The sequence below is a fragment of the Ananas comosus genome, linkage group 12, assembly GCF_001540865.1.
Source record: "Ananas comosus cultivar F153 linkage group 12, ASM154086v1, whole genome shotgun sequence".
Lineage (NCBI taxonomy): Eukaryota > Viridiplantae > Streptophyta > Magnoliopsida > Poales > Bromeliaceae > Ananas > Ananas comosus.
In genome coordinates, this window is record NC_033632.1 from 3,063,754 (window position 1) to 3,181,627 (window position 117,874).

General features: G+C 32.7%; 5 protein-coding genes across 7 annotated transcripts; 3 read left to right on the forward strand and 2 right to left on the reverse strand.

Annotated features, from left to right (window-relative positions):
* On the forward strand, positions 46,361 to 56,374 carry LOC109718468 (1-aminocyclopropane-1-carboxylate synthase 9-like). The gene is made up of 8 exons (XM_020244724.1): positions 46,361 to 46,516; positions 46,652 to 46,783; positions 46,893 to 47,053; positions 47,209 to 48,171; positions 52,960 to 53,122; positions 53,857 to 53,924; positions 55,998 to 56,167; positions 56,271 to 56,374. The coding sequence occupies exons 1-8, from the start codon at positions 46,361 to 46,363 to the stop codon at positions 56,372 to 56,374; spliced, it is 1,917 nt and encodes a 638-aa protein (XP_020100313.1).
* On the forward strand, positions 63,133 to 72,928 carry LOC109718373. Of its 3 annotated transcripts, none has more exons than XM_020244580.1 (13): positions 63,133 to 63,289; positions 63,395 to 63,658; positions 63,879 to 64,038; positions 64,230 to 64,430; positions 64,898 to 64,959; positions 65,149 to 65,200; positions 65,713 to 65,777; positions 65,887 to 65,973; positions 66,912 to 66,962; positions 67,445 to 67,684; positions 71,906 to 71,999; positions 72,112 to 72,252; positions 72,607 to 72,928. In XM_020244580.1, the coding sequence occupies exons 2-13, from the start codon at positions 63,473 to 63,475 to the stop codon at positions 72,684 to 72,686; spliced, it is 1,419 nt and encodes a 472-aa protein (XP_020100169.1). In that variant the 5' UTR covers positions 63,133 to 63,289; positions 63,395 to 63,472; the 3' UTR covers positions 72,687 to 72,928. The 3 variants fall into 3 exon arrangements, with proteins under 3 accessions (XP_020100169.1, XP_020100168.1, XP_020100167.1); XM_020244579.1 differs by having other exon boundaries at positions 63,135 to 63,289; positions 63,391 to 63,658; XM_020244578.1 differs by lacking the exon at positions 63,133 to 63,289 and having other exon boundaries at positions 63,296 to 63,658.
* LOC109718891 (inositol-tetrakisphosphate 1-kinase 3-like) lies at positions 73,577 to 80,615 on the reverse strand. The gene is made up of 10 exons (XM_020245360.1): positions 80,186 to 80,615; positions 77,984 to 78,065; positions 77,728 to 77,760; positions 76,355 to 76,475; positions 75,776 to 75,868; positions 75,560 to 75,679; positions 74,834 to 75,010; positions 74,662 to 74,717; positions 74,475 to 74,559; positions 73,577 to 74,040 (listed from the first exon to the last, which is right to left on the reverse strand). Exons 1-10 carry the CDS (start codon positions 80,365 to 80,367, stop codon positions 73,946 to 73,948), a joined length of 1,044 nt encoding a protein of 347 aa, XP_020100949.1. The 5' UTR covers positions 80,368 to 80,615; the 3' UTR covers positions 73,577 to 73,945.
* Positions 89,687 to 93,645, forward strand: LOC109717918. The gene is made up of 4 exons (XM_020243874.1): positions 89,687 to 89,994; positions 90,092 to 90,363; positions 92,960 to 93,067; positions 93,194 to 93,645. The coding sequence occupies exons 1-4, from the start codon at positions 89,859 to 89,861 to the stop codon at positions 93,314 to 93,316; spliced, it is 639 nt and encodes a 212-aa protein (XP_020099463.1). The 5' UTR covers positions 89,687 to 89,858; the 3' UTR covers positions 93,317 to 93,645.
* Positions 97,692 to 99,627, reverse strand: LOC109718067 (transcription factor bHLH18-like). The gene is made up of 5 exons (XM_020244068.1): positions 99,525 to 99,627; positions 99,094 to 99,187; positions 98,357 to 98,986; positions 97,892 to 98,266; positions 97,692 to 97,796 (listed from the first exon to the last, which is right to left on the reverse strand). The coding sequence occupies exons 2-5, from the start codon at positions 99,127 to 99,129 to the stop codon at positions 97,722 to 97,724; spliced, it is 1,116 nt and encodes a 371-aa protein (XP_020099657.1). The 5' UTR covers positions 99,130 to 99,187; positions 99,525 to 99,627; the 3' UTR covers positions 97,692 to 97,721.

Sequence of the window (117,874 nt, forward strand, 5' to 3'; positions counted from 1 at the left end):
TTTGCTACTCAAACCAACTCCAGTCTAGCCACTAAGCGATTATAAATAGGAAAGAAAAAAAAAAATGTCATTCATCTGCCGTTCTCCTTCTCCGTCTGCCGACAGGCCGTTGCAGCCGATGAGACAGGGTTTTGGCGGCTGTTGGAGTCCGGGCCGAGGATCTCCTTAGGAACCGTAGAGGACTACGATCATTAACGTGTCCCTCCACTACATGTCGCTGGAGGAGTGGGGCAAGACATCAGATGGGCCCACATGTCGGGCGACCCCACGAGTGTATTGACCCACATATAGGAAATTATTTTTAAAAGGATCAGTTATGTAGCCAGCATTATTTTTGATTCTCTGTACCGATATTGTAAATTTATCACTATATATGTTTTTACGTTATAGTGAGTTGGACGGCATTTTTTAAAGTTTTTTGAGTCAAGGCCAAAAGTTCTTAAACCAAATCTAATTTTCATTTAAAAATTCAAGTTACAAAGCAAATCCACCGAATACAGTATATTTCGTAAAGTCAAATCACCATAATATCGAGAATTTCAAATGATAACGCCCGGTTAACTTCCAAGCATTTTATTTTCGTATTGATTAATATTAAAAGTTGCACTTTTCTCTTCTTTTTTAGGGTGTTGCTACATATTTAGACTTTGTGTGCCCTTCATTTGTTTGATGTGTATGTATTTTTTTATTTTTATATTTAAGTAAATAACTATACCTACGTGTGTGTGTGTGTGTGTAGGAGTTTTGTTGTGTGGTGTGTGTGTGTGTGTCCTATATATAGTATAGTATATATATAATCATATATATATATATTATATACTATATATATATATATAATATATATATAGATATATATATATAGAGTAGGGTTAGCGAATACTTGTAAAAGTATCATAGGGTCCGGATACTTTGTGTGTTTTAGCCCTTGGATGGAGAGATGTGAGGTGAGATGATAATGGTAGGTGGTGGTGAGTGGTGGATAGGTGGAATAGTGTTTAAAATCCAAGGGCCTATTAATAATCAAAAAATAGATCCAATGGCTATAACAACCTAATAGACCATAATTGTGTGATACTGTAAAAGTATCATAGCTCAATCTATATTATATATGTATATCTTCGGATAATGGTGATTTTAGTTAAATTGCCAGCCTGGTAGCGCTATAAAGTACCAAGTAATTATTGTAGCATCAGAAATTTTTTTTTCTAGGCCCTTCTACGTGGGCGTGAGGAGGATATAAAGTTCAGCAAGGACTGAAACTGCAAAATATGTCCTTCAGCAGTGTACGAGCATTGTTTTCATCGATATATTGACAAGGCTAGGTTATTACATTTATGTATTTAAAGATGCCCGGGCGGATTTTACGATTTTTTTTTTTTGGTTGAAATGATTTAATGGAATGAAAAAATAAATGTGATTTTCATAAAAGCGAAAAAATATATTTAGGTTAAAAAAAAATATATATTGATTGTGTTTAATTTTTTTTTTCCTTAATAACTTGTAATTTCTTTTTCCTCGCTTAAATTGTCAAACCAAGCATATCATGTGTTTAATATCAACTTTGGGAAGCGGATACATTTATAACTGCCGAGATGCTCCTTGATTTGGACGGCCGGGATTAATTTCTTGGCTTGATCGTGCTCCCCTCGAACACCGAGCCGCCGTCATCAAATCCTACGGCTGATCCATTTCCTCCACGTCTCCGGGCACCACACACATACGTATATAAAGCTATATATTATATATAATAAGTTATAAGAGAGTTATTTTTTTTATAACTATTTACAGTTGTTACGGAGGACCTCGAAGAACGATAGCCTGTCGTCATCATTTCGTTTCAACGCGAAGCCCAAACGACAGAGGCGTGACAGGCGACGTGTCCACATTTTGTGGGTGCCCGCCAACCAAACCCCCCGCCTCACATCCACGTGGAACGGCGGATTGAAGGCTACGCTTTCGAAAAGGCGGCTCCTTTTTATTTAATTTATTATTTGTTACGCATAACCCTCGACAAAGATCGATAATTTGCCCTGTCCACGTACGCTCGACGCGATCGAGGAAGTAATCCAGTCTTTACCAGATTCTAAATTTTAATTCTTCTTTGATTCTTACAACAACGGAAATTTTAAAAATTGCACAGGATCAAAAAATCTACACAAAAGATATTGACTCTGGAATAGTACTGGTGTGAAAAATGGTTGCAAAGCTCAACAAAAAAAGGTATTATTTTTTTTCAAAGAAGTTCCATCTTAAATAATGTCTTATGCATTTTCTGTTGTTGCCGTTATATTTTAGCCCAGATATGATTTATCGCGTCTTGATGAAGAGAAAAGATTATATAGTATATATAGTCGACTATGATACTTTTAAAAAAAATACAAAATAATTAGTTTACTTATAAATTTTCTGTCATTAGATCTAGTCTTTTCAATTATTTTTTTCCTGTTGAGATTAATACGAGTCAACCAACTATTCATTTCAAAATTTTAAAAAATAACTATTATCTTATTCGTTTACTATCGATAGCATTTCAGTTCAACTTCCCCTCTCTCCTCTCTCTAACGTCTATATATATATATATATATATATATATATAATAATTTGAGGAGCCACGATGTATGTCTTACCATATCCAAATATCGATGCGTAAATATTACACGCTTGGTGCGTTTTTATTTTTATTAGTTAAGAAGCGGAAAATCTTTCTAAGGAATGTCATGGACCACGTCACGCACCAACCTTTCTAGTAAATGGTCGGAGTGTTGGGGTGTTGGGGCGGTGTGGGGCTTCGTGTTCCGTGGCCACATGGGGGTGGCGCCACGACGAGCCGCATCAAACTGCTCCCGCGTACGTCTCACTCACTCGAGAATTCTGAGAGCGAACGTATTACACCCGTACGTAGAACGCCACCGCCGCTAATAGTATGTACTACGTACGAACGTACCGTATCGGCTACCCGCCAACGTGGCGTTATTATTATGCATAAATAAATGTTATAACTGTTTTTTATTTCGTAACAAATGAGGCTTTAGATTTTAAATATGCTTAAAGTTAAATAAAATTAATAAATTAAGTAAGACGGTTGAATTTAGCATTGCCTTTAGTAAATTAAATTGAATATATAAAGCGCTAAGATTAAAACTCTTAAATTCATGGAATTAGTATGTATTTTTATCCATATGATTTTTCAATAGTTAGTCGAACTTACTATTTATTAATAAATAAAATTTGAAAATATATGAATAGTTGATTAGTTAATTGGATAACATTCACGAGTCGCATAGCGACCGACGACAGTAGCGCAAGCTACTTGCTCGTGCTTTCCTTTACTGCATTATTAACTATCGCTCTCTTCTCTCCTCTCTCTGCTGACTTGGCAGGGTACGGTTTTATGGTATAGTATAAGTTGGTATAACGTATTGCGTGGTGGACATACGGGAGCTGAGAGGTTAGGGCCCAAGTTGACTGGAAAGTTTTGATGCATGAAATTATTCTTGTGCTCATTTATTATAGTTTTGCGCAAAAATAATAAAATTTCTATATTCATAAGTCAAAAAGTGAAAATAAAAGACGCTTCATTTGAGAGGTTAAATTAAGTATTGATTTAAAGATACACTGAAGGTGTATATGTAATTTCATTAATTTTTAATATATTTTCATTGACTTATATAGTAACATAGTGATATAATTATTGCTTAATAAATGATTAAACTCGAAACTTACTTGCACTTAATTTCGGAATCAGAAAATGATTTTTAATTTTTCTATTGGGAAATGTTAACGTAATTCACATATGCTTTACGCTGTTAATATATCGTAAAGTAAATTTCATATTGGCAAAATTGTATTTGTTTAAGACAATACTACTGAATTAGTCACATTAGTGGGCAAAATCATGTTAGTATTTTTAGAAATTACATAAGATAACTTTGAGAATCAAAATTACTTCATTAAAAATAAGTATTTACGTTTAATTGTTTACACGTGAGTATACATATGCCAGCTTGCCACTTACTAGATAACCATAGAGTAAATGATGGCAAAGCAAAGTCTGAACAAAAAGTTAGTAACAAATTCAAATTTGAGAATTCAAATTATTATTGCCTTATAATTTCAGAAACAAAACTGTAATTTTATGCATATAATTCTAGTAAGATTAATTTATAAGTAACTAAGTGTCGTAGATGTATGTCGATGTTAAATATCATGGGTCTAACAGGCCGATTCGACGATCCCACATACCAGGCTATAAAACAATTCGGCCCTCAACCCTGTGACCAGAATAATTCAAGAAACTTGTTTTGAATCCTTCGAGTCTGATGCCTCAAGACTATCAACCAGTAATGATCTAGTATCAACATCGGTCTGAAGATTTTTTGATCAAGTTATTATTAAAATTCAATGATCTTAATAATTCCTCAGTGATTTTATTTTCTATTAAACGACACCGTCTATAAAGAAGAGCTTAAAAACGTATTGTCACTTAATTTTTATAACCAGTAATTAAATTAAGTTTGACATTGAAATAATAACCTATACATATACATTTATCTGTAATTAAAATTAAAGCAGTAAATAATCAACTTATGAATCATGCTTGGAACTCACGATTCGGCTAGGGTGTTGGAGAACCGGTTGATCTTGATTAGTCAATATTTTTCGAGTATCGTTATTAACGATCTCAAAATATGGGCCCAATGCTTATAGAGTTCCCGTTACAATGATACCGATCGCATCAAGCACCTGATGCTACGCATTTTTCTATTGTTAGTATTCTATCCTTTTGCATTTATACCTCGTAGATCTAACTGTTTAAGCTTACCACCCACTCAACTCTAGAGGAAAAACTACGCATTATTCTAAACCGGTGCATTTATTTACTTCACCTAATGCTAAAGAACTTAATAGCACTTAATTGACCTTGGCTAGTATTATAGATTCTGTCTAGTTTATATGAGTAGGGAATGTAATTTATCCCTAGTCAAAAAATTGCATAACGATAATACGTCGATAGCCAAAAGGGCCCGTTGCGCACTCATTTGTTTCGATGATGGAGCCTTCACAAATCGTGAACGATCGACATCACTTGAACATGATCTGTACATTTGAAGTGTTTCGAAATTCAAAATTTATCAAGTTTTCGATATTGATTCTCTCATATCCAATCGAGTGTGGACCACAAAAATGAAACGCGCAAAATGAATATTCCTTTAAAAAATGTATCGATGAGGAGTCTGATAATCAAGATCAAGAGTATAATCTTATTTTAAATAGTTAAAAAATTTTGAATCAAAATCAAATTAATTTGGAATAATTTACGCCGTTACAAAGACGAGAAACGACCTCACATCGACCATTAAAATTTTAAATTTTTGAAACCCTTTTGATCATACTAGTGCCAAATGATGCGAAAAGATTTGAATGTTGATTTCTATACACTTCAAAAGTGATATAAATCATGTTCAATACAGTGCCGCGACCGTCGATTTGGAGTTCTACATTCGAAAACAAAGATGGTGGGTGGCAACGAACCCGTTTGCCTGTCGATAAGGTTCATAGCTCACTTTATATATATATTATATATATATATATATATATATATATATACTAATGTTAGGTAGTGTTGAGAGGCAGTCGGTGTTAGGGTTCCCAAGAACAAGCAACCACCATTGCCTAGGGAAGTGCGAGGTTTATGAGAGACAACTTCCTACTCATGAACAGTCCCAGTTGGTTTAGGTTGTTGGTTCGGATTTGTTAGGGGTTTTGGTGTTCCCCAATGTTTGGCTTGCGGCCTCAATGATTAAAGAAATAGTAAAGAAGAGAGGAACAAGTGTGGGGAAAGAGCAAGTGGACAGCATGAAGGATTGAACTAAAAGCCCTAATGTCTTTCTAGAGGCTTCCAAAGGGCCACATGAACACACTGCATCACAAGCAGATGAGAGGTAAAAAGAGGGCATCGCATTCCAAGTGCCAAACCGCTACGGCATATGCAAAGTAGTGAGTGTTCCTTTGTCTCTATCTTGGTTCAGAGTATCATCAATCTAATATATAAAAATGAGTTTAGATTTATAATAATATCTACACTTCCATGGGAGGGGGGGGGGAGGGCCGGGCGTCTTCTTTAAAGCGTGCCTGTGCAATGAAGTTAGCCCGCTTTAATGTGTGTGATTGCTGGTCCATGCTTCTTGCGTGGAATGGTTGTGGCCCGCATCGCCCCCAACGGGTATTAACAACATCTAGAGCTTGTACACCTAGCTTGTAGGTGGGTTACTTGTGAGACCATGAGGCATGCCTTTAACTAATCATGACCATTTTTTGCTTAAAAACACACATGAAATATTATATTTATTTTATTATTTATAACATGTAATAGTTTTATGCTGAGACTAAATACAATAATTTATATTTTGTTAGAGAGCCAGATCACAAATTTAGATATATATATATATAGTATATTATATATAGTATAGTATATATTTAGAGTAGGCTACTATTGCTATCGGAAGCACGGAGCCTTCGCGTGGCTTCCAGCTCGTTTTCGATGTAGCGACTTTTAAATCTGTCCGATCGGCTCCGTTAAACATTGATCTAGAGTTATTTGGAGTACTAAAAATAAATTTTGATTATTTTTTCGATATCATTTGCCTAGTTATCGGAATGGCTCAAAATAACAAATTTCAATTGGCCGTTAGTGAGCCGTTTGCAGTTTAACGGTGTAGAAATATCAAATCCACGGTGAAATTTTGATTAGAAAATTCTTGTATACTATATTAACAAGATCAAATTATCTTTGTTTAAAATTTTAATGTTCATATATATGACATTTTGTAAGATTTTATTTTCAGGCCGTTGAATTTTGAGGCCCCTTCGTCACTTAGGCAAATGATATCGTAAAATCATTAAATTTATATTTTCTAGTACCTAAAATACTTAATCAAATTTAACGCGACGCCGATCGACGATTCGAAAGTCGCAACACTCGAAATGAGCTGGAGAGCACGGAAGCGCTCCGTCTCCGATAGCATATGTAGGCTCACTCTAATATATATATATATAATATCATATATAGTCCGGCTGAATACTTATCGATGCATCAAACATTTGATGTACCGAATTTTCCTACCGTTAATTTTAACCCTAACTATTTTCACTAATTAGATTATACTATTTCAATCAACAACACTCAACGTCTGGAGAACCGCCATATCATCCTAATCAATACATCTTTTCATCAAAGAGTCACAACCTAATAGCTACCTGACACTTGGGTGCTATAGTAGTATTCACCTAGTTTGTATATATATATATATATACGTATATATATATACTAATAGTTGGAGCATGGAAATATTATATAGTAGCAAAGTTAGCTATTGCCACTCATTTTATTTTTTAAGATGGAGTTTCATCAATCGACGATCGATATTCGTTGAATATTGAATTTATTAGCCCACGGTGAGACATTCAAGAAATTATTTTTTTTTTTTATATATATCATTAGCCTATGATCAAAGAATTTTTAAAATTTGTAATTTTTATGGTGAATATTAGATATTTTCATTTAGCGGCGTAAAGATATCAAAATCAATTAAATTTGGTTAATTTTTTTAAAAACTATTTAAAACAAGATCTATACTTTTTATTTTGATTACAAGACCCCCATTATTCACTTTTTAAAGAATATTTGTTTTCAACCAATCATTTTTATGATTCCACTTGATGGAAAGAGAACAATATCGAAAAAATATAAAATTTGATTCTTCTAAATTTTCAAGTGTATAGATCATATTTAGTAATGTCGATCGTCGATTTGGAGGCTCCATCATGAAAAATAAATAGGTGACACGGAGATTTATTTACTATTGATAGCATTTCCAGCTCAAGCTCTCTCTCTCTCTCCTCATCTCTCTCTCTCTCTCTATATTATACAAGTACTTCTTAGATGAATTTAGACCACACCAAAAATGTAGACAAATAGCTACGAAGAGCAATAATAAGATGCAGTTTTCGTGGCTTTAGGTGAGAAAGCCAATTAAATGGATTGTCCATGAACCCCGCGTGTGAAATTATATTCCTTGTTTGTACGTTTGTTGCTGCATATTGATGTTCAGTTGCTGGTGCGTGCATGTGCTTCTTCTCGTGTACTCAGTAGTTACAAGAAAAGACATTCTTGTGCTTACAATGTTGGAGGTTCCAGCTGATCCCTCGAAGCATCCATTATTTTCATTCTCATCTTTCTTTGTGCTTTTTCGCCTTCGATTATATTTTAAAACACGAAGACAAAGCTCTTCTTCAACATTATATATCAAACTGTAGTTACATTATCATTATTTGTGCCTTGTTACATGCATCAATCTCTTTCGGGTGCCAAATTGTAGACCAAAGAATAATAACAGTGTCATTAAAGCTCTTTGCCGCGATAAATTTCTCCACAATTTCTTCAAGGTGTTTAGTTTTATTGACTGCTGCACAACGGGTCCGCATTAATTTTTTATAAGATTGCATTATTTTGGCATACCAAGTAACCCACCAGTAGGGCTGTTAGGTCGGTGAGGCCTAGAATAAATAAGACTGAGTTCTATATCTTGACGTCCAGTTATCCCAAACGATCATCACATCATCCTTAAATTCATAGGCTGATACCCTAGATCCATAGGATATATATCTCTTTTGTTTTTATTTTTTTATATTATTATTATTATTTTTTTATTTGTGTTTCATTTCGATTAAGGTGTACTACCTCACTATGTAGCTTTAGATCCATAGGATATATTTTTTTCTCAAAAAAAAAAGATAAGAGTTTTCTTCTTTCTTTTTTTTGGCTAAATTACAAAAAAAAAAACTTCTGTAAATATGTGTTTTTTCATTTTTTTTCTTTCTGACTTTTCAAAAACCTATATTTGCCTCTTTAAAATTTCAAAAATGCTACCGACCGTCCCTAGCGTAAGTGGCAAAAGATGTTGATGTTTGGTACCTAAGGTCTCAAGTTCGAATGCTAGTTGATTCATATTTTCAGCAAAGTTTATTTCTTAAAGAAATAAATGAAATGAGCAGCTATGCTATCTTAAAAAATTATCCTTACTTTCTTTTTTTATAAGAAAAAAATTTTTTAATAAATTTTTGTCGTTTTGAAAGCATTTTTAGTTATAATATATAATAAGAAATGGACAGAATAGTGATGAAATGCTAACGAGGGGGTCCTAAATGCAACATTTCATGCAATTTTAAAGTTAGGAAGAAAAAGCAAAAGTAAATATTTATAAGAAATCTTTTTGGTAATTAGCCTGTTTTTAATATTATTTTGCATCTCTGGCGAAGGCCTTTTCTTCCTCTTGGTCTCAAAAATTACACTTCAATGATTTTCCAGGAAAAGGAGAAAATAGAGGCAAAAGAAAGGAGAAGAAAATGCATCGGCAAAGCTAGGAACCAAAATAATCTAGGCTATAAATAGGTATAGACTCCGCGAATTAGAATTCTTTACTTCGACATCTATGTCATCTAGCTAGATCCATCTTCGGTTGGTTGGATCAGTTCTTTTAGAGAATGACTAAGTCGCGTGCAAATGCTAATGTTTCGATCAGAATTTGACCTAAACTCTCCCCGTAATAAGATCATCAATTTATGTTTCACATACAACGTTCGAATCTTAGAGCAGTAATGGATAATGAATTTGACGATATCGCTAAGGAGATGCATGGCAGTGGGATTTCAATTGTTACATAGCTAGATAAACAACCCCAATCACATTGTTTTGTGTGTGTTTTGCATGTATATAAAAAGGAGAGTTGGACCGGATATATGAACTCTATGATACATATATGACCAAGGTTTTTAATAGGATGCACCTTATTCCTTTCGCCACACATTCTTTCTTTTTTTTTTTTTTTCTTTTTTTTTAACTAGTCTCTCTCTCTTTCTTAATCTCTATAAAATATTGAAAATCCTTGGTTCTCATACTCTACCCCAAAATATATATCATGTGGTAGGCCACACATTGTGATTAATAATCCAGCTCTATAATAGGAATTATGATAGGCCTAGATTAAGCTATATATTCATTGAGGATTAAATATCGAGTCAATTAAAGGTACCTTAGATGTATATGAATAGTTAATTAATTTATTTCACTGATCCAGCTAATTAATTCCTATCTACTGTAACAATAATGTATGAGAACTAACTATGTGCAGGTCTAACTTTATGGACTTAATAAGTTTATGTTACATTTTTCAAAAAAGCGACTTAAGCTTATCTTTCTATTTTCTGTTGAAAATAAAGGTATATAAATTTTTGCAGGCTGATACAGAGTGTAGCTTATTTTTGCGATTTACAATCATTGTCCCCGTTTTTTTTTTTTTCTTTTATTTTTTGAAAATATTTATAATCATTGTCTCCTTTCAGAGAAAGTTACAAAGATAAAAATAACATTGGAAATAAGTGCATCTATAATTACAAAATGAGTCCCTACTTTTTGTGCTCTTTCCTTGACCAACTTAAGAATATTCTACACTTTATATATAAATTAAAGTGGAAATTAATGCACTAGAATATATAATCAGGATTTTTATTTATTGTAGATAGTTGTTTTAAATTTTAAAAGTTTCATACTCGCTATTCAAACTTTCAATTTTCTTACAATGAATCACCTCAATTACTTTTTCATGTATATGCATGAAATTGCAGTTTATCGCGGATTCACGAGGTAAAGTGGGTCGATGCTATTATAAACGAGGCATTTATGTATGAAATAAACTTTTGAAGGGTATTACATGAAAAATCGGATTTTGCTAGGTATATTTCATAAAAGACATTGAGATTTTAAACAGTATTTATATACAAATTTGTAATTTACAGGTGCGTGTGTGCGTGTATATATATTGAGTAAATAATTTCGCAAAGGTATGAACATACTTATCTGAAGATAGGAAGCCACAAGTAAAACCACTTGGAATTCCTAGTTTGGTGCGAACATGGGTTTAAGTTCACTGGGAAAACTTAAGATTAGAACGAAGGGGGTGAGGCCTTGATTCTCATAATAATACTAATAAAAGAAGCAATTAATCTTAGGTAAATTGTATTGTTAGTTCTATAGTTTTAAGGAACATTTTAATGCATTTCTATTTAGCTTACCATTTCTCGCGAAGCTCAAATCAAGTTCATTTGAAACGAATGTATAAGAACAATAGTAACTTTTATAAAATGTAACTAGACATTAATAACACAACTTAGTTTATCCAATTCTTAGTATATACCAATAAAGTTAATTAATTAATTGTCTAAAATTATGTCCCAACCCGTGGCATCAAGTATATCGTCATCAATCTTGAACACTCTTAATTCCTTGATGTTGGGTAAAGCCGTTGAGCACCCAAAATACTAATAAGCGGCTAGAATTATTCCATTAAACTAATTATTAAAATGCAATTAAAATTAACCCTAAATGCCACCCTAGCTAGTACCTAATTAATCATTAAACAAACCACACACACACACACACACACACACACAACATATATAGATAGACGATGAGATAGAGTAAATAATAGGTCCCGTTGCTATTAGAAGCACGGAGATCTCCGTGCTTCTAAGCCGTTATGATGATGGATTTCTGACGATCGGCTCGTCAGACTTGATATAGGCGTATTTGAATATTTAGAAAATAAATTTTATGATTTTTAGATATCATTTACCTAGCGATCAAAAGATTTAAAATCAATAATTTTTAATGGTTGATGTATATCAGTTTACAAGTTTAATGGTGTAAAGTATTCAAATAAGATAAAATTTTGATAGAAATTTTTATTATTATTTACTACAATATAATATCTCTAATTGAAAATTTTAGTGCTATATCTATCATTTTTTGTGACATTTTTATTTTTAGCTGTTAATTTGAATATTTTCTGATCGCTCTGTAAATGATATCGAAAAATCGCAAAATTTATTTTTTTAAATACTTCAAATATGTTAGCTCAAATCTAACGGAGCTGATCGTTAATTCGGAAGTTCCATCATCAAAGAACGACTTAGGAGCACGAATACCTCTTTGTACTCCTAATAAAATATATAAGAACTACTCTATAGATAGAAATATATGGTAATGACATTTGTGAGAAGAGAGAAAAGAACAAAAGAGAAGTCATTTGCGAGAGTGAGATTGGGGAAACCAATGGATGGGTGCACCTCATGACCAAAACTTGTTTACACATTCCTAGGAAGGACATCAGATGCCACCCTCACCCATTGGGTATAACTTTATATATATATATATATATATATACACATCATATTAGGGGTTTTTATATATATAAACCTGCCCTAGCTATTCCATTTTTTTTACATCTCCCATCCTATAATATTTTCTCGTTTAATTAACTAACCACCTACTCTCTAAGCTCTCTTTCATTGCTTACTTCATATAGAGTAATGCTATAGGTACCTCAAAAGCCACCTCAAAGCTAGTGTTAGTACTAAATTTTTTGTGAGAAAGAGTTCAGAGATATAAAGCAATTAAGATTTCAGCAGCTGGAACTCAGATATCATCATTAAATATTTAGACGTACATCTGCGTGAGGTACGTTCAGTAAATATGGTTACTAATTAAGTGACCTTTATATTAGTAACATGTAATGCCAACTTTGTTGGAAAATCGAACTAGTTAGTCGGTAAACAACTTTTAAAGAGGATTTTCATTTGTCATTGTCATATAAGAATTTGCTTCTAGCTTTTTACCATGTCTCGGCATCCATGATTTTTTTTTTTAATGAGCTTATGCATGCGCAATATATTCTATTACCTATCTATGTAATTTATCTTGTTCCAAAAAAGTTATTTAGATATCAAATATAAAATTTACTGTTAAAATATTTATGCATCGAAACATACTCTTAGTTTTTTTTAGTGTTATACCAACTTAATTAGATGTTAGAATAAACCAAAAACATATTATCATATATATGGAACTAAACTCATCGCGCTGCATATATCTAGCTAAAGTAACTTTTAATTATGAGGTACGTATAATATTATTTTAGGTCCTAATATATAATATGAGAGGTCGTTTCTCGTTAACCAAGGTCCATATATGCATGCGTTAGCTCACATGCAAAGGAGGGACAACTTTTGATTAGTTAAATGATTAATTGACTGCTTAATCCTATATTAAAGGATGAAAAAGTATTGCTGCATGTTCTCAGGGTTGGGATTTGCGCATTTATTAAACAACCTAAATACTAACCCAATATGCGTGGAATCACAAATTAACTTAATTATGTTTTTTTTTTCCCTTGGCTTTATTTAAATGAAATTATTGATTGTCACGAGCTAGCTTGCTACACAATATTTATTATTAGCTGCTAATATGTGACTAAATGTGAAAGTAATTGTTTTCACAAGATCACCACAATGCAACAATAAATCAACACACACACACACACCACACAACACACACACACACATATATAATTATATATATATATATATATATATATTTGTGTGTGTGTGTGTGTGTGTGTGTGTGTGTGTGTGTGTGTGTAGCTGAATAATCAATTTGGGATTTTTATGAGACTTGGTACGAGCACTTGATCAATTTGCAATAAGTTAAAGATTATTTCTACAACTGCAAAAAGAAAAAAAAAATGATAGTTTGTTGTTAAAAATAATAATCTTATATTGGATTTGAAATTATTAAAAAATATATATGATCATATATTAGCTCAAGGTTTTAAGTTGCAGCACCAAAAGAAAAACTAATCTATTATAAAGATACTTTTTAGACGATGTTTAGAAAAAGATCCTCAAATGTTCATACAATAGAGCAAATACTAATATTTCAAAATCGTACTATGAACTGTTTATTGTAGTCAAATTAATTTATGAATGTAAACTTCACTATTATTTTTATTTGTTTAAAATTAAGTATCAGAATATATTTTATTGACGTTTAGCTTAAGCGGTTGGTACATATATAGTGACGCTTTTCATATACTAATGTTCAAATATAATTTTTTTTTTAAAATGTTAATTTTCTTGTAGAAGTGCTTTAAGCCCTTGACAAAGTATTGGGGCCTAGTTTGTATTCGTTAATTTTGGCCAGCCCAGTGGCCTATGGTAGTAGGGCCCAGCATATATCGATTAGATTTGTGCTAGGTATCTGTTGCATTCAGTTCATGCTACGCTACTGAGCGGGACGATTGAAGCCTACTATTGACAGTCACACTATATTATCTATAATCAGCTAATCACATATCTTCTTTTGGTGATAAAAGTACAATAAAGACATTTTCCTAAAAACTATGATGGGATGGTATAAATCAGCAATATATTTGATTGACTGGAGACACCACATCAGTACTGTGACCGTCACATTCTAAGCTTTTTCGAAAGGGGAGAATCTTTATAAGTATGTGCTAGAAAAAGAGAGGTGCTATATATATATATATATATATAATATATATATATATATATATATATTATATATATATATATATATATATATATATATATATACTAGTAAAAATGTACGTGCAAATACACGTAATAATTAAGAAAATTTATAATTTTTTTAAATTTTTTTTAATTTTAGGCCATATTTTATATGATTGCCAATATATATCTAAAAAATTTAAAATAATAAATCACGCTATTTAAGAAAGATATGCTTTAAATGATAAATAATTAACAATAATCTTTAATGCAAAATACTTTTGAAATTAAATAGAAATAAAATCGGTTAGGAAATAAATTTTTGAAATTAAATAGAAAAATAAAAATTCCGTTATCTTAAAAGAAAATATATTTGAAATTAAATAGATAATATCTAAAAAAGATATTTTAAAATAAAATAGAAAAATATTTTTTATAGATTTTCACACCTGTATCTGTTCTTATAGAGAACTTACTTTGAAATTAAATAGAAAAATTTATATTTTAGGATTTTCACATCAGTAATCTGTTATAGAGAACTAACGGTATTCATTGCTGTTTCTATTTTTATTCTTATGTTTAAATTTTTTCGACGAAAGATTTTTATTCTTATATTTAAAATTTTTCGTACGGAAAAGAAAAAAAAATGGGCGCTAATTTCCGCCGAAAAATAGGTCTGTCGACAGACCCAAATTTGAATTTACGTGCTTATAATATATATATATTATATATATATATATTATAGTTATATATATATATATTATACTAGTAAAATGATGTGCAAATGCCCGTAATAATTATTAAAAAAAGTTATAATTTTTTTTAAATTATTTTTTAATTTTAGGCCATATTTTATATGATGATTGCCAAATATGTATCTAAAAAATTTAAAATAATAAATCACGCTATTAAGAAAGATATGCTTTAAATGATAAATAATTAACAATAATCTCTAATGCAAAAATTACTTTTGAAATTAAATAGAAAAATAAAATCTGTTAGGAAATAAATTTTTGAAATTAAATAGAAAAATAAAATCCGTTATCTTAAAAAGAAAATATATTTTGAAATTAAATAGATAATATCTAAAAAAGATATTTTAAAATAAAATAGGAAAATATCTTTTATAGGATTTTCACACTCGTAATCTGTTATAGAAAACTTACTTTTGAAATTAAATAGAAAAATTTATATTTTAGGATTTTCACATCTCTAATCTGTTATAGAGAACTTACGTATTTATTACTGTTTTTATTTCTATTTTTATTCTTATATTTAAAATTTTTCGTACGGAAAGAGAAAAATGGACGCTAATTTTTCCGCCAAAAAATGGGTCTGTCGACAGACCCAAATTTGAATATACATGCTTTTATATATATATATATATATATATATATAATCTATCATTTTATGTACATGTCCCATCCGTAAATTCGCTGCAGCCGGAGCACCACAGATGGATTTTATGAAAATTTTTATTTTATTTTAATATATATATCTAAATTTTATAATTTTTAATATAATATTGGCGGTAGTTTTAAGCCCTTTGAAAGCCTTGTTTTTTTTTTGCTACCCCCTCTTTTAATGCGACTTTAATTTAGACTCTGGATTTAGAGGTGTGGGAGAGGCCTATATTAATTCTTCACCACTGTTTTTGGGCTGGACCTATGTTAATGGACTCAGGCCCCAATCAGAAAATAAAAAAAAGAAAAAAGTAAAAAAAAAAAAAAGAAGAAAAAAGTTCGAGCTTAATGTTGCACAAAATCGTTAATATCAGTTTTTCGATTTTGATTGGTGATGTGTAAACTTGAATACATGATTGTCATTTTCTTTCCTAAGAAGTATATTAATGAAAATTTACTTAGCCTATTCTTTCGTATATATTGCTTCGTTTAAAAAGCTCGCAAAGAATTTAAATGATGATTGAAAATTTGAAACAACCACTCATAAGTCTTAATTTGTGCTAGTAGCTATTAGGTAAAAAAAAACAAAAAAAGTGCAAATCATTCACTAAACCCTTGGTTTTGGTATAAGTTTAAATTTTGAATTCTTGAATTTTTGAATTTTAAATCTTAGGCCAGCTTGAGAAGTATACGTTCCATCGAGCGTGGGACATCTACAACCCCTAGCTTGATTAGAGATGATGAGAGAAAGATGAGGGTCCGTCTCAGCCCACATATGTCTCACTTCTGATCATTTTACTAGGAACAGGCTCAGCTAGACTTGCCCTAAATCGTGTTCAATCAAAAGTTACGGCGGAGTTTGGTTCCACGTAAAAGTATTATTGGAAATATTTTTCACAAAAAAAAAACAATGAAAAAGAAGTTTACCTTTCAATGTGATCAGTTTCTAATTAGTTTGGCTCACCAAATTAATTACACTAATTTAATTTTGACCCGAAATATATATTAGACCATAATTAGAGAGACGAGTTTCCACAAAATGAACACGTTCCAATCTTCATTATTGGTCGATTAATTAACTAGATTATCCAAAGAAGTTATTCATTTTCTTGAGGCTACTCAAAATCGAGCACATTTTATAGGCGCACTCGATTCGATTCTTTATGAACTTCTTTCTTTGTGTACCTAACTTCTTGTACCCGTTTATTTAAGCTTAACTATGAAGTGGTCAATCACTTGGATCTCTCTTGTCAAACCTCTATCAACCAAGAAGTAAATATAGTGTACTTGGTCTGAAACTTTTATCTTTAAAGCATGTCTTTCAACCACCTCTGCATGCAATGCCCTACAAAATTTTCAAACAGGTATTTAAAGCACAAGATGCATGTCAAAAGCTTTTCCAAAAATAAGCTCAAAAAGTTTCGACCTTGCCCTTTTCAACCTCTTTAATTGTTTTCCATTCCTGCCAAGAAAACAAGACTCTAGGCATGCACATGACAGGATGATGGGGCCCTCTACATATACTTATACAACACAATATATAAGTCACCTCGCTCTCTCTCTCTCTCTCTCTATATATATAGAGTGAGGCTACTATACTATCGGAAGTACAGAGCCTTCCGTGCTTCCAGCTCGTTTTTGATGTTGCGACTTTCGAATCGTCGATCGGCTCCGTTAAACTTGATCTAGAGTATTTGGAGTACCTAGAAAATAAATTTTATGATTTTACGATATCATTTGCCTAGTGAACGAAGGGGCTCAAAATCAACGGCTGAAAATAAAAATCTTACAAAATGTAATAATATGACATTAAAATTTTAAATCAAAGATATTGATCTTGTTTTATATAGTATAAAGAATTTTCTATCAAAATTTCACGTGATTTGAATATTTTTACACCGTTAAACTTGCAAACGGCTCACTACGGCCATTGAAATTTATTGATTTTGAGCTCATTCGATTACTTGGCAAATGATATCGAAAAATAATAAAATTTATTTTTTAGGTACTCCAAATACTCTAGATCAAGTTTAACGGAGCCCGATCGACGATCCGAAAGTCGCAAAATCGAAACGAGCTGGAATCACGGAAGCCTCCGTGCTTCCGATAGCATCGTAGCCTCACTCTCTCTCTCTATCGCGCTACGCGACAACAATCTCACACGACCACGAAGCATCAGACTCTCATGTAAGAAGAACGACATCCTGAAAGCATACCCCTCACGTGCCAAGGTGCCCTCCCTTCTAATCTCACCGCCGTTACCCACGACCGCTCTCTCTTACTGGCTTCACCTCTAGTCTCTCTATCAGCTCTCTCTCTCTCTCCTACTCAACATCCTCCCGTCTCTCCTCTCTCTCTCTTTTTCTCAGCCTCTCTCCTCCCCTCTCCCTTCTCCTCCTCCGTCTCTGACTTCTCCTTCGTCTCTCCTCCTATACTCCGAACTCTCTACTCATGCTCTCTCGCAAATCTCTCCTCCTCTCTGCTGTCTCTCTCTATATATATATAATAATATATATATATATATAATATATATAGAGTAGGGCTACTTGGCTATTAGGAGCACAGCAGCCTTTGTGCTCCTAAGTTCTTTACCGCCCATCGAATTTGATGGTGGTTAGAGTGAAAGCGAAAAGAGAAATTGAAGAGAAATTGGGTTTTTAATTTCTCTCTCTTTGAATTTCTCTGCTAATTTCTCTCTCCTTTTCACCTAACCACCCATCAAATTTGATGGGCGGCTAAAGAACTTAGGAGCACAAGGGCTGCTGTGGCTCCTAATAGTACAGTAGCCCTTACTCTATATATATATATATAGAGTATGGCTAGAATACTTGTAAAAGTATCACGGGGGTGATACTTATGTGTTTTAGCCCTTGGATGGAGAGATGTGAGGTTGAGATGATGGTGGTAGGTGGTGGTAGATGGTGGTAGCTGGAATAGTGTTTAATCCAAGGGCTATTAATAATCAAAAAGTAAATCAATGTCTTAACAACCTAATAGCACTGATGGTGATACTTGTAAAAAGTATCATAGCTCAACTCTATATATATATATATAGTCCTCTACTATACTATTGATAGTATCAAGCCTTTGGTACTATTTGAGTTTTCTACGGTTAGATCTACCCTTTGATCATTTCCATTCGTTAGATTATACTATTAACCTATCCAACCACTCAACCTTAGGGGCCACTATCATCCTACCGCACATCTTCTTCATCCAACGGCAAAACCTCAATAGTACCAAAGGCATAGTACTATTGATAGTATAGCTGCATATATATATATATATAGAGTTGAGCTATGATACTTTTACAAGATCACCATCATGGTGCTATTAGGTTTAAGCCATTGGATCTCTTTTTGATTATTAATAGTTCTTGATTAAACACTATTCCAGCCTACCCACACCTACCACCACCTACTCCCATCATTCTCAACCTCACATCTCTCTATCTAAGGGCTAAAAACACACAAGTATCACTTGAGTGATACTTGTAAAAGTATCTAGCCCTACTATATATATATATATATAATATATATATATATATATATATATAGAGTGAGGCTACTATGCTATCGGAAGCACGGAGCCTTCTGTGCTTCCAGCTCGTTTTCGATTCGACTTTCGAATCGTCGATCGCTCCGTTAAACTTGATCTAGATGTATTTGACCCTAGAAAATAAATTATGATTTTACGATATCATTTGCCTAGTGAACGAAGGGGCTCAAATCAACGGCCCGAAAATAAAATCTTACAAAATGTAATAATATGACATTAAAATTTTAAATCAAAGATATTTTGATCTTGTTTTATATAGTATAAAATTTTCTATCAAAATTTCACGTAATTTGGATATTTCTACACCGTTAAACATGCAAACGGCTCACTACGGCCATTGAATTCGTTGAGTTTGAGCCCATTCGATCACTAGCAAATGATATCGAAAAATAATAAATTTATTTTCTAGTACTCCAAATACTCTAGATCAAGTTAACGGAGCCGATCGACGCATTCGAAAGTCGGCAACATCGAAAACGAGCTGGAGAGCACGGAAGGCTCCGTGCTTCGATAACATAGTAGGGCCATCAGCTCTATATATATATATATATATATATATATATATATATATATATATATTGTGAGGGTGAGGATGTTTGTCATTCACTAAAAAGTACAACCCACATTCAAGGCTTTAATTCAAATTATTAAATCACCGACGCTCTCCTCTGACTTCAAGGTGTCATTGTACGATTGGCTGACGATATATACAACTCACATCAGGCCATACAGTATAAAATGTGTCATTATTTTTAACTTTATTGCTCGTTAAATTTTATAATATGTACATTTATTTTTTTTCTCATATATAGTTTGATATGTTATTATGCGAATATATGGCTGATGATACGTAAATGATATTGTTGATAGTTGGGAGTCACATTAAAGACTTTATCCTCGATCATGACAGGAGAGTGCGATCGATAGAAGGAGATCTATACATGCATGGCCTACACTAATTGAGGAGAAAGCACTGTGTACTTCACTATGCATGCATGCATGCATGCATGGATTGTTGGCTAGGGTGCAATTAAAATGCACCGCACATTGGTTTTGCCACCACATGGGGGTGCACTCATCATCATTTGCATATCCATGACATGCATGCATTCGAGGTCATATGATTGGATCAAGGAGGTGATGGTAAGGGGCCGGGCCCTCCGTCAATGGAAATTCTGGACACAAATATGCGTCAAGTGTTGGGAGGGAAGGGGAAAACTTACTGTTTTTGGCACGCAGATTTGCTTGGAATTTTGTTTATTTTTGTATTCACTCAAACGTTATATCCATTCATTGGTCGCTTAATTTACTTGCATTAATGGTGAAGTGAGAACAAGATATCTCACCAAATAAAAGGTGATGATGGAGATTTACTAACTAGGAGAAAACATACTCTTTTCATTTCTTAACCACAAGATACACTTACTGAAAGAGAAAAAAAAGATTTATTTATTTTTTTAAATATAAATTAAGTCAAAAATGTGAAGCAACTAGATATATTACAAATCTCTCGTACCAATTAACTAGGTTTCTCTCTCTCTTAGAGAGAGAGAAAAGAAAAAAACTATAAAGCAACTTTTCTAGGGATGGTAATTAAATCGCATGTACATACACTTATTCAACATCTCATGTCTCAAAAAGTCGTTACCATGAGGAGTCAACTTTTCACATGGTAGACATAGAAGACAATCTCCATGGAGTAATTTTTAGATGACTTATTTCAACTTCTACACAAATACTAAAAGCTTACTATGTAGTTTATACGGTAGTCACATAAAAGTTTCGAATACTCTGATAAATAACTTATTCTAACTTCTACACATGCCATGATTCCGACTTTTTTTATTGCCATGTACGACTTCTACTGATCGAGTAATGAGGAGACTTATATGTTCTCCCATCTTAGAAAAATAGAGTACTTATCGGTTAAGATGATGCATGGATAGTACACATCTGAGCCCATTTCTATTTGTTTGATCTTCCATCTTAGAAAAATGGACTACATGTCCTTTTTTTTTTTTTTTTTTTTTTTTTGAGAGAGAGATAAAATGGACTACATGTCGGTTAACATGATGCAGAGATATATAGGCTATATCTAGCCCATTTCTATTTGTGTGGAAACATGCATCTTTCTCACGTGCAAATTGTGAGCCTCTTTACAATTAATAGGTGAGACTTATGGCATCCTCATCTGCCTTGCAGGTACGGACGGACCAATGTGTACCAATTCGTGTCGAACGTGATCTTGCGTGTACGATCTTTCTTTGTTCTCCGTTAATGCCTTTTTTTCTTGCTTTCCGTCTTAGGCGCAAGTGATAAATAACTTAATAGTTTGTACCTGAACAAGATGCAAAATTTGAAACCTAACTATTTCACATTTCTAATTAAGTTTATTTTTTAAAAATAACTAACAGACGTGACCGTACTATGGACATTTAGCGAATAAATGATAAAAACATTTGAACAAATGAACATAAATAAATTAAGCATCTAGATAGAGAAACGAGTATGACTAGAGGAATAAAAATCAAATAGAAATTAACGTTTTAAAAGTTGTATAAGTTTTTTTTTTTTTNATTTTGTTTATTTCTAAATTTGAGAGAAATATAGTATGCCATCCGTTTTGTTTATTTATTTTTAAAATAAATTTAACGGAAAATGTAAATCAATTAGAATTCGAACTTGAAATCTCGGGTACCAATTAATCACCAAATTCTTTGCTACTTGCACTAGGAACGGTCAGTAAAAAAAAAATGTATAAGTTATTATTTGACTTTTCGAGTTAACTTAAAAAGCTATCATATGTTAATAAATTGAATCAGTAAACTTACGTTTAAGTGTTTAAAAATATTTGCAAGTGTTTAAATTGGAAAATTAAATTAGAATGAGTCACATCTTTCAGGTCTCTACTATTCAAATCTTGCAACTTGGTCTACATATATACTACGTTCTACTCGAACATTATAGTTATTTATATAAAAGAAAAATAAAAAAAAAGATAAAAAGAGCTCTAATTAATTTGCTAAAAGTAATTATTTTTATTCATTTGTGCATCCGAAGACATTGAGAAAGATTATATAGAACAAAGAAAAGAAATAACTTTTACATGAGGTGGGAGAGTGGGAGGGTGCTCACAGCAATACGTACGCAACGGAGAAAGGGGTCTTACAATAAAAATTTTAATATAAAATAAAGACGCTTTTTAGACCACACTTGAGGAATGCATCCTCAAGCGTTCCTACAATATAGCAAATATCGACGCTTCAAAAAGTATCGTCATATAAACCTTTTATTTTACCAAACTATTTTATTGAATGATAAATTTTACAATTATTTTTAATTTTTTGTTATTTTGTATTGTCAGAATTTTGAAAAAATTCTAAAAAATTTTGACGCTTTATTAAAGCATCAGAATATATTTTACCGATGCTCTACATAAGCGTCGGTATATACGCGACGACTCTTTAGTTGCCTACTATATTATGACATAGTTAAATATAAATAAAAAATTCTAAATGTTAATTTTCTTGTAATGGGGGATGGAAAGGGTGAACATGCATATATGGCGGGTGAAAAAAGTATTAGTACAATTTTGAAATTTGAAATATAAGGAGTATATGGAGATTTTACATACTGGTCTGAGTAGATAATTATGGATGAAAGAGAAGTTAGTTAGTATAATTTTAAATTTTGAAATATTAGAAGGATAGGGATATATTACATAATTTCGAAAATAGTAAAGAGGGTAAGATAAAAAATAAATTTGGCAAACCGACCGTCCCTAGAGCATGTGGCAAAGGGCTTGGTGGTTGGTACCCGAGACCTAAGTTCGAATTCTAGTCGATTCACATTTCTAGCTAAGTTTATTTTTAAATGAAATAAACGAAACGGGTAGCGTGCATGCTACCTATCTCTCAAAAAAAAAAAAAATTTGGCAGAAACTATTTTCTGAAAGTTTGAAACTAAAGTTAGTTAGTATAATTTTGAAATTTGAAATATTACGAGGATAGGAATATATTGCGTAACTTTGTGAGTAGATAATTACAGGTTGAAATTCGAAATATAAGAAGGGTAGGTATACATTGCATTATTTCAAAATAATAAGAGGGTAAAATAGAAACAAATTCGACAGGCACATTCTTTTTTTTTTTTGTGTTCCTCGAAGTTCGAAACCAAAGTTAATTAGGTAGTGTAATTTTGAGATTCGAAGTATTACGGGCATAGGGATATATAACGCAGATTATTACGGGTGGAACAGAAGCTAGTTTAATTTTTGAAGGTTAGGCCAAGGAACTGGTATTTTAATAGTTGGGTTAATTTTATACAGATCACTATAAATATAGTGAATGTCAATTATATCTCTACAAAGTTCTACTTCCATATGTTGTTCCTGTAAAAATTCTAATTTTTCAAACATGTCCATCTGTTTTGTTACCGTTAGAGAACCGTTTATATTTTTTATTTTTTCATCACAAGTATGCTCTCCAAAAATAATAAAGTATTTAATCTATGTTTAACTAAATTTTTCTGACGGATTCTAACGGTAAGAACATATTTAAAAATATCAAATTTTTATAAAAGCAACATACAAACGTTAAACTTCACAAATATATATTTGTTAATTGTTATATTTGTGGGGATCTCTATGAATTTTTTTATTTTTTTAATTTTTTTGAGAGATAGGTAGCACACTATCTGCTTCGTTTATTTTATTTAAAAATAAACTTAGCTGTAAATGTGAATCAACTAGGATTCGAACTTGAGTCTCGAGTATCAACCACCAAACCCTTTGCCACTTGCTCTTGGGACGGTCGGTGATCTCTATCAAATTAGTCCTTAATAATTTATGTTGGACACATTTCTTGTGTCGGGTCTTGAGACATTTTGGCTTGGAGCGTCACGTGGACTTTTATTTGATACAATAAGAGAACAGATAGAAAAGAAATTGTAACAATAATTAATTAGATTAGTTTTTATATAGGAAGAAGGTGACCATTAGAATTTTTTGAAAAACCATACATATATTTCTAGCAGTAGTGGTTTCTAAAAAGATTTATTTGTAATAACAAGATTGACATAAACAGTTAGCTAAACAGTTAGATAAATCTAAAAACTGAAAATGAACTTCCATTTATCTAAATAGCTGCATAAAAGCAATATATATGAACCATCATTTTATAGTTCATTAAAACTATATATATATATATATATATATATATAAAGTCCGACTATAGTGCTTGTAAAAGTACAAAGCACTTGGTATTTGTAAGTTTTTTACCGTTAGATCTGCGTCTTTGATCATTTTCAACCATTAGATTATACTATTCAACCAACTACCCACTCAACCCTATGGGACCCACATCATCCTAACCGCACATTCCTTAATCCAAGGGCCGAAAACTTACAAGTACCAATGACTTGGTACTTTTAAAAGTATAGGAGCTCAATTCTATATATATATATATGCTACTGCAACTACGGTACTGAAACAATGCATCTTGCATTTTCAAGCTGCGTTCATGGGAAATTAATGAATCTCTGATTTGCAATTGTTTTGTTAGATTATCTTATTGTTATGCGTCCATTAAGGTTGTGTTTGATTGGAGTATAAGGAGAGGAATAAGTTCTTATTCTCTTTCTTATACCCAAACAGTGTTTTTGAATTATGAAAACTGGAGTTCTCTTTAATTAGGAACAAGGAGAATTAAGAGTGGAACAACTTTTCTGTAACAAGTAATTAAAATTAAAATCTAATTTTGATTATTGTATCAACTTACTAATTAATCTAATTAATATATTTAAGTCATTATCTATTGTATAAATTCTTGTGTAATTAATTAATTTATTATTTATGGTACATTAGCTCATTAAAAATTAATTATTTAATGTGTTTATAGATCCGAGGAGTTAAAGAATTGAGCTCCTATGTTTTTAAAAGTATCAAGTTATTGGTGCTTGTAGATTTTTAGCCATTGGATTAAAAGATATGCGGTTAGGATGATGTGGGTCCCCTAGGGTTAAGTGGGTGGTTGGTTGAATAGTATAATCTAATGGTTGAAAATGATCCGAGGAGTAGATCTAACGGTAAAAAACTTACCAAGCACCAATCTTTGGTACTTTTACAAGCACCATAGCCGACTCTTGAGTAATATATATATATATATATAATATATATATATATATATATATATATTATATATATATATATATATATATATATATATATATATACTATATTATATTACTTATAAAAGCGTGAGTTTTTAATTTTTTTCTTTTTTCAAAAATGCCTCATATCTTTTTTACTAATATTTTTATGTCCAGTAATTTTCAACCAATCATTTCAAATAATTCACTATGTAATAATTTATTCTCAATAAAGATATTAATTTTTTGCCATTAGATCTTATCTAACGATTGAAAATAAAAGTATCTGTCAATTTTGTGACAATAATACCTTACATTTATATCTATTTTTATCTACGCGTTCTCAAATATTTTCCTTTCTCACGTATAATATATGTACCACGTCAATCCTTTCTACATATACGTCCGTAAATTTCTCAAATATCTCATTAATCTACCTATCATATACGTCAACACCTACATAAATATCGGTTAACCTTTCTCACACGTAATATCCACGCATTTTTCAAATATCTCATCAAAATTTAAATCCTTTCCTCTTGTTTCTCAATTGTCGACTTCGCCACCTTTGCCACATTTGAGAGAGTATTTTGATCTAAACTGAATTTTTTTAATATGGTTTTATACTATTTTTAGCATATTTTTTTTTAGTATTTTCTCATTTAATTTATTCATTTTGGTAGACCCAGATCATCTTAACATAGATATATAGGAAACTCTAAACCGGCTTAAGATTTTTGGATGGTGCAAGCCGAAGAGTTAAGAGATTAACTGCTAGTAGACGGGAAGTCCTTAGGATGGTACCCCTGGGAAGTCGGGGCGTCACAGAGGTATCCAAGCCATTACCACCGGAAATGTGAGATGAGTCTCGCGAGCCAGGACCTGATCACGGTCTAGCGAGACGAGTCTCACATCGCTGGTACTTGTTGAGTCTGAGGCCTAACGAGGTACGTTAGGGGGCTTAGCGAGGTTGAGATTGTGACCCAGATAGTCCTTATATATAGATATAAAAGGCTAAACCTTAACATCACGGTTTAAGCATAATTAGTGGTGGTGAAGGCCAAGAGGTTAAGAGAGATAAAGTGTGGCTAAACGGGAGTAGTTCCTTCAGATGGGTGACCCTGGGAAGATCGAGCGTGACACATTTATCAAATATAAATATATTTATATTAGTAATATTTTTTCATTCATCCTATATGTTTTTCAAAATAATTCCAAATATTTTGGGTAGATATTATTTTTTTTATTTGTCCCCTCGCGTCGCACCGCGCATTCGTGCATCAGTTGCTCCTCATCACGTACCCGGCTTCGGCACATTGTCACTCGACATCTACCCGCCGCGCACATTATCAAAATAATTTTAAATTTTAAATTTTGTTAAAAATTTTTAATGTGAATTCATTCAACATTAAAATTAGCAATTAAATTCAAATTTTAAATATGTATACACTTAAAAAAAATGTTATATTATAAAATAAATATGAAAAGTATTCTATACCAAGTTATATTATAAAATAAATTGATATCATTAACTTAAATTGAGAATCTAAATTCAAATTTTAAAATTTGTATAACACGTTAATGAACAAATTGTATATTATAAAAATAATTTTATAATTTAAACTTTTGAACCTCTTAATAAGCCTATTTATATTATTTATTATATATTTTATATCATTATATCTAATTTATATTATCTATCTTTTCTTCAATATATGAGCTCCTTATGCTTTAAAAGTACTAAGTTATTGGTGCTTGTAGATTCCAATTGGATTTAAGATGATTATTGTGGTTAGGATGATGTCGCTTCTCCTAGGTTGTAGTAGGTGGGTTGTTGAATAGTATCTATTTATTCTCTAATGGGTTGAACAAATGATTCGAAAAGTATATCTATACGGTAAATAAACTTTTGTACAAGTACAAGTGTTTTGGTACTTTAAAGCACCATACGCTGAAATCTCTCTCTCTCTCTTCTTCTATCGTCTCTCCTCTGTTTCTTCTTGCTTTTTTTGTTTTTATTTCTTTTTCGCGCGCGGGCCCTCGGGCGCGCATCCGATCTCTCTCTCTAATATATATATATATATATATATACTATATGATTAACTATATCTATATATATATATTATATTATATATAATATATATAATATATATATATATATAGCTGGGGTACTATACTCATATATAGTATAGAACCTTTGTACTCATAAATTTTCGACCGTTCAGCATAAAAATGTACGGTTATGAATGAGAATGGTTACGGTTAGGTTGATAGTGGCCCCTAGGTTTGATGAACGTGGTGTTGAATGTATCAATCTAACGAGTGAAATAAATTAAAGGGTAGAATCTAACGGCAAAAACTTATGAGTACGAGCAGTCCTCTATATCATAAGAGTATTAGTACCGGACTCTATATACTATATATTTATCTATATATATAGCAGTTGAGCTGAATACTCTCGATAGTAAACCAGGGCATTTTTACTATCGAGTTGGTTTTCGATGATAGAGCTTCCAAATTGACCGATCGGCTTCCCGTTGAACATGATCTATACCACTTAAGTGTTTAGAAATCAATTTCAATCTTTTCAACATTATCTTTGGCCTAATGATCAACCAGGGTTCAAAATTTGGTAATTTAATAGTGGATAAGAAGACGTTTTTTCGTTTTAACGTGTAAAGATATTCAAATCAATTGATTTTTTGTTAAAAATTCTTTAAACTATTTAAACAAGATCTATACTCTTGATCTTTGATTACAGACCCTATCATCATTTTAAAGAATATTCATTTTAACCATTCATTTCTGTTCAATAGATGGATTAAAAGAACAATATCGACAAGTGCGTGAAATTTGATTTCTAGGGTAGTTAAAAATGGTTTAGATCATATTAACGAGCCCGATCGTCAATTTTGAAGCTCTATCATCGCGAAACAAACTCGATAGTAAATGCTCGCGTTTACTATCGGAGTATGTCCTAGCTCAACTCTCTCTCCTAATATATATATAATTAAATAATAACTAGGCTGGAATGCTATCAATAGCACCAAGTTGTTGGTTGTGTTATTGAGCTTTTTAGCCCTTGGAGTAAGAATATGCGAGTTAGATTGATGCTGGGCCCCCTATGGTTTGAGTGCGGAGTTGGGTTGAAATTATAATCCCAACAGATAAAAAATAATCAAAGAAGTTAATCTAACGGGCAGAAAACTTAATAGTACCACAATGTGTTTGGTGCTACTCGCAATAGCATAGGCAGCCGGAAAAATTAAAAAAATATAATATATCATATATATTACATACATTAATAATACCTATAGCTATATATATACTAGTGAGGCTACTATGCTCTGGCAAGTATGAAGCCTTCCGTGCTTCCAGGATGTTTTTTATGTTGCGATTTTCGAAATCGTCGATCGGACTCCTTAAACTGAATCTACGAGTATTCTGAAAAACCCTAGCAAATAAATTATGCCAATTTTTTAATATTATTCTGTCCCCCTGCCTAAGTGAACGAAGGGGCTCAAAAATCAACGCTTGAAATAAAAACTTATAAAACGGTGATACCATATGAAATTAAAATTTTAGATTAAAAGATATTGATCTTGTTTTATATAGGTATCAAAGAATCTGTCTATCAAAATTTCACGTATTTGGATATTTCTATCACCGTAAACTGCAAACCGGCTCCACTGCACCATTACAAAATTTTGAATTTTTGCACTTTCCGATTACTAGCGTACACATAAATCGAAAAATCATAAAATTATTTTCTAGATACTTAAAATACTCTAGAATGAAATTTAACGGAGCCGATCCGACCGATTCAAAATCGTAACATCGAAAAACGACCTGGAAGGATGGAAGGCAACGATCTGAAGAGGATGGAAGGTCCGTGCTTCCCAGAAGCATAGTACCTTCTCCCACTCTTCCCCGTTCTCTCTCTCCTATATATATATATATAATATATACTACTCATAATATACTATACCTATATACTTTGTGAGGGTGAGCGATGTTTGTCATTCACAACACAAGTTTACAACCACATTCAAGGCTTTAATTCAACATTATTAAATCACCGACGCTCTCCTCTGACATTCAAGGTTCATTGTAGCGATTGGCTGACGATATATACAACGTCACCATCAGGCATAGCAGTAATAAATGTGTCATTATTTTTAACTTTATTGCTCGTTAAATTTTATAATATGTACATTTATTTTTTTTCTCATATATAGTTTGATATGTTATTATGCGAATGACTGATGAAACGTATATAATATTTGTTGATAGTTAGGGGTCACATTAAAGACTTTATCCTCGATCATGACAGGAGAGAGCCATCGATAGAAGGAGATCTGTATATACATGCATGGCCTACACTAATTGAGGAGAAAGCAATGTGTACTTCACTATGCATGCATTCATGCATGCATGGATTGTTGGCTAGGGTGCAATTAAAATGCACCGCACGTTGGTTTCGCCACCACATGGGGGTGCACTCATCATCATTTGCATATCCATGACATGCATGCATTCGAGGTCTTATGATTGGATCAAGGAGGTGACGGTAGGGGGGTCCTTTGTCAATGGAAAATCTGGACACAAATATGCGGGAAAATTAACGTACTTACTATTTTTAGCACGCGGATTTGCTTGGAATTTTGTTTATTTATGTATTCACCCAAACGTTATCTCCATTCATTGGCCACTTGATTTATTTGCATTAATGGTGGAGTCGGAACAAGACATCTCACCAAATAAAAGGTGAAGATGAGATTTACTAACTAGGAGAAAATTCCTTTCATCATTTCTTAACCACAAGATACACTTACTGAGAAAGAAAGATAGATTTATTTATTTTGTAAAAATAAATTAAGTTAAAAATATAAAGCAACTAGATATATTACAAATCTCTCATACCAACTAGGTTTCTCTATCTCTGAGAGAGAGAGAGAGAGAAAAGAAAAAAACTATAAAGCCACTTTTCTAGGGATGGTAAATTGCATGTACATACACGTATTCAACATCTCATATCTCAAAAAGTCGTTACTATGAGGAATCAACTTTTCACATGGTAGACATAGAAGACAATCTCCATGGAATAATTTTTAGATAACTTATTTCAACTTCTATGCAAATACTAAAAGTTTACTATGTAGTTTAAGCGGTAGTCACATAAACAATATTTCTAATACTCTAATAAATTACTTATTCTAACTTCCACACATGTCATGATTCCGACTTTTTGATTGCCATGTGCAACTTCTGCTGATCGACTAACGACGAGAGTTATATGTTTTCCCATCTTAGAAAATGGGAGCACTTATCGGTCAAAATGAAGCATGGACAGGACACATCTGAGCCCATTTCTATTTGTTTGATCTTTCCATCTTAGAAAAATGGACTACGTACATGTCCTTTTTTTTTTTGAGAGAGAGATAAAATGGACTACATGCCGGTTAAAATGATGCAGGGACAGGCTACATCTAGTCCATTTCTATTTGTGTGGAAACATGCATCTTAATTTCTCATGTGCAATTTGTGAGCCTCTTTACAATTAATAGGTGAGACTTTTGGTATCCTCATCTCCCCTGCAGGACGTACGGTTGGACCAATCATGCGAACCAACTCGCGTCAACCGTGATCTTGCGTATACGATCTTTCTTTCTTCTCCTTTAATGCCTTTTTTATTTTATTTTTTTTTGGCTGTCCTCTCTCTAGTGTAAGTGATAAATGGCTTAATAGTTTGTACTGGAACGAAAATACAAAGTTCGAAATCTAATTATTTGATATTTCTAGCTAAATTTATTTCTTAAAAACACTAGGTGATGTGACCGTATTATGGACATTTAGCGAATAAATGATAAAAACATTTGAACAAATGAACATAAATAAATTAAGCATCTAGATAGAGAAACGAGTATGACTAGAGGAATAAAAATCAAATAGAAATTAACGTTTTAAAAGTTGTATAAGTTTTTTTTTTTTGAGAGAGAAAGATAGTATACTATCCGTTTCGTTTATTTTTAAATTTGAAAGAAAGATAGTATGCTCTTTGTTTCATTTATGTTTTTAAAAAATAAATTTAGCTGTAAATATGAATGAATTAGGATTCGAACTTGAAATTTTAAGTACCAACTACTAAACATTTTTCTACTTGTACTAGAGACGATCAGAAAAAAAAAAAAATTGTATAAGTTATTATTTGACTTTTCTAGTTAAACTTAAAAAGCTATCATATGTTAATAATAAATTGAATCAGTAAACTTACGTTTAAGTGTTTAAAAATATTTGCAAGTGTTTAAATTGGAAAATTAAATTAGAATGAGTCACATCTTTCAGGTCTCTACTATTCAAATCTTGCAACTTGGTCTACATATATACTACGTTCTACTCGAACATTTTAGTCTTTTATATAAAAGAAAAATAAAAAAAAAAGATAAAAAGAGCTCTAATTAATTTGCTAAACCAACGCTCAAACCTTAAAAGTAATTATTTTTATTCATTTGTGCATCCGAAGACACTGAGAAAGATTATATAGAACAAAGAAAAGAAATAACTTTTACATGAGGTGGGAGAGTGGGAGGGTGCTCACAGCAATACGCATCGGTGAAAGGTGTCTCACAATTTTTTTTTTTAATATAAAGACGCTTTTTAGACAACACTTGAGGGACGTGTCCTCAAGCGTTTCTATAATATATAGCAAATATTGACGCTTAAAAAAATATCGTCATATAAACCCTCTATTTTACCAAACTATTTTATTGAACGATAAATTTTACAATTTCTTTTAATTTTTTGTTACTTTGCAGCGTCAGAATTTTAAAAATATTCTGAAAAATTCTGACGCTTTATTAAAACGTCAGAATATATTTTATCGACGCTCTACATAAGCGTCGGTATATACACGACGACTCTTTAGTTGCCTACTATATTGTGACGCTTTTAAGATAGTTAAATATAAACAAAAAAATCCTAAATGTTAATTTTCTTGTAACGGGGGATGGAAAGGGTGAACATGCATATATGGCCGGTGAAAAAAGTATCAGAACAATTTTGAAATTTGAAATATAAGGAGTATATGGAGATTTTACATAATTTTGTGACTAGATAATTATGGATGAAAGAGAAGTTAGTATAATTTTAAATTTTGAAATATTAGAAGGATAGGGATATACTACATTATTTCAAAAATAGTAAAGAGGGTAAGATAAAAAATGAATTTGGCAGAAACTATTTTCTGAAAGTTTGAAACTGAGATTCGAAGTATTACGAGGATATAGGGATATATAACACAGATTATTACGGGTGGAAAAGAAGCTAGTTTAATTTTCGAAGCTTAGGCTAAAGAACTGGTATTTTAATAATTGGGTTAATTTCGTACATATATATATATTTATAGAGTTGGACTGGGCCACTATTAGTAGCAAAATTCCATTATTGCTACCAGTTTTTTACCCTTCGGATCAACTCTTTTCATTATTTCTAACCATTGGATTAAATACTATAACCCAGTAGGGACCACTCAACCCTAGCTGGACCACTCAACTCTAACCGACTAATGTCATCTTGATCATACAATTTTTCATCCAAGCATTAAAAACTTGATAGTAAAAAAAGCGTTTTACTATTAATAGTATTCCAGCCTAATTCTATATATATATATATATATATATATATGGTGAATGACAAACATATCTCTACAAAGTTCAACTTTCATATATTATTTTTATAAAAATTTTAATATTTTCAAATATGTCCTTCTAATTTATTATTGTTAGAGAACTGTTTGTATTTTTAATTTTGTCATCACAAATATACCGCTCCAAAAATAATAATATTATAATATAAGAGGGATAAAAATGTTAAAAACTAATCAGGGTAAAATATTTAATCTATAATTAACTAAATTTTTCTGACGAATTCTAATGGCATGAACATATTTGAAAATATCAAAATTTTTATAAAAGCAACATATACAAGTTAAACTTTAAAAGTATAAATTTGTTAATCATTATATTTGCGGGGATCTGTATGAAATTAGTCCTTAATAATTTATGTTGGACACATTTCTTGTGTCGGGTCTTGAGACATTTTGGCTTGGAGCGTCACGTGGACTTTTATTTGATACAATATGAAAACATGCATCCACTATATATAACTAGAAACTTGAACTTTGGGGAATAAGTATTTTTTACGAGTTAAATAATAAGAATAATTTCATACAGCTTTCTATAAATATATATTCAATAGTAGATATATTTTTAGACAGATTAACTTATCATATTTATCATTTAAAAAATTTTAACGGTTTTAAATATATTCCTACTGTTAGTGTCCGTTAAAAATATATAATTAATCATAGATAAAATATTTAACCTTGATTAGTGAATGAGATAAATTAATTTTTTTACTTCCTTGCTATTATATCTTTTTCTCTCGATCAAAATTTTAGTTCAATCAAAAACCCTAACAATGAAACACCTCTTCCTCTTCCTCTTTCTCATTCTCTCTGTCATTCATTCTAGTTTCGAACTCGTAACTAAAATTTCTCCGTTCCCAATCATTCATGACACATGTTGCTTCATTCATGTCGAGCGCCGGAGAATCAGTATTAAATAGGTAGAGAAGAAAAAAAGTAAGAGAACAAACAGAAAAGAGATTGTAACAATAATAAATTAGATTAGTTTTTATATAGGAAGAAGATGACTATTAGAATTTTTTGAAAGAACATACATATATTATTTTTTGAAAGAACATACATATATTTCTAGCATTTGCGGTTTCTAAAAAGATTTATTTGTAATAACAAGATTGACATAAACAGTTAGCTAAACAGTTAGATAAATCTAAAAACTGAAAATGAACTTCTTTTTATCTAAATAGCTGCATAAAAGCAATATATATGAACCATCATTTTATATGCTACTGCAACTAGGGTACTGAAACAATGCATCTTGCATTTTCAAGCTGCGTTCATGGGAAATTAATGAATCTCTGATTTGCAATTGTTTCGTTAGATTGTCTTATTGTTATGGGTACATTAAGGTTGTGTTTGATTGGAGTATAAGGAGGGGAATAAGTTCTTATTCTCTTTCTTATACCCAAACAGCATTTTTGAAATATGAAAACTGGAGTTCTCTTTTATTAGGAACAAGGAGAATAAGAGTGGAACAACTTTTCTGTAACAAGTAATTAAAATTTAAATCTAATTTTGATTATTGTATCAACTTATTAATTAATCTAATTAATATATTTAAGTCATTATCTATTGTATAAATTGTTGTGTAATTAATTAATTTATTATTTATGGTACATTAGCTCATTAAAAATTAATTATTTAATGTGTTTATCTAATAACTAATATTTATATGGATCAACTAATTTAATTAATTGTTAACAAATTATCTAACTAATTAAATAATTTACTAATTAATTAAAAAGTTAAGTTATATTTTATAATTTATTAAATAATTACTTAATATGATTATTTAGTTAATATATATTTTCATTACCTTTTACAATATTCTTAGCTAATAAATTTTTAAATTTATTAAATTATTTTTAATTAATATTTAATATTAAATAATTTGATAAAATATTATTAATTTAAAATTATAATTATTTTTATTCCCACTAGTTATTCCAATCTAATCATATAAATACTATTTACTTTATTTTTAAAAATAATTAAATTTTTATCTAAATAAAATTTTACTCTAGAATACCTATTTTTGAAATAAGCTGTTCTTATTTACATACATGAACATACATGGGCAGACGATGAATATTCGCGAGTATGAAATAAATAAAATATACTATTATCACTACAACAAAATTAGGTTATAGGGACACATGTTTGGGACACTTTTGAATAAGTGTCCCATTTATACTAAAACTTAAAAAAATATCTACTAATGCCTAAATATAAAGCCCAATCCAACCAAAAATAAAAAATTACTCTACTCAACCCACCACATCCAGTCCATTTGACCCGATTACAAACAGAAAAAAAAAAAGAAAAATCAATTACCATCTTTTCTTCTTTCTTCACTCAATCCACCGAAATTCTATACGAAGAGCCTTTCCTGTCGTCCTCCTCCGCCACCGCAGCCAACAAGATAGAGTTTCGGCGTTTGCTAAATACTTAAATAAGTGTTGGTAAATTAGCAACATTTTTTTAGGTTATAGCGACACTCTTTAACTGTCACTATATACCTAGCAACCCCACATATAGCAACACTTTTTAAAGTGTCGGTAATTTTAGCTAGTAGTATTTTTTTGACATGTACCTATATTTAAAAGTATCGCTATAAACCGTTTTTGTTGTAGTTTATTATCTTATATAAAGGGCGTACTTGGAGTGGATTTACAGCATGCATGGCCCATGTGCTCCTCTCATTCGACACGTCATCGAAACCCTCCACTTTTCTCTCAGATTATACTCTAGAATTTCTATCTCTGAAATAAACAATTTTTATTTATATCTGAACCAAATGAAGCATTAAACTTTATACATGAACAAACGATGAATATTGACGAGTACGAAATAAATAGGTATATTATTATTATTTATATGGATTTGCAGCATGGCCCACGTGCTCCTCGTTCGACACGTCGATAACGCGACAAAACCCTCAATTTTTCTCTCTGATTAAGAGGGGATGCATACCAAGCATGCATCCTTTTTATTTCCCCACCCCTACACATGATCTCTCTCATTGCATGCACGTCCATTGGTCCACCGCCTTAGCTTATTGAATGTAAGTAACAAAACCTACTAGTATAGGACCTGCGCTTTGCGACGAATAGATAGTATTTTAATCGTTGAAAGGAGAAGAGTGTTGCAGCGAATTAAACTAAAAATTTTATTAAATATTTTTAAACTAAATTTTGGTAGTGTATTATTTTCCACATATTTACAATAGTCTATATATAAGAACAAATCAAAAAATCCTAATAGCAATAATTGAATAAAGATTTAAACTTATCTCTTATGTTTAACCAATAAAATATTAAGAGATAAACTTGATAGAAATGAATGTGAACTTATCAAAAATGTTTGGTTACTTATCAACATTAACCAATTAACATGTACATGTTTATTAAAATTTTAATTTTAAAAAATTATAGCTAAAAAAATGTATGTACATTATAAAAAATAATTTTTTATTAATAATTTTTTATTTTTAATATTTATGCAGTTAAATTATTCTAATAACTTTATTTTAAAATTTTAATTAAATTTAATGGTTTTGATAGCTATTTTATAAAAAAAAAATTTTAACTAAAAAGTTAAAGTTGGAGGACTTATATTAGATGATTTTATCTTATTAAAACTAAACTTTATTTATGTTAAAGTCAAATTAAAAAATATATGCGGATGTCTTATATACCGAATGTACAGCTTTTTATGCACTGTATTTATAAAATTTTGTTATAAAAGTAAAAATCTATTAATTTTGTATCTAGATTTTTTACATATTATAAATTATATTTATCAGATAAAATTTTAATTTTATTATATTAATTATTAAAACATAGCGTTGGATCATATGATGAATTTTTAGAGAAACGAAAAAAGTGGGCTCTACTGATTTGCCGCAATACCAAGTGAATAATTTTTTTTGCACCGTATTTATAATATTTTATTATAAATATTAAAATATATTAATTTTTGTATTTATATTGTTTTATATATTATAAATTGTATTTATCACATAATTTTTTAATTTTATTATATTAATTATTTAAAAATAAATTTGATTTATATGATAAAATTTTACACCTGATGTATGCTAAAACAAAATAGAAAGTGTTGGTTCACATGAATGAGAGAGAGAGGACAGAAAAAAGTAGGGTCCACCGATTTGTCCCAAAACCGGAGAGCATGGTTTTACACTTTTCGGATTCCCCTTTTATGTTTTCAGAGAATAATGATTATTTTATATTATTTAATTTAATATATAATATATAATATTAAAGCAGGAGATATTATAAGTTTGAATATTGTTAGGCTCTTAGTCTCATATTGTTTAATTTTTTTTATTTAATTCATGTCTATGTCTCAAATCTATAAAAAAAATTTTAAAGTCCAAACATGTAGGAGAGTGTTGAATGTGAAAAAAGAATAAAAATATGCAGAATTTATCTGAATTATGGATCATTTTGAGTTGACTATTTAATCTTTCGAAATTTTGATTTTATCGTTCAATCTTTAAATTTCTTTGATTTCGGTCGGTAAACGATTTTTTAACTTCAAAATTTGAATGTTTCGTTTATCTTTATAAATTTAGTTAGCATACTTCACGCAATTATCGCAACTGTAAATTTATTAAAATAAATAATTAGCTTAAATTTTGAAGTCAAAATTCTATATACTGATTCAAATCAAACAAATTGACAGGTTGGATAAGAAAAATTTTGGATAATCAACTCAAAATGATTCATAGTTCAGAAAAGTTTTGTATGTTTTTACTAATAATAAAAATACTATATTTTCTGATAGTTTAATTTTTTTTTAGGAATTAATGATTATTTTATTTTTTTAAGAATTAATGATTATTTTATATAATTTAATAGTAGCTTGGGAATATACTATACTATCACCATTCACCCAATAAATTAACGTTTTCCATGATTTAAATATTATTATTTTTTTAAGACTAACTGAGATTCTAAATAGGGAATTTTGTAAAGTTAGAAAAATTTTGGTTCACAGATGACAACATGGTGGAAGATGTATAGAGAATACTATCTCTTCTCATGTGTTTCTGGTGAAATTGTTGCCTACTTGGTGTATAGTACATGTTGGTACAACTTATACAATATATACACCTTAATTAAATACTAAAATAGAGGACTCAAAGTTCTAAATCTAACTCAATTGAATATTTTTATGCAATATTAAAAATCTTACATGTTAGATATTTGTTTTTCATTTTTACAAATCAAATAATGCTCCTATCTCTGCTGTTAATTTTGATTAATGTATAGTTAATCAAAAAATTTTGAATTTTGAATATAGCTAATATAACAACAATTTAAGATCAGATCATATATATCTCGATCATTAATCTAAACTTTAAGACTAAATTATACGTCTCAGATGTTCAGCTCAAGTAAAAAATTCTTAAAATCTCGTGCTTTTTAGTACTCAATATATATTGGTATATAACCTTGTAAAAGTCCTTTTGTATTTTATAGATGTATAAAAAAAAAAAGTTAATTAGGCTCTTCAAAATTTTTTGCATGTAGCTAGACTCCTCGAGTAAGTTTTCTTTTCTTCTTCTTTATTTTTTTATAATAACATATCATATATTATTATTATTATTACTATTACTACTACTATTATTATAATTATTGTTATCGTGCATGTAACTACACAAATATATGGCGTAGTGACAAAGACCAATTTAGGGTTATATGTTTTGAAGAAACACGATCCAACCAAACTGAATCGAAATTTCGTTGAGTTCAGTAATTCTTGTAATTAGCGCGATAAATTTTTAAATAGTCATAACCTTTTCGCTAGCTTGAGTATATATCTGATTTTAACGTGCAATCTCAATTCGAAATATACTTTCGAGATCTACGCATCAAATGGCCTTAGCCACTTTGGCTGAGTTTGAGACCCAAATTCAATTGTTTCGATCTCTGTTTTTATATTCTTAGTTTATTTTTGAAAAATTCTGCATTTTTTTTTACTTTTATATGATCATTTAATTATTTTTTAATCTAATTAGGTTTAGAGATATATTGGAATTTATTATTTTCGTCTAGTAAGATTCAAAATTTATTTTTTATAATACATAAACGTGACGTTCGGTTAATGTAATTAGAGATTTTGAAAGTTGATTAATAATATCTTATCTTTGTCGAAAATTTGATTTTTCATGTATCATCTCTTTCCGTCTGTTTTTTTTCTCTCTCAACGCAGCTTTAGGTGTGCATCTGTTAAAGTTAAATTAGTATCATTCATGCTATTTGACTTGGCCACCCAGTTGTTTGAAGAATCAAAATACATTCTCGGACGTCAACTTACAAGTCAAAAATCGATTCAACAAAAAAACAAAGAAAAAAAAAAAAAACTTTAAGAGCCTGTTTGGATGCACAATAAAAAATCTCCATGGAATTTATAAACTGTGGTTTTGGTCCAAATGAAGTAAGAAATCCTGTAATTCTAAAAAAGTCCACTGATTCAATTTTTAAAATTTAAAATTTAAATAAAATTTAAAATTTGATATGTGAAATGTGAAATTTTAAATTTTAAATTCTAAATTTTAAAATTTGAAAATTAAAATTTTAAAATATAAAAATCTAAATTTAATTTTAAAATTTTAAAATTTTAAATTTTAAAATAAAAAATTTTAAATTTTAAATTGAGAATTTAGAATTTTAATTTTTAAAAATAAATTTAAAATTTAAAGTTCAAAATTTGAAATTTAAACTATGAGATTTGAGATTTGAAATTTAAAATTTATAATTTATAATTTAAAATTTAAAATTTAAAATTTATTAATTTAAAATTTAAAATTTAAGATTTATTAATTTAAAATTTAAAATTTATTAATTTAAAATTTAAAATTTAAAAGTTAAAAGTTAAAATTTGAAAATTAAAATTTAAAATTCAAAAATTACGTTATTTGTTTTAATATAGTTTAACTATACTCCAAAAATTACGTGTTTTTTTTTTTTTCCAATCTCTTTATAGGATAATTTTTCCTACCGGTGTAGTATAGTTTAACTATGCTACGTTTTTAGGGATATCCAAACGGGGTCTTGGTAGTTAATGATTGTTTATTTGTATAATTTTAGGATGCTTATTACTCTTTAATTACTGCTTATGGCAACCATCTCTAAGGCACACTAATCAATTAAATACAAACAAAACATTTTAGGACAAGAACAAAAGTTTCAATGTCTCCCACTCTAGATCAACAAGGAAAGGGACTTCAAACTAATGTCTCACACTCTAGATCAACTAGGAAAGGGACTTCAAACTAATGTCTCCCACTCTAGATCAACAAGGAAAGGGACTTCAAACTAAAACAAAGACCAAGATAAGCTAATTCATTATTGGAGTGCAAGTCAATTGCTGGCTGGTGTTCAACTGTTCCACTTGGGCTTTATTTGGAAATGCCGCAGCGCGTGCAAGAATCAAAAATCGATCGGTCAAACTGCTCGTACAGTTGATAAAAATACTATATTTTATGCTAACGATAGTAAATTCTTGATAAAAGTTGTTGATGTATATATGTTTTGTACTAATCTTGCCAATTTAACATTAGAGTTTTTGAAAAAACGTGACTTAGCCAAGTTGAGTCGAAAATTACGATGAATTTGATAATTTTTACAATAAGTGTGAAAAGTCTTTAAATGGTTTTCGTGTATCTCTTTTTTTCCGTCCTTATGCTTCTTCCCTCTCAACACGATTTAGGTCTGCGTCATGCACTACAACAGAATTAGGTTATAGGGATACATGTTTGGGACACTTTTGAGTAAGTGTCCCATTTATACTAAAACTTAAAAAAATATCTACTTATGCCTAAATATAAAGCCCAATCTAACCAAAAATAAGAGATTACTCTACTCAACCCACCACACCCAGTCCATTTGAGCCGATTACAAATAGAAAAGAAAAAAAAAGAAAAATAAATTACCATTTTTTCTTCTCTCTTCACTCAATCCACTGAAATTTTAGACGAAGAGCCTTTCTTGTCGTCCTCCTCCGCCACCGCAGCCAACGAGATAGAGTTTCGGCGGTTGCTAAATGCTTAAATAAGTGTTGGTAAATTAGCAGCACTCTTTTAGGTTATAGCGACACTCTTTTACTGTCACTATATACCTAGCGACCCCACATATAGCAACACTTTTTAAAAGTGTCGGTAATTTTAGCTAGCAGCACTTTTTTGACTTGTACCTACATTTAAAAGTGTCGCTATAGACCGTTTTTGTTGTAGTGGATATGTACGCATTCTAAATTAAAAAAATTATAATTTCATGAGATTTTTCTTTTTTTTCTTTTTTTTTTTTTTTTCCTTTGAATAGTTTGGATGGAGCAACTGGTCCAGATAAGATTAAAAAAAAAAAGAAGGATGTAAGTCAATTTCCGTACTGAATACGTTCTTGCAAGTTGCGAGAGACCAAGGGCACGCGCATACGACGCCACCGTAATACATAAAATATTCCACACCACACCCTACATATTGGACCAAAAATAATGGTCCCAGTGCCAACTACATATATACTGATGCAAACTGTACATTTACTGGCAGGGTCAACTTGTAGTTTCAACATATTAACGCGTTACCGACCGTTTCTAGAGCAAGTGACAAAAGACTTGGTGGTTGGTACCGAGGTCCCAAGTTCGAATCCCAGTTGATTTATATTTCCAGCTAAGTTTATTTCTAAATAAAATAAACGAAGCGGGTAGCGTATTACCTATCTCATCAAAAAAAAAAAAAAAAAAAAAAAAAACATATTAACGTGTTATCCGATCTGGGTTTTCATAGTTTGAATTAAGTGTATGTGTATTGATCAGCTGTGGCCTTTCAATCTCACGGAGCTAGCTAGTGCGACTTCGTTAAGGAGCTCCTCAACGAGATCTTGCTAAAACTTTTTTTTTTGAGAAAATAGGTAGCATGCTACCCGTTTCGTTTTTTTCATTTAGAAATAAATTTAGCTCAAAATGTGAATCAACTAGGATTCGAACTTGGATCTCGGATACCAACCACCAAGCCTTTTGCCATTTACTCTAGAGACGGTCGGTTATCTTGCTAAAACTGTTAGTGCAATGATTCCGCTATTCATATATTGGCAACACAATCGATCATACTTACACTAATCGTGTTAATATATATTAGGAGGCGCCAAATTAGACACATGCACCACACTACTTAGAGAGTAGTGTAGGATGATCTTCAATTATATATTCAAATTTGATCCTATTTATTAGAGAGATCGTGGAAGCTCGAGTCCAAATTAATTCATGGATAGGCTCGAACCCATTAATTAGTATGTCTCGAATTTATACTGCCAATAATTATTAATTGTAGGACTAATTATAGTGACACTTTCAAGGATTAATATCTTTGTAAAATCAACACTTTTATTAAGGGGTATATACAATTAATATGTTCAAATTTCACAGAGTAATACGACTGCATGCGCGTAGAAGATGATTTTATAGGAATGTATATATGTATGTAAAAGCCTCAACCAATAGACACATCTAATAGTTGTGATCTCCTGACTCTTTCTAGCGCAAGTGGTAAAAAACTTGATGGTTGATATCAAAAGTTAATTTCAAGTTTGAAATTTAATTACTTCATATCCCCAACTATGTTTATTTCTAAAAAAATAAATAATAAACGACGCGGACAGCATGTTACCCTCCTCTCTAAACAAAAAAAAGTCCTAATCTGATCGCAAAGAGAAACAAAGCCCCTCCCACGGATATTGGAAAATTACTAATCTTATATACGTGTTAATAAGAATGATCAATTTTTTCATGCATATGCATAAAGATCGATCATTTGAGAAAAGATTAACATGTAATTATTAATGAAATCTTGATCACTGTATATAGTACGGAAGGGACGACAAAGTATATATTGTATATATCACTACTAAGTGTGCTCACTACATGTATAACGATACATACTAATCTACTAGACAAAAAGATGATCATTTCACTAACTAGAGTTACACACTTTTTCGTTTTTCCTTTGGGAATGTGCATGGTAGTGATAGATACATATATGTATGTTTCTTATAACCCACTAGCGAGTCAATAGTCAATACTAAACAAGACTAAATGGAGCCCATCTTAGTTAACAACTTGGTTGGGTGATCAATCAATCGAAGTCGACGTAGTGATCGACGACCTGAGACTATTTCAACGCGGCAACGGGCTCGGGACCATCGTAATCTATTAAAATGATCGAAATCACGAAATTAAAGTTGTGATTTTGCAGGGTAATTAATTAGGAGAATGAGCTGCAGAATTAAATGTTTAAATGAAGCATATATATATATATATATATATATATATATATATAGAGTGAGGCTACTATGATATCGGAANAAATAAAAATCTTACAAAATGTAATAATATGACATTAAAATTTTAAATCAAAGATATTGATCTTGTTTTATATAGTATAAAGAATTTTCTATCAAAATTTCACGTGATTCGGATATTTCTACACCGTTAAACTTGCAAACGGCTCACTACAGCCTTTGAAATTTGTTGATTTTGAGCCCATTCGATCACTAGGCAAATGATATCGAAAAATAATAAAATTTATTTTCTAGGTACTCCAAATACTCTAGATCAAGTTTAACGGAGCCGATCGACGATTCGAAAGTCGGAACATTGAAAACGAGCTGGAAGTACGAAAGGCTCCATGCTTCCGATAGCATAGTAGCCTCACTCTATATATATATATATATAAGATCAGGTTGGTTGGTCAGATTCTACCACTAGTCATAGGCTATTCTTAAATTGTTGACTAATTGATTTATAGTTGTTGAAGGCTTTAAATAGTTGTTGACTATTTAAATGTATAATATTAAAATGTATAATGTTTAAGGGTTTTTTTTTTTTTGAGAAAAAGGTAGCAAGCTACCTGCTTCATTCATTAAGCAGGTATAATGTTAAATGGTTGTGTCATCCACATTGCATCAAGTCAGGAGTCATTGGCTCTGGTAGATTTTTGATTCTTGGATTAAGAAATGTGGGGTTAGAAGAACAGCGGTCCACAAGATTAAGTGGGTGGTGGTTCGTGGAATAGCATAATATAAGGAGTAAAATTAATTGGTCAAAGATATAAATTTAACAGTGAGAAAGTTATAAGCATCAAATACTTTGTACTTTTAAAAGCACCATAGTCGGACTATGTGAGTGTTTGATATAGCATTCGAAAAGTAATTTTTGGTCCAAAAGTGATTTTCGACTTAATAGAACATTTGACAATCTAATTTTCAAAATCTGATTTTGATTTTTAGAATCAACTTTTTATTTTTCGAGGACCAAAATCAGAAGCAGCTAAAATCTGCTTCTTAAAAACTGATTCTACTTTTGGACTCAAACTTTAAATTTTTATTTTGATTTCATATTCAAATTTTAAATTTTAATTAAAATTAAAATTTTTAATTTAATATTTAAAATTTTAAATATAAGATTTTAATTTTTAATTTTTAATTTTAAATTCAAATTTTAAATCTTAAATTTTAAATTTTAAAATTTTAACTTTCAATTTAAAATTTAAAATTTAAAATTTAAAATTATAAGTAGTGATTTTTAAATTACAAATTACAAAATTTAAAAATTCAAATTTAAGTTTTTTAATTTTTCAATTTTAATTTTTATTTAAATTTTAAATTGTTAGTTTTAAATTTTAATATTCAAATTTTAAATTTTAAATTTTCAAATGTTAAATTTTAAAATTTAAATTTAGATTTTTTTTTGAAATTTAAAATTTAAATTCCAAAATTTTAAATTAAAATATCAAAATTTAAATTTTTGTGCAAATTTAAAATTTAATATGTAAAATTTTTAACTAAAATTAAAAATTATAATTTTTAATTTAAATTCAAAATTTTAAATTTTAATTTAAATTCAAATTTTAAATTTAAATTTTTTCAAATTTTAAATTTAAATTTAAATTTTTAATTTAAATTCAAATTTTAAATTTAAATTTAAATTCAAATTTTAAATTTAAATTTAAATTTTAAATTTTATTTTTTAACATAAAGTTTAATAAAAAAATATTATATGCAAATATTAAAAAAAAGTGTTTTGTTGGTTAGTTCTTAAGAAGAGGCACTTTACAACAGACAATGTTCTTAGGAGAGGATGGACCGGAAACACGGTCTACATGTTATGTGGGGTGGAGGAGAAAACTGTAGACCATTTTTTCACTCAATGTGTTTTTACCAAATTTTTGGTTGTAACGATTTTGGATGGTATCCAACCTAGGGACTTGGGGGAGGATGTTGGTTGTCTGGGATAGATGGATGGAGAGGAAAGGAATAGTCTACGTGCCCTACACTTTTGGGACTTACAGGATGCTAATGGGCCACCTTGGAGGCCAGGAACAATTTTATCTTTCGAAAGATTCTGTCCGACCCACTGTCTGTTAATTAAGATTAAATGCTAGACTAACACCTCTGGGTTCAATCCCTCTCCACAAAGCGTCGCTTCTGTTCGTGATAGTTTTTTTTTTTGGGTGTTTTCACTCGAATTGAGGCCCTCACTGTCTCACCTCGTGTTCACCTAATTTATTCTTCCAATGAATGAAGTAGGTAGCATGCTACCTTTTTCCTCAAAAAAAAAAAAAAAAAAAAAAACTTTGCCAAACAATTTTACAAAATCAATTTGGAAAAATTACTTTTCATCTAACCTAAGTAAACTTCGGGGTACGCGTCCCTCTCAGATTGTTTTTCTTGTATCCTCTTCCGTAGCCGTTGATTTGTTGTCGGCACCCAATTGGCCGAGTATTCGTCTCGTCCCCTCGTTTCCCCACTTACAATTTCTGCAAGTAATCTCTCTCTCTCTCTCTCTCTACAGTGCGTTAAATGGTGCCAACTAAATGCACAGCTTAATTAGTGTCTATATATACTATGCTATCATAGCACTACTTCGCCACACACCTCAAATTAAGCAACACCAACACCAACACCAACACCAACACGTCCACATCTACATCTCCAGCTCCTCTACTCTTTCCCATCTGATCATCTCCTTCTTTAATTTGTGATCTAAAAATAATTAAATATACTTCAAGTTATATATTTCTCCATATTATTAATTAATCATAATGACTCGTGAGGAGCTGCTCTCGAGAAAGGCGTCGCGTAATTGTCACGGCCAAGACTCCTCGTACTTCTTAGGGTGGCAAGAATACGAGAAGAACCCTTACCACCCTACCACCAACCCTGCTGGGATCATCCAAATGGGTCTTGCTGAGAACCAGGTTGATTACTAATTAATGAGTTCATAATCGATCGTTTCTTTAATTTCTTGTATATGTATTTTAATGCGACGTACGTAGTAAGTAATGTTAATGATCGATCACCTGTATGTATGTATATCTTGCGTTGTGGTCCAGCTTTCCTTTGATCTCGTCGAGTCCTGGCTCGAGGGACACCCCGACGCCGGCGAGCTCAAGAGGGACGGCGTCTCCGTCTTCCGAGAGCTCGCGCTCTTCCAGGATTATCATGGCCTACCTGCATTCAAGAATGTATGTATATATATGCACCTTCCATCTCCTGAATATGTGCACATTTGTATACAAATGTTAAAGATGCACGTAGATGTCGGCAACTCAATTGAATGTACGTTAATTGCAGGCTCTGGCGCAGCTCATGGAAGAGATAAGAGGAAACGAAGTAAGATTCGACCCTGCTAAGCTTGTCCTCACCGCAGGCGCTACTTCCGCCAACGAGATCCTTATGTTTTGCCTCGCTGAACCCGGCGAAGCATTCCTCGTGCCAACCCCATACTATCCAGGGCACGTACTTATCCATTATCACTTGCGATCATTCTCCTTGTTTTTTTTTTTTAAAAAAAAAAAATTTCCTTGTTTCCTTTGTCCACATGACAAAATATATATGTAAATGCCTCTAATACATGAAAATCGTTAACATCATACATCGATCGTTGCAGTTTCGATAGGGATCTCAAATGGCGAACGGGAGTGGAGATCGTCCCGATACGCTGCTCAAGCTCAAATGGCTTTAAAATCACGAAAATGGCCCTCAACGCCGCTTATCGACGGGCCCAAAAGCATGATCTTCGGGTGAAGGGAGTCTTAGTAACCAACCCTTCGAACCCGTTGGGCACAACCATGAGCTACGACGAGATCGACACCCTGCTTGATTTTGTTGCATCCAAAGATATCCACCTCATCAGTGACGAGATTTATTCCGGGACCAACTTTGGTTCTCCGCCATTCATTAGCATGGCGCAGGCGGTATCAGGTCGAGCCAACATCCTGGCCCGCGTCCACATTGTGGTCAGTCTCTCCAAAGACCTCGGCCTCCCTGGGTTTCGTGTTGGCGCGATCCACTCCAACAATGAATCGGTGGTGTCCGCAGCCACGAAAATGTCGAGCTTCGGTCTCATCTCCTCGCAAACTCAATACCTCCTCTCTCAACTTCTCTCCGACAAAGCATTCACTGCGAACTACATAAGAGAGAACACGAAAAGGCTCAAACGGCGGCATTCGCTGCTCGTCAAAGGGCTAGAAAGCATCGGAATCAGTTGTCTAAAGAGCAACTCAGGGTTATTTTGTTGGGTGGACATGCGGCATTTGCTTAACTCTAGCACATTCGAGGGAGAAATGGAGACGTGGAAGAAGATAGTGTATGATGTGGGGTTAAACATCTCTCCAGGCTCGTCGTGCCACTGCGACGAGCCCGGGTGGTTCCGCATGTGCTTTGCTAACATGTCGGAGGAGACGCTCCACGTCGCCATGAAGAGGTTGAAGGAATTTGTCGCAGAGGGGAATGGTAACGGCGGAAATAGCTGTGGCAGAAGCAGAAGCAAAAGCGAAACCAAAATGACGAAGTGGGTGCTTCAATCATCAAATGCTGATGCTACTAATGGCAAATCTGAGAGATTTATTATGTGTGTAAATGCATGAAGAAGCTTTACGTAACGTTTTTTTTTCCTTTTTCGGTTTGATTTGTTTGAGCAATATTTGTTTTTTTTTGTTTTTTGTTTTGTTTTGTTTTGTTTTGTTTTTTTTTTTTTTCAACTTGGAGTTAGCATATCCACTCACTTTGTGGATGAGTACCCAAGGATTTCGTGTTGCATGCAAATTCCTACGTTTTTTGGCTGAGAATTTAAGTTCCGGATGTTTTGTCAAAATATTTATTCAGTCATTGTCTAAAGTCAAAAACACTGTGGTCACCTTCCTTCCTTATGGTACCGTTTGGTTCGGGTATAAGCAAGAACTAGCTATTACAGGGATAGGTACAAATATGGGGATAAGAAAAATAGCGTTTGGATGAAAATTAGGTTGTTCCCGAGGATAAGAAAAATATTAGAAAGTTTTATATAGAAAATAGAGGTGTTGGTGGGGATAACCGAGAACTACTATTCTCGGGTAAAAAATTAGCGTTTGGGTATAAAGGGGGGATAAGGGCCTATCCCTATCCCTATTCCCAAATAAAATGTTTTATTCAAACCAAATAAAATAAACTAGCTTTAACGCGGCTACACATTCAATGCTAAATTTTATAAACATTTTGGGACTTTCATACTAAAAAAAAAAAGAGTTGACAAAATAAGAGAGCAATATGGGCTTTGAAACGGAGTGTAAGATTCACACCTTATTTTATAATATACACTATAATAAATTTTATATTTAAGGATACTTTAAATAATAACTAGCGACGCTTTAAAGCGTCAGCAAGAATAACCCGATACTTTAATATAGAGTCGAAAATTTTTTATTAGCATTTGATAAAAATATATTTATTGGCGAAGTTTAATTATGATGTCAGTATATATTAAATATTAAAGACGTTAGAATAAAGTGTCGTTTAAAAAATATCATCTAAAATATATTTTATTGAAGTGACAGATAGCATTGCTTATTTTATAATAATCTTTTAACCAACAAAATGAAATTAAACTACTCTAAGGTACGTATTACACTCAATAATTATTTATTTGAGACCTAACAAAATCATTCAACATAATTATCACTAAAGAATATGTAAGTGCATGAAGTGACTTGTTAGTTCTTTTCCCAACAACTAAAGCATATCTTTCAACTTGCTTCTTCAACTCTTTATAATGCATTGACACTTGTTAAAAGCAAAAGATATTTTGACTGCTTAATAAGTGTTTACCCAATCACAAATTGTATCCATTTAAGTCACCCTCGGAAGGCACTACATTATTCGAATAATTATAATTAAGAACCTCACTTCATGTTAATTGGATCTTTATTTATTTACAATTTATTAGGGACAAGATTTGACACGTGCCAAACTTTTGGTTCAAGTGAAACCAACGGTTCCAAATTTGACATGACTGCAAAATTGGTGCCAATTACGGCGCATGCTTAATTTATTCCTTATCATGTATAAGCATGGCAGGGGATCATCATCTCACACGTGTCTTGCGCACTTCCACTTTTGTTAGCTCATCAATAGGACAATTTTGCTCGGTCATTGGATAATCATCCTAGCTTATTATTAGTTTAGGCCAATTTGCACTACTGATTTAGCATTTTTGCAAATATATACTATTTGTTAATTTTTAGGGATTCTGTCTAAATTTCTAGTAAACTGATCAAATTGCTCTTATTCTTTCTTCTCTCTCTTTTCTTTTTCTCGGCGTCTCCCTCCACCTCCTTTGCCACTCTTTTCTCTCTTTCTTTTCCCGCTTCCTCACTCTCGATACCTATCGACAACGGTGCAATTTCAGAATGATGTCAATGCGATGCATCAATCCCTTCTTTCTCTTTTACGCCACTCCCGCTGATACCTACCGCCTCCGGAAGCGAGGTGCCGGTCTTTCCGTTCCTCGGCTTTGGCATGCACGACCTCCCCGGCGTCATTGCTCATCCTCCATCGTGGAGCAAGGAGGTGCATGCGCGTTCGACGACCTCAACCTTACCCGCGACACCAGAGAGACGACCTATTTGACGATGATGACGATGATGACGATGATGACTAAGTTACACCGTTTGAAACTAAATTATACTATTTGAGATTAAGTTGTGCAATTAAAATTTATTTGAGACTAAGTTGTACTATTTAATACTTAGCTGTGCGATTTGAAATGTTGCACAAATAGTGCAATTTTGTATCAACAAATGTACTTAATTAGTTTGAAATAGTAAAATTTAGTCTTAAATTAATAGTGTAACTATTTTTTTCTTCTCTTTTTGGAATTGTACTGCTAGTATTTTTCTAATCAATTTCATCCTTTATTTTACTACTCTCCTAATTTTTCTAATTAATTAACAATATTTCAATTGAGAGGAAGATGGCTATAATAAATTGAAAGAATATGCAACATGCTGCTCATTAACTCTATTTGATTACTTTTTATTAATGGTATCTTTTTAAGTAATGGTAGACTAACATTTTTTTTTTTTAAACCACTTCATTCTTTTTTTTTTCATAAATAAATTTAGCTAAAAATATGAAGTAATTGGGCTTTGAGTTTGGGATCTCAAATATTAACCACTCAGTCCTTCGTCACTTACACTTGGGATGGTCTGTTACCAACCATTTCACAGTCTCACTCGCACTAGAGTTTGACTTGTCTACTATTAATAGCATGGACCGAGGTCTCCGTATTACCAAATTATTTTTAATGATAGAACGTACGAATCGACGATCGGCTCTATTACACATGATTTACACTATTAAAAGTATTTAGAAATTAAATTTTCATATCTTTCGACATTAATTTGATTAATGATTTAAAGATATGAAAATCGACAATTTTAATAGTTAATGTAATGCATGTGTAAATTTAATGATGTAGAACAATCCAAATGCAATAAAATTTTGATAATTTTTTTTTACTAATCAAAAAAAGATTAGTACCTTCAATTTGAAATTTAAATATTTTTTTAATATTTTTAATGAGATTTTTATTTTACCTGTTTATTTTGAGACTATTCATTCTATATATAAATGATATTGAAAAATAATAAATATTATTTTTTAGATACTTCTAATGGTGTAGATTATTTTCAATAGAACCTACTGTCGATTCAAATGTCCCATCATCAAAAATAATTTATAGCACAAAGGCCTTCGTCTAGTATACTACCCGGATTCCAATATTATATAAGTTTTTTTTTTTTTTTAAGAGATAGGTAGCACGTTACCCGCTTCTTTTATTTCATTTTAGAAATAAACTTAGCTAAAAATATGAATCAACTAGGATTCGAACTTGGGACCTTGGGTACCAATCAGCAAGTTTTTCATTTTAGAAATAAACTTAGCTAGAAATGTGAATCAATTAGGATTCGAACTTGGGATCTTGGGTACCAACCGGCAAGTATTTCATTTTAGAAATAAACTTAGCTAGAAATGTGAATCAATTATGATTCGAACTTAAGATCTTAGGTACCAACCACCAAGCCCTTTGCCACTTGCTCTAGGAACGGCTAGTTCCAACTTATTAAGTTATTTTCTAGTTTTGTGATATCTAACATGTCAGCCAAAAATGAACAATTAAAATAAAAACTAAAATCCTGTCCATTTACTCGGGTTGTTTGCTGGTGTGTTAGTAAAGTAAAATACAGAGCATTTTCCTAAGGTGGCAGAGAAGTTGGAAGATTATTTTCTTAACTAAAACAATTAAAATGAGTTGCAAAGCAGTAAGTGTCTACTGATCATTGCTTCTTTATGATCCAAACAAACTTCCCATAGAAGAAATATGCTCAGGGATGCAGATGGATTTGGGGTGATGAATCTTCCCCCTTGATCAGCCTCAAATAGGGTGATAAATTAGGCAAAAATAAATAGATAAATAAAACAATAATTTGTCTCAATTCACTTAAGGGTGTGTTTGGTTTAGGTATAAGGAGGGAATAAGTCTTTATTCCCCTCTTTAACACTATTTTTGTGCTAAAAAAATTTTGTTCTCCATGATTAGGTAAAAAAAAGAGAATAAGAGTGGAACTACTATATATAAGATATAATAGGGCTAAAACTCTTAACTCAGCTTAACTATTTTGGGTGGTGGCTAAGCTTAAGTAGTTAAGAGAGTTAAACGTGTTAGGACGGGAGTAGTCCTAGCATAGGCGATCCCCTAGGAAGTTGGGGCGTCACAGTTGGTATTAGAGCAAATTACCAGCCGAAAGTGTGAGATGAGTTTTGACTGAGTCAGGATTATACAGCGGGGAAAACGATGCTCTCATACTATTAACTGTTGTGCGTGAAACGCAACTCACCAAAAGATCAGTTTAAGCTAACAAGACGAGTCTCACATCATCTGATACTTGTAACTCTGAGTCTGACGAGGACTCCAGGACTTATGGGGGGAGAATGTGAAGCTCCATGTAGTTATATATATAAGATGTAATAAGGTTAAAACTCTTAACCCAGCTTAAGCATTTTGGGTGGTAGTTAGGCCTAAAATGTTAAGAGAGTTAAACGTGCTAGAACGGGAGTAGTCCTAGAATGGGTAGCCCCCTGAAAAATTGGAGCGTTACAAATTTAGTCTCAAATAGTTTTAAATGGTGCAACTCTGTCTCAAACAATGTAACTTTTTCTTCTTTTTTCTCTACCTTTTACTTTTTCTATTACGATCACGACACACGATGGCCTTCCCAAAGAAAGAAAAAATATTTTTTTCTTTATTTTTAAATTCTTTGTTCTCTTCCACCCTTTGTATTCTTTTTTGCTACTGCGTCCCTTTCCTTGCGTTTTGTCGTAGCAACCGTTCCTGCCCCGATGCGCTTTCCCTCTCTATTATCCTCAAATCCTACAACACCCTCGTCGTTGTCACCGTCGCCGTCTACGCCACGCCCTCTGTCTACCTCACCTCCACGATTTGTACTATATCCGAGCCCACGTCATCACCATCAGAGTCAGAAGAGGTGTGGGCGAGATAGGAAAAAGAAGCACAGTGTCAATGTGGGGCCGGTGGAAGAAAAGGAGGATGGAGAGGGCGGGAAAGGAAAAAGAGAGGAAGGGACGGTGAGGGGGAGAAAAACAAAGTGAAAGGAGAACGACGAGCTAGAAAGAAAGTGAAATAAGAATATTTTGAACAATTTACTGAATTTTCAGACTTAATCTATAAAATAAAAAAAATATACTATTTTTATAAAAAATGCAAAACCGGATTTATTATGCAAGTTGGCCATCATATATTTCTTCGTTATTTATTTAACAATATGACACTGATATTAATTAACAAATGCTATTAATTAGCCAATGCCAAATTGCTATTAGAATATTATTTTTCTATTTTGACCTTTCAAAGAAGCTGGATATAAGGATGCTTTTCCTTGATTGAGAGTACAATTCTGAACCAATTAAAAAAAAAGAAAAAAGATGGATTGCCATGTATAACAAAACATAAATTCCCCTTTTAAGCAAAAAGCACATTTATAACTCTTAAAACTAGATTTTATTGGATAGATACTCCCAGGCCTACCACATTATATATACCCTAATGTTTTGGGGCAAAATGTGGACTCCAACATGACCAAGGGAATCTTCTAATTAATTTCATGCTTTTCACTTTAGATCTACTTTCTAATCACTACATATATACTAGACCAAGCTTGAGTCTTAATCATTTCCTCTCTAAGGAACACATTTTTCTTAGATTAAGGATATCATACCTCAGATGATTGTGGCCACGGCAGAGTCGAGAGAACGGCGGAATCAGTTCCGGTAGTCGGCGGTGGCTTGCCCTGCCGCCGCAGGCCGCCGTCGACGGTACTTTACAGGCCTCATGAGTTATTTTATGCAGCTGAGCAGTCATTTTCAATGAAGAGTTCGCTTCCTTATCAAGCGTTTGCTTGCAGTTTGTAGAACGCATTTTTCCTCTGCTCTGTATGCCTCTCTTTTGTAGTAGAGCTTGTAGTATCTTTAGCACTACTTTTTACACATAAAAGAAAATATGGTAACATCTCGCAGATCAGTCTAGATCACATAACAATTACACATATGTACGACCAGTACGTAGGTGAATATTCTCTCAGAATAGGGATTAATTATTGACGTTATAAAAGCTTAATTATAAAGTGAAAACGTATAGAACTTATTTGAACGCATAGAACTTATTTGAACGTTAGACCGTTTTGAGTCCACTACTTAGTTTTACTGAATTTATATTTACAATTGCATGAAGTATAGTAATTAATCTGTAAAAATAAACGTTTGCATTCAAAATTTAAAATCAGAGTGTCGTTCAATGACTCAAATCAGATAAATTGAATGATTGGATAGCAAAATTAAAATTTTGAAAGATTGATTAGTCGATTTAAAATGGTGCATAATTTAGACCTAGTTATAAAAAATGCTCCTGCACTTTACCCCATGTCTCAACTACTTTTCTGCCTAAAAAATTTAAACAATGTCAACCCTCTATTTTAGTTCTATCTCAAACAGATCCTTTCGTTAAGAATTTTCATTAATTTTAACGGTGACATGTTAAGATAGCATATTTTTAAGCCATTTAAGCTTCTTCAAGCACATCGTCGAGCATCAAAATCTAAGAGAAATCCTGGAAATGCACACGCGTACGAGAAATTCGACATTTTAATGTCAAATGATCTTGCCACGTCATTACTGTTAATACTTTCATCAAAGGTTAACAACATTTCCAAATTATTGGACCTATCACCTATTTGACACAAAATTAATTATTACACGTGCCTCGAAATTTGATTATCAAGTTCGATTTTATGCTCGGATTCGCCGAAAGTTTTGCGGTGTGATAAATTTCGAAAAACAATTTGTAAATGAAAAAGAGGATGTTTGTAGTGAGAGGGAATGTCTTTGGATTGGATCGGATTTTGAAGATAACCCGTTAATAGTTTTTCTTTAAAATCCTTATGTTCTATCTTTTTTTTACTATTTTATGATTTGTTTACTTTGCGACCGTCATTTTTTATTTTTATTTGTGCGCTCGTTGTAATGCTAATATATGCGGTTGATAGTATTTAAATTTTTACCCAAAAAAATATTTGAAACATAAGGTAAAGTAGGTACATGAGGACTTTTTTTTGTAAGTAAACCAAATAGAAANATATATATCAAAGTGGGATTTGATTGGATTGATCCGAAGTTATCTGTACTTTTAGTTTTAAGAGAGAAAAATAGTATGTTATCTATTTCGTTTATATAGAATGTTGATAGGGACCATTCTGAAGTTGTCTATGTTGATTAGATCTTTTGATTTTTTTTTTTTTAAATTTTTCATGGATTAATCTAATCCGAAGATCACTCCCAAAACCAGGATAATTAATCCTAGGCTCAACGAAATGCATGCCGATGAGTCCATAAGCAAAAGTGCCTATTATTTATGACTCATAATCAGAATTTTTTAATTTGAAGTTTTTAATTTTATTTTTAAAACAAAATATTAGCTTGAAAAAAAAAAAAGGTTAATTAATATAATTTTCTGTAATAACGTCTAACCGCACTATAGTTGGAGCACTACTTTATTGAGGAGTTCATCAGCAAAATCTTGTTGGGAAAGTATGTTGAGCCGTTCGATTCACTCAGTGCTCAACGCTTAATATTCTATTCAAATCTAAAAGTTTTTCTTTTGAATCTTAATATCATATTAGATGGTGAATTTAGAAGAGCTCGCTAAAAATTTCTCATATTTTAAAAAAATTAAGCGTAGACAAATCATACGGTTCACCAGACTGTTTTAATGATCGATATTTCGTTAAAGATCTCCTCGAGGAAGCTGAAGTTGCTCTTAATTCGCTCTTCGTCATGCTCTCCCTGTAGTTGTGACAGAAAGGTCGAAGAATACGAGCACATGCGGTGGCCAATGCCGACCAGCTCCTACGGCGAAAGATTTCGACTGAAAGTCGACCTGAAAGAGATGCAGCAGCAGAGTGCACTAGAAACGGTGGCGGCTGAAATGGAGACTAAACAAATTTACAGCAGGAGCGCAGGTTAACTTGCCCTTTTGCCAAAATGGTGTATTTATGAGGGGGAGCCCATACAACTATTACTAGGTTTACTATGTCAGTATCTACTGTAAATGCTTGTCTATAGATCGCAAAGTGGATTCTGGGAGTGTTGGTCTAATGTGGAAGTGGATGACGGGGTCAGGGTATCATCGAATTATTCGACTAAAACACCAATCCACTTTAGCTTAGGAGGGAACAGTCGTTTGGATTCTGCAAATGAACTCAATTATCGCTTTACTTAAAGTCGATTAGGCCCATCCAGCCTAATTAACCCATTTGGTAATTTGGAGGTTGTGGAATCAATCAACCCGTAGAAACAGTCCATGGGCGCCCTAATCACTTTTCAGGCTAAGCTCAAATTTAAGTGGGCTTGGGCCAAACCACATTTTGTAGGATTTTTTTAAAATTATTTTTTCAATTTTGGAAAATTTTTTTTCAAATTTAAACTTTTAGTAACCTTTATTACCAGCCCCTTAACCTTTATTACCAGCTTCTCAAGTAAAATTAGTTTTGATTGATACATCTTATATCAACTAAATTAAAGGTTTTGCTAAATTCAATTGTAATTTTGTTAAAATTTATTTGTTCTAGATACCTTTCAAGCTGGTGGAGTTGTGTGTGTGTATATATTTATTTGTATCTAAAAATCAAATTTTATGTTTTTTTGATATTGTTCTCTTGTCCATCAAGTGGACACAAAAATGAACGGCTGAAATTGAACATCCTTTAAAAAGTGATGATAGAAATCTTGTAATCAAAATCAAGAGTATATATATCTTATTTTTAAATAGCTAAAGAATTTTCTAACCAAAATTCAATTGATTTAGATAGTTTTTACGCCGTTAAACGATAAACGCTTCATATGGCTATTAAAATTATAAATTTTGAAACCCTTTAATTATTGAGTCAATGCTGTTGAAAAAAATTAAAATTTAGTTTTTAAATCTTCAATTGGTATAGATTATATTCAACCGTGCTGATTGTTAATTTGGAGACTTTTATAATCGAAAATAAATAGGCGGCAATGGAGTCCGTTTGCTACTGATAACATACCAGCTCAGCTCTTTCTCTCTCTATATATATATAGCAAATGAGGACCATTAATTAATATGAATGGACTATCAAATTAGCTTAGGAAATTAAGCTAAATCAAATGGTGATATTTTAGTTGGATTTATAAAATATTACCACTGCTACAATAATTTTTTTCCCCCAACCAAACACTTAAATGGCTACTGGCTTGACTTAATTATAACTTGGTTGACTAGCCGTTGTTTGGTACAGCAACCACAATATTCCAATTGGAACGATAAAAAATGATTGGTAACAGAGATTGGATGGTTGGCCACCACATGATCCAGTGAGATTTCATGATTAGGTTGTAAGATCCCATCCATAAATACATATATAGTTTATGTTTGTAAGGGCTAATATAAAGGAGACAAAAGCTAGATGTATAAAAATAAGGGTAAACTTCAAATACCCCCTATGGTTTCACACTTTCTTACTTTAGTATTTTATGGTTTAAAGTGTATCATATTAGCCCCTATGGTTCCGTACTTTCTCACTTTAGTATCATATAGTTTAAAGTGTATAAAGCTAGTACCCTGTGGTTTTATTTTTCTCTTTTTATTATCTATTTTACTAATTTTTCTCGTTAAATCAATGGCAAAGTTAAAATTAAAAGGTACTAAAGTGAATATTCGATAAACCTAAGTAAGATATCTAAAGTTTTTTGTATATAATTTAACAAAATATTAACGGAAGAAAAAAAAAATCAGTGATAAAGTTAAAATGAAAGGACACTAAAGTAAATATTTGATAAATGTAGATAGGATATCTAAAGTTTTTTGTATATAATTTAATGAAATATTAAGAGAGGAGCCGACGAAAAAAAAAAAAAAGAAACCATAGAGTAGTAAATTGATGCACTTTAAATCACATGGTACTAAAGTGAGTAAGTGCGAAACCACAAGATAGTAAATTGATACACTTTAAACCACAGAATACCAAAATAAAAAAGTGTGAAACCCAAGTTGTAAAGAGCTTGGTGGTTGGTACCCGAGACCCAAGTTCGAATCCTAGTTGATTCACATTTCTAGCTAAGTTTATTTCTAAATGAAATAAACGAATCAGATAGCGTGCTACCTATCTCTCAAAAAAAAGTGTGAAACTATATGGATGGTATTTAAAGTTTTTTCTAAAAATAAAGATGCAAGCCTCCTATAATTTCCTGGGGTTGTAGACAAATATCTGTTTTTTTTTTGAGAGAGAGAAAACAAATATCTGTTTTGTCCCTTTCTTAGATAGGAAGAGAAAGAGAACTTGAAAATGTATATGTTAGTGATGTTTGCACCTTCATCATTCCTTCCAACCATTTGTCTTAATTTATTTGAGGAGATATATCATATCAGTTGCATCAGCAAGCAAATTCAAAACACTCTCTCTCTCTCTCTCTCTCTCTTAAGGGGAAATAAGGTCAATTTTCTCTCTCTCTCTCTTTTAAGGGGAAATAAGGTCAATTTTGTCTCCAACATGGTCAAATAAGGAAGCTTTGAAGGTGCATGATGTGATAAAGACCAAGGCCACGTTGAGAGAGAAAAAGCACAATGACGAAAATAGAGAGATACATAAAGAATTAATTTTTCGACAAAGATGAAAATGCTTTTTTAAACAACTCTCAAAACTTTTTATATTAACCGAACGCGGCGTCTGTATAAAAGCAAAACACAAATCCAATTGTAAATCGAATCCCAAAATTTTAGCAATTTTTGTCAATACAAAATATACCATATCCTAATTTAAAACTTCTAAAACCGTATTCCTAATTTCTAAAAATTTATTTCTCATAGTAAAAACCTTAAAAATCTAAAATATCACTAAAACAAAATGATCAAAAATCAAAATCCGAGAATTTAAAAAAGAATTAATCCTAACTATTTATTTTGATTGCGTGATCTATGTTGAAAGAGATGGGTAGAGGAGTTCACAGGGGCTTTATTTACTTCTTTTGCTGCAGAAAAAGCACAAGCTGGAATACAATAGTTAAGCACAAGAGAGTATTTGGAAGCACATGTAAATGAGACAAGAACACCATGTGAAGAAGCAAAGACACAGCTGGCGCTCTTCCGGATGTTTTTTTTTTTTTTTTTTGACTAAATTATAAAAAAAATTTCGATCAATACTTACTTTTTTATTTTTTTCCTCTATCATTTAAAAAATTATATTTTATTCTTTTAAAAAATAAAAAATATTCGTAAGGAGATATGCTGTGATAAATAATCAAATTACTCGTATTTTTCGGGATGGACGTGGACGAAAAGGTGGGTGAGGGCGAGACAACGGAGGGCGTGTGTGTAGGCATGGACAAAGAGGTGGGCGAGAGTGAGGCGGCGGAGAGTGAGGCTGCACGGCCAAGGGTGAGGCAGCGCTGCGAGGATGAGGAATAAGGAGAGTTTTAGAAATATTTTGAGTATAAAAAAAATATATAAACGGAATCCTAACGAAATATTGACGGCTGGATCAAAGTGGATATTTTTTTTTTTTTAACAAAGTAAAGTGTAGATTTTTGAATGACATTGGATAAAATAAAAAAATAGTTATTAGCGAAAGATTTTTTTTTTGTAATTTATCTTTTTTTTTTTCTTCTTTCCTTTTTTTTTTCTGGGGTCTCTGAAATTAATTTCATTTTGCGAGAGAGAGAGAGAGAGAGAGAGAGAGAGAGAGAGAGCATCCATGTAGGATTGCAGGTTTGGATGACCACTATTTATCTAATCTTTTGTGAGAAATAGTACATGATTCACGTGGTTGGAACAAATCCAGCAAGCTATAAATTAACATATTTGTTGAAACCTACTCAATTTAAAAGTTAAAGTACGAAGGCTCTAGGCCATGTTGTAATGTTGGGTTAATTTTGTACCGGCTTTCCGTAAACATATCCCATGACAAATATTGTACCGGCTTTCCGTAAACATATCCCATGACAAATAAAAATAATAGAAAATAAGTAAAATAATATTTTTGTCAACTGCTAGAATTATATAGAAATATTCCCGCTAGCAATAATAATTCAATGGGCCCAAACAACCGACCTATAATACTTAAACCCAATTATTATTACTAGCGTGCAAGGCCTCATATAAACTAATCGGAATCAATATCCCATTCGATGTGGGATTATTGGAGGCATTACAAACTCTCCCTATTTAGACAGACAGATCAAAATCAGAATTACCAGGCGATGTGAGATTCTAGAAATGATTCCTATGGGTTCAAGAGGTGGCTCCCACCAAACCCATTGGTGTAGCACTTTGTCCCGCATAATACTTAGCTCTCACATTTCCGGCTGATATTCGGCTCTGATACCAAATATAACGATCCGACCCGCTAGCAACAATAAATCGTTAGGCCCAAACAACCAGACCAAAATACATAAGCCTAATTATTATTACAAGCATGTAGACCTCATATAAACGGATCGGAATCAGTATCGCATCCGAAGTGGGGCTATTGGAGCATTACAAATAATATAAAAAGACTAAAAAGATTAATTTATCTCATTTACTTATTAGGATTAAATATTTTATCTATAATTAATCATATTTTTCTAGCGAATCCTAATAGCGAGTATATTTAAATATGAAAAATTAAACTTTGTAAGAATATATTTGCTATTCGATATGTTTACATAGAGCTGTGTGTTTACTAGTTAGACATTTCCGCTTCTTGAACTGATCTCGGCTCTCCAAACATTGTAGCATCGAAAATCATCATTTATGACTGTTCTTTGATACACACTATGTATATAAGTTCTTAATCAGCCACTGCAAATCGACTTATCTAACTCGTGTGTCAAACTTGCACCTCCTTTCCCTAATTAACCTCTATAATATCCATGTTGCCAGAATAATCCTCTATGAATCCATTATATTCACAAAAGCTACACAATTAATCGCACTAGACCAATCAGAAGCATAACTCACGATCTTGAAACCAATTATTGGAAACAACGACCTAATCGAACTCACATGAACCATTAGATGAAAAATTATAGGGTTAGAATGATAGTAATCTCGGTTTGGTGGGTGGTTAATGAAATAGCAGGGGTGAAATTGACCAAAGGATAATGCTTTTAACAGTATTCCGGCTGGACTCTATATATAGAATTGCTGTAACATACTTTTAATAATATTTGAGTTTTTTTACTATTAAGTTTATAATTTTGAAGGAAAAATTATAGAATTTAGTTAAATAATGGTTCCCTAGAGTTTTGTAGGTGATTGATAGAATAACATAATTTAAGAAATAAAATTGATCAAATAATAAATTTAATGGTGAAAAACTTAATAGCACCAAATACTTGTACTATTAAAAGTATCCAAATTGGACTCTATACATAAAATTGTTGTAAAATACGTTTAATAGTATTTGAATTCTTTTACTATTAAATTTATAATCTTTGGATGAAAAATTATAGAGTTGTGATTACAGTGGTCTCTTAAGATTTAGAAGGCGGTTGTTAAAATAATTAACATGATCTAAAGAGTAAACTTGATCAAAAGATAAATTTAATGGTGAAAAACTTAATAGCACCGAGTGCTTAGTGCTATTAAAAATATGGGTCAAATGCATACAGCTCCCTGCAAACATAGCCAATTGCGAAAATATCCCTACAAAACGGAAACTCCATAAGTTGTCCCTGCAAAAGTCTTAAGTTATGCAGATATGTCCCTCCGGTTAACATCCGTTAGTGATCTATTTATTTTTTAACAGTGGATTCGTGAAATGACCATTTTACCCTCACAAATATATCCCTCCAAAAGTTTTCCTCTTCCCTTCTCTTTCTCTTCCTCTTCGGATCATCGAAGCGGACGACGGCGGCGGCGGCGCGGGGTCGGGTTCGCCGGCGACGAAGAAGAGGGAAGAACGCCGGGGCACCGGAGCTCTCTACCCGGAGATCGTCGCCCTCAATGCCGTCCTCTCCCTCGTTGGCCTCCTCGGCCACGACATCGCCGACATCGCCGTCGACGTCGTCTCCCTCCTCACCGACCTCACCGNATATATATATATATATATATAATTGAGTTAGAATACTTTTAAAAGCACCAACTCCTTGGTTCTTCTAAGTTTCTAGCTCTTGGATTTACTCCTTAATTACTAATACCCCTTGAATCAAACACTATTTTACTTACCACCACCTACCACCATCATCTCAACCCTGCATCTCTTCATCCAATGGTTAAAAACTCAAAAGTATCACCCCCTTGATGCTTTTGAGAGTATTCTAGCTTAACTTTATATATAGAGTTGAGCTAGAATGCTATTGATAGTAAACGGGCTCCGTTGCCACACATTTATTTTCGATGATGGAGCCTTTGAATTGACGATCAGCACCGTTTAACATGATTTATACCACATGAAGTGTTTAGAAATCAAATTTCATATATTTTCGATATTGTTCTCTTATCCATCGAGTGGACACAAAAAACGAACGGCTGAAAATAAATATTCTTTAAAAAATGATGATAGGAGTCTTGTAATCAAGATCAAGAGTATTGATCTTGTTTTAAATAGTTTAAATAATTTTCTAACAAAAATTCAATTGATTTGGATATCTTTACGCCGTTAAACGAGAAAACGCATCATATCAACTATTAAAATTATAAATTTTAAAATCCTTTGATTATTAGGCAAATGATGTCTAAAAGATTTGAAATTTGATTCGTAAACACTTCAAGTGGTATAGATCATGTTCAACGGTGCCGATTGTCGATTTAGAGGCTCTATCATTGAAAACAAATAGATGACAACGGAACCCGTTTGTTATCGATAGCATTCTAGCTCAACTCTCTCTCTCTCTCTCTCTCTCTCTCTCTCTCTCTTTTTATATATATATATATATATATATATATATATCAATCAATCATGTACTTCTCTAATCAGAATTTTATTTAGGAATATTCACACACAAGTTCATAACTGAGCATATCAAAGTTACCCGGTGATGACTCATGAAAGAGAAAGGAGAACAAGTTACAGATGATAACAGACACGCAAACATTGTTTCATACAATCATACTTATCTGCACACATCTGAACAGTAAGGTGACACAACAGTGCATGCATGTGGCCACCTCCTCCCCTACTCTTCTTAATTTGCCCCTCTCCATCTCAGTAACATGATGTATACATGTTTTAACTATTAGAAAGGTTGGAGGCACAAATATATAGAAGAGAAATATCTCTGAGCTTGTTGGATCTCCGAAAGTGCACTTCTAGAGCAGCAGCATGGATAGCTTCAGCCTTGGCATCATGAACAGCAGCAGCTGCAGCAAGGGTTTTGTCACTTACCTTGTCGCCGCCTCCTCGATCGCCATCGCCTCCGCCTTCTTCCTCTCCAACCACCAAAGCTCACTGCTTGGATCTCACGACCACCAACTTTCTCTTTCTTCGCGAAGCGTTCGAGTTTGGCCAGTGAGTGATCATCTCTTCTTCTTCTTCTTCTTCTTCTTCTTCTTCTTCTTCTTCTTTCTCTTCTTCTTCTTCTTCTTCTTCTTCTTCTTCTTCTTCTTCTTGTAATTCATTCTACAACCCTATCTGAGGAGACTATGTTACAAGCGCAAAGACCACGCACGGATTATATATATATATATGTGGGTAAACTTGTATGTATACAATATATATCTATATATAGGATTTGGAATTCAACTGGAGGACGGTAGTGGCGACCGTCATCGGGTTCTTGGGCTCGGGCTTTGGCACTGTGGGCGGCGTTGGGGGCGGCGGCATCTTCGTTCCGATGCTCAACCTTGTCGTTGGCTTCGACACCAAGTCCGCCGCGGCCCTCTCCAAATGTATGTATGAACTTTATTCATGATAGCAGTGTCATCATCAATCAGCTAGTTTTCGCATCTTATTTTCTATGCTGAAACTTCCGAAGTTTCTGAAAATTTTTGAGCTAAATAAGCAATTCGTGAACAATTAATATTACCCTAATGATATATCCTATGATATGAATCTCTGGTAATTATTAAATATTGTGTAGGTATGATAATGGGGGCATCGGCGTCGTCGGTTTGGTACAATCTACAAGTCTCGCATCCGACGAAGGAGGTGCCGATCATCGACTACAACCTGGCTTTGTTGTTTCAACCCATGCTTATGCTGGGGATCACCATTGGAGTGGAGCTCAGTGTCATCTTTCCTTACTGGCTCATCACAGTTCTCACCATCATCCTCTTCATGGGTTATTAGTCCAGCTTCAACTAATTCTCTTATTCTAAATTTCTATAACGAAAAACTTCATAAACCGTCGCTATACTATAGCCTATTTACAACTCACTATCCTGTGATTCAAAGTATAGCACTTTGTTCTTTTGTAGTTTCTGATTTAATTAGGCATTAAGATTCTTTGTGAATCACCTGATGGTCAAGTATTATACTCTAACGCGCAATTAGTGGTTAATTAGTACTTACTTTGCTGCTGCTGTTTATAGATGATTTTCTTGCAGAAACCAGAAATAAAAATTATAGCAGAATAAAATGCTATACTTTGATCCATAGGATGGTAACATATTGTAAATGCGCGGTATGTGATTGGACTTTTTTGTCTTCGCATAATTTACTCAATACCTAGGATTAGATTTTTAATGCATGGTAATTAATTGGTACTGACTTTTTGTTATTATTATTATATGCTATTTGTGAGTTCAGGTACTTCCTCCAGGTCCTTCTTTAGGGGGATTCAGATGTGGAAGCAGGAAACCATACTCAAGGTTGTGTGTTAGTAATTAATTGCCTTTTATATATGCATGTATGTATATGTATGTGTATTATTCATTTCATGTTCCTTCTTTTTTACTATTATATGTTGTATAATTGCTACATATAACCATGAAAAGTAAATTGGCAAGAATTAAATAATCGCGTAATTAGTAACTTGTATTAACCTTTGGTTTGTGCAGTTGGAGAGGGAAAAGCAAGAGGAGGAAAAAACAGAGAACAATGAAAGGAAAGGTAAGTGAATTAAACAGGTGTTGTGCACATGACCAATAAAATTCATGGTTTTCTCTTAGCTTCAGTTTTCGATTATGTCGAAACTATTGCTTAATTATACCTAAAAGCTTAAGCCTTAAGAGAACGCCAACACTCCCTCGTTTGCGCGGACTTGATAGACGTACGTAATTGCTTCCGTTAAATGAAACAAAATTAAATATGACTAGGAACTCGTGGGACCGATTTGATCTTAGAACCTCCTATTTTGATATTATGTTAAAACAATTGATATCTAAAGGCATAATTAAGCTATTCGAGAATGGTGTTTTAACTTCTTTTTTTTTTTTGTATGTCTATTTCGTATCATTCGAAGAAACTCTCTCTTTTTCCTCTGTTTTGCAAGTTTAAGCTCTTCATCTTTTTGAAAAATTAATGCATGAAAAGATAGATTAATTAATATTGCAACTACAACATTATCTTCGCGTGCAACCGACTATATATTGATTTGTATTGCCATGTTTTGATGAATGCAGTGGTGAATATTAAACCCGAGTTCGAAGAACCACTTCTTCCTCAGCCAGCAGAGAAATCTGGACTGGTATATATGTAAAAGCTCTTTTTAAGCAAATCTTTGGTACAAAAGATAAAGAAGATGTTGCATTTATTAATTGCATGAACTAAAATTGCTTAATTTTCTTTTCTGAAAGGAGGTTTTGTTGTTCAACATAAAGTGGAAAGGGATTCTTGTGCTGATCATTGTATGGTGCTCCTTCTTGCTTCTGCAAATCCTTAAGGTCTCTCTCTCTCTCTCTCTCTCTCTCTCTCTCTCTCTCTCCCCTATCCCCTTTTGCTCGTCTTCATTCACCTGATAAAATTGGTCCTCTACTAAGTATCCGTTAGGATCCTCAATCTGACCGAATTTCTACTTTGTCAGAAGAACTATACTGATCAACGCTAATGAAGATAGTTCAATAGCCATTTGATTGCAGAATCTATGGGATTGTAAAAGCTTGAAAATTAGATGACTGTAGTAGCTGGTTTTATATTCTTCTGGGTAACCACTTGTACGGTGTGTCACGATGTCATGTTAACTTTCTGAAATCTGCTTCAAAATGTCATGGTCTTTTCCTTTTCTCTCGATCCCTTCTCGGAAAATTCAAACACTTGGTAGGGATGTGGGATGGATAGTCGTTTGAAGGCCTGTTAATATNGAAATGTGAATCAACTAGTATTCGAACTTAGGTCTCGGGTACCAACCACCAAGCCTTTTGTCATTTGCTCTAGGGACGGTCGGTGAGCTTCTATACTTTTAAAAGTATCGAGTTATTGATACTTGAATACTGTTATACTTACAAACACTTGTTTAATTGAGCTCCTATGTCTTGAATACTGTTATACTTACAAACAAATTTTACAACATTATATAAACTAGTATATGTTACGGTATTAAATGCCTTATAAGTCAACAAATAATATTAATATATCTAGCTAGGCATTCAAAAATTGTAATAATTCTCTAAGACCCTTTAAATATTACATATTATATTATGTGTATCCGACAAGTTGTTAATTTTAGAAATATTTATATTAAATTATTTAGCACAACTTATAAGATGTACAGATACAATAGGTGGAAACAATCATTTCTCTTTCTTTTTTTTTCTTTTTTTTTTACTCTTTTTTTTTTGGGGCCCTCTGAGAGGAATCTCAATGATTTTTGGTGTGGTTGCAGAATTGGTCAGAAAATTGTAGCAGCTTCTTTTGGGTGGTCAACATTTTGCAGGTAAGCTAAATCCAAAACTCTAAATTGGATAAATTATTAATGAATTATCTCCGTACACATTAATCAATTAACCAACTACTACATAATATTGATGTTTAAGTTTTTTAAAAATAACTGTTATTTTAAATCTTTTGACGAAATGTATTTAGTTTTTTTTTAATCATTATATCTTTTTCATTATAAAAAGTACTTTTTTTTACTTTTATTAAAGAAAATTGAAGTAAATAAGTCATTTATATATGAAGAGATAAAATGATTATTAATTCTATTTGTGAAGGGGTAAAATACTCATAAATGGAGATCTTGAAGATTTAAGGTCTTTCGCATGTTCATTGAGCAAAATCAAACACTGCACTGTGTAAAGTTAGATAGAAACATGAAATTTTTAAAAGTTGTATACTTATTAAAAGTGCGCTGCTACAGATAAGTTCTATATATTTTTATCTAATATTTAATTTTGTGGCCCGTGGCCGGGTTTGTAGTTTCCAGTAGCGCTAAGTGTGTTCGTGTGGGAGGCGGTAAAGCTATGGAGGGAGAGCCGGGAGCGGCGGATGTGCGGGAATTCAGAGTGCGTGTGCGAGGCGTCCATCGAGTGGACGGGACCGCAGCTCCTCTTCTGCGCCCTCTGTGGCTTGCTAGGAGGGACCGTCGGCGGACTCCTCGGCTCCGGTGGCGGTTTCATCCTCGGTCCCCTTCTCCTTGAGATTGGTGTAATCCCACAGGTAAAAATTTGTTTCATACAAATAGTTTCTCTACTTCCGTGGTATTGTGATTTGTTATTTGAACTTTTTACTTAAATAATTTACTCTATAATTATTTCATATTTTTAGTTCATAATCGAATGTCAATTAAATCATGTACAATAGTACTATTTACACAAACCTTGCCTTGCAAAATATTTGACTAATCGTAGAAAGAGTGATTTGACTAAGCTAGGAATACAATCGTATAATGTATTAATGTATATATATGGAGTAAGGTAAGTACGCTTTTAAAGACACAGAGCTCTCTGTGTTTTCAAATCGTTCTCGATATTGAGACTTTCAAACCAATAATCGATTTCGTTATACCTGATCTAGAGTATTTGAAATGTATGGAAAATAAATTTCGCAATTTTTCGATATCATTTGCCTAGTGATCGGAGGGACTCAAAATCAACAGTTTTAATGATCGTAATGAGCCGTTTGTAAGTTTAACAGTGTAGAAATATTAAAATTATATAAAATTTTGATAGAAAATTTTTTATACTATATAAAATAAGATTAATATCTTTGATCTGAAATTTTAATGTCATATCATCACATTTTGTGAAATTTTTATTTTCAGCCGTTGATGTTGAGCCCCTTCGATCACTAGACAAATGATATAAAAAAATTATGAATTTTATTTTTTAAGGTACTTTAAATACTCTAAATTAAGTTTAATGGAGCCGATCGTCGATTCGAAAATTCCAACATCGAGTCGAAAATTTCAACATCGAAGACGACTTTAAAGCACGGAGAACTTCGTGCTTCTAAAGGCATATTAGCCTTACACGGTATGTATGTAGAAAAGTGCATTAATTAGGCTTAGTTTAGAAAATTATTATTGTCGTATCTTTTTTCAATTTTATATGATAACAAAACTTAAATCCTAACAAGATACATTATATCTATTTTTCTGTAAATATTAAATATTGATCTGCTCAACTTTTTAATTTAAATATATAGCATAATGTACACCCTTATTTTTTTAAAAAAAAATCATGTTCGTTTCTTATCACGTGGTACAATCTCAGCTTTGGGCTTTGGCTTTTTCTAAAAGCTAAAATCCAAGAAGCTGGTTTGTCTATTCCCATCATTGATTGGCCGTGACAGCGAACCCAGCTAAGCATTCATTGGTTCATAGACAACATGCTCTTTTTTTTTCTTCTTTTTTTTCTTTTCTTTTTTTTTCGGGGGAGACTTCAAAAAAAAACATAGGTGGTTTCGCACTTTTTATTTTAGTATCATATGATTTAAAGTTTATTAAGTACCATGTGGTTTCGCACTTTCTCATTTTAGTACCATATAGTTTAAAGTGTATCAAGTTAGTACTCTGTGATTTATTTTTGTATCAAGTTAATACCCTATGATTTTATTTTTATATTAAGTTAGTACCATGTGATTTTATTTTTTTCTTAATGAAATATTAAACCACATAATACTAAAGTGAAAAAGTGCGAAACCACAAGGTACTAACTTGATACGCTTTAAACCACTGGGTACTAAAGTGAGAAAATGCAAAACCACAGGTACTAACTTGATACACTTTAAAGCACATGGTACTAAAATGAGAAAGAGTAAAATCACAAGAAGGATATTTGAAGTTTTTCTTTTTCTTTTTGAGTAATGCTAGAGGTACATCTCATTATGGGTGTAAGATCTACACCTCACCCATCCAAAAGGTAGGATGAAAGCACTAGTCACTTGATGTGACTAGTGGACATCACCCCACTCATTGGATGGGTGAGGTGTAGATCTTACACCCCTTGACGGGCGTACATTTAGCATTTTTCTTTTTTTTTAACATACCCCTCTTAATTATTAAGTTCCCCTTATTCCAAATGTTATAAATGTGTCTTAGCCCATTTTTTGTCAGATTAATTTTTTGAATAATATAGTATCAGAATCAGTTTTAAACTTTCCTCTATATATATATATATATATATATATATATATATATNGTACTAACTTGATACACTTTAAAGCACAGGATAGTAAAATGAGAAAGAGTAAAACCACAAGGAGGGTATTTGAAGTTTTTCCTTTTTTTAACCTACTCCTCTTAATTATTAAGTTCCCCTTATTCCAAATGTTATAATTGTGTCTTAGCCCATTTTTTGTCCGATTAATTTTTTGAATAATATAGTATTAGAATCAGTTTTAACTTTCCTCTATATATATATATATATATGAGAAATGCTTCAATACACTATAAATATTAAAATTTAATTTCTTAATTAGTAAAAGGTATAGTTGGGATTTACATAAAGTAACTTGTTGAACACGTTACTGATTTGAATTAATTAACATGACAATATTAGAAAAAAAATTAGTATATACCAAATTTGTCAGCATACTTTAAATATTAAATATCTTATTTACTTTGATAACTTACCAAATTAGATGATATCCAATTTATTAAGTATCCAGCTCAAAATAATATTGAATTTAAATTTAATTTTTGAAATTGGTATTGTAATGTAAAATTTTAATTTTGAAATTTATATTAAACTTTTAAATTGGAATCTAAATTGAACATTTAACCTTAAAGCCAAATTTTAAATTTTGATTTAAATTGAAATTTTGAATTGGAACTAAAAGTTTTATTTTAAATTTGTCTTTTATATTCAAAAAAATTGAATTTGATTTATAAAGTTTTAAATGTTGTTTTGAATTTAAATTTACAGTTTGGTTGTAATTTAAAATTCAACTATTATTGTAGGTATTTAAGAGGGTCACAATATTCTTAGTTGGATAAAACCGGTTTCGTGGACCAAACTATTTTACAAAGACTAAAAGTCAGGCTCAAAAATAACGGATAGGCTAAATCCTTTCAATAATGCATCATTTTATATTTTGAATTTGAATATGATTCATTAGTAAAGAAAATCAAATTTAGTAAAGGTAATTATGCAAAGATGGAATATTAAAAGAGAAAGATGGAATATTCTGTATTTACAATGATGGTATATTATGATGATGAGAATTTACGAAAATACCCTCAGTGCAACTCCATGTAAAGAGGAAGTTTTTGCCTTCGGTAGGGGGGGTGATCGGTACCGGTGACAACAAAAGCCGGTCACCCCTTTATAAAAGATGCATCACTACAGTCCATTTTAAAAAATTTAAGCCGGTCACCCCTTTATAAAAGATGCATCACTACTGTGCATTTTAAAAAATTTAAGGGCTAAGATTTATTTGGTGTATAGGTGCATTGCTATATATATATATATATATATATATAGAGTTGAGCTAGAATACTATCGGTAGTAAACGAGTCGTTTTACTACCGATTTGTTTTCGATGATAGAGCTTCCAAATTGACGATCGGCTCCGTTAAATATGATCTAAATCATTTAAACTATCTTGAAATCAAATTTCACGCACTTTCGATATTATTCTTTTATCCATCAAGTGAACAGAAAAATGAATACTCTTTAAAAAATGATAATAGGAGTCTTGTAATCAAGATCAAGAGTATAGATCTTGTTTTAAATAGTTTAAAGAATTTTCTAACAAAAATTCAATTGATTTGGATATCTTTACGCCGTTAAACGAGAAAACGCCTCTTGTCGACCATTAAAATTGCAAATTTTGAAACCCTTTGATCATTAGGCAAATAATGTCGAAAAGATTTGAAATTTGATTTCTAAATACTTCAAGTGGTATAGATCATATTCAACGGAACCGATCGTCAATTTGGAAGTTCTATCATCGAAAACAAATCGGTAGTAAAACGACTCGTTTACTACAGATAGTATTGTAGCTCAACTCTATATTTGTAAAAGTACCAAGCACTTGGTGCTTGTGAATTTTTTACCATTAGATATGCACCTTTGATCATTTTCACCCGTTAGATTATACTATTCAACCAACTAACCACTCAACCCTAAGGGGGCCACATCATTCTAACTGTACATTCCTTAATCCAAGGGTCAAAAACTTACAAGCACCAATGACTTGATACTTTTAAAAAGGTAGGAGCTCAATTCTATATATATATATATATATGTTCTTGTGTGTGTGTGTGTGTGAATTTTTTAATTCTGTATCTGCAATTATATTTTGTGTTGACACCTAACAAATATATACTTCATGTTTTCATCCTTAGTTACGGGCATCAGTAACTCATACACATGTTTATTAATTGATATTTGGTTTCCTAAGCTTAACTTATTTTTCTCCCTGATTGTACTGCAGGTGGCAAGTGCTACGGCAACATTTGTGATGATGTTCTCCGCCTCACTCTCCGTCTTCGAATTCTACTTCCTCAGGAGATTTCCCATTCCTTACGGTACATACGACATTGTGAAGTAACCGTATATACATGCGTGCGGTGTTTTAATATTTTATATTCAACATACGAGCACGCGAATAAGCAGAATATATATCCAAATTGTTTGCAGCGCTTTATCTAATCGCGGTGTCGGTGTTGGCCGGCTTCTGGGGGCAGTTCATTGTGAGAAAGCTGGTGAAGTGGCTGGGGAGGGCGTCGATCATCGTCTTCATCCTCTCCTCCGTCATCTTCGCGAGCGCTCTAATGATGGGTACGTTCAACAAAATTACTCTCCCACCTATTATTAGTTAAAATAAAATACGACAAAGTCATTCTCCATCTGCTTAAGCTTTCTCTTTTACGAAAACATAGCTGTTTGGCGTGGTAACATATGTATAGAATGAGGCCAAAAATGGCTTCTGTACATTTTATATTTTACACTACAGGGCACATCTCGCCTTGAGAACTCAAGTTGCTAGAGAACGGTAGTTTGGTTTTTAAGACTTATTTGCTGTTCAATATCTCAAAAGCTTTGTCGAGTAATTTAAATTCGCGTTTGTTATACGTAAACGGGCTTCTAATCTTCTGCTAATCATTTTTTTTTTCTTTTCCTTTTTTAATTCAGGTGTTGTGGGCACTGAAAAGACGATCTCCATGATCAAGAAGCATGAGTACATGGGATTTCTCAACTTTTGTGAGAAATGAAGGGAAAGGGAAAAAAAAAGAAAAGAAATAGTAGTTAATTATCAATGAAAGAATGTGTAGGTCAATACCTAATTGACCTGACCTCTTCTTCTATTCTAGCAATAATATCTTGTATGCATGTGTTAGCTCCTCGCTAACCTGCAAAATAGTTGCTCTTTACTCTACTATTGCGATTATAAAACGAGTGATTTGTTTCTACACCGATGGTGCATTTATAATAAAAAGTTACAATTATTTATTTACTTTTAGCATAAGTTTTAACATTGTTTTTGCTTGATGTGACTTGAAATTGATAATCGATTTTAATTCAGGACTTCGACTAGCTGATAGTTTCGTGGTGGGAGTGATCAATTTGAAAAATAAGTTGTTGAAGAAAAATAAATTTCTGTGGTCGGATCGAATCCAAAACCCATTAAGAATTTTTCTTTCTCGTTTTTTTGCCCTAGAGGCGACAGATTGTTGTTGGTTATACTCGAATATTGTATTCTCTTTTCGATAGTAAAATTTTCTGTTCTCACCCGTGACTTTTTTCCTGCAAAAAATTTTTCCCGTAAATCTATGTGTTCTTTTTTATTTCTACTTGTGGTTTGATTATTTTGTATTCTCTACTTCGTTTCAATTTGTGCGTTTGTCGCAACAGTTTTGACCATTTCTCTACTCCGAAAGCAGAGATCCAAGAATTCAACAAATAAAAGTACATATCTTTTGTTGTGGCAAGTATCTAAAACAAGCTTCTAACTCGAAGACAAACTGTATATTTGAAGTTTTGATCGTAACAAAAAGCAGTTGCAGGATCTCAGTTCAAAACTGCTGGTGCTTCTTCCAGCAACATTTATGCAGAAGCCCCGGTTCACAGCTTGGCACTACTCTGGCACACTATATCGAACATATAATAATAAAATTAAATAGTAAAATATAAATGAGTTGCGTAAACCATCATCCCTAAACTGCAAGAGGAATTTGCAAAAGAATACAAACAAAGAAGGTAATTGCTTTTGGAGGACAAGCTCATAAATCAAATCCCACATTTGAGGAGGCGCACATTACATACACCATGCAGTGAAAGCCTTCTTCAGGGAGGCCGCCGCCGCAAAGTGAACAAATTTACATCCCACACCTCAACTTCAGCCAACAATCTCATGGATATGTACACTGGAAAAAACAAATCTACTTGGCACATTTTCTTTTTACATTTTGGGGAATTCTCAAACATTGACGCCTCTTGTTATGTTATGACAATGACGACGACCAAGTTTTGGTTAACCGATGCTCAATCGCCTTTTGTACTTGCTTTGAACCAGGCTTAAGAGGAAGTCCGTGAATATGTGTTCGTACCCCGGCATTTTACCATATCCTGCATTAGGGACAGAGAGAAGCATCATCAGATAAAAGAGGTTGGGGTTTGGACAAACAAAACAAAGGCTAGTCTTCTTCTTCTTCTATGTAAATTGTTTCTTCTTTCACTGAAACCATGTTAGATAATTCTCAAGAAGCTCGTCTGCTGATAGTACATTTTGTCAGAATTGAATTTGCTTTCCACACTTTCTAGCATCCTCATCTTAATTGTGAGGCCGCATAAAATATATCCTAAAATTTCTAAGCTAAAAAAATCAACAAAAATGAACAATCACATCTCACCAGAGGCAGGGAATGATAATCATGTTTAAACCATCTGGTATTCCCAAAAGAAGAAAAAAAAAAAAAATTCAAGCAGAGACGGAAATATGCATGAAATAAATAACTATTCAAAATGAGAAACTAATGAATTAATAAGTAGGTTCCACTTGCCAGGAAAGTAGTTGATATCAATAACGTAGAATCGATCTCTTGTCCCATGCTCTCTGATTATATCTATGTTGAATAATCTAAGACCCTACATCCATTTGAACAAAAAAAATTATAAATAAGTTGTGATCGTATAGATGCATATTGCAGAAGTACGAATAAAAAATAGAAAAGAAAAAAATGATCATACTAGTCGACGGCGGAGCTCTCTAGCAAGCCTCTCAAGCAGTGGCCTTGGAGGAAGTTCTGTTGCAGAATAACACAACCAAAAAAGGGTTCAATTACACAACAAAAGAACGCTGAAGGTTATTACTTTCCGAAGTAAAATCGAGAGGCCAAAAAGTTGGAAAGAGAGCCATTACCAGCAATACAAGGATCAAGGTCCGCATCATCTGCATTGGCTGCAGCACAGGAAACCCTCGGAAACCGAAAGACACCAGCATTGTTTAAAAGTTCACATTTATTAACATCAGGAAGAGAAAACCGACGCACAACCTTTACAGCCTCCCCAACTATATAGACCTTAAAGAGAACACCACCTGTATAGGCAATAAAGTCTCAAAATTTAATGCGTGATCCCACCATTCACCAATATAAACAAAATAAAAGGCTTAATTACAAAATTAGCCCCTTATGTGTGATTTGGGTTTCAATTTCATCCTCACAGTTTTAATTGTGAAAAATAGTCCCTGAAGTTTGTTCTACATAATGATCAGGTTAAATAGTTAATCTATCACCTAAAATAGGTGCAGCGGCTCTTAGGCTTTGGCTTCTTAAAGTTTAAAACCCAAAGGACAAAATCAAAACTCTTGGTAAACTTCAGAGCGTAAATTACTCAAGTTGAAACTGAGTAATAAATATGAAGCCAAACTTCACAACTAAATTGTTACAATTGAAACTCAAAGGGCCCATTTGGTATTGGGGTTCAATAGGGGGAAATATTGCTTCTCCAACATTTCACCCCCTGTTATCTCTGTGCGGTGCGAATTGTTACATCAAATAAAAAGGATGAAATGTAAATCAAAATCAAACTTTAGGGGCAATATTCGTAATTGACCTAGATTTTAAAAAAAAACAAAACAATGTACCATGATTGACAAATTCCTGAAGAACCAGAGGCGGTTCGAGCTTTGACAAGGAAGACTGATCATAAGCAAGAGACAGCTCATGAGATTTCGCACTACCGTCAACCACCAAAGGCTTGGCAACTGTAGGAAAACAAAAAGAGGTTAATGCGTGAAGCAAGAATTTCCTATAGAAGAGTAGTTAAAGATTAGTAGGAGATACTTGATGAAGGTTTGTACCTAAGGGTAGTGTTAGTCCGGCCTTGTTGACTGCAGCTGGTATTGAAGATGGATCTTTAGTAATAACTAATTGGCTAGGGACACCAACTTTACCTGCAACAATTTAATCCCACAGCATAATCAAGTTCTAAATAAAATGTAGGTAGCCTAGTTTGAAATTCTCAAAGTATTGAAAGTTAATGTACCCATTTCAAATTGAGCTATAGATCACGTAAGGTCACTGAATTTATACCTAAAAAGACAACCAGTTTGAGCTTCTAATAAAGGCAAATAAGAATTAATTTACAACAATATCAATCTGTGATTGCTTTTTCCAGGTTTTGGTGATAAATACTTTCAAAATGTAAGAGTTAAGCTTAGAAGTTAATGCACAATTAGCAATAATTGTAGCTGGAAACAAGTTCCTTAATAAGGGAATTGCACACTGAAAGAAACTTGTCAAAGAGTATTATAATTTGTTTATCTCAGTTTGTTCAGACAATGGCAATTTGCAGAACTAAAAAATAATTTATCCAAGAAGATAGTAAATTTACTAGAGAGTTTATTCCATCGTAAGTTAAAGATAATTTTGTAAATTACCATAACAATCTGACAAATTCAAGTCGGCTACTTCCTGAAGCATCGATTGTCTATTGTGTAGATGCTGTATAGCATCAGGTGGGTCAAGGACGGTCACTTCTGGATGCTTTTCCCGATAATCCTTCAAGAGTTAAAAATACAAATGAAGGAAAAGAAATATAAGGACAAGAATACAATTCGAAAGGTGCAAACTAAAGAAACATTAACAGATTAGAGAACTCTAAAATTACCCAACAGCATGAATCGAGAGTTAGAAAAACAATACTTGTTTTATTTTTTGAGTATGCATTTGATACCAAAGAAACGGAAAATGTGATTAGCTAGTTAGACAATTGCATTCTGCATCAGATTCACTATCTCATTCGAAGGTTTTTGTTAATCCTTTTCACCATAGCATTAAAAAGTATGATCAGTGGTTCAAAAAAGAACTTTTTCCTTGGACAACCAAAGGATTTCATTTGTAATTTTGGGCTTTTGGAATGAAAAAAAATATATTGTTCAGTATAGCTCTTTTGTTTACTTAAAGAGCACGTGATAATTGATCGATGGGGAGTACAACATATGTCTACAACCCTATAGTATATACAGCCTCTAAATCATTGACTAGGAATATGAAAAATAATGATTATAATAATAAGGACCGAGCATTTAGGGGTGCTAACAAGCAAAACAGGGTCTGGGAATTGGCCAGAAAAGTGCCCAGACCGCCTTTCTTATAAAAGACAAGCTCAGCCTTGATCCATAAAAGATAAAACAAACCTAGCCACCTTAGCCCTCCTACTGTCCAAACCCATCAATTGATATATTTCTCTGACAGCAACAATGCTAGAGATGTCAGAGAGAGAGAGAGCGAGCAAGCGAGAGAGAGCGAGCGAGAGAGAGAGAGAGAGAGAGAGAGAGAGAGAGAGATTGGGGAAAGGCATTAGCAAGGTCAATGGGTCAATAGTGGCCAAACAAGGTGGAAAGATGGTAATGGAGGAGAGAGCATAGGGCGGGTAGCTTGCAGGGTGAGCCAAGAGAGGCGAAGACACCACGCAAGGACACTGGGATAGCTGTAGGGTTTGTGTGGAGTTTGTGCGCACACGAAAGATGGGTTGCAACACACAACAATTGAGGGAAGCAGGAGAAGGTTACAGTTCCACAGCACCGCAGAGAGTCAGTGACCAAGAGTTCTCAGGTGGAGGTGCGAGGGGGAACAAACCTTAGGGTACACAATGACATGAGATACAGGTAGGACTGTGGCACTGATAAGCTACTTTATGAGTAATTATCCATTTGAAGTGGCAGTAATATCATGGCATGAGGATATATGAAACATATTGATATAGTCTAGAAATGTGCAAGAAAAGGGGCAGATCGGGATGTTTACTAACCTCTAGAATTTGTTGCCATTCTTTTCCAGTTAACTGCAGAAAACAACAAGAGAACAGAACTTATTAGATGATAGTTGTTTGATAGGCTAAACAGATATTACTATGTCAATTTTTCCTTGATACTGACACTGATACTGAGGGAGCACAACAAAAAAGGGGGGAAATCCCTAAGGGAGATATAGAGATCAATGCAGCTTATTATCGAGTAATGTAATCTATTAAAAAGGACAGCTCCCAAATAGGGGCAACAACATACCTTGTGCAGAACAATATCGAAGGGACCTTGTTCTAAAAGAGGACGGCTCTGGTCAATAGCAACAAATAGAATCCCCTTCATCCTGCACAATATTCAATAAGGCACATTTCGTCAAGCACATATAAGATTTTTTTAAAAAAGGCATCAATAAACTCTAGTTCGCACAAAAGAAACACAATTTAAAATATATGACAGGCTTATGAATAAAGCCAGAGAATCAATTAAGATGGAATGATGAAATTATCTAAACAGCACTGATTACCAAAGATTTCGATATAACATCTTTATCATCTTATTCAAGTAAGGTTACGTATTTTGCACTAAAAAAGACAACAGTACGGGCATTAACAAGAACAAATTAAGAAAGAGGTATCAAGAAAAGTATTACTAGACAATATGTGAGATGCTTAAAGAATTAAGAACCTGCAAACACTTCAATTCTTATAACTGACTATAAGATAATTCAAACAAACATTAGAAGGATCCATTCCAAATAAGTAGTCAATACTTCTTCCCAACACAAACATAAATATCCTTTGATCTCCCTTGGATGCACAGCCATTTTGGACCATGATCAATCAAGTGGTGACTAGTGAGGTGAATGAAACTGTACAACTATCCGGAAGGGGAGAAAGGAATATATATATATATAGCCACCAGGGCCTGAAAATCCCAAGAAGCACAGCACTGCCAACAGGTGTAAACAGTAATATTTTTACCCATAATTAACTGGCCAGGCTACTCCAAAAAACACGTGAATGGTCCTATTCTGGCAATTCAAGACAGCTCTCATCCCTACTAAAACCACATAAAAACCCAAACGGCAACAAACTGAAGATAACTTCTATGAAATGTAAAATAATATCTCTAAATGGACTAAAATAACCTCTCAAAAACTTGCTTCAAAAAAAATTAAACAAACTTTACCAAGTAACTGAAATATGGAAAAAATTCGACCTAGTAATATGAGTATGAACCAACAGGTAAATAAAAAGCAGGCAAGAAGACTTTAGTAAAAGTGTAGTAAAAAAAAAGAAACCTGTAGGTCATAATGCACGTGAGTTCTTATGGCAGGTTCCTGATAACAACTTTAATAAAATTTCGTAGCATCTACAAATTACCGAGAATTAACAAATGAACCTAGTACAAATGCTACATATTCTTTCTTCACTTGGCACGACTCATCTGCAATATAACACCAAATAGTTTACATCAAGGACCAGAAAATCAATAGTTTTTTTAAGTCAGAAACCTGTCCTCATCCTGGTGATGTATATCTAGGAGAATATTCCAACTCATCACCCAAAGTTCGCATATACATAGATTGAATCCAAAGATAAACCCAAGTGGCAAGTTGACATAACCAATATACAATACAAATTTCCACACAGAGTCAACTATAGATAGAAATAGGAGCTATATGCGTAAAGGAAAGGTTAATTTATTCACTACAAGACATACTTTGCAATATAGACTCCTCACCACTCACCAGCTAACTTATTAAACAACAAAAACCCTACCAACTGGTACCAAAAATAACATACCATGATCTTCATAAAGAGGAGTTTATAACTCCTAACCTAAACTTCATCGAGTACAATTAATCCTTAACAAAAAAAGATTCCACCTTTTAACAAATAGATTCCAAGAGAGGCAGGGCTTATCTCGCCCAAAGAATGATGAGATACTACAACCAAACAATTAGCATAAACAATATAAAATGAAGAAGTATTCCCCTGATATCTGGTAAAAACTGATGTTATTAAAAAATAAAAGAAAATAAGGGAACGAAGGAAAGAGTGAGGAGGAGGAATCAAGTCGATAAAGATTGCAACTTTATGAGGCGACAGGAATTAAGACTAAAAAAAAAAAAAAATCCTGTTTTTCTCTGCAAAAAAAAAGGGGAAAAGTTGCTGTTGTTGTTGTTGTTGTTGCTGTTGTGACCAACAAAATTTGGGAAAAACACGGGAAAAGTAGCGAAGGAAAACCATAAGCCATTAATTTTCCCTTCCCACACACCGTTGATCTATTATGGCTACCCTAAACCGCGTAAAAAGAGGAAAAAATTACAAGATCGTAGAAAAGATAATAAAAGTGTACCAATGAGTTTCAAATGCATCCTAAAGGCGAAAACATTTCTGAAACGCCATAGAATTATACCAAAAAGAAAAAAAAAAAATAAAAATAAAAATAAAAAGTTACCTCGCCAACCCTTCCAGCTTCGGCTGCAAGAAGCTCTTCACCTTCTTCGAGGTCAGGGCGTATCCGACGACGAGCTTCTGCTGCGGCGCCGGCGCCGGCGCCGGAGCCGGAGGAAAGCGAGAGGCCCTCTCCCTCTCGCTCTCCTCCTCATTCCTGAACGCAATCTCCCTGTTCAACCTCATCACCACCCCCGATCCCGGAGGAGAAAACCCTAATTCCCGACCCTCGACCCTAACTCCGCACCGGCGATCGAAACCCTAGAAACCGCCGCTCCTGCCCACCGATCGGAATGCGAGAACCCGCGCGGCGCCTCCGATCGAAAGAATCCGACGAATCGCGTCACCGCAACGCGAGCTCGAAGAGAGAGAAAGAGAGAGGGGGACGCGGGAGGAGAGAGAAACGGGACGAGAGAGAGAGAGAGAGAGAGAGCGAGCGAGCGAGGCGCGGGGGAGCTATTTGTAGCCCAGGGCCGAGAACACACTGGCCCGAAATTACGAAAAGGCCCTCGCCGTTTTCGTTTTATTTACTCTAATTGCCATTGGACCAAAAACGAAGTCCTTATGAAAGCGAAATGACGCTTTTGCCCCTATTTGGGAGTTACTGTTTGAGTTCGTGCCTACAACCTATATCGCACACTGCTCCACGCTCTCCCATGTTTTTTTCCATTTTTTAAAGGCCCTAATGGGGGACACGTGTCACCTCGGTTGGTGGACCGAAAAAGTGTTATCCCTCAGTGGTGACAAATTGGCCCCGGACCAGGTCCACCAAATCAGCTGTAGACCACTCTCGGAAAACTCACCGCCTTTTTCCGGGAAGAAAAATACTAATTGTACACTTTGTACTTACGCCATAATTTAATATTTTAAAAAAAATAAAATTTAAAGTATTATTAAAAAGTTAATTAGATAACTGAGTAAATCCTAATTTTTAAGAAAGTAAAGTATAAATTTTATATGGTGAATGTACATAGAGCACTGATTTTTAAGAAAGATAATTTTACAACTTTAGTTCATTAATAACATGTTTTTATATTACTTAACATATTATTTTTATTATCCAATTTTTAGCTCAAGATTGCTGGATATATGGTATGTATTGATTATTTATTTATTCAATTTGAGATATATATTAATATGATTTTTTTTTTAGAAATAGGTAGCACGCCACCTGCTTTGCTGAAAATGTGAATCAATTAGAATTCGAACTTGGGACATCACATATCAATTATCAAATTCTTTACAACTTACTTTAGAGACGGTCGATAATATGAATGAATCTTAATTATTTCGCACGTGTACGCGGTTTTAAATCGTTGAAAGGTAGATGTAGAGGAGATAAGCAACCCCATCCACAGGTTGGTAGATCCGAGTCCTACGGATAAGCGCTAATGCACCAAAGAATTGATGTACCGTTGTGTTACGCCAGTGGCGAATCGATTAAGCTGTTGCGGGATTTTCTGGAAGCACTGGTCCACGTAAGCTGGTGCGCGCCATCACCCTCCTCTGGTCCAATTTTCGGCGCACCGGGCGCACCACGTAATCAGCATATCCACCAATTCCACTCCACTTTGCCCAGCAATTCCCAGCTCCGCCCATGCATCCGGTGCACGCAAGATTTGAAACTCTTGGCACGTGGCCCCGACGTTGCGTGTCCTTTCCGGTGTATAAGAGCTGGGTAGGGCGTGTGGAGGACTCACACGGGAGGGGGAGGAATCGCCGGTCCTTTTCTCCTGTTGCAAACTGTTAATTAATGAAACGCGGAGAGGGAAGCGCATCGGATGGTTCAGATTCGGTAACTTGTTGCCTGCAACCGGTGTACCACGGCATCCGTACACCTCACTCTATAAAAAAGCCGTACTATCTACATGGAACGCACAAATGGAGAGAGGGGGAGAGAGAGAGAGATTGAGGATGCGGTGTACGGGTGACGCGGTGCACATGGCACACGAAATTACTTTTTCGTTTTTTGAAAAAAAATAAATAATTCGTTGGTAGTGGTGACAACAGTGGTGGCCACTGGCCACTCACCAATCACCGGAGGTGTGGGAGACGAGGAATTCTACACTGTCACATTTGCACCACGTCATCAATAACAAGTCAATCACATTTCTTTTTTTTAAATTAAAGTACAATAAAAATATTTTTTTATAATTATAATGAAACATATATACATAAAAAAGAGATATTTGATTGATTTGTTACGCGACGTCACCAATATACCTCTTGCATTCTAGAATTTTTTTTTGTGGGAGACACGCGGGGAACCGATCTTTTTTCATGCACTGTAGCTTACCGGTTGATATTGTACCGTATTAATTTGGTCAACTTCACCTTTTTTTATTTTTAATTTTAATTTTTTTCCTCTGCTTTTTTAGTGTTAATTTGTACGTGTCTCTGTCAACACAGTAAATTATAAATATATTCCTATAAAATTTTATTTTTATATATTGTTTTTATAAAAAATTTAATATTTTTAAATAAATCCCCGCCGTTAGAATTCGTTAGAAAATTTTAGTTAACCATATGTTAAATGTTTAACTCTCATTAATTTATGAGATAGTTTGATTTTTTTGCTCCTCTTATATTATATTGTTGTGGCTTTTAAAGAGACATATTTGTATGGCAAAATTAATATTTTTCTTAAGATATAAACAGTTTTATAACGGTAACAAATAGGAAGAATATATTTGAAAATATGAGAATTTTTATAAGAATAACATATGAAAGTTGAACTTTATAGGAATATATTTGTAATTTATTATATTTGTAAGGATATGAACTGAAATCTTCGCCTTTCACAAATTGGTCCTTCTCGCGTGATTTATGCCTTGTGGTCATTAAAAGCCATTGCATTTTTAGGGTCATTTAGCCCTAGTTTGAAATTACAATTCTGTTTTTTTATTGGCAAAGAGGGAAACCCAATAGAGACTAGAGAGGGACTAGAATTTGATTATGTGTTCATATTGTCGAAGGGGCGATATCACAACGTCTTATATTCCAGGGGTCTCCATACATTTTTAACAATTTGCTCTTACCAATGTTTTTCATTGGGTAAGATCCACTCAACTTGTTGGAGAATCAAAACGAAACGGAGATAAAGGCTAAAATCTTTGTCCTCAAATAAACATGGATTAATTAATAACCCCTGTGATGTGATGGGAATCTTAAAAAAAAAAAAAAAAAGAAAAAAGAAAAAAGAAGAGAAGCACCAAAGTAAAACAATGTTGGATAGCACACTAATTAAGGGGGTAGGGTAGGGATAAAGTTGTAATATTAACAAAATTCATGGGCATTTTAGTAGGCCTCTCGTGCTTGATTCGGCCTCGTAGCATGAAGAAGAAGCAAAAATATTTGTGTTTCTCTATTAAAAATAGCCCTTGAATTAGGTAAAATTTAGAGAATTTATTTAAATCATAAATTATTTTGGTTCGAACAATTTAATTTATAAAATTTAGGTTTTGGTATTCAATTCTTTAACTTATTTAACTTGAGTCATTTGATGGCTCATTCGGTACAAAATTTAAGTTGGTTGATTACTTATTTTAAACTATATAAAAACACTAATAAATTCTGTAAATATAAATAGTATATTTAAATTTTAAAATTAATACTGGTTTGAATTAAATAGTAAATTCAAAATTTATAAAAGTTAGATAAAAGAGAGTGGGAATAAGTTCTATACTCTTTTACTCTTGAATTATTTTTGGGGTTGAGAAATAGATCCCGTGCCATTATTTTTACCTCATTTTTTTGGGTCCTACTAAAGAAAACACGCTACTAAACAAGGCCCAAATATGTTAGTCTATTTTAACCATTCAATAAAACTAACCAATACAAGATATTTAATAATTCAATACATCTCAATTATGATTAAAAACTGCAGAGAAATTTAATACAAAAAACAACATAATTATCCACTATCTTCAATCTTCAAGCTATTTCTTTATTGGCATTAAAAATCCTAGAAAAAAAAAATTATGAAGGGGCAACTGAGTTAAATTTCTCAAAGTAGGTGCCTTATTTTGTGATTTTGAGGATAAGAATTGTGGATTAGATTGAGAACCCCATGAACAATATATAATTTCCATTCATTCATGGCGTACCCACTAAGCATAATATTTTAGGAGTATAAGTATGCTCCACATAGCAATTTTATAACTTAATTGAAATAGATATATCTAATAGCTTTAAGTAGAAGTAGGTTTTAGTCTCATTTAAATAAGCTGACTCCATTTAATTAATTTCTTATTCAGATACTAATCCCACTTTTAAGGGATAATTATGAAAGGCACCGTTTTGGAGAGCAACGCTTGGAGTATTAAATTTCTTTTTAAAAAAGGAAAAAAAAAAATCAGGTGATCACACTATAACCTCTACTTAATGTTGTCGAGATTAGATCAAACTGGACCTAATCCAACAGCATTTTTGTGGTTGTTTAGAGTATTTAGCAAGTGCTTGATTGAAAGTGCTTTATGTTGGATTAATAGGGTTAGCATCCTGTCATGTGGCAGAAGGTAAAGTTGGGCCGAATTATGCTCGAAATGGCATGAGCTCGGTCGCGAGTCATATTCGAAGTGGTATGAGACTGATTAAGCCGAGTCACAATCGAGATAAGTGGGTGTTGTACTTATACACTTTAAGTGAATTGATTGCGTATTTCTAATACCTCGAGCTTTTAGAATTAATGATTAGCGCCAACAATTTGATAAACGGCATCAGAGCCAAAGGTCTGCACGGATTCGATTCTCGTATACAGTAAATACATGCAAGTGTTGGAGAAAGAATTGTTGATTTAATTAGCGCTAATGATCCGACACTTTAGATTCTAGCAAAAATGAAAATAACATGCATTACGTGCACATAATCTAGGTAATGTGAAATAAATATAAATATTAATTAATCATAGCACATAAATTTTTAAGACATAATATTGTCCAAAAACACTTTAACTAGCATTATTCTTGTCACCAATTGATTGAAACACATGTTTCCATCACTAAAGTAGAGAAAATGAAACATGAATATATGATAATGCAATTTAAAAGGTGGAGATGGTGAGGGTTCGTAAGCTCTAAACTGTTTCATTGTCAAGTGGATACTCAACATTTCATCTGCCCACAGAATAGCTATCCTCACTCCCATCACCCAAGCCTTTTCCTATCACAATGGGATCCATCATCATCAACTATACATGAATTAAAGTGTCAAATGCAAGGCGAGTCCTTGCACTATCCCAATATTGCAACTTGCTCAATCCCTGTGCATTTAATTCATTTATATAGTTTATTTTCAAAACTCTGACGTACGTCGCATTGAATTTTAAAATAGCCTTTTTAAAATTCACACACATGCATGGCACAAGCACGAGCCAAGTCGAGGCGGGCGGGCAGGCGGCGCGCGGTTCAATCACCCGATTTATTTTATTTTATTTTTTCTGTTTTTACGATAATGCTCTATACGCCTCAATTTACAGGTCTTTTCTAATCATTTTCTCTACAATATTTATTATTTATTTTTTTTTCAAAATTTTTCTAAAATTGAAATTAAACTTTCGAATTATTTTTTAAAAAATATTTTAGTAAAATTTCAAAAAGATTTTCCAACACGAATTTAATTAATTAAATATATAAAATGCTTATAGGCGATCGATCTGAATTCAAAACTTCAACTTTTAAATTCAAAATCTAGAATTATTCCATTGTTTTCTTTAAAAGTTTTATTAGAGTTTAGTCGTCAGATCTTATATTAGTTTATTTGCTTAAAAATATTGATTAAAGCGCAGAATAATTGTCGAATCTAGTAAAAAATTCTCAAATTATTCGACTAAAATCATTCAAATAATAATAAAAAGAGTTGCCTAGCACTAAAATTTATTGATTTTTTCCTTTTTTCTTTTCCTTTTTTTGTTTGTGAATTTTTCACTCCATCAATAGCTGTGGACAACAAAAGTTCCTCATTAGTAAATTTGGCTTGTAGCTCCAATTACTTCACGCATAAGTCATGAAATTAATATGTAAAACAACAATGCTTTCACACAATCCAACAAATATATTAAATATGGATCCCATGAATATTAATTAACCCATCAATTTGATCAAAATTCAATTCAAATTATTTAAAATATTTAAATTTTAGCGAGCTAATAGTTCAATTATATATCTTTATAATGGGATATAAAATTCAAACCACTACAACTTTAAACCAACATTAAACCATCAAATTTTAAATTTAAATTCAAATTCAAATTCATACGGGTCGGCCCGATAACTATCCATTAATGCCACTAATGTAAGATAAATAATAATTAGTTCTCTCATTAGTTGCTTTCAAATTACTTTCATTTATAAGAACTTTATTCAAAAAATAAAAGAAAAAGGAAATAGTTGCAACCTCATCTTCATGATAAATCGTGATCATGGAAATGTTAGCGTGGAAAAGATCCTGGGGACTGGGGAGTCGCTTTCGATTCATGTTTTATTTAATTAATGAGAATCTAAGAGCCCTGTTCGTATCAAAAACTGCATATTCTGATCAAATCGTATAAATTATATTATTAACTAAACTGATGTGATCTACGAAACAAACTAGTATTTTGAAAACAAACAGAATATTTTCTCGTCGCACTTTTCTATCATAGACGAACTCTATATATCTGTAGTATAAAGATTCCATCATCCTCAAACACAGTTTCTGACAAACACCAACAGTTATGGCTCGATTTGTGTTACTGTGAGCACACAAATAGAAATGAAAAATAACGACCACAAAGTAAATAAACCACAAAACAGTAAAATAAAATGGAGCATAAAGATACTTGTGTGAAAAATATTTTGCAGAAAAAAGATCACGGACAAAGAAAGTGAGAACTTCAATATAAAAAAAGAGTACAATATTGTGAAAGTACAATATGTTATATCGCGTCTAAAGCAAAATAAGAAGGAAATTTCTTAATAAATTTTTTTATTATCGGACTGAACCCTCTGCTACCCGCCACAAATATTTATTTTTTTCTTCACAAAAATTTTTTCAGCTTTATCACGCCGTAAAGCTATCGATAAATTAGGAATATAAAAATAAAGTCGATAATCAAATTTGGAGACACATCTTTGGATAAGAAAATATTATAGAAAATACTTAATTCGTTTTAACAAGTGATATTATATTGTATATATATCATATATCACGAGAGAGAAGTTAGTTAACTTGCTGGATAGTACAGACTACAGAGAAGCGTATCTGTATAAGCTTGTGTCTCTTTTTGTCCATAATATCTAATGAACTCAATACATCAAAGTAATATAAGCCCAATTTATCATGAGAAATAGTGCTAAAGTGCTACATTTTAGTGATAGAAATTGCTAGTGAAACTGCTAACTAATTGACTCAACCAAAAATATGATTATGTGAATAAGTATTAATGAAAACAAATAATTGTATTCTACGAGAAAATGATATTTAATAATTACAACTATAATACAGAAACATCTTTTCAATATCGATCCGATAGCTCCAGTTCCCAACCGGTTATTGTTCCAAATTTTCATCCACAGATGCACCTTTCGATGGATTTTTATTCTTGCTTGTAATTATGTTCACAAGCTGAAAAAGAAATTTTATTTTAATTTTGTTAATTTTCTGAATAGAGAACAAGGAAAAGAGCCGTGCACTCAACCTCAAATCCACATTTTATATTTTGTTTGATTTATTTATTTATTTATTTTGCACCACGGTGACATGTTTGGAATGTTAATTTTTTTGTTAAGATTCTAATCCAAGTTAAAGAGAGCTTAAGTAGCTGATGTGTATGCAGTAGGTGCGATAAATTTGGTCATAATTATTATGCGAGCTAGTAACCTCTCAATCAATAACAACTTACTTTCTCATTGGTTTTTGGAGTAAAATCAGAAGCTCTAAACTGTAGCTTTTTTTTTTTTTGCCACAAAATCATATTTCTGTCTCGTACGGGAAATAGAAAAAAAAAAAAAAAAAGGTTATGATCCTCAAAACCTAATGCTTCGATTCAGGGCTTCAAATACTAACGGTTGTTTAATCGGCATTGAAACAACACTTTTTCTAACAACACAGCACCTACGAACTCACACTTTGGGGTGTCAACGAGCCGAATACGAGTGAGCTGGGGTGGCTCACGTTCAGCTCATTTAATAAACGAGTCGAACACGAACTGACTCGTTAAAATATTGAGCTGAAAAATTCAGCTCGTTAATAAACAAGCTGAATACGAGCTGGTTCACAAGCTGGCCAACGAACAGTAACCTCAATGAATTAAATTGGATATATATAAAAAATTAAATTTATAAAATCTTACTCATTAAACTTTGATCTAATGGTTGAAACTTTACATATAAATAAGTTTTTTTTTATAATTGAGCTCGCCTTTAAATTTTTTTTTTTGACTAAAAATCAAATAATAAAAATAAATACATTATATATAATTATTTGTTTATATATATAAATGTAAAATATATGTATTCAAGCTGTTATCGAGCCAAACACGAATGAGCTGAACCTCGCTCGTGTTCGGCTCGTTTATCAAATGAGCTAAAAGTTTTAGCTCGTGTTCGGCTCGTTTACTAAACGAGCGATTCTATCTCGAGCTCATTTCGAACTAAACACGAGTTGGCTCGCGAACAGCGAACTGGATTGCCACCCCTACTCACGCCATATGATGTGCCTTTCATAATGGGCCCATTTTTATTTCAGGGCCCAAATCGAGAAGTGTCCCACCATGTACTATAAGCCGTATATGGGCTGGGCCCATAAAATATGTACGACCCAAATTGATGATCTGGTTCAGAGGTTGAGGCCCACAAAGCTATCGAACCACTAGCTGGCTTCCACGTGTCCGACCACGCGTGCACGCGAGAAGATCCGGGACGAATGTCGCCCGCACGAAACCAAATGAGTAAAAATCGGCAGCTTCTGCCCCTTCACTAGCCTCACGAAGCTCCAACCCAGCTCGGACGAATTTTCGTACAACCCATCATCATCCATCCTTCAAATTATTCGGTACACCTCACCTCACCTCACCGCCGTACATTCAAATTTATTTATTTTCTTGATCATATTATATAAATCAATTTAGATTAAGACCATTAGTATTTATAAATAATGTTGACAAAATCCTTAGCAGTTAAAGTTTAGTGAAATAATATGAGATTAAATTCTATATTTAAATTTAATATTAGATATTTATTAAATAAATATATAATTTTTAGAGTTGGTAATTATTTTACGCTATTTTCATGACGGGAGATGTAATTAAACATTTTTTTTAAAAGTTTTTAAAAAATTTATTGTGAATTTTAAATTAAAATTTTCGGGAATAGGCAGCGAGTGGAAATTACCCTAGATACCGTCCATAATCACACAAATCTGTAGCTAATAAATCGACGGTCAGAGCTTCGTCGGACGGTTAAGCATACGAACGCCGTTGCATCTCACCACTGGCATCTTCTTCACTCCCAATCCCTCCCACTCCTCCCCTCCTCTCTCCATCTCTCCACCTCTCTCGCTCTCGCTCTCGCTCTCGCTCTCTCCAGGGTACGACCACCGCAGCAGGCAGTGACGGGATCCTCTCCTTTTTTTCCTCCTCCAAACCCTAACCCTAACCCTAACCCTAGCTCTTACCAAAGAATAGCAAAAAGAAAACGACGATGGCCTCTCTCCACCTCGCCGGATCACACCTCTCCCCCGCCGCCGCCGCCCTCCGCTTCTTCGGCGACCGCCGACGCCGCGGCAGCCGCCCGCTCCTCCGCGTCCGCTGCGTCGGCGGCGGCGGCGGATCCAACGGTACCCGCTCCTTCTTCTCCTTCTTCTGGTTCTTATGCTTCTTCGCGGTCTCGCTTCGCGTCTGTGGACAGTGTCCATGAGAGGATCTTGTTTGCAGGGGAGGAGCCACCGGAGTCGATGTTCATGAAGGAGCTGAGGAGGAGGGGTATGACGCCGGGGTCGTCGTCGTCGTCGTCGTCGATGTTGGAGGAGAGGGGGGCGCCGTACGCGGACGGGGAGAGCAAGGGGGCGTTGGAGGCGAAGGAACAAAGCGGCAGCGGCGGAGAAGGGAGGAGGAGAGGTGTGGCGGCGGCGGCGGCGGAGGGGAACGAGAAGGGGATCTCGAGCCAGAGGGAGCGGTCCATGGCGTTGAACAGTGAGGGCCTCGAGGTTCGTAGCTCCGCGCCAATTCCCCCTATGTTTACCTGCTCCGTTTCATTGCGAATTTGGTTTCGTTTCATGATAATTGGCTATTGCAGTTATAATATATGTGGACATTGTACAATGATTTGCTTGCTTGACCTGTTATAGTGTGTATGGGCCAATTACGCAATCTTAAAGTAATTCAAGCTTAGATTGTAGACTAGATAAAACTCTCTGCAGGGATCAAAAGGACCTTTTTAGCCTTCTGTAAAATTGTGATGCTATGAGGAGGATTAATTAAATTGCAGCAGATCAGAATCTCCAAACCTTAGCTTCTGCTGCGGAGGTTTAGATTCTTATTTCAGTTTTTTCTGCTGTAGTAGAAGTTCTAGACATTTCTATTTGCCAAGCACGTTGCTGTAAGTGACTGTAGCGGAAAGAAGAAGTAGAAGCACAGTCAAACAGGGATGAAAATTCTTTTGGGCTGACTGCTTAAAGGGCATCTGTTGATTGGAGGCAGACAAAATCTGGTTTTTGGTATTGTCGTCAAATATCATCTTATCGGTCTTAGGGCTTTTTTAACCTAGCTTTTGATTCGGTGGCTATCACTTTCGTGCTATTGAACAACAGGAATAAAGTGAGAACCAGTATCTATTTATATTACCTGGCAAATCCTTCTTTACATTTCGCAAATATTATCTCTTCTTCAGGAGTAGGGGGTGTCGTCTGTGCTCAGTGTTTTTTCTGATGTTTGATCACCGTATGCAATATGTATGAGAATACCATGACCTCTTACGGGATCAAGTTTAAGGTGTCAAGTATATTAAATTGCAACACCTATTTGGTGTTGGTACTTAATATAATGTGATCGAAGTGACTAAGGTTGACAAGTGTCCTTGAGTTACATTCACAAAGTTGTATGACTTGCTTTACTTTGAAAATTTGCTACAGCTTTTAAGGGGATGTTTATTCTGTTAAAACTTGCCTTATTATGCCATTTGGAGCTTTATTTTGGCATATTTCAATTGATATATCTTTAGTTTTTGTCTTCGAAATCTCCTTGTAGCATTTGGTTTATGGTATGAATGTAATATTTCATATAAGCCATTACTTGATCAATCTACAACACTCATAGATTTGATCTGCTTCATTCCTTACACGAAGTTACTAAGATAGGCTGTGCAAATTTGGAAAATTTACCTTTTCTACATGCAAATTTGAATTTGTGAATATATATATAGAGAGAGGGTTAGGCTCCTATGTTTTCAAAAGGATGGAGGCCTCCATATTTGTAAGTTGTTTTCGATGATGGGACATCCGATTCGGCGATCGGCTTTCTTAGGCATGATTTACGCTATTAGAACTATTTAGAAACAAAATTTTATAATTTTTTACTTTGTTTGTCTTGTGAACGAGTAGCCTCAAAATGAACGGCTGAAAATAAAAATCTAAAAAAAGCAGTAATAAAAGACTAAAATTTCAAATCGAAAGTATTGATCTTACTTTTAATATTAAGTAGAATTTTCTATTGAAGTTTCATGTAACTTGAATTGTTTTGCACCGTTGAACTTACAAATGTGTTACATCGACTATTAAAATAGTCATTTTTTAGATCCTAAATTATGAAATTTGATTTCTAAATAGTTCTAAAAGCGTAGATCATTCCTAACGGAGCTGATCGTCGAATTGGATATCCCATCATCGAAAACAACTTACAAGTACGGAGGCCTTCGTACTTTCGAAAGCGTAGGAGACGTACTATCTCTCTCTCTCTCTCTCTCTCTCTCTATCTCTCTCTCTCTATATATATATGTATGTATGTTTCTATGTATGTATGTTTGTATGTGTAGAGAGAGAGAGCGAGCGAGGCTTGCCTCCGTGCTATCAGGTCGTTTTCGTGCTAGGACTTCTGAATCGACGATCGGCTCCGTTATATTTGATCTAAAGTATTTACCTAGTGATCAAAAGGGCCAAAAAATCAACAATTTTAATGGTCGTGTTGAGTTGTTTGCAAGTTTAACGATGTAGAAATATCGAAATCATATGAATTTTGACAAATTTTTTTTTATACCATTGCTTTTTGTGAGATTTTTATTTTCAGCCGTTTATTTTGAGCTCTTTCGATCATTAGGTAAATGATAACGAAAAATCATGAAATTTATTTTCTAAATACTTTCAAAAACTCTAGATCAAGTGAAACAGAGCCGATCATCAATTCGGACTCAGCATCGAAAACGACTTAATAGCAAAGATACTACCGTACTTCTAAAAGCACAAGCCGGACTCTCTCTCTCTCTCTCTCTGTGTGTGTGTGTGTGTGTGTGTGTGTGTGTGTGGGGGGGGGNGGCGTTGAATTAACTAATGGCCATAGAGTCAGAGTAATAATTTTTCCTTTTCAGTCATGATGTAGCTGTAAATGGAGTGTTGTTTTGGATTCTTTATTCACTTCTAATTCTTCTTCGTGGTGTAGAATTAAGATAATTTTCTTTTAATTTGTGCAACTCCATGCCATCATATCCATGTTATAGCTATAGCATTTCTATTTACAACACTGATCTGTATATTTATTTGCTCAATTGCTATTCTTATTCCTAGAATATACTAATGCATCTCTTTACTTCAGGGTTTGATCCCACGAGCAAAGCTGCTCTTATCTATTGGGGGGACATTCTTTTTCGGATTTTGGCCTTTGATAGCAATTACAATTGCTTTTTTCGCAGCTCTGTACTTTGTAAGCCTTCATTTCGTATTCTCTACGTGTTTTATGTGTTAGTTTAGGAATTGAAGCGTCCAGGTGAAAAGTACAGGAACCAAGTCACAATAAATTTTATAAAATTGTTGTTTATGTGATTTGCAGTATCTCGGCCCAAGCTTTGTACACGGCGGTAGCAAGATGTCGCTGTCATCACCGCCGTACATTGATCCATCAACGCTTCTTGAAGATGAAAAGATATCTCAGGTTGCTCCGCATGTGAAATGAAAGTTGCATCAACATCTATAGACAGCTCCTCAGGTTCACACTATCTTTATCTCTACCTCTAATGTTCTCCATTCTGTTTGTTGTAAATGTGAATCTAGATATATACTGATTATTTGGGGAAATGATAGTAAATATATATACAATGAATCTAATAGAGTAACCTGTAAATTGCTATTTGTATTTCCAAATGTGTCTCTTTGCTATGGTCTATATAACAGTTTGAATAGTTGTGCTGCGTTCATTTGTTGGTATTGTACACTTATCGTAAGGCACATGATGCATCTGTTTATTGAATTTGAAAGGTACTTCAACAACTTTTAAATTAGAAATTGTGGGAATGGGTCTATTGTGTTCATTTATTCTTTCTTCTTGGCAACAATATAAGGTGGTAAAAACAAAAGAAAACATTTGCTATCGAGTGATCATTCCAAAACTTGGTTCAACAAGATGATGCATGTTGGATTCGACTATCCTGGCATTTCATTTTTAAATTTGTATTTTTATAATTTTAAATTAATATTAAATAATATCTGGAGCAAGTGGGAGTACTGGACCGGGCCGAATACATGTACGATTTCTCTGTAGGTTTAACTATATACTCTCTTCTTTAAAGGAATTGGGCCTAATACTGACAACTACTACTTTTTGTTTTTCTTATTAGTGGCCCCTTTTTTCTTACTTGTATTAATTAGTTTTTATAGTATTTGGCCGAAAGTTCGTTGGAAAAAGATCCCGGACTCTGGGATATAGGCAAAAATGTATAAAACTTATCTGAGCTATACCCCATTTTGATTCGACTACCTAATATTTAAAAGTTTTAATTTTGCTACCTAATCTTGTGATTCTTTTTGATGTGAGCCGTTTGATGGCTTTTTCTATTTCAGAATTTTGGTGTGCCATTTATTTTAATAGACATATCTAAATTTTGCAACTAAAGAGCCATCAAAAACACAGCAGAATCCTGTTTGGCCTAACAAATCTAAATGCTTATGTTGTTATGTTGTTGGTGACTGATTGGTGTTTAAGCTTAAATTTTGACCGACAACCACTGAGCTACACTATTAACAGCAATAATGATGTTTAGTGGCTTCTATTACATATATGTAATATAATAATATATGGTAACCAACTATCTAACTAAAGCATGTATGATGATGTAATATAGAGTGTGACATGGGATACATTGCAGCAAAACAAGTATAATATCTTCCTACGTGGTGTTGCAATTAACCAGCTTTTAAGAATTATGCTAGACTAAGTGTAGAATTAAATGGTATACGACTATATGAGAGATTATTTGAATCACTTGGATTGTTGGTTATGAGGATGACACTTTTGAGGGACTACGTAAAAAATTAAAAAGAAAAGGAGGGGGGGGGGAGGAGAGTGGAATCTAGAATTTTTTTGCTAATTTAGTTTTGTCACTAGGCAGTCACATAATATTGTATTAGTATTTGTAAATTCACAGTAAAAATAATTATCAAAATTATATTATTTTTTTTGAAAAAGAATTTTATGAGGTAATATTCAATATGACACAGAGTGTAGCAGAGAGGAATTTTCCTCAGAGTTTGCTATTTTCATCTTCATAAGTTCTAAAACTTATCCCCAGCTTAATGAAGTGCAAATCAAATTAAATTAGAGCACACCATTACCATTGAGAGGATAAAATACTGGAGTTCACTTACTCAAAAGGGAATACTTGTTTACACTTAATCTCACCTCACCACAAGATAATTAAAGGGTTTCTTAATCTTTTCTTTCCAACTATTTTTACTAAGGAGCTTCCTAGAAAAGATTTGGAAATTTACTCCATACTTTTGCATATAAAGTTGATTGTTTTGATCTAGTCTATTAGGTCCCTCCAATCAGGAGGAAACACATTAATATAGCTTAAAAAATTCATATGATGTGCCAAAAATTCTCCATAAGTGGACAAGTGTTACACATCTAGTGGTTTGGTATAGGAATGACTTGGTGAATTAAATGCAAAAGTCTCCTATTTTTTCGGGTCATATGACTATGTGAGAGATTGATTCAAGGAACATCACTATCTATGGTGGGGTAGGAAAGTGATTGTTTCAATTAAGTTATTCCTTAAAATTACTCGAGTATCTCTATTGCTTTTCACAACTAGATCACCCAATCTCTTCTTAATGAAAAGAATTAGATCTTCAACCTCATCACTCCTCCACAATTAGGCCCGTTTGCATACCTCTAAAAACGTAGCATAGTTAATACTACGCCGGTAGGAAAATAATTCTATGAAGCGTTTGGAAAAAAAAAAAACGACGTAATTTTTAGTGTATATTATACTATACTTCAAAAAATAGAGTAAATTTATAATCCACTTTAACCAAAGAAAAAAAATTCCACCATTTTGGCTCCCAAAGATGTATCAATTTCTAAATTTTAAATTTCAACATAAAATTTTAAATTTCAAAATTTAAAATTTTAAAATTCAATTTTAATTTTGACTTTAAATTTCAAATTTCAAATATCAAAAAGTTCAAATATCAAATTTCAAAAAGTTCAAACTTCAACTTTCAAATTTCAACTTTCAAATTTCAAATTTCAAATTTCTGAAATTTCAAAAAGTTCAATTTTCAAATTTCAAATTTCAAATTTTAACTTTCAAATTTCAACTTTCAAATTTCAAATTTCAAAAAGTTCAAATTTCAACTTTCAAATTTCAAAAAGTTCAAATTTCAAATTTCAATTTTCAAATTTCAAATTTTAAATTTCAATTTTAAATTAAAATATCAAAATTTAAATTTTTGTGCAAATCTCAAATTTAATATTTAAAATTTTAATTCAAATTTCAAATTTTTTAAAAGGAATTTAGTAAAAAATTATTATTATATGCCAACATCAAAAAGATTTGGGCAAACTTCAAATACCCTTTGTGGTTTCACACTTTCTTACTTTAGTATCTTGTGGTTTAAAGTGTATTAAGTTAGCCTCTGTGGTTTCACACTTCCTCATTTTAGTACCTTGTGGTTTAAAGTGTATCAAGTTAATACCCTGTGATTTTATTTTTCTCTTTTTATTATCCATTTCACTAATTCTTTTGTTAAATCAGTGATAAAGTAAAATTAAAGGATAATAAAGTGAATATTCGATAAATCTAGATAGAGTATATGAAGTTTTTTTGTATATAATTTAATGAAATATTAATGGAGAAAAAAAAAATCAGCGACAAAGTTAAAACTAAATGGTATTAAAATAAATATTCGATAAAGCTAGATATGATATTTGAAATTTTTTGTAATAATTTAACGAAATATTAACAGAGGAGCCGACGAAAAGAGAAAAATAAAACCACAGGGCACTAAATTGATGCACTTTATACCACAGGGTACTAAAATAAGAAAGTGTGAAACCACATGGTACTAAATTAATACACTTTAAATCATAGGGTACTAAAGTGAAAAAGTACGAAACCATAGGGGTGGTATTTAAAGTTTTTCCAAAAGATTTTGCCGAACATGTTTACAGATCCCTTCAGAAAAAATCACTTTTCATCTAAATTAGTCAAATGCTCGACAGCTTTTATTCAAAATTGATTCTCCAAACCAAAATCAATTCTACAGAAATTATTTTTTCAAAATCTAAACCAAACGGCCAGAGGACATAACATACTTGTTTTCAAACCCATTTTAGCTCTCTTTTTAGTAAAAAAAAAAAAAAAAAAGAGTGGGGATTTTCTATCAACTCAAATTCAAAATAAATGATCACTTAGAAAGTTGTTGCTTCAGCTTACGCCATACCAATTTTTCATATTCCATTTTATTTCTCATCAAAAGTTACACACAGAATAGTAAATGTANTTTTTTTTTCCTTTTGAGATATCTTTCCACTAGGATACAACAAGAACAATAACAAGAAAAGAGAATTAAAGAGCCATAACAGAGGAGGATTTTTATGTGTAGGACCCTCAAAAAGGACCCCCTCTTCAACTTCTACAACAAGGCCTGTTGATTCCTCAGTGTGAAAAGGAGCACCATTTTTTCCCACAGTCAAGCTTTTGGGAAGAGTGATTGTTTGAAATGAAGGCAAAGTGGTAGGTTTGAAAAAACTCAAAACACCTCCAAGGAAAAAGGGCAACATAGGGTTGGGTGGGGGGAAGGAAAAGGAATATGAAAAGTCAAACTCCCCTTGATAAGCCCTCAAAAAAAGAAACCAAAAAAAAAAAAAGGAGAAATGATTATTCTAGCTTTATCACCCAACCTCCCCAATGAACATGGTTAGTTAATAATCTCAACCATGCAAAAACAAGAAAATTGGAGAGATGAGAGAGAGAAAAAGAAGAAAAACCCATGTATATAGCATGGTCAATTATCTCCACCATGCAAAAAAAGAGTAGGGATCAGAGGTAGCTATGCTTGTTTTGTTTGAAGCTCCTTCACATGAATTGCTTGAAAGCCATGTTCAGCTTCTTCACAAGATCCTTCACAGTCAAAGAGAACTCCTCTTCAACCTGCATAACATCGAAACATAAAGGAATTTAAATGCCATGCATACAAATACTATGGGGCACTAAGAAGTGCATTTGAATGTCCATTTCTAACTTGCCTGGGCCATGACGGTGATATCGAGCGACGAGTTAGCGAAGGGAACGACGCTCGTGTTGACGATCGAAAGATGCAGCCTCTCGATCTCCGAAAGCGCTTTCACCAGCACTCCCTTGCGGTTCTCGCAATGGATCTTGATTAGCACGGCTTTCTCCGATATCTTCGCCTCTATCTCGGGCAGTGATTGGCCGTGTTGGTGATCGCCGGAGCTCTCGTCGCACGACGAACTATCGTCGTCGGGGGAGTACCGCGACTTCTTCACGAGAACGGCGGATTCGACCGTTCTCTTCGCAGCCTGCTCCTCAAGGGTGTCTACTTTCTCCTGCAGCTGCTTCAAATACTTGATGGCATCCCCAAGAACAGAAGCCTTATCCATCTGCCACAAGAAGAAGATTCATTAACCTTCTTGGAAAACAAAAAAAAAGAAAAGAAGGATTATTAAAAACTCGCGAAAAAAAAACGTTACCTTCTTGAGGCCAGGAACAATTGCAGAAAGTGCAATGAATCTCTGGCTGAGCTTTTCGCGGCGCTTCCGCTCGGCTATTATATGTTCCTGGTTATGAGAAGCCGGTCGAGAATTCGCGCTCGCCTTCTTGACGCCGTGAAAACTCATTGCCTCATAGCTTCTCTTCAGGCCATGAGGGACGTTAGAGAACTCCAGCTCCTCCTTCGGCTTCACGGTCGCGAGGAACTCCGAATACAGGCTCGGCTCGTTCTTCCGCGAGACTGGCTTGCCGAACGACAGGATGGTCGGGGACGAAGCGTCGGGCGCGGCGGCGGCGGCGGCGGCGGCGGCGGCGGAGCTGCGGTCGGCGGTCATGCACGAGTCCCAGCTGTTGGTTTTCAGCGCCTTCTTCGGCCTCTCGGGGGGCTTCGAATTCGCGGCGGAAGCGGAGTGGAAGGTGTTCGACACGGCGGCGGCGGCGGCGGCGGCGGTGGTGGGTGGATGGTAGGAATTGGGGAATGAATTGGTGCAGCTCTCCGAGGAGAGGGATTGCTGCAGGTCTTGATCAAACTCCGCGGCAATTTGCTGTGTGGTGAAGTGATCCAACTGGCTTGTCTCCCACTGATGAAAGAACATAGGATCTTCCATTCCCTGATTCACATATACATAATTAGATCCAACTTATGAGGATGATGATATTATGCGTGGCATCAATCATGTGGAGTTTTGAAGGGGATTATTGATCAGAATTTCCTTACCAAATCGGCGAACCACCGCGCCGCGGATGCTTCCATTTGTAGATTGATTATTTCTCCCCTGTTTGATGATTTATATAGATACGAAAGTAGATCCCTGATTGAATAAGAAAAGTATCAAGTTGGTGTGAGGAATCAAATGCTGCTGTATAGTGGGAAATTTAAGATCAACCAAGATGAAGAGGCTTTTGGGTCCCTTTTCTCCATGTCAAAATTGTACTAGAAATAAAAGGGGGAAAGGAAATATGAGATTTTGAAGAAATGGAAGAGAAATTGAGTGACAAAATAATAATAATAATAATAATAATAATAATAATAATAACTGGTCTTGTTTTCAACCAAGTTGATGTTGGAATAAACCCTAGGAAATGCACAAAATTGAGGGATGTTACTAAGCAAAAATATTGGTTAAGAGAAAGGGAGAGGAGACCAACCTATGAGAGGAGGGGGAGGTCCCTTTCCTTTTGTCAAAGTAGAAGAAAAGGAGAGTCCTCTCTCCTCTTATATACACAAGTGGGGAAGAGCCCTCTTCTTTGAGTGTTTGTTGGTGTTGAAGTGGAATATCCCCCCTCCCCCAATCACAATAAGATGGAGCCTTTCCCACTTCAAATAATTCTTCTTTTTTTTTTGCCAACTTAGTATCAGGATGGATAATTTTTTTTTCCCAATTAGGTGAATAATGCTTTCAAGAAAACGATGAACGATTTACTGTTCTCTAAATTTTCTATTAAAGCAGTGAATCGTTTATCCTTCTTTTGAAAATGGTGAATACTTCACGGCTTTTAAGAGGTTTCTAGACGGCACGATAAATTTTTGGTAGACATTTCAAATTTCATTCACAATCACTTTGTACGATTGTCAAAAAATATTAGGCAAGGACACTTGATAGAAGACACTTTGGTTGATAACCACGATTTTTTTCTGAAAACTTAAATGAGGTACTTAAGAGAGTTCATGCTTTATCTATCACGGTTTTAGACGGCGTGGGGGACATATCCTCCAACAATTTGGGCTCATGAATTTGAAATATTTATCGGATTTATCGTACAAAGTGATTGTGAATAGAATTTAAGGTACTAACTGAAAATTTACTGTACCATCTTTTGTTAATTAAGTATGTTGCGGAAAGAAATCTTTTAAAAGTGATGAATTTTTCACAACTTTTTTAAAGGCGGTGAACGGTTCACTACTTTATTAAAACATTTAAATATAGTGAATCGTTCGCAGTCTTTTTGAATACAATGAACGATTCACCATTTTGGACAAAATTATCTACTGTGACGTTGAATTGACAAAATGAGAATTATTTGACTAAATAATTTTTTAAAAAATATTTAATTAATTATAAAATTTGTCAAAATTATTTTAAAAAATAATTTTAGCTGCGCTCTTTCTCTCTTCCTTGAGAAATTCTACATTGTTACGTTTGCAGCATGCCATCAATAACAAGTCTATCACATTTCTGCTTTTCAAACAAAAGTACAATGAAAATATTTTTTTATAATCGTGATGGAACATATATCTCTAAAAAAAGATATTTGATTGATTTGTTACACTACGCCACCAATATACTCGGTACATTCTAGAATTTTTTTTCTTCCTACCCTAATTTAAGGTGTAATATAGGGGAAAACTCAATAACAATTTTTAATTTTTTAAAAAAATCCCTATAATCAATTGCATCCTGTACTTATGTGATGGGATTCACTGAGAGGGGGCATTTAGTATTGAGGACTAACATCATAGGATAAGATCGCACGTATATAAGAATATATTTTTCCGTTTTTTAATGACAATATATACGTAAATTATAATCTAATTATTCATCATAATATGTGCAATTTTATGATACTTATGAAAATAAATAAAATGTTTTCTAACAATATTTTTCTCACACACATTATATAATTTACTTTCAACATAATCTAAACAATATGTAAAAATACGCATAGACTAAATTTGAACTATTAACACTATAGATTCGAAATGTTTTATTTGCCAAATCAATAAAAAGCGGGGTCAAGATCACCGCACATGTCATGTATTATTAGTTAGATTTTATTTCATAGAAAATAGAATTAAATGCATCTGATACTTTTTTTATTTTTTATTTTTATGAGAGAGAACTTAATTTGTTCTCTTTCTCTCTCTCTCTCTACCTAAACTAATAGATATTCTAATAATTAGAAATCATATAACTGTGATGACATCATGTAGGCCTCAGCAAACCAGTTTGAGTGTTTGAGTGTTCCTATTTTTTTATAAGAAAAAAAAAAAAAAAAAAACTCTTATGGTGGACACAGAGGTGCATCAATAATGCTAGTAAAATAACTTCATTAATTACACCCCCTCAAAAAGAAAAAAAAAAAAATCAAACTTTTATCCAACTGGATACAGAGATGATGCCCCAGGATATTCTTAGATATATGGAATAGTGATTATGGCCTCAACACATTTGAGTACATCTCATCACCCATTAGTTTTTTGTTTTTTATTTTTTAATTTGGTGGGTTATTACTTATTCATTCATTTTTTATTTCTATTAATGGCCTCTAGGGAAGTGTTTCTCCTTGTGATTGGGAAACTTTTACTTACATTTGAAGTTAGGTAATTAAGAACTAATCAATTCCTATCCAATAATAATAAATTTAATCACTTGTCTTCTAGAAACAGGTATTATTATTTTCAAAATCTCCCTACCATCACGTTGTTTAGCCTCTGTAAACGTTTATTATATGCAACAATTTTTCGGCAAAAATTGCTAAGCTCTCACAGAACCTGCGTAAACTTTTCGCAAATCAAATAGTAACATCAACTTAGAGATCTTAAAGATAAATGAAAATTTATGCAACTAGCCATCAACTTGATTAATGTAAGCAATTATTTGTTAGTACAAAGTAATCTTTTACGCGGACAAAGTTCTGAAGCAAGATCATGTTTCCTCTCTGCTTTTGTGCAGCTCTATTCTTAACACAAACCTAATTTCTCAGAAACAAAAGCTTATAGATTAAGTTGATTGTATTCCTGGTTTAGTAGTTAAAAGAAAGGGCAATATTGATAGGTAAGTATGCATGATTGTATTCTTGGTTTAGTAGTTAAAAGAAAGGGCAATATTGATAGGTAAGTATGCATTTTTTATTTTTATTTTTTTTTGAGAGAGATAGATAGCACGCTACTCACTTCGTTTATTTCATTTAAAAATAAACTGAGCTGAAAATGTGAATCAACTAGGATTCGAACTTAGAACCTCGGATACCAACTATCAAACCTTTTGCCACTTTCTCTAGAAACGATCGGTGATAAGTATGCATGTTGGCCTTGTAAAAGTTTGCCCTAGATTTAATACTAAATGTTCCAATATTTGTGAAATATATTACTTTTTAATATATATATATATATATATATATATATATATATAGAGAGAGAGAGAGAGAGAGAGAGAGAGAGAGAGACTACTATACTTTTATGAGTATTGACTCTTTTATACTCATAAGTTTTTGACCCTTAGATTTATTTCATTAATCATTTTCATCCGTTAGATCATACTATTTAATCAACTACCCACTCAATCCTAGAGAACCACTATCATTTTAAGTGGGAACCACTATCATCCTAACTACACATCCCATTAATCAACAGTTAAAAATCTATGAGTATAAGGGGGTCTATACTCATAAGAGTATAGTAGCCGCAGCCTATATATATATATATAGGCCATGGCTATTATACTATTATGAGTATTGGAGTCCTCGTACTCATAAGTTGTTTTCAATGATGGAGCTTCCGAATCGACGATCCACTCTGTTAAATATGATTTAGAGTATTTGAAACTTCTAAAAAATAAATTTCGTAAATTTTCGAAATCATAATAAAGTCCATCAAGTGGGCATAAAATGAATAGTCAAAATCGAACGATGTTCTAAACAAGGATGATCAGATCCTTCAATTCAAGATCGGAGTTATTGATCTTTTTCTATGTAGTGAATAGAATTTTTTATCAAAAATTCAACAAATTCCGATTCTTTTACACCATTAAACTAACAAGTATCCCATACCGGTCGTTAAAAATTGTCAAATTTGTGACCTCTTGATCGTAAGGTAAATAATGTCGAAAAATTATAAAATTTGATTTTTAGAAGTTTTAAATGCTGTAAATAACGTTTAACGGTGTGGATCGTCGATATATATATATATATATATATATATATATATATAGAACTAGGCTGGAATACTATCAATAGCATAAAGCACTGGTATTATTAGATTTTTATCTCTTGAATGAAAAAATGTACGGTTAGGATGATGCGGGACCACTCAACCCTAAGGTAGCGTTTGGTTGGGGAACAAGGGGGGGAATAAGCCCTTGTTCCCCCCTTTGTTCCCAAACGCTATGTTTGGCTCCCGGGAACAGTAGTTTCCGGGAATCTGGAACTAGCTGGTATAAGGCTGGAACTGCTGTTCCACCCGTTTCCTGGAACAAGCTTGTTCCTTGATGAGAACAAGATTAATTAAAATCTAAATTTAATTTTAATGGCAGTAAATTATTAATTAATCTAATTAATATATTTAAATAATTAGTTATTATTTTAATAATTAAATAATTAAATAATTTATTATTTATAATTAATTATTAATAATTAGATAATAATTATTATTAATTTATTATTTATAATTAATTATTAATAATTAATAATATTTATTAATTTTTTATTAATAATTATTAATAATTATTATTCTTAATGATAATCGATATTATTATTAATATATTATTTATAATTAATAATTAATAATTAATATTATTATTTATTAATAATTAATTAATAATTATTATTCTTAATAATTAGATAATCGATGTTATTATTAATTTATTATTTATAATTAATTATTAATAATTATTATTATTATTTATTAATTATTATTATTTATTAATTAATATTAATATTAATTATTATTAATAATTAGATAATCAATATTATTAATAATTTATTATTTATAATTAATTAATAAGAATAATTAATAATTATTATTATTTATTAATAATTAATAATAATAATAATTATTATTAATTAGATAATCGTTATTAATAATTAATTTATTATTTATAATTAATTATTAATAATAATTATTATTTATGATTAATTATTAATAATTAATTTTTTATTTATTTTTACGTAATATTTTTATGTTAATTAATTACATAATATAATTTTAATTTCAAATTATAATGTTTATTCCTCTTGTTCCAATTTAATCATCCAAACACTATTTATTTTATTCCTAGGAACAACCTAATTTTCATCCAAACGCAAAATTGGTCTAGTTCCTGCTTATACCTAAATTTGTACCTATCCCTAGAACTAGCAGTTCTTACTTATACCCGAACCAAACGCAGCCTAAGAGACTAATATCATCCTCACTCTACAACTTCTCACCCAAAGGTTAAAAACTTAATAACAAAAGAAGAGACCAAATACTATCAATAATATTCCAGCCCAACTCTATATATATATATATATATATATATATATATATATAAATATAATTATGCTACTATACTATCAATAGTACCAAGCCCTTGGTACTATTGAGTTTTCGGCCCGTTGGATGAAAAGATGTGCGGTTAGGATGATAGTAGTCTCCAGTTAAATTGATAGTGGTCCCCTAGGGTTGACTTGGTGGTTGGTTTAATAGTGTAATCTAATGGTGGAAATGATCAAAGAGTAGATTTAACGGTAAAAAATTCAATAGTACCAAAGGCTTGGTACTATCGATAGTATAGTAGCCGGACTCTATATATATATATATATATATATATATATAGAATTATGCTATTATACTATCAATAGTACCAACCTCTTGGTACTATTGAGTTTTCGGCCGTTGGATGAAGTGATGTGCGGTTAGGATAATAGTGGTCCCCTAAGGTTGAGTGGGTGGTTGGTTTAATAGTATAATTTAAAGGGTGGAAATGATCAAATGATAGATCTAACGGTAGAAAACTCAATAGTACCAAGGGCTTGATACTATCGATAGTATAGTAGCCGGACTATATATATATATATATATATATAGGCTGGGGCTACTATACTCTTATGAGTATAGAGCCTTCTGTACTCATAAGTTTTCGACCGTTCAGATGAAAAAATATAAGGTTAGGATGAGAGTGGTTACGGTTAGGTTGATAATAGGATCCCTAAGGTTGAGTGGGTGGTTGGTTGAATAGTATAATCTAACGGGAGAAAATGATTAAAGGGTAGATCTAACGGCCAAAAACTTATGAATACAAGAGGTTCTATTGAGTTTTCGGCCGTTGGATAAAAGGATGTGCGGTTAGGATGATAGTGGTCCCGGGTTAAATTAATAGTGGTCTCCTAGGGTTGAGTGGTGGTTGGTTTAATAGTATAATCTAACGGATTGAAATGATCAAAAGGTAGATCTAATTTATTTATTTATTTATTTATTGCTTGGAGCCGTAATGTATGCCCATACAAACTGTTGGCCTTCATGGCACATGGCAAATTGCTCAACAGGATAAGAAATTTTTTTTTTTTTTTAAAAAGACAAAATCTGAAGCATCCAGCAAGCAGTAGTAGATGATATATTAAAATAAAAAATAAAAAATAAAAAAAAAACTTATTAACTTTGCTGCTGAAAAAGTTCAACTATCATCAAGTTTTACCCACCAAAAAAAAAAAAAAATCAACTACCACAATGTGTTGCACAGATTAATATGTTTCAAAAGGAAAAAAAAATGAGCTAATTGTTATTTGAGCTAACAGTAATTACTCCGATCGAATCAAAGCGAGTTACTTTTCTTAACAAAAAGAAAAAGAAATATATCAGATTTTTAAAAAAATTTTAGCGCACTTTCGATAAATTTATGTCAAAAGAAGTCCTAAATGAATTTGGGATATTTGAGTAATTTGGCTTTTTTTTGTGTAAATAATGATAATTTAATTAAAAAATAATAACTAAATTTGCACTAAATACTGAAAATTGGACTGTTTTTTACAAACCCCACCAATAATGGGGGGAAGTACTGAGACTCTCTTTGCACTATTCCCACGTGGGCATGTGTTCCTTTTGCCTCCTCCATGCATAACATTGACTTCTCTTTAGGCTAAGTTTTTTTGGCGCACATAAATTCTTGACATTCGATGTACTGAAATTTTCTGCATGCTGATAATTTTATTGTCGCTCAAAAAAAGAGATGAGTCCCAAATCTCAATCCACTGCAACAATTCAAGCATTAGCCAAAAAGACAAGAAGATACAACAGTTGAGACTGATCCTGTTTTCGATTTATAGTAAAATCAACTGATCGTTCGTAGAAATTAAGTTTTTGTATATTTGGATTGCAGAAAAATTACGCCACGTATTCTTTAATCCATTGTTCCGGCCGCTACCAATGAACTGGTCTTATATTCACACTTATTCACTCCAATCTATTGTTTGTGATCTCCTCAACTACTTCTTGCTTGTTTTTGTTTCATGAAGAAGAAGCAAAGTGTGTCACACGTTTCATCAATAGTGTGAATTACAAGAGCCGTAAACTATGCCGAACAAATTAAAAAAGGAAAAAAAAAAAAGAGAATAGAAAAAAAAAAAAAAGTTAACAACATTAATATTATTAATTGTTAAAGTTAAAGCTAAAAAAGTCCAAAGAGCCCACCTCAGTTGTAAACTATGAGAGTGGGATATGGAGTAGATGTGGAAATAAATTTAATAAGAATATGAAACAACTAACCGTCCCTAGAGCAAATGATAAAAGGTTTGGTGGTTGGTATCCAAGGTCCCAAGTTCGAATCCTAATTGATTCACATTTTCAGCTAAGTTTATTTCTAAATAGAATAAACGGAACGAGAAACGTACTACTTATCTCTCTAAAAAAAAAAAAGAAAAAAGAATATGAAACAAATAATATTTCCCTAGAGGGAAAATTTTATAACCCTATGTTATGATTTGATTCCATTTTACCACCGTATGACTTAAAACATAGTACTAATTTGTCATCATGTACTCATTTTTTTTTTTTTGAAAAAAAGTAGCATCTTACCGCTTCATTCATTTAGGAGTTGAATTCAGCTACAAACTAAGACAACCAGATCTCCAAAAATAAAAAAAAATAGGTCCCATTGCTCCCTGAAAGAGCAGATCTTCGCCAACAAATAATCCGGTGAGTACTTAGTATCTTGAAAAATATGGTAATTTCGTTCCAACCATATGACCCATCACGTAGTGACGATCGTCGCCAGCTCCCTCCTTCCTAGCGAACCGCCTTTAATTCTGCTCTCGTCCCGCAACCGGCTTATGGACGAACAAAGGGAGAGGTATCGTTTGTTTGGAAGCAAGACCTCCAACAGGGTGCCAGTACTAAGGCAGCCTGCGAAAATGTGATCCACTGTTTCTGACGATGACAAGCATAAGACAGCTCTCCTTGCCACTCCATCCCTCTTTCAAAAGATTGTCCACGGTGGGCATCTTTTTTTTTCAAGACTAACCACGGAAGTATCTTTACTCGTGTTGTTGTAATCTCAATTTTTTTGAAAAGATGAGCTTTAACTGAAACAACAATCATATAGTGTCAACGTGTTACAATTTGAACTACATGATGATAAAATAAAATCAAGCAATACCAAGAGCGGCGTCTGAAATTTACTATAGCTATATAAAAGTATATTTTTACATATAGTAAAAAAAATTAAAACTTTGATATTTGATATATATGTAGAACATAATATATAAGGTTTTGTCTCAACCATGACATCCCCCATTTAAATAGAATCTAGACTCAAACCTCAACAATTGTACTAAAGTCCAAATAGGAATTAATATTATATACACAAAAAGCAAATTCTCAAAGACATCATAAATAAATCCTAAATCAAATTGTGTAAATATATATATATATATATATATATATATATATAATATTATATAGAACTAGATCTATATATTATTAATAGCGCTAAGTTATTGTGTTATTAGGTTTTAGCTTTAGATGAAGAGATGTGTATTTAGGATAATAGTGATCTTCTAAGATTAATTGAGTGGTAGTTGGTTGAATAGTATGATCTAACGATAAAATTGACCAAAAAGTTAATTAACAGTGAAAATTTTGATAGTACTAAGTGCTTGGTGATATTATGAGCAAAATTTGTTGTGTGAATGTGTAATCCTATTGTAGTAATCCCTCCAAAAAAACTAATTAAGTTCCGAGAATGCTGGAAATGAGATGCAATTATGAGTGAAATAATAGTTTTTTTTTTTTTTTTTTTTTGCTTTCATACCCTTGCAAATATGTAAAATTTCCTAAAAAACTTGTAATACCAACTTTCCTTTTTTTTTTTTTTATGCAAATTGGCCCCAAAAAAAAAAAAAAAAAAACTTACCCTGTATGGCTGTATTATTATTTCAATTAAATGCTTCCTATTAAATCCGACTAAAATTGCTAGGATAAAAAGGTACACATTTGAGCTCATACTTTATTTTTTGATGAAGAGAATTTGAATCCACGATCATTTGATCTATAGACTTTTTAAAATTTTTAGAATTCAAAATATGTAACATTTTAATTTTTTTTAAAAAAGTACAGTTCCACATCCCATTAGGACGCATCACAAATTAGACAACAATAATAAAAATTTAAAAAATTATTTGCCAACGTATCTAATTACATAAATTCTATGTACTTTTATATTTGAAAACATTAACAGCATCAATGAAGTTCTAAGTTTTTTTTTTTTTTTTTTTTTTTCTGAAAACCCCATTTGGTAATAAATACGTGCAATATTTTAATAAACAAAAGCAAGTGGGAACAGCGTTTCCACGCCTACCATAATGTTGCATCAGAAATTAATTATTTAATAATTATTTTTGGCCAAAGATAATGCGGCTACAAATTAAATTAATTAATAATTATTTTTTTTTCTGAGCCTCGAAATTGAAGAGACGTGGGGGTGTGGGAGTCACTACGCACTCGGCCCACCGTTTATTTTAATGCGTGCTTTAAGATTACCGCTCGTACTATCACAGAGACACTGGTCACACAACCCCTCAAGAAAAAATAATTTAAAATTAAAGCAAACAAAATTAGTTATAAAATTTTATCTAGACCAGTTATTTAGACCAATCATTATAAACAGGCTTATTTTTTTAGAATTGCAGTAGCAAAAAGCACAAAGTGCTTTAAATTTCTGAATTTCAGAATTATAAATTTACGATGATAACCGCCATAAGAGAAGTATCTAATATTAGAGATGAATCGATTGGAAGCTTTAGTTTTATTTATTTTTGGGTATCTTTTAAAGTATAAAAATAAGTGCTTTCGAAAATATAATCCTAAATAACGCGATAACGGTTTGAGAAGAACTTTTAGTTCCTGTTTGGTCTAGTTTTATTTGTTCAAATATGATTTTGAGATCGATCTATAAAACTCGAGTTTAGAGCTTCTAATTTATCTGAAGGGATTTTATAAATTGGAAGGTATTTTACAAAGATACCGTTTGAATTGGGTACAAAAGAAGGGATAAGGAGCTTATCCCCCCTCTTGTACCCAAATATAATAATGGGTGGGTGAGAACTATTATTATTATTCTCACCCATACCGAGTTATTCCGGAATAACCCGGTATGGGTGGGAATAAGTTGTTCCCACCCGGGGGCCCCCCGGGTAGAAAGAGAGAGAGATATTTTTGTTTTAAATTAGAATTTAAATTTTTAAAATTTAAATTTGTAATTTCAAAATTAAAATTTATAATTTAAAATTCTAGATTTTAAAGTTTAAATTTTAAATTTGATATTTTTAATTTTTAAATTTTAAATATGATATTTTTTAAGTTTTAAATTTTAAATTTGATATGTTATATCTTTCAAATTTAAATTTGGTCTTAAATTTAAAATTTGATATTTAAAATTAAAATTTTTAAAATTTAAATTTAAATTTTAAAATTTAAAATTTGAATTTAAAATTTTAAATTCAAATATAATGAGAGGCGTAATACCATTATTTTCTATTTATAATTATCAACTATTCTTCTTATTCCATCTTATCCATCCAAACGCTATTTTTCTTATTTTCGGGAACAGCCAAATCTTCATCCAAACACAAAATTGGTTTAATTCTCGCTTATACCTAAACTTGTACCTATCCTTGGTATAAGCTAGTTCTTACTTATATCTGAACCAAACGAATCCTAAGGTACTTTCCTAAATAGTACCTAAGAATGTCAATGACATTTTATCCCAAATCGAATCGAAATGGAACGAATTTAACCGATGCTAAACAAATGTAATTACAGTTTTGAATATAAAAAATCAAAACCTAACGAATTCAGATTAGGATATGACTTTTAGCTGTATTTGCCCGATTCCAACCCTAAACTGAACTAGTTTTATATTACATAATTTATAGAAATTTGAATTTATACTTTGAAACTTTAGATTTGAGTATAATATTTTTAAATTTTGGTATACAGAAATGATTTCTTTCGGTTTCGATTTTTCTTTATTGATTTTAGTTTTGATAATGAATTTTCAAAACCTGACGGATTCGAGTTTGAATTTAAATTTTGATTTTGATAATCAGATTCATATTCGGATATTTTAAAATCTGCTCCGAATTCGACGTAATGACATCCCTAGTAATACTATTGAATGGTATTTCATTGAACAAATAAAACCAAATAAGTTCTTAATTCTCCGATTGACAAAAGAATATAAAAAAAAAACAATCTCAATTAAAGAATAAACTTTTATAAACATTCACCAAATCTAATTTTTAGACGTAACAGGTAAATCAATTATCACATCATTCCTTTAACTGTACAATTAAATCAACTGTACAGTTACGTTTATTTTTCATGCATCTCTTTGTGGTTTTAATGTTGCTATTAATACATTCATTAGACAAATTAATGAAAGAGAATTTGAATTTATTCAAAGGCGCAATAAAAAATTAAAATTTAGGTGACCTATAAATGAAATTTCGTAATAGGCTCAACAACCATTTATCTATTAACCTATATAAATTCCTATTGTTTTTGCCGCATGGCAAATTTTCTTTCAACTTCACTAGATCTTTTTTTGAACTCATATTTGCTCTTGACTCTCCCCCCTCATCTCTATTTAATGACCTATAATTAATGTGCTCTTTAATTTATACGTTACTTATTTTCCTCTTCAATATTAGTCATTTCTTCTCCATCAAACCTCCTTTCAACACCAAACCCTTCACCTCCAAATCCTTTAAAATCACGAGAATTAATTAATCGAAAATGCAACATTTAATTATATGCACCATATTCCACCAATGAGTGGGCTTTATAACTCCAATTCACTCCCCATCTCCATTAATCCCCCACCCCTCCCTTTTGCATGGCCTCTTATTTTCCATGCAAAAAAGAATATCATCATCTAATTTCCCACCCTGCACTCATCTAGCTTTTTCTCTCTCATTGTATTAATGAAGATGATGAGGATGATGAAGAAGAAGAAGAAAAAGAAAAAGTGCATGCGAAGAACGTTGTCTCCTTCGAGAAGCATCGTCCCGCAAAGTCGAGCCGTGGCCCATATAAGTGTCTGCTGGGTTGATTCAACTACTCTGTGGCCCATATAAGTGCTAGCTCTTTTTTTTTCTTTCACAACGGAATGTTCAAAAGGCACATAATACTATAAAATTGTAGTCTATTACTGTATTTCAATGATTTTTAAAAAATTATATAAGCTTCTAACTATAATTTTATTTTTTTAGTAGTTGAATTTAGTCATGCAAATTGACTGTGCTTAACATGGTATAATTTCCTATACATCAATAAGCTGTAAATATAAATTTTATTAAAATTTTAAAATTTTGTTTCTATTATCTACCCGCTGCATCGCACGGGTCTCTACACTAGTAATCTTATTATTTGGGAACACAAAGGAAGCCTCCCGGGTTTGGGGGGCTTCCGGTGGGCCCCACTTTTTTCTCTTTTTTTTGTTGTCCTTTTCCCTTCTCTCTCTCTCTCTTCAACAAATTTTTTTATTTTTTCTTACAGTAAGTGTAAAATTTTATCACATGAATCAATCTTATTTTTTAATAATCAATATAACAAAATTAAAATTTTATTTAATAAATATCAATATATTTTTTTTTATTTTTTTTCTATATCAAGTATAAAATTTTATCGTATAGAGAAATCCTATTTTTTAATAATCAAGATAACAAAATTAAAATTTCATCTAATTAGGAATCCAAAAATGATCTCCCCTTATTTTAGAGGGTTGTGTGGCCCACAAATTTTTTTTTGTATTTTTTTAGGATTAATCGTATAGTGCTTTCCAAACTTTCCACCATTTTTTCTGTTCCTAAATTTTTTCAAACCTCTTAATTCCATCGCGATAAAATAGCAACCGTTAAAACATATTTTAGAATTAACGAAATTACCTATTTAACTTTTTTTGCATGCTAATTTTAATCCCTAAATTTTGCATATTTTTCACTTTAGTCCCCAAAACATATATGAATTGGCAACACTAAAGAATACCTCTTATTATTTTGGAGGGTTGTGAGGTCCACACAATTTTTTTAAGGATTAATTTATATATATAAGATTTAATATTTTTAGAAAGAAATCTACTTTAATTTCATTCTTTAATTTTTTATTATTCAATATTGAGATAAATAATATTTAAAAATATTAAGGCATAATAGAAAAAAAAAATAATGTTAATAATTATAATAGTTTACTATTGTATTATCTTCCCGCCGTATCGCGCGGGAGCTCCTTAACTAGTTAATGTAATTTACGAGCAAAAACAAAATTAGGGGACAAAGAGATCTAATTGACTCGCCTTAGAATATTCTAACTGCCGAACTAATTATTAAAAATGAAAAATTATTCATCTAACAACACCCTTAAACATTAAATTAATGGTTAACACGTCACCCGTAATATTCTTAAGATTCTCCCCTAATCAAGGTAAACACAACATTAGAGCCATTAAACAAAAAAATAAAAAAATAAAAAAAAACGTAAAATGACCAAACGGATAAATTTATGTCCTTGTCGACGTGTCATCACGTGCATGCAAAATTTGGGAAACTTTGATAAAACATTAAAACTTTGGCGTTACGATTTGAGCTCCCCAAGAAAATGGGACGTAACTCAGATTATATATATGATTTTTTTTAAAAAAAATAATGTACCTCCCATTTGTTACCATAATAATAAATAAATATTCATGAAATTCAGATAGTTATTAATGAATGAACACTAGTTAATTAATTTAGCAATTTATTATTCGTAGTTTGATATTTTCGATGTATGTTCAAGGAACTGTTAGATATTCTTAGGTTTACTTTCATAATGCGGTAGCAAAATTTACTGTTGTTATATTTTTGAAAGTTTCAAAAAATTTAAAATTTTTTTAATTTTTTTATTTTCAATATTATAAAATTGCGAGAGTGATAGGTATCAAAGAAGCACGTAATTCCAAATTATAAAAGAGGTAATTTTTTACTACAGCATTACCAAAATAAAATAGGATTAAGCTAAAAATTCTTGATTAAGCCACTATCACTCTTATTATGAATCTTCGCTTTACTATAAGAATTCATCATTAAATAAGACAGTAAAATAATACACTTTACAAGTCAGCTAGCGTATACTAAAGTATAACATTTTATCATGTTAATTAACTGCGATATTCTAATTAACTACAATATTCTAATTAACTGCGATATTCTAAATTAAGTTAATATAACTTTTTGGTAGATATTTTTTTCTTTAAAAATGTAACTTCTTAAAGCATATTTGAAACATTCAATCATTATCAAATTCGTTGTCCATAATTAACCCCCAAATATAATAATAGATCCTCTTATTATTAGAATAGATATTGCACGTGTGAATACGCCAAAAAGGACAAATTATGATTTTTTTTAAAGAGCTGGAGACAGCTAAATATATGAACCTGTGAACAAAGCTTTTGGGCCTACAAGTTGATATATAATTGAGAACAAAATTGTACAAATTCCCCCTGACTTTTAGATGTTTTGCAAATAAACCTTGAAGTTTTAATTTTAACAATTAATTTTTTTAAATTTTTTTAAATAGTTTCATAAATTCATCTAATAATCAGTGCGTTAAAAATCAGCTTGAACCGGTTGGACCATGACCTAATCCCTAGGCCAGTTTGGTGACCCATAAAACCGCAAAGCTTTAAAATCCGTGTTGGCGAGTACACCGATGAAACGGTCCGGTTTTAATTAGCTAGATGGATCTGAACCATCAATTACCATGTATTGTCGATCGGACGGTCGGTTCAGTTTAGATTTCTTTTTTTCAAAAAACTTTGTAAACTATATTTATTTATTTTCTTTATCTTTATTATTTTATACATAAAAAATTTAATAATTTATTATTTATGACATCATACTGATATTGTTGGTTCGATGGATCGAACAGCTAGTTGAACCAGTTAATTAAACTGTGACCCAACATCCTTTTCGCTTCGTAACCTGTTCCGAGTTTTAAATTGTTACACCTAATTACACTGCTATTATAGTTGCGTATCTTATATTTTTTTTCTTTTTTTGAAGCATTAAGACATCAAAGTATTTATTTTTTCTCTTCCAGTTTGGATAACAAAACTTGAGAATTGAAGAACAAAGTGAGCTTATCTACCATTTACGTAATTTTTTTTTCATGTATTAGAATTTAGGCCAATTTGCATAAAAATTTCATAAATTTTGAGCTTTTGTAAAATTGAGCCGTCTTTTTTAATTTTACAGATTCGGTCCAAATTTTCAGCAAACTTACCAAAATACTCCTATTACTTTTTCTCTCTTATCTTTCTCTCTCCTCTCATTTTCTTTTGTTCATTTTTTTTTTCTCTCGGAAGAAAGCAGCGGAGGCAGAGACGGAGGCGGAAAAGGCCCGCCTCGCCTCTCACCCTCATGCTCTCGCTCTCACCCTTGCCCTCGACTGCGCACCCCCTACCTCCCTCGTTTCCAACCCCACCGAGGCCGCGCCGCGACTTTTGTTTTTTTCCTCTCCAACTCTCATCTAGAGTCTCCGACAACGACGCCTCTCTCGCCCTTTCCCGCCCTTCTTGCCCTCTTCCTCTTCCTCCTCCTCTGCCGCCTCCGACGACGACGCATCTTCGCTGACACCGACACCGTGGAGGTCGTTGCAGCGCTGCAGCCTTGGAGGCGGGGGTCTTTAGCGGTGGCGTCACCAACGATGTGGCCGTTGGCAGAGAGGGGTGACAAAAAAAAATTATAGAAGAAGCAAGAAAAAAAAATAAAGATGAAAAATTATAGAAAAAAAAAGATAAAGATAAAATTGTACCGTTAAAATAAAATAGTGCAACAAGAGGAGAAATAGTTCAACAAGAGGAGAAACAGTGCAAGAAGAGAAAAAACAGTATAAATATCTCTTAAAGTGGTATAATTATATCTCAAAGAGTACAACAAGAGGAGAAACAGTGTAAATATTTCTCAAAGAGTATAACTTTTCTTTAAAGAGTATAACTTTTATCTTAATGGATGCAGTTTATATCTGAAAGAGTGCAATAAGAGGAGAAACAGTATAAATATCTCCCAAATAGTGCAATTTTCGTTTAAAGAGTGTAATTTTCATCTTAAAACTGCAGTTTACATCTTAATAGTGCAACGTTCTTTTAAAATAGTGCAATTTTATTTTAACGGTGCAATTTTATTTTCATCTTTCTTTTTCTATAATTATTATCTTTTTTTTTTTCTTACTTCTTCTATAATTTTTTTTGTCACCCCTCTCTGCCAGCGCCGACGACGACACCACTAAAGACCCCCCGCTTCGAGGCTGCAGCGCCGCAGCGACCTCCACAGTGTCAACGTCGGCGAAGATGCATCGTCGACGAAGAAGTATCGTCGTCGAAGGCGGCAGAGGAGGAGAGATAGGGAGAGGACGAGAAGGGCGAGAGAGGCGTCGTCGTTGCAGACGGTGGAGGAGAGTCGGAGAGGAAAAAAAAAAAAAAAAGAGTTACGGCACGGCCTCGGCAGAGGAGAGAGAAAAAGCCTCCGCCTTCGCCATCGCTGTGTTCTTTAGAGAGAGAAAAAAAAGAACAAAAAAAAAAAAAAAGGAGAGAGAAAAAGTAATTAGCGTATTTTGGTCAGTTTGTTGAAAATTCGGTCCGAATATGCAAAATCGAAAAAAGTGGCACATTTTGCAAAAGCACAAAACTAGTGGACTTTTTATGCAAATTGACCTAGAATTTTAGAAAAAATATTTTTTTCTGTGTTTTAAAGCTTTAGAAGAATATATGAAAGACAAGTTACTAAAACGGCAAGAAGGATTTATTAAATTATTTGATAAAGTTTAGGAGATCTAATTATCAAGATTAAAAGTTCGGGGTTCTTTATGAATCTTTTCTATAATTAATTATAAGCCCAAAACCATAATCTAAAGTGGATCAACTTGTCTTCAAAAAATTATATTCCTAAACATTTTACGTGGCTTAGATGTATCCTACTTAAGTAATTTACTAATCAACCCCTCAAAATGGACTAATAATTAAACAACTTAAAATTATAGCAACAGTGAATAAAAAACAGGTTGTGATTAAATAAATAAATTGGGCAAGTTGAAAACATGCAACTTGTGTTCTTCAACTGAAAAAGATTCCCCTGGGGACATAAAATTGATCGCGCAAAATCTCGGGGATTTGATTAGCCAGCTATTATGTACTCAATAATCCAAGTGTTCACATGGCCTTCCTTGTTTGACTACAAATTAAGAATCACTAATTACGCACTAATCCGATTTGTTTAGCCTTGTTGTGTGACTTAAAAGATCGAGCTAACCACTGTGTTATTAAAAAAAAAAAAAGGAAGAGTTTGTGCCCATCTTGTACTATAATTAGTCGATTTTTTGAGAGATTTGAGTTGTCGTGTTTTTTTTTTTTTTTTTTCTTTTGAGGAAAATCGTTTGAGAGCGAAAATTTATTTAAATAAAATAAGATGATAAAAAAATAAAAACTTCAAAAGAGAACCATACAGTACATTTTTTATCAGACATATCCCAATTGTCTAGCTGATCAGCTTGTATAACATTCCTGGAGAAGCGATAATTCTATCTAAAATAAAAGGCGTGACATACGTCGATGAAGGACTGTAGTGTTTTGAGCTTCATTCTAGCGACCTAAGTGAACGGCTCGGATTGGTCAAATCTGAAGTGGATCGCTTTATTAATAATCAATGCTGATCGTTCGAGAATATCTGAATTCGTTTTCCTGGGAAGGTATTCAAGAGAAATTTGATTGCTTTCGACACTGTTTCAATTTCAGTTGACAACGCATCATGAACATTTTCAACAAATCTGAAACGCACATACAAATACCTTACTGGTTAATAACGAGAGCACCAATTCCACCCGAATCACCATCTCTTCAGCTACCATCTATCCAGACTTGCAGTGAGGTGTCCGAGTCAACCGGCACCGAAATTGCATCCGGTGTAACAATTCTGGATCGAAACTCACTTGCATACAATGAAGTCTAAATGTGAGCTCTCGCGATAATAATGAAAATGGAGAATTGGGAAGTTGTCGTGCTTTTTTTATTGATCTAAATCGGACAAAAATTGTTGGGTTCGGTATGCGTGTGTCGGAATAGTGATGCCCAAAAACTTATCAATTCGGGTATGAGGCGTATGTGTTCGATCGGACCTCAACCCTAGTCCAAACTTATCGAAGCGATCATTAGAGGAGGTAAGTGGATCCAGATGATAGGGTTTTTTGGTGGGTTCTTGGATTTGGATCCGAA

Bases quoted from the DNA above. Each gene is read 5' to 3' on its own strand.
- LOC109718468 (XM_020244724.1), top strand. From the start codon at position 46,361: ATGACTCGTGAGGAGCTGCTCTCGAGAAAGGCGTCGCGTAATTGTCAC. The intron at 46,517-46,651 runs GTTGATTACTAA...GTTGTGGTCCAG, and splicing joins TGGGTCTTGCTGAGAACCAG to CTTTCCTTTGATCTCGTCGA. The intron at 48,172-52,959 runs GTGTGTAAATGC...GTTTTGTCGTAG, and splicing joins AAATCTGAGAGATTTATTAT to CAACCGTTCCTGCCCCGATG.
- LOC109718373 (XM_020244580.1), top strand. From the start codon at position 63,473: ATGGATAGCTTCAGCCTTGGCATCATGAACAGCAGCAGCTGCAGCAAG. The intron at 65,201-65,712 runs GTAAGTGAATTA...TGATGAATGCAG, and splicing joins AGAGAACAATGAAAGGAAAG to TGGTGAATATTAAACCCGAG. The intron at 65,974-66,911 runs GTCTCTCTCTCT...GTGTGGTTGCAG, and splicing joins TGCTTCTGCAAATCCTTAAG to AATTGGTCAGAAAATTGTAG.
- LOC109718891 (XM_020245360.1), bottom strand. From the start codon at position 80,367: ATGAGGTTGAACAGGGAGATTGCGTTCAGGAATGAGGAGGAGAGCGAG. The intron at 78,066-80,185 runs GTAACTTTTTAT...AATATTGTGCAG, and splicing joins AAGCTGGAAGGGTTGGCGAG to GATGAAGGGGATTCTATTTG. The intron at 74,718-74,833 runs GTAATGGCTCTC...ATTCTGCAACAG, and splicing joins CCTTGATCCTTGTATTGCTG to AACTTCCTCCAAGGCCACTG.
- LOC109717918 (XM_020243874.1), top strand. From the start codon at position 89,859: ATGGCCTCTCTCCACCTCGCCGGATCACACCTCTCCCCCGCCGCCGCC. The intron at 89,995-90,091 runs GTACCCGCTCCT...TCTTGTTTGCAG, and splicing joins CGGCGGCGGCGGATCCAACG to GGGAGGAGCCACCGGAGTCG. The intron at 90,364-92,959 runs GTTCGTAGCTCC...TCTTTACTTCAG, and splicing joins TGAACAGTGAGGGCCTCGAG to GGTTTGATCCCACGAGCAAA.
- LOC109718067 (XM_020244068.1), bottom strand. From the start codon at position 99,129: ATGGAAGCATCCGCGGCGCGGTGGTTCGCCGATTTG. The intron at 98,987-99,093 runs GTAAGGAAATTC...TATGTGAATCAG, and splicing joins CGCGGTGGTTCGCCGATTTG to GGAATGGAAGATCCTATGTT. The intron at 98,267-98,356 runs GTAACGTTTTTT...TTCTTGTGGCAG, and splicing joins TTGTTCCTGGCCTCAAGAAG to ATGGATAAGGCTTCTGTTCT.